The sequence below is a fragment of the Neolamprologus multifasciatus genome, chromosome 8, assembly GCF_963576455.1.
Source record: "Neolamprologus multifasciatus chromosome 8, fNeoMul1.2, whole genome shotgun sequence".
NCBI lineage: Eukaryota > Metazoa > Chordata > Actinopteri > Cichliformes > Cichlidae > Neolamprologus > Neolamprologus multifasciatus.
This window is the reverse complement of record NC_140446.1, coordinates 16,518,743-16,629,142: the sequence shown is the minus strand read 5'-3', so window position 1 is coordinate 16,629,142 and position 110,400 is coordinate 16,518,743. Positions and strand designations below refer to the sequence as shown.

At 37.2% G+C, this 110,400-nt stretch overlaps 4 protein-coding genes across 5 annotated transcripts; all 4 read right to left on the bottom strand.

The window, feature by feature from the left end:
* Positions 1 to 5,785: 5,785 nt before the first annotated feature.
* On the bottom strand, positions 5,786 to 28,053 carry LOC146512795 (integrin alpha-M-like). Of its 2 annotated transcripts, XM_085170788.1 has the most exons (31): positions 27,793 to 28,053; positions 23,917 to 24,020; positions 22,437 to 22,539; positions 22,171 to 22,274; positions 21,655 to 21,725; positions 21,308 to 21,422; positions 20,907 to 21,034; positions 20,664 to 20,809; positions 20,129 to 20,279; positions 19,161 to 19,311; positions 18,731 to 18,804; positions 18,447 to 18,567; positions 17,692 to 17,831; positions 17,141 to 17,287; positions 16,842 to 17,045; positions 16,610 to 16,743; positions 12,658 to 12,800; positions 12,395 to 12,558; positions 12,176 to 12,301; positions 9,177 to 9,250; positions 8,742 to 8,883; positions 8,556 to 8,654; positions 8,359 to 8,438; positions 8,181 to 8,267; positions 7,911 to 7,980; positions 7,714 to 7,812; positions 7,519 to 7,599; positions 7,298 to 7,408; positions 7,020 to 7,133; positions 6,834 to 6,944; positions 5,786 to 6,698 (listed from the first exon to the last, which is right to left on the bottom strand). In XM_085170788.1, exons 2-31 carry the CDS (start codon positions 23,951 to 23,953, stop codon positions 6,600 to 6,602), a joined length of 3,426 nt encoding a protein of 1,141 aa, XP_085026914.1. In that variant the 5' UTR covers positions 23,954 to 24,020; positions 27,793 to 28,053; the 3' UTR covers positions 5,786 to 6,599. The 2 variants fall into 2 exon arrangements, with proteins under 2 accessions (XP_085026914.1, XP_085026915.1); XM_085170789.1 differs by lacking the exon at positions 27,793 to 28,053 and having other exon boundaries at positions 23,917 to 25,564.
* An 18,387-nt stretch (positions 28,054 to 46,440) lies between these two features.
* Positions 46,441 to 64,992, bottom strand: LOC146512794 (integrin alpha-M-like). Its single transcript, XM_085170787.1, has 30 exons — positions 64,189 to 64,992; positions 62,729 to 62,831; positions 62,442 to 62,545; positions 62,219 to 62,289; positions 62,027 to 62,141; positions 60,689 to 60,816; positions 60,395 to 60,540; positions 59,941 to 60,091; positions 59,196 to 59,343; positions 58,451 to 58,524; positions 58,211 to 58,328; positions 57,336 to 57,502; positions 57,081 to 57,227; positions 56,760 to 56,972; positions 56,522 to 56,655; positions 56,145 to 56,287; positions 55,879 to 56,033; positions 55,634 to 55,759; positions 55,189 to 55,262; positions 54,964 to 55,105; positions 54,776 to 54,874; positions 54,602 to 54,681; positions 54,434 to 54,520; positions 54,259 to 54,328; positions 54,062 to 54,160; positions 53,872 to 53,952; positions 53,645 to 53,755; positions 50,760 to 50,870; positions 50,576 to 50,686; positions 46,441 to 50,391 (listed from the first exon to the last, which is right to left on the bottom strand). The coding sequence occupies exons 1-30, from the start codon at positions 64,223 to 64,225 to the stop codon at positions 50,302 to 50,304; spliced, it is 3,435 nt and encodes a 1,144-aa protein (XP_085026913.1). The 5' UTR covers positions 64,226 to 64,992; the 3' UTR covers positions 46,441 to 50,301.
* A 1,964-nt stretch (positions 64,993 to 66,956) lies between these two features.
* Positions 66,957 to 84,463, bottom strand: LOC146512793 (integrin alpha-M-like). Its single transcript, XM_085170795.1, has 30 exons — positions 84,316 to 84,463; positions 81,192 to 81,294; positions 80,926 to 81,029; positions 80,485 to 80,555; positions 79,963 to 80,077; positions 78,744 to 78,871; positions 78,481 to 78,626; positions 77,926 to 78,076; positions 77,231 to 77,375; positions 76,575 to 76,648; positions 76,291 to 76,411; positions 75,388 to 75,527; positions 75,128 to 75,268; positions 74,826 to 75,038; positions 74,575 to 74,708; positions 73,765 to 73,907; positions 73,509 to 73,663; positions 73,273 to 73,398; positions 70,751 to 70,824; positions 70,441 to 70,582; positions 70,277 to 70,375; positions 70,095 to 70,174; positions 69,937 to 70,023; positions 69,758 to 69,827; positions 68,595 to 68,693; positions 68,383 to 68,463; positions 68,165 to 68,275; positions 67,913 to 68,026; positions 67,726 to 67,836; positions 66,957 to 67,210 (listed from the first exon to the last, which is right to left on the bottom strand). The coding sequence occupies exons 1-30, from the start codon at positions 84,350 to 84,352 to the stop codon at positions 67,109 to 67,111; spliced, it is 3,417 nt and encodes a 1,138-aa protein (XP_085026921.1). The 5' UTR covers positions 84,353 to 84,463; the 3' UTR covers positions 66,957 to 67,108.
* A 5,675-nt stretch (positions 84,464 to 90,138) lies between these two features.
* Positions 90,139 to 108,939, bottom strand: LOC146512792 (integrin alpha-M-like). Its single transcript, XM_085170790.1, has 30 exons — positions 108,788 to 108,939; positions 104,930 to 105,032; positions 104,650 to 104,753; positions 104,183 to 104,253; positions 103,853 to 103,967; positions 103,442 to 103,569; positions 103,200 to 103,345; positions 102,617 to 102,767; positions 101,674 to 101,824; positions 101,160 to 101,233; positions 100,870 to 100,990; positions 100,642 to 100,781; positions 100,400 to 100,546; positions 100,096 to 100,308; positions 99,872 to 100,005; positions 99,062 to 99,204; positions 98,805 to 98,959; positions 98,566 to 98,691; positions 97,435 to 97,508; positions 94,970 to 95,111; positions 94,783 to 94,881; positions 94,594 to 94,673; positions 94,423 to 94,509; positions 94,259 to 94,328; positions 91,683 to 91,781; positions 91,484 to 91,564; positions 91,250 to 91,360; positions 91,050 to 91,163; positions 90,861 to 90,971; positions 90,139 to 90,688 (listed from the first exon to the last, which is right to left on the bottom strand). Exons 1-30 carry the CDS (start codon positions 108,822 to 108,824, stop codon positions 90,590 to 90,592), a joined length of 3,426 nt encoding a protein of 1,141 aa, XP_085026916.1. The 5' UTR covers positions 108,825 to 108,939; the 3' UTR covers positions 90,139 to 90,589.
* Positions 108,940 to 110,400: the final 1,461 nt, after the last annotated feature.

The window sequence follows — 110,400 nt, the reverse complement described above, 5'->3', positions numbered from 1 at the left end:
ACCTGCTGAGGTGGCTGAGGTCATTTGGAGTCCAGGGAGCGCTTTTAAAGACCTTCTATGACTCTGTGTTGGCATCTATCATTTTTTACAGTGTTGTATGTTGGCGCAGCAGTTTATCGGCAGCTGAGAGGATGAGGTTGGATAAACTCACTAGGAAGGCCAGCTCTATTCTGGGATGCACCCTGGACCCAGTGCAGTTGGTGGGAGACAGAAGGACTCTGGCCAAAATAACATCAGAGTCTCCCATGCATGGAAATGTTGCTGAACTGCAGAGCTCCTTTAGTGACAGACTGCTGCATCCCAGATGCATGAAGGAGCGTTTCCGCAGGTCCTTCGTCCCTGCAGCTGCCAGACTATACAATCAGAACTGCTCCCAACAAACATAGATGTCACATCAGCGCTGTAACTTGGCACTATTTTATCAACCAATTCACACTATAACCAGGGTTTGCCTCTTATCTGTATTTAATTTTATTTAATTTTAATAACTGTACAGTACTCTGTTTTTGGTAACCATCGTCCTTGATGCAAATATGTAAAAATTGCGTATTTCTGTTCTGTGTCTTGTGTACTGTTTGTTTGTATATGTGTCTTTCTTGCTGCTGTTACAACCAAATTTCCCCTTGTGGGACAATTAAAGGATTATTCTATTCTATTAAAACTACTGAATTAAGTGCAAACTGTATGTCACATTGTCATTATTATTTTACTATTTTATTTTGTGTTATTTACAGATTTTAATAACCACATTATCGTCATCATATGACCTGAGTGTATGGAGATAGTGTGGTGTCAATTTAGACAAGAACAGCTCCAGTAAGAGGAAGAGAGCTGTCACTGGTAGGTCAGTGAGCTGGGACAGAGGGGTGCCACCTGGTGTCTGTTAGCTTAAAAGTACAAGAGTACAAGAGAACACACAGAAACTCAGCCCTAGAGGCATTTGAAAGGAAAAAGAATTTATAAGTGTTAACAAAATTACAGTGGACATGTTGTTGTGTCTGACTGGAGTATGTGGCACTCATAGGGATCACTTTTTGCAGAAGAAGAGTCATGCATGAGTGTGCACAGAGCCTGAAGCAGAAAGCCAACAGAGAAAGTTGTAAACCACTATAATGATATCCTATTATCTCCAACTGAGATAATAAAAAAAACCTGGCTGGGTTGAACTTCATTCATTGAAGAGGAAAAAATGCAAATGAAGAAATTACATCAAAGGTATTTTTTAGATTATATGGGTTGACCTACTAATCACTGATCCCTGCTGATTTTGTACTGTATTTTTTTTTTTAATCAAAAATGTCCCTGTGCTCTGTGTATTTAGAAGACAGGTTTCAGGTCATACCAGACATTCATCAGATTGATCAGAAAGCACAAATTTATTTTGCTTTACAAGAATGATGAAGCACTAATGATGGATTTCATTGTGTTACTTCCATTAAAACTACATGTTTTTTTTTTAAAATTGGGCAGAAGAGTGAGCTATTTCTTCTGCAGAAAGAAGAAGAAGTCAGAGGAGGTGCACAGGGTTACAGCTCAAAGCTAAGACAGTCGTTTAGAGAGCTCTTGTGTAGGAGGAGTTATAATGCTGAAATTGGATTTACTCAAAAACATTTAATCACTTTAAATTGAAAAATAAATGTTTCCCTTAACAGTTTATATACAAACAAAGACGCCAATTTAAAAAAAATGTCAGCTTTTCTATTCCTACTGATACAAGAAAAATGTCAAAAACACTTTTGTTATCTTTCAGATAAGCCTCTTGATGAAAGCGAAAGCTGAAAATTACATTTTTATTTTTTCCCCTCACTCTGCACTCACCCAATCCCTGCTAGAACATTTAATAAAAAAAATAAAAGATTAAAAAATGTATTGTACTTTTAACATTTAAAAATATTAAATTTGTGAACTCTACATTGCTTGTCGCTGACTAACTAGTTGACTATATGTGTTTTTCCCTGTCACATCTGTGCATACTTGTTTTTTTCACACTACAACATCTTGTCAGGAAGTCACCCTCTATTTCACAACCACTGACGAAGTGCACTTTTGCCACCACAACCTTACACCTGATGCTGTGAGCGTATCAGAGGCGCGAAGTCTCACTTTTTTAAAGTCTTTTTTATGCTATGAGCTATCTGAGTGAGAGAAACTGAAACAGATGCAAAGTGTAGTTCAACCTGACTGTGTGAATGTGAAGTCTTTTGCTAAAGGCTTAGTAGCTGACCCGATTTGAGTAACACAGAAATAAATTCTGGGTGTTGTCATTCGGTGCCTGTATGAGATTTAAGTGTTTGATAAAAGTTGTGTCATCCTGCTGAGACAATTTAATTTAAAGAGTTTTCAGGTCCTGAAGATTAGAAACTGAGGGAGAGAAACTGAAAAATAACAGAGCTCAGGACTAACTGAAACATACTTAATACATGACGTAAAAATAACCATGAACCTAAGAATCACAGAGTATTCAAAAATAATCAGCATAATGACAAACTTTCACTTGGTCACAGATCACTACCAAAGACACACTATATCATGAAAGCATTACTTAATTTTCAACCAGTATTTCAAGAACTTATTACTTCTTAACTAACAATAATAACACTTATAGTAAACAGACTGTGTGTTCTATTAGTTTCTGGGCAACCAGATTAGATTGTTTTACTTATAAGTATTAATACAAATAAAAATAATCAAATAAAAGTTTCTAATATTTTCTTGTTAGCAGCTGTGAAACTAAATTCTTTAAGCTTTATTAAGATAAAGATGTTCATCACTTTCACGGGTAATTAGGAAAAATGTTTACTGAAGACAAGGATTATAGAGAGTAACTGCATAAGATATGACAGTTTCCCTGTATATGTCCTTGTGGCACTGATCGAGAATGGGCAGCATTGCCCATAAGCTCTGATACTGCTCCACCAGCAAGCCGCACAATCTACGCTGTGCTTGCCACGGTGACAGAAAATCTCCATCATTTTGCTGCATGTATTGGAGGATCTAAGCTTTCTCAGTAAATACAGCTTGCTCGTCCCCTTTTTGTATACAACTTCTTTGTTGAGGCGGCTAGACATGGCTAGCCGTGAAAGCTTTCTTATACAGAAACTTGACACTTGGAATACAACAACATGAACAATAAACTATAGCAGGATTCAGGTGCTTGTAACTATGAACAGGAAATGGGCAAAGGAGTCGTGGTTTGGGGCCGGTGAATAGAATCACTGAAACGGAGAGAAGGAAACGTCAGTAGGTTCACTGGGGAGATGGCCAGTAAGTGAGCTCGAGTTTTATCTTGTCTTGTCCGCAGGCAGGTTGTGACATGGGGGCCAGGCAGATGGTGAGGTCTGGGTGAGTGCTCATTGATGTGGGTCCAAAAAGAGTACAATGGGTGAATGCAGGGAGGCAGGCAGGCGGAGGACCAGAATGCCGGGGATGGTGGCTGTACACGGTGTGAGAGACCAGCGTCCAGGTGAGTGGGGTGGAAGGATGATCCAAGAGTACGAAATCACAGACACACAGTCAATAAAACAAGAATACTATCGCTCAACAAGAACTGCACTTAGCGGCCTGGCACTAAAGAGGGTTAATAGATAATCTGGCAAAGAGTCATTGAGAGCACTGGACTTAAATACAGCAACGGGGATTAGCAACAGGTGTGTATATTTAGACGGGTTGCTGAGGCACCACCTGTAGGCAGAGACACACACCCACTCACCTGGACCATGAGATTCTTCTTTCAATCTTCTTCCAATTCTGTTGTCAATGTGGATTTTCAGGCTACCTGTACAGTACATGCGACCATTTCAGAACAGTCAGAATGTTTCTGCAGGTGGCATGACTGAATGTACTGAAGAGATTAAGAGATGCACTGAATGTCTGACGTGCACAAAGTGAACATGAATGCAAACAGAGCAGTCACCTATACTGCACATCATTAAATCAGACAGAGCCCTGTCCCAAACTACTGTGTAGCTGTTTTTATTGAGTTTAAAAACATGGTATCCAGTATTACTTTGTACATCCAAAAATAATTTCTGGGAAAAAACACAGTGTTTCTTACTTCATTTCATATTGATCTTTGAATTTTGAGGTTTTGGATTTTCCTTGTTAATTGGAAAATGAGTTCGGGCCCTTGCAACATTGCTGAGACCTGAATTTCTTATTTCTCGTAATAAATTGTTGCTATTTTTTTATCCTGTTATAAAAAAAATAGCCAAACAATCGAACACTGTTTGGTTCATGTTTCCATTACTACTGTGTTATTCGCGTTCTATTTCCAGTCTAGTCTTTATGGAGTTTTAGATGCCTATATCTGGCTTAGGTTATTTTTGTTCTTTTTTTAGTTAAAAACAAAAATATCTTGATTTGTATTTAGTTTCAGTTCCTTCTTTGATTTATTTGTGTTTGATTCCCACAGTGTTTGTCTAATTGTTCCTTCTTCTGTTTCATCCTTCAGGTCTTTGTGTATTGTTTTCATCTTACTGCAATGTCTTCTCTTCCTCTAGAGTGTTAAAACAGAGTTTACCTATATGTGATTTTGAAAATAATCCTTAATTCTAATCTGAATATAATATACAAGTCTAATCAATGTGATGAATAAGAAAATACAACCTGATGAATGAAATTATTCTAACATTTGATTAGATTCTGTGTGGAGTGGCATGTTTGTGCTAACGCTGACCTTGGGCTTAGACAGGGTCTAAGATGGGATGATGGGATGAGTGAGACACTTGAGAGGCTGAATTGTCTCAGAGGATCTCTGACTTTAACTTCTATGATTTGAAAAAGAAGCTATATTAAGTTTACTGATCATGTTGAAATCATAATTAGGCAGGCATGCATATAACAAAGATATCAGTTCAAAAAAATATAAAATAAATACCAGTGACCTATAACAGACAGTCATAAACTCACATTCAACATAATTGAATTAAATTGTATTTATATAGTGCCAAATCACAACAATCTTAAGGTGTTTTATATTGTAAAGATCTTATGTTTCTCTTGTTAAATGCGCCGGAACATATTGTAAAGGACAAGTTAGTTTGACTGTTGTGTTATGAGTGTTTTGTGTTCAGAATTGCCACTCACTTATGGCATAGCTGCTCCACACCGGCAGCAATGTGATGTACTGAGTGTCACTGAATGTCTAAAAGTGTAGAGGCCGTTGGGCCTGACAATCAGATCAGCTACCTATGACAGAGAGTCTGTAGAGAGCATGGGTGGGGTTGGCTGAAAATGTGTGGTGGGTGGGTGTTAAAGAGTATTGTTGTTGGTGTGTGTTGGGGAAGAGAGAGAGTGGGGGTTTTGTTTTGATTCTGGAGAGAGCGTTTTCCCGGTTGTATTGGCGTCGAATACAGCCCACGGTAGCCTGTGTTACTGGTCATAGTAAACAGCCAGTAAACGGAATACTGATCATCTCTGTCTTCTGTCGGATGAACGCAACAATAATTATATTCAGAAATATTCCCATGAAAAATTGTGATAAAAATCGAACACAACATCAAAAATTCTGACATAACATTTAAAAAAAAATGAAAACTGTAAACAGCAAAATGCTACACTGTTGCAAATCAAACAACAAATCACAATTTATGCTAGTGTGTGATACTACAAATTCTGGCATTAGTATGTTACCAAGTAAATACAGGTTTACTTCTATTTATATATATTAAAAGAGCTGCTGATACTCAGGTCAAACCGAGGAAAAACTTCATATCAGCATTTTTATAGGGAATTTAAAGCAATAAGACTATAATGTGAATATACAGATTTGCAACACAAAGCTGAATAATTACATGTGCTGTTATTTATTCCTTAATAAAGCAAGTCACATTTCACAATTTTTTTCTTTGTTATTTTTGGCAAGTATATATTGTAAGTATATAAGTATATAAGTATAATAACTATATATTGAATTCCATACATGTTGCAGTACATAATGGTAAAGAAAGAAGCTTCTTTTCACCATACAACAAATTCTTTAAAAAATATGTTTGCAGAAATTTAAACACAAAAAAGGGTCTCATTGTAGAGAAGCAGTTAAGAGTCTTCAAATGATAAAAAAGTCACTTTACAAAGACAAAGTTTCTACCATAATGCTTCAAAGAACATCTGCTCAAGTAGTTCACTATATTTAGTTTTGTGTGATTTATTTAAGTATACAGACTTTTTGTCTCCTTGTAATGCTTTGCCTTCATGTGCATGTCTGGGATTTAAGCAGTGGATTGGCAGTTGCATTTTTCTGTTTAGACTTACATTGCCAAGTACAATGCAAAGCATCAGATCCAATGGTATACGGCACACCACCACTGAATTCTAAAGCAATGGAGATGTGTGCTCTGGAGTGACAAGTCACGATTGTCCATCCGGTAACCTGATGGATTGGCGGTCACCAGGTGAATAGTATTTGTCTGACTGCATTGGGCCAAGTGTAAAGTTTGAATGGTCAAAAAATTGATTTGTGATTTTAGACACAGCCAGCTGGTTTTTCTTTCATGAATCAAATGTTCTAGAATCAACATTTCTACACACCATGTTTACTCCTAAAAATATTAGGAGGGTCTATAGCTTTCATATAGATGCAACTACCAGTGTGATTTTTATTATTCTGTTAGGGTTGCTCCTGCATCCATCTCTGGAACTGGTACCTCTTGTGGATTTTCACTTATCATCTGTTTGTATTTACTCTTGAAAAATCCACCCTGGGAATGGAAGGAAAAAAAAATCAGTATTGGATATAGTAATCTCTAAAACATTTTTTTTTTAACTGGACATGGTCACCAAAAACATTTTAAAGCTGTGTAATTAATTGAAAAAGCGTAAAAAGTCTCTTTCACCTTATACAGGCCAGCAGTGATTAAAGCCAGAAAAGCCAGCCCTCCCAGGGCTCCTCCGATGATCGCTTTCGTGAAATCTGGCTGAGGATACACTTCTACTTCTGCCTCAATCTGAGAGATGAGGTGACAGAATGTGGATGAAATGTAAGATACTAAATAACTGGAACAAGTTAAATATGTACTCACCTTGCGTACAGGAGAATTGTTATCAGACCCCATTGAAAAGTAGATGTACTGGTTTTTGTCATACTCCAGACTGGCTGTGCTGATCAAAAGGAATTTGGCAGACTGAAGTCCAATCTAAAAAAAAGCAATTAAAAATGGAATGTGTTGAGCCTAAATTAGGCATCGTTTGATATAAGAGGAAAATTCTGTCTAAAGTTTAACCACATTACTAGTGCATATTCAGAAAGAGTTGCAAAATATATTAATAAAGCATTTAACCCAGACTTCCCATCAATTACCTGCTCTATCCATCCTGAACTGAGGTTGGCAGAAATTTCATATGTCCTACTCTGCAGTCTTCCCATAAATGTGTTGCACTTAAACACCCTGCACATGGCTACAGAGCAGTCCTGTGGGTGATTTGAAGAAGAACAAATGCAGCATAAGCTGTGATCCAGTGTAATGTGAATTTCTAATCGACAGTTAGGTTGAATGTAGACAGCTTAAATGCAAAGCTTACCACAGCTTTATTTTTTTGTATGTTTTCAACAAAATTTCTGACACCTGGTTCTTCATCATCTCCTCTCTGACAGTCTGAAATCTGAAACATATTTGATTTATTTTAGCTTCCATGGTCCCAATTTTGTCACACGGGTCCGTCCATACCAAAGCCATTTTTGGAGTTGGTAGAAAAATCTTCTGACATATATATTACCTGTAGGCTGCTCAAATTCACCCAAATGTCTTTTTCACCAAGCTTCACTGGAACCTTAATCACCACAGTGAAATTAAGTGCTCTGATATCATTTGTAACCTAAACAAGAAAGCAAAAGTATAGCCAAGTATTATAGTTACGTCTAAATAATATAGTTAGCTTTTAAAATACCAGTATATGCAGAAATTATAGCTGACCTTGACTGATTGTTGGACTGGTTTCTGCAAATCATTCATCCCAAATGTGAAATTGTTGTAACTGTGGGAGCTAAATATTAAATAAATATAAGTAAACATTTTGTCCATTTCTAAATGATCTATACACACACACACACACACACACACACACACACACACACACACACATATATATATATATATATATATATATATATATATATATATATATATATATATACATATATATATATATATATATATATATATATATATTAGAAGAACACGTACCTTTCAAATGTCATAAAAATGCTGTATTTCACATCAATTGATTTCTTTTTGTAGAGGTCACTTGTAGGGGCATGATCCTGATTTCCACTAAAAAGAATAACTGTTATTATTTATAATGTATTTGTAGGCTATTGCATAAATGATGGGTACCTGGACCAAAGGAACCGTACAACAGTACCTGGTGGCATTTGCAGTTACAAAGATCTCCCTCTCAAGTTGACTGTTGGTGTCAATCCCATAGGAGACAGTGAAGAAAGCCTTAATTGAATGAAAGAGATTAGAATGAATCCTCTTTGCCTTTAAGCTGTGCAAAACGGAGGGGAAAAAAGACACAAAAAAAATGTTCTGGACAAAAAAATAAAACAGAAATGAAACCTTAGTTTTGCTTTTGAAAATTGGCTTGTCAATAGTGCAGTCTGTCCTTCCTTGTGATAAACCATCTTCACTGTCCAAGGAGTCGCACTCAATTCTTCCCTTTATTAAGAACAAAATAACTGGTAGATACAATGGGAGAGCAGCAGATCAGTGGTGACTAACACAGACTTGTTGCTGATGCGTTACCTGCTGAATTGTAAACTTCCTGTAGGAGAGTCCAGCTGGGTACGTGAGAATAACACGACTGTTGTAGGAGTTTTCTCCTCTGTTCTCGACTGTGACTGTGACATTCAAAAGCTCATCAATGCCCACTTTAACCTCCGAGGATCTGTAAGAGGATGAGGAAGCAGAAGAATAAAAAGGGAAGAAATTAAGCCTACTCCATCCATCCATCTTCTTCTGCTTATCTGGGGCCGGGTAGTGGGGGCAGCAGCAGCCCAAGCAGAGAAGCCCAGATTTATTGCAAAGAATTGAAATTTGAAAGACTAGTTAGTATAGAATAAATAATAAGCATTTTTTCATCTGTAGTCAGTTTTAGCGTGCTTTTCTTTTTTAGACATGGGACGTATATGATGATACCAGACATACAAGCAAAGCATACATGTTGTAACTGGGCCTCACCTGGTAAAGTTGAAATCCACTTTCAGGTGGTCAACACATTTGTTGTCAGAGCCACAGCTGATCTCAAACTCTAACTGTGGAATAGGGCAAAATTTATATTATACATTATTTACAGCCTAAATTAAACTTTTTATAGGTTGAAAGAAATGATGTACAGAGATGGCTCATAATTCCATTACATGATAAAAGTACTGGTAAATAGTGTGTGACAATGCGTGCCAAATTTACTTTTGCCACGCATTGTCACGCATAAAATTTTACTTATTTTATGTATTTTATGACTATTGTTCCTTTTATTAATTGTGTTTTTTGTAAGGTGACCTTGGGTTTCTGAAAGGCACCCTCAAATAAAATGTATTATTCTTATTATTCTTATTATTCTTATTCTTATTATTATTAAATATATTTGTATTTGTTTTGACAGATGAACAAAATACTTCCTAAAAATGCAATAATGATCAGAGATGACAACATCTACAAGATTTGTAACTGTGATAGCAAGTCCTATGGAAAAAAATTAGATCACGCATTTGGCCTTTTGTATGGATGGGTCCAACTACATGTTTAAAATGAAAACATTTGAATAAACTGATGAACTATTTCACGTCAAAATTACAGCTGTTGTCAGCAGTAGCGGTTTTAGATACGGGCGACACGGGCGGTTGCCCGGGGCGGCATTGTGGTGGGGGGCGGCATCACGGACATCGGCAAAAAAAATTAAAAATGCTCGTACTCATGCTGCCCCGACGTCAACCAGCGCATATTGGGAATGTCACAGGCACCGATCGGCTTTCTATCGCCCATTTCCTGGGAGTAAGGGCGCCCTTCGTTTGCAAATACACCTTAGACAAAGTGAATCTGTGAATTAAGGTGTAGGTCTGTTAGGTTATGTTGTGGTGATCCTCGAGTTGGGGGATGGGTGTTCATACTGGAGTGCAAAATTAAAACCAATGGAAGATGGACAAGAAAAGTTCAAAGCCATCATGTCTTCAGTTTAGAAAAAAGAGAAAAGAAGAGGAAGAGAAACGAGCAAAAGATACAGGTAAGCAGATGTGTCATTGGATAATGGCAGGTCATGTATCCTGAAACAATCAGAATCAGAATCAGAATACTTTATTAATCCCTAAGGAAATTATGTGGGTTACAGTTGCTCCAAGAAGAAATGGTAAAAATAGTAACAGTAACAGACTAAACTCCAAACAATACATTATGTTACAGATTTTAATATTAATTAGTCATTGTCAATTGTTGATTTGTCCCGTTCTCATTGTATGACGAATTATGATGGCTGTTTGGTAGCCGTTTGCATACTATGCATCTCTCTTCATATGTGTATATGTGTGTGCACAACAGTTTTATGTTAATGTACAATCCTTAATATGTTTTGTGTGTGTGTGTGTTGGGGGGGGGGGGGGGGGGGGGCGCCAGAGGGAGTGTTCGCCCAGGGCGCCAAACAGGCTAGGACCGCCACTGGTTGTCAGTGTGAAATTGAATATTGACATGATTAGAAATTATATTATTATAAATTTCACAAGTTTCTTCCACAAAACTGTGTCTCAGTTTTCAACTCAGTTTTAAATCCTTTTCATCAAAAGGATGATGTATGATAAGGATTAATATAGCAGGAGACGTAGAATTAATTATTAAACCTAAACATTCAAACCTCCTGTCAAGAGACACAAATTTGATATTCAAAACTATATTTAGTAGGTGATGTTTCAATCAGCTCTGTGTTACCAGTATTATCAAGCCAGGTTGCAGTTAGAAGCATAAAACCCAGTTTTGTTGTTAATTAAATCATTATTAGCGCCAAACTCTTATTTGACAAAGATAGTGATTTATTGAGTCAAGTAGAGAGACATTCATCAGGAAGCAGAAGCAGAGAGATGTCCTTTTCATTATGAGCAACATACAGAACAGCCATATTGCATGTTGTTGGAAATAATGGCCTACGCATCGGCTGAATGTCGATTGGTTGAAAAGTGAAATGGGAAGGGAGAAACAGTAAAGCTCACCAGGAAGGGAAGCAGCAGGAAAAAAACAAACAAAAAAAACCAAAACATCAGAAGTCAAAAATACAGCAGGAAAGGTTCAAACGGGGGCTGCTGTGGACACTTCTTTGTTTTTAATACTACATGCAATACTATATTTCAGCTCTTTATTTTATAACTAAATTCTTTTGTGCATTTAGCTGATGGACTAAAAAAGTACATGCAAGACTAGACTATTCCCATGTGATCTGGTTTTAAGGCATTTCACAGCAGAGAATTGTCTGTCTTAAGAGTTTTTAATTATCTTTTTTTATTTACCAACTCTGGGGAATTTGTTATTCTAGATTTTAGATCTTTGATACTGTCAATCACAGTATTCTTATTTCTTGTCTCAAGCACTGTGTGGGGGTAAAAGTCGCAGCTTTAGAGTGGTTTAGGTCATACTAACTTCTCAGAAAGATGTTTTAAGGTCACTTTCTGGGGCTCAAATTCTCGCTCTGCACCACTCCTATGTGGAGTTCCACAAGATTCTGTTCTTGAGCCGATTCTTTTCTCTTTTTGTTTACTTCATCTAGGGTGAATTCTGAAAAGATTCGATGTCTTTCCAGTTCTATGCTGATGATTCCCAAACCCATTTGCCCCTGAAAGCAAATTACTGCTTCTCATTAAAATTTGTTTGAACATTTTGATGGCATCAAAACCTGATGGCCTCACTTTTTTTTTAGTTTAATGAGAGCAAGACTAAGGTCCAGTTGTTCTGGTGTGGGAAAATGGACAGCAACTTAAACTGGACAAACACATTAATTCTATTTTAAGTTTTTTTTCAACTGAGGCTTGTTTCTATGGTCAAGACCTTCTTTGTTTTATGTGGAGCACTTTATAATTAATTTGGATTTGTAGGCACAACTGCAGTACAAGGCTCTCCAGAGGTACTGGTTACTGGTTGTGTGTGCATTTCACAAAGACTAGGCTCAGCTGCCCAGTTAAAAAGTTTTCAGGATTACTTACAGGATAAGTGGTTGTTGTTTGAGCCTGTGGTGCGAGACTTGGTCTGAGTTGTGTGTTTGAGGGTAAACCATCAAATGTAAATTTCAGCTCATTGGAAAGTGCATTGAGTGCATCTTCTGGACAGGCCTGCAAGAAGAGGGCAGTAGTAGGATCCATGTTAGAGGATTCTTAAGTTGTAGTAGTTTTTTGTTTTTTTTTCCTGCTGGTATTTGGTTTTACCTCAATGACGAATGTGACAGTTGAGCACTGTTTGCCATTTAATTCAACAGTAAGTGAGCTGGACTCCTCTCGTTGTTTCCCATTGACGTAAGCTCGGTTGTTTGGAGGTTTACGAGTGGCATCCAGTGTTAAAGTATAATTAATCCTTGCTTGAGCATCAAAGTCTGGAAATCAAAGTTTGATATTAGAAATGTATACAACTAAAAAATAAATATCTGATAGCTTTGGCTTTCTGGTTTAGAAAACTGAAGAAAATGATGAACCTGTGTTGACTGTAGATATTGTACTCATAGTAAAGCAGATGTTAGCTGTGTTCTTCAATGGTTTTGAGCAGTCTACATTCTGTGTAGGGATCTGGATTGGGCTGAATGACACTTCAGCTTTCACCATTACTATGGGTCTTGATCTAGAATTTAGGAAAACAAAGAAGAACCACATTTAGGTTTTAAGTAGTACCAAATTAACAGCTGTTTTTAAAATTTGGTGTTCTGACCTGAATTAAGAAAAGACTTCCCCACAGTGTAAACTAGTTCTACCAACAACATTAGCTCTCAAAAGTCAGATATGATCATTAATGTTGTAAATGACAATTAATGGTTTATGGAATAAGTCTTGGTAAATCATTCAATAGAATGCTTTTTTAAATGGAATATCTATGTAGTTTTGCAGACACCCAATTTCCGTCACCATCACTCTTGTGTTTCGGAGGTGCAAATTTACTATATTAATTGGGTGACTAAATGATAACTCTTTCATCGTGTTAACATGCCTGAAATACATACTGTTTTATAAAATCTGGGTATTGCAGGCATTTCCATTTCTGCACAGAGACCATTACTTTGAAAGAGCCTAGTGTTATGCGTTTCATATTTCATTTTGAGATTTGAATGAAACACACAGGGACTGTTTTTCCAGGTTCTTAAAAATATACAGTGGGGCAAAAAAGTATTTAGTCAGCCACCGATTGTGCAAGTTCCCCCACTTAAAATGATGACAGAGGTCAGTAATTTGCACCAGAGGTACACTTCAACTGTGAGAGACAGAATGTGAAAAAAAAAATCCATGAATTCACATGGTAGGATTTGTAAAGAATTTATTCGTAAATCAGGGTGGAAAATAAGTATTTGGTCAATAACAAAAATACAACTCAATACTTTGTAACATAACCTTTGTTGGCAATAACAGAGGTCAAACGTTTACTATAGGTCTTTACCAGGTTTGCACACACAGTAGCTGGTATTTTAGCCCATTCCTCCATGCAGATCTTCTCAAGAGCAGTGATGTTTTGGGGCTGTCGCCGAGCAACACGGACTTTCAACTCCCGCCACAGATTTTCTATGGGGTTGAGGTCTGGAGACTGGCTAGGCCACTCCAGGACTTTCAAATGCTTCTTACGGAGCCACTCCTTTGTTGCCCGGGCGGTGTGTTTTGGATCATTGTCATGTTGGAAGACCCAGCCTCGTTTCATCTTCAAAGTTCTCACTGATGGAAGGAGGTTTTGGCTCAAAATCTCACGATACTTGGCCCCATTCATTCTGTCCTTAACACGGATCAGTCGTCCTGTCCCCTTGGCAGAAAAACAGCCCCATAGCATGATGTTTCCACCCCCATGCTTCACAGTAGGTATGGTGTTCTTGGGATGCAACTCAGTATTCTTCTTCCTCCAAACACGACGAGTTGAGTTTATACCAAAAAGTTCTACTTTGGTTTCATCTGACCACATGACATTCTCCCAATCCTCTGCTGTATCATCCATGTGCTCTCTGGCAAACTTCAGACGGGCCTGGACATGCACTGGCTTCAGCAGCGGAACACGTCTGGCACTGCGGGATTTGATTCCCTGCTGTTGTAGTGTGTTACTGATGGTGACCTTTGTTACTTTAGTCCCAGCTCTCTGCAGGTCATTCACCAGGTCCCCCCGTGTGGTTCTGGGATCTTTGCTCACCGTTCTCATGATCATTTTGACCCCACGGGATGAGATCTTGCGTGGAGCCCCAGATCGAGGGAGATTATCAGTGGTCTTGTATGTCTTCCATTTTCTGATGATTGCTCCCACAGTTAATTTTTTCACACCAAGCTGCTTGCCTATTGTAGATTCACTCTTCCCAGTCTGGTGCAGGTCTACAATTCTTTTCCTGGTGTCCTTCGAAAGCTCTTTGGTCTTGGCCATGGCGGAGTTTGGAGTCTGACTGGTTGAGGCTGTGGACAGGTGTCTTTTATACAGATGATGAGGTCAAACAGGTGCCATTCATACAGGTAACGAGTGGGGGACAGAAAAGCTTCTTACAGAAGACGTTACAGGTCTGTGAGAGCCAGGGATTTTCCTTGTTTGAGGTGACCAAATACTTATTTTCCACCCTGATTTACGAATAAATTCTTTACAAATCCTACCATGTGAATTCATGGATTTTTTTTTCACATTCTGTCTCTCACAGTTGAAGTGTACCTCTGGTGCAAATTACTGACCTCTGTCATCATTTTAAGTGGGGGAACTTGCACAATCGGTGGCTGACTAGATACTTTTTTGCCCCACTGTATATATTTATTCCTTCTTCAGTCAGCAGAGCATTTCTCATCTGGTGGTAAAATAAGTTGGAACTAAAGTATTTTTCTAATGATCAGTAAGGCTTTAAACAAAAACTAAAATAAACCTAAAATAAACTTCCAGTTGATAGATGATAGATACCCTTTTTGCCCTATACAGTGGTCCCTTGTTATAACGCAGTTCACCTTTCGCGGACTCGCTGTTTCGCGGATTGTTTGTTTGTGCAATTTTGCATGGGTTTTTTTAAAGAGCGCATTGTGTTCTGAATCCTGATCGAGTGTAGACCATTGTCAATCAATCTCCTGTCGTGTCGTGTCTCCTATCCAGCACAGAATGCGTTCAGCTTGTCAAATTCACATAAATCTTCAATTGCTAGCAGTGTGACTCTGAAGTGCTGTACTGTGTGTTTGTAAGTTTTCTCCCCAACAAACACAACAATGTCGATGAAGCGTTTTGCACCATCAATGGCACCTGCGGTAGCACCCAAAAGGCAGAGGAAGATGCTAACCATTACACAAAAGTTGGACTTCTGGACACGCTAAAGGAAGGTGTTACCATATTTTTCGGACCATAAGGCACACCAGATTATAAGGCGACAAAAAATAAAACAGTCAGATAACTCAAACTTTACTCAACTCATTCTGCTCCGTACAATTGATTCATTAATGCTGTATTCTCTCGCAGCTGCTCTTGTTGTGGTCCTGGGTTGGCGACCCAGTGTTTTTTGAGTTTTGTACTTTTGGTTTTTGGTTTCTTCTCTTGGTGTCAACTTCTTTAGTTTTTTAGTGTTTCTTGAGTTCTAGTTTTAGGGTTTGTTATATGGCTTCCCTGTGTTCTGCGTTTTCTGTTTTATTGTGAAGGTCTGTGTCTTATGCCAGTGTGTTCAGCTTGCATTTCCCCCATCTTGTCTTGTATTTATAGTGTGTGTTCTCTTGTGTTTGTCACTGGTTCGTCTGTGTCCTTTCCCCTGCATCTCCCTGCATCCCCGTCTAAGGCTTTTAGGTTTCAGGTTAGTTTTGTTAGTCATTCCCAGTTTAGATTATATTTAGGTTCTGTTTTTGATTGCCGTGTTTCTGTTTGTGCCACCAATGTTTAAGCTCGCTCACATCCAAGCCTGTGCCAGCATTTGGGTCCTTTCTCACACACACCATACGAATGCTGGCACAGCCGTGACAGCTCTGTTCCCTTGTTCTGGACCTGAAAACAGGGTTTGATCTTTTTGTTTCATTCTATAATACTGGACTTATTTTTCTACGAAGATTTGAGCTTTGAGAGTGTTTAAACAAGAGAGAAAAGTGTGAAAATGTTTGTGCCTGCCTGAGAAAAGTGTATAAAGTGTGTAGTGAGGGGTTTTACAGCCTTAAAGCATCTATAATAATAGTAAAAAATAAAGCTGGCTATTTCGTGGATTTCACCTATCGCGGGTTATTTTTAGAAAGTATCTCCCGCAATAAACAAAGGACCACTGTATATGTATTCAATTGAAAATCCTAAATCTCTTATCATGAATACTTTGATGGTTATATAAAACAAATGCGCTATTCATATAATAAGGACTTTTCAACCAGTCCAAAACTTTTGCACACAAATACAATCATCAGGGTTGCACATTAATAAAAATGGAAGAAATATGATAGACAACAATACTGACTAGACTATCTTGGACTTACCTCAGTAAAACAACTCTACCCTTTGAACCCACTGCTAAGTCAGGAAGTTTATCACCACTCTGATCAAAAGATGACTGACTGATTGATAAACCAAAGAACTTCAGTCCTGACTGGACCTCAGAGCCAGTAATTCTCTGTGTACATAGAAATATTTTATTAATCACTCTGCATAGTGTGGCTTTGCATAATAGATGCATTTAATAATCTTTGTGAGTTCTTTGATGTTGTGTACCTGTGAGTAAGTAGGGCTGATTCGTCCTCCTTCACTGTGGAATATATAGATGCTGCCGTCATTCTCCAAAGGTGCTCCAACTGCCAAATCCATGAATCCATCTGAATTTAGATCAGGCAGCACAGCAAGAGAAGAGCCGAACCTTCCTTTGACAGCTGCATGTCCTCTTAGTATTAATGGATCATCAAAATTACACTCAACAAACTAAAAGGAGGAGAGTGAACATTTTAAGATCAGATGATTAAAACCTGGCAAATAAACTGATAAATTTAATTACAGTAAATAAAATTGTGACTTACCAAACCAATTAATCTGCAAACATAAACTCTTCCCTCTCTATCAGGCTCCATGTACATTGGAGCTGATATGAAGATTAGATCAGTGATGTCATCGTTGTTTATGTCCATGGTACACACCTCTGCCCCAAAATATTCACCAGTCTGGTACTGTGTAAGCAACAAATTATTAAATAAAAAAATCACAAAGGAAATCTAAGGAGCTTGGAAAGAATGTTACTGAACTTTGTGAAGTTTTGTGAAGACTTTTCACCTCTCATCCAAGAGGTATCTTCAGTTCTCAAACTAAAATGTTGAGAGCCCCAGGTATTTAAACCCTAGTTGGGGTTGTCCTATAAGAACTTAAGATGCCTCTTGAATGAGATGTGAAATGTTTTCACAAAACTAAAAGAAGCCCTTTTTTTCTTCCCAGGCCCCTAGTCTACCATGACCTGGATGAATGACAATCTAAACAGATATAAAGAAAAATGACAACAGTTTTAATTTGAGAAAATAATTTATATATAGTTCACAATTTTAATTTTCAGAACATTCAGATATGTTTAGATACATACTTGTGATAACAAGGGCTCAATCTTTTGGTTTTCAAAGCTTTGTCTGTTAACAGCGACCACAACTCCTCTGTGTTTATATCTTGGAGCACCAACAATTGTCAGTGAACCAGTTTGGGTTTTAGCAGTTGCCATGGAGTAACCTAGAATTTAGTTAGTCAAAGAGAAAGACAGACTAAGATTCATCATCCGATTTAAGTTTTGTCCATTTTGCAAAAGTATGCCTGAACAGATGTGTATGAGTTAGATTGATAATAATAATAATAATAATAATAATAATAATACATTTTATTTGAAAACGCCTTTCAAAACACTCAAGCACACTGTACACAGCAGAATAATAAAAGCAACATAAAAGCAAGCAGTTTACACAATAATAAAAGCATAAGACATAAAATTAATTTAAAATAGCAGAGTGGAGAGGTTATGTGGGATAAGCTATTTTGAATAAGTGAGTTTTGAGTTGGGACTTAAAGTGAGAGAAGGAAGTGATATTTCTCAAATCAGGAGGTTGGGAATTCCAGAGTCGAGGAGCAAAGCAGCTGAATGCCCTGCACCCCAAGACGGGGAGACAGGACAGAGAGAGAAAGAGAAGAAGATCTGAGATGGGATGGTGATCTGAACCAGATCAGAGAGATATGGAGGGGAGAGATGATGAATAGCCTTAAATGTATACAAGACTATTTTGAAATTGATGCGATATTTGACCGGGAGCCAATGAAGCTGCTGCAAGACAGATAAAACTGTAATATTCTTACCAAGATAACTGTCAGGCTCCAAATACACGTCCTCGTATGTTTTCACCTTCTGGCCTCCTGTTGTGTATTGCACGTAGCCTCCCTTCCACTGGTTTGCACCAACAATAGATATCTGAATTCCCTACAGTGTAGACAGAAAATACATTTTATATACAATTTATTAAACTGATTTAACTATATAATTGTATATTTGCTTTTAGATCATAAAAAGTGGCACAAAGGCACATGTGAATCTCTCTTTCTATGACTAGACTGTCTGGTGAGTTTCAGGTAGTTTTAATTACCTCAGGCACAATAACTGCACTGAATCCCTCTTGAGACATTTCCATTTTCAGTGACTCTCCACTGCTTTGAGATCCTGTAACAGAAAAATAAATGAGAAGGTAAAAGATAGACACGATGAGTCAAATTCAATTTGAAGATTTATTTTTTTTATTATGCTTCAAGTAATTATTTAACCTCCTAGGACCTGGCGTCCACATATGTGGACATCACATTTTGGGTTATTTAGACCAAAATACTCAATTTTGCTCTACATGGGCCTGATATCCACTGACGAGGACATTATACTGCTACTGTTCTATCAAAATGTTAAACAAATATCCTCATATGTGGCTCTTATTTTTCTTAAAAACAAAAATAAGGTAAAAAAAAAAAATCTGGCAATTCTTTGTTTTTGCATTCATCAGGCCCCAATATGCCCAATATTTGTACCTTCGATTGAGAAAATTTTGTCCTGCAGATTCTGTCTTATTACTTCAAGTGCGTCAAAGTTCTCCACTTGAAAGACGTGTTTGTTTGAGGGAGACGATGCAATGGTGTCCAGTTCTCTTTTGGCATCAGGGTTAGTAAATGCACCCCCCACCTACGATTGTTGACAAACATGTTTGAGTCCTCATACTATGCAAAATTATTTGCTCACTTTATTAAAATACATTCGTTAAACTTCACTTGATTTACAAACAGGTTTTAAACTCTCTAACACTGAATAGAACCTAAATCCATGATAACATTTATGTCATGCTATAAAATAGTTTTTACACATATTTTTTCCTCTACTAGCTGTATTTGTAGTACACACATATCTCATGTTTCCATTAGTAATTCAGCTTTTTCATTTAAGAGACTTCATTTAAATTTTACATGGTCAGTGAGTTTGGCTTTGATTTAAATAAATGCACTACATGTACATTATATGGTGCATATACAAATGTGTGGCCAGCATGTAACCAAAACTCCTAATCTTTGAATTCGTGTGTTTTCAGTCATATTATTACAGGCATTAAAAAAAATGCAATCCCTTAGCCATGCAGTCTGAATTTACAAATATTTGTGAATGAGTGAGTCATTCTAAAGAGCTCACTGAATTTAAGTGTAGTACTGTAATATGATCGCACCGCTGCAACAAGTCACCAAATTTTATTTGGTCTGCCTGTATATTCCATGATTGACTCTATGTGGTATTATTCCAAAGTGGAAACATTTAGACAAAAACTGTGCGACGGGAATTTCATAACATTGGTTTCTATGGCCAAGCAACTTCAGGAGCTGTAGTGAGTGAGTGGTTCAGGACTTTTCTCCCTATAGTGCAGCATAATGTGACTGTAGTGTGACAACTGAATAAAACTCATTATTACTGTAAAAGTCAACATACTGCAGGTTTAAATAATGGAAGTACTTACCCCAATAGCAAATCGAACAATGTTTTTACTCTCTGCTAGCTGTGCTGCACCTCCCAGATCGGTCCGATCATGAGATTGTCCATCAGTAATTACTATCAAGACCTTCTTCACATTTTGTCTGGAACCACTTTGTGGTGTGAAAACATTGTTCCTGTCAAATTAAAAAAAAAAAAATCATTTCAAAATATTGTTTTACAGTTGATCTTGTAAATTATACACAATCAGGTAAACCGTATTATTATTATTATTTCTGCATGTCATTCTCTTTGGCAATTTTTTAACATTTTTGTACAAATCAACGTTATACAAGTTTGTTTGTTTGTTTTGTTTTTTCAAAACAAAAAAGTTGGGGCCATATCATCTTCTCTGTAGAAGATGACACTCTGAAGCACAAGTTTGTGTACAGTGTGTCTTTTAAAAGGCTTCCCTCAGTCATACAGTCCACACAGTACTTAATGTGATCAGATTTATGGAAAAAAATCAACTGGACAATAATGTAACTGCACTTCTTCACTATTATAACTGCATTATTTACACAACATATCTGATGGCCTCGGCTGTGTAAGTAGCTCCCTCCTGTTGACTGATGTCATTGATGTCAGTCTCCACTGATCCAGATGAGGAAAATTTCTTAAAGTAAAAGTGAACCTCAGGTGAAGTAGAAAACTGGGAAACAGAAAACTGAAAAAGAGAGAAAAAAATACTTAATAGAAATAAAAATGTAGTTATTTTATGTCTTTGCTATGATTTTACTGACAGAGGGACAACAGTTGCTCACCTGTGTGTCACTTGAGAGAAATGATTCGATTAGATCTTTCACAAATTTCTTCATTGTTTGAAAATCAGTATTATCTACACTGCCTGAACCATCCAACAGAAAGGCAATGTCTGCCTGTGTTCTACACTCTGTCAAAGAGATGGATTCAAAATTATATTTTTTTTAAACTCATATCATGCAAGCAAAAGGATTTTGTACCTTGGTAAAGGGTCAGTGAATACCACACATTTAAACATAGTCCCTTTAAAGTGTCCCCTTAGAACATTTTAGAGGGCATCACTAACTGTAATGAGGTACCAGGAGTAATGGTGTGTGCGTGTGTGTGTGTGGGGGTGTGTGTGGGTGTGTGTGTAAGAGAGAGAGAGACAGAGACAGAGAGGCAAAGAGGCATTTACTGTTACCTGGAGGAGAAGAAGGTACGGGTGGTCTGATCCTATTATAACGGTCCAACTGAAAGCACACACCGTTGTACATGGTGATACTTCTGCAGTCCTTTGGAATGGTTGGACCACACACCTGAGAGGAGACAAAGCCAAGAGGCCATAATACAGCAGGTTGAGTATTTTTTGTCACTTAAAGAATTATTAATTCTATATAAAATCAAACAAGAAATTCCAACACAAATCTTTAAAATCTGCTGACTTTTAGTCTGTTTAAAGGAGAGAGAGAGAGGCAGAGAGATAGAGAGATATAGGGATAGATATAGAGAGATACAATCACTGGTAATGTCTGCAGTTAAGTAACTCACCACAGTGTTTTGTGCTGTTGGATCACTTTTCATTGACAAACCAAGCGACATGTTGACTGCAAAATCTGGTGCTGTATTGAAAGCATTACAAATGTGTTAAAACACTCCTAAAATACACTTTGTGGAAGGAAGAAAACAATATTCAAATTGAGAACTACAAAGTGCCACAATTCATGATAACTATAAGAAGTGGTATCGTCTAGACTGGAAACTGAGATAAACAATAGTTTTCATCTGGTATATTTTCAAAATGAAGGAAAGCAAAACAAAACTCAGTTTTACTTTTCTTCGTCACTATTGTCAAAATTTAAGAAATTTTTTCTTGTTTTTATCATCAGTTGGAAAGTTTATTTCATTTTTAAGGCTGAACGTTACATACTAAGATATCTAATATGGAAATCTACTGTAACTGTGATTTGATTTAAACAAATGTATGCGACAGGATCTATGGATATCTATTTTTATGGCAAAATACTATCCGAGTTTTAGCACATTTAGAAATGAATGGTTACCTACTTTGAAATTGTAAATCTTGGCAGTTTGGGGGAGAAGTGGTGCACCTGTATATTTTCCCTCTTCCATTTTGTGAATACTGTTCCAGTGAAGCACTGACGAGCAAACTAACAAAGTAAATCCAGTCAATCATGTAAGTCTAGAAAGCAAACTCCATATGTCCATATAGCATAACAGAGATGGTAAATAAATACAAAAATAAATAGCAGTAATGTTAAACATGCAGCTGTAAACCCGCTTTCAACATAACAATGCATGTCCTGACTTACTCTGATTGTCTCTGCACCACCTGGTAGCCAAAACCAGCAGCAGAGTTACGCAGGGTCTTCCAAGCCACGGGATCAATATTGAAACAAAGTGCAGCATTTAACACTGAGAATTAAAGAAGGAAGAACATCAATAACATTTTTAGAGCCACTGTAAAGGATGATAATGTCATTATAGCATCTCTAATTATAATTGTTTATATGCAGTATAAGAGTAAGAAGCAACTAATTCAGTCGATGAGTTGGTTTAATTATTTTCTTAACTGTAGGTTTCTTTCATTAACACTAGGAAGCACCAAAGTCACATATCAATACGGAAACTTAAACATTTTCTGATATGATTACTGTACAGTGAAAATCTCATAACACTGCAACCATGCATAACAAAGTCTTTGTTCAGTATAAGTTATTTATTTCTGTTAAACAAAGTCTTCCTTTTTTTAGATGTTAAAAGCAGTCAGTATGACATTGTATAATATTTATACCTCATCAGCATGAGACTCAACTTCTGTTTCTTGTTATGGCCTTAACAAGAGTTAAATAAAAGACTCTCATAGGATCCCCTCAGCATTTATTCACTCTTGCATATGCTATTTACATTAAATATAAAATATAACCACAGTAGGAAAGTTGGGTGCAGTGTCAGAATACCATGCAGTAAGTAAGCTTCACATTTTCTGTAGACCTCAACAAAACAGGCAGGTATATATAATGACTTCATAAACATAAAATGATTATTTTGGATTATTTCAGCTTGTTTTAATCAAGTTTAATAATTTGTTAATAATCAAGAATTTATTTTTTTATAATGATGACTTATGAAATACTTTTTCACTCAGTACACTTCTATAACAGAAAAACATCTTAGTAATGAAGCTATTTTTACAGTCAGAAGTTACACATACAGTCACTGAGCTGATCACACATTTCAGAGGGTAGTTTGGTTCACAGGGGATAAAATATAAGGAAATGAGCATTACAAAAGTATTTCGAGATGATATAGGTTCAATAACTAATAATCAATGTTGGATCTTAACCTTTTCACGCATAGTGGATTTCACTACACTGGACAGCTATTCCAAGGCTGTTTTCTTGTATTTGTGTCAGTGTTGATGGTTTACTTGCACATAAACCACTCTACTGGACACTGATGTGTCACTCCATACACATCAGTTGCCCATCTAAGTGAACATGTAAAAACCTCTTTGAAAAGTACATGTTTAAAAAATGAAGTTCAAAAATCTTTTTTTTTCATGCCTAAAGATAAAAATAATTTAAAAACAATCCTGATTGAAGTTGTCATGATTCATGCATGAAAAGGTTAATACTACTCATTGTACTTTTTTTTAAATTTAAAATGTGTCTCTGCTGTATTTACCAGAAACACGGTTTTCATTAAAATAGCAGTCATATTTCTACTGTTTGCAGACATTGATAATTGATAATAATTGAGAATAAATCTGTAGGCACCAGTTTGTCTTACCTGACAAGAATAATGTAGCAATAATTATCGAGTCCATTTTGTCACTCCCAAGGAACGAGGGTAATGATAGATGAACATGAACCTACTTCTGCTGATAGTGTGAGCTGAAATCAAAAATGCAGAACTCATAAAGCAACCTCTCAAAGCTAACACAGTCAGTTAGAGGAACTCTTATGTAGGAGTTGCTACAGTATTAATAACACTGTGTCTTTGATGCTACACAACACTGTGGTGGTGTCGTTTACATTTTATCTAAAAAATCATCAACTTGGTTTTAATTAAACAATAAAAACAGATATAATAAACAAGATTGGAAGTTTATTACTTTTGGAGCCACAAGATGAAATTACTGTAATCATGAATAATAATTAGAATAATCAATAGCCAAAAAAAACCCCACATTTGACCAGATTACAATATCTTTCCCACTGATCATAGTATGATTAAAAAAGCCTCTTCTTGTAAAAGAAATTAAGAAAAATGAATTACAGCACCTCCAAAATATGAAGCCATGACTTTCAGTCAGAAAGACTTGCCCCCTCCTACTTGAAGGAGGTAAGGGTATCATTGCCACTGGAACTGGGAAGTGTTGGCGAGCAATATTGAATTTGGTATGGTTGATTTTGGTATCGATCAGATACTAAGTAAATACAGGTTCAGTAGTGCATATATAAAGTACCATTAACAATATTTTTTAAACTTAACTATAGGTAAGAACATTGTGACATGATTTATGAGGTGAATCATTATCAGAAAACATCACAGTGTCCCATTGTTTTTCTTTGAAGTCTTTTTTTTCTCTTTCTAATTTAAAGCCAAGTTAAGTTTTGAATATTAATCAAACAAGTTAAGCATAACTGTAATGGGGAAGGCTTTAAGACCCAGGGGACCCAAGGGAGGGTATAAAAGAGGAAGTAGCACCAGGTGCTCTTCCTCTCTCATTTGCACTGACAAGTGGCTGTGAACAATTGGTATGTGAGAAGTTGAAGAGCCTGAGAAGTTTCCATTGTCTGCTACACAAACTGTCAGTGTAAATCTCTGCAGAGGTTCAAAGTACAGGCTGTTTTTCTTTGAGTTATTTATTATTATTTTTTTTTGTTTGTTACAAGTTTGTTGACATGTATTTGATTTTTATTGTATTTCATCTTTTTAGTATTGATTTTAGAAGACCACATTCAAGTTGTGCAGCAAACATAATAGTCAGCTGGAGGTATGTTAATTTAATATATTTGACATTAAAAGAAAGGATATTTATGCACTGCAATCTAACTTATATTGTATTGCCTCCTGCAGGACAGGCTGCACGTGTGAATTTGTCACTGTTTTTTCCTCCTTCTTTTCATTGTGTTTTTCTCCCAAGTTGGTTTTAGAGTAGGGTCACTTTTTAAAACTGATCTTTTTTATTCTGGGTTTGTTTTTATCTCTACTGGGCTGGTGCAATATTAGTTGGGCAATGTGCAATCCCTGAGCTGGGCTCTTACCTTAGGGAGATTAGGTCTCGCAGAGGTGCTCCGAGTGGATTTGCTGTGATTAAGTTTCATTAGGAGTGATTGTAGTGCTACCAATTATTGCCTGAACTAAAACAATTAATGCATGTGATAAGTGTTCTGCTGGGCTCATATTTATTTGGGGTGGGCTTGTTTCTTTTAAAGAAGCTTGTTTCTTTTAAAGAAACAAGCATCTGGGGCTGCCCTCAGGTGATAGTTAAATTGCTGGCAGGTTGAACCAATAAGAGTATATTGTGGTCATTAGCGACATTTTTATTGTGATGGTTTTGGTCTATTACAAACCCTTTGTATTTTCTTTTAAAATAATAAACTTTAATGTACCCTGGCTGATCTTGACCCTCTTGTCCCGTTTATTCTGGGCTCGTTCCTGCAAGAGCTTTGGGCGTGCACGGGTAGTACAGAGGCCCTTAGTGGTTACTTGGTGGCTTTTACTCACTACATAACATATGGTTTTTATGATGTTATTTCCTAATTCCAAATATGTACCCGCCCCCCACAAAAAAATGTGGCTATCCAGAATTGGGACCAGTCTCTCCTTCTTCCATCCTCCCCAAACCCCACCTCCTTAGAAACTGTGTCTGCTCACAGACCACCCAAAACAACAATACCGAATTGCAGTTTAAACTGGCTGGCTTCACCCCAGTCCACTGTTTAACCTGGTTTAGTGATTAGCTTTGTGTCAATAACCTTGTCTTAGACACCAACAAAACTGACACCATGACCATAACTCCTCCCAATTTATAACCTATAATTGGTCAGACTCTTACTTCCTTTTTCTCAACTGCTAAATCCAATGTTCCGAATTTACTGTAATGTTTCCTTCCTCTCCTGGTTTTGACCTGCTTAAAAAATCTACTTCTCATTCCCATTTTTCTAAATTTAAATCTAAACATTTCAGCTTTATTGCTGGATGCATATCAATACAAAACTAAACTGAGGAAAATTCTAATAATCATCATCATCATTATCATCTCGGGGAAACGCAGAGAGGTACAAAACCATGAGGGAGGATGCGACATGGAACTGAGGGAGACGTGGACATAAATACACAGGAAGATAATGAGGGACATGGAGGACACGGAGAACACAGCTGACACAAATAATCCTAACGAGACAGGGCAGGATCAAGCACAACATGACATACACTGATGGGAGACTATCAAAGTAAAACAGGAAGTACACAAAGACGCAGACTGGAGGGGGAGAGAGAAAACGGAGGAGCATGGAGAGCACAGACATGACGAGCAGGGGAAACATGGAAAAAAACAGGAGGGGAAGCAAGGCACAAGAACCCACAATTAAATAAACACAGAGAGACAGAGGGAGACACAAGGGGGAATCTAATAAACTTAATCTAACAACCTAGGAACCTTAGAATAAATCCTTTAAATAACAAATGAACTTTTAACAAATGAATCTTAAAGTCAATTCTCTAACGTATTGGAAGCCAGTGTAAACGAGCAAAGACTGGAGAAATAGAGTCGCGTTTACTTCTGCCTGTCAAGAGATGGCCTGGAGCATGCTATACAAGCTGAAGACGAGAGTGCAGAGCCTGGTTGATACCAAAATAAAGACTGTTACAGTGGTCAACCTTGGATGAAATAAATGCATGAACATCTTTCTCGAATTCAGAAGATGACAAAATGTTCTTAATTTTTGCAAGGGCCCTGAGTGAAGCGAGTTAAGCGAGTGTAACCAAGCACAAATGTGTCAAATAAAATGGCAAATACATTTATAATGTATTTATTACATCAATTAAACATACATTTTCCCGTTTATTCCCAGACAGGACTTACAACACACACTAATACCCCCAGCTACACATGAGACTTACCAAACCAAAGGTGTGACAAATAACACTACACTGCAAACCGTCACACCCCGTTTAGAGACACTGCAATCACTTTACCTGTGGACACGCCCTCTAACAATTCGTGTCTAAGCACAGCTGGGAATCAGCGCTATGCATTACCTGGAATCTGGGTTGTAAAGGGAAGTGGCATAAACAAAACTCCCCCCAAATCATAACAGCCTTTACGGCTGGACGGACTAACCAAAACAAAATTACCAACCAAAATGACAAAAAAGGACAACAGAGACAGCACAAGAACAGCTGCAAAACACAAAAATTATAGAGTAAAATGTTACCCAATAAAATATCAGTTTCATTAAACCATTTAAAATCACAGATCTAAAACAAACACCCAGTATACCTACAATATTGATCATTTTCCTTAGAGTCAATCTAGAGCTTGATCAATTCCTCCATTAAAACTCCTGGTCACACTAAAAAAAGTCCAACAACATGCATTAAAAATGGGCAACCAAAATAATAATATATCCAAACAAAATGGCAAAAGTCTCTTACCGAACAATATACCCACTCGCACCATAGTGAGTTAACCGCCTCTGGAATTTCCCACAGAAGACCAGACCTCACCCCACACACCCACTACCTTTTCAGAGCTCCTCCGCCAATCACCTGACAGAAGGCAGCGAACTATCAGGTGACACTTGTTACACGAGTCCGATTCTATATTCATTTTACATTCGTTACGTTTTTAGAATTCATTTTAATTCTTGCTCTCACATACAGCACGCTAAACAGCCAGGCTCCAGACTATTTATCCCAGCTTTTTACCAAGCACACTGTGACTCATAGACTTGGCTATGAGTCACAGGCTTAGAATCTGTTGCTTGTTCCATGTATGAGATTAAAGACGATGGGGGACAAAGCTTTTCAGTCTGTGGCACCACAACTTTGGAACATTCTCACACTACAAGGACATTTAGCTGACTCTGTGGACTACTGTAAAACCCAGCTGAAAATCTTATTGTTTAACCAGGCTTTTTGTTGATACTTTTATTAATTTCATTTATTTGCCTTTGTTATGACATTTAATTTGCTGATTTATTTTGTTTTGTGTACAAAGCTTTGTGACTAGTTGTCTGTGAAAATAAATGTTAACTTATAGAAATGCTGGTTTGAATGGGGAGGAGGCCATTTAAGTTAAAAGGGAAAAACACGAATAGGAAGAAGAAGCCTTAAAGTATATTTTTTTACATCTTACAATGCTGAGATTGCAACCATTCCCCAACATGCACCAAAATATCCGGTCAATTTTATTAGACAAATGAAGTGAGGTAATAATTCTGCTGACATAGAAAAAAAATTCAGAAGTTATACAGTGACTTCTCAAAGCTAATTAAATTTTGCAATTAATTAACCATCTGGCAGATGGCTGCCCCTCACTGAGCCTGTGTGAGGGCAGTGAGACTGGAAGAAAGCCAATCTGTGGAAGATGGTCAAAGATTTATAACAACTAATGCTTATCTGTGGTGTATAAATGCATATAGTAAAAGTAGGTGCATGAATAAAAACAATTGCATCATGGGAAGCCCTGGCTCAGGGTTACCTGATACCTAAAACTATGTTGGATCAAAAAATAAAGTGTTATGCCTAGTCTTAAAAGTAGAGAGAGTGTCTGTCTTATAAATCCAAACAAGGTGCTGCAGAACCTGAAAGCTGAAGGTCATGCAGCTGCTTGTATTGTATTTCTGTACTGTCATCAATTGTGAATCCTGAATAAAACAAATAAACCACTCCTCTGCAGAAGATCAGTTAGCCATTTTACAACTGTTGGAGTCAAATTGTTGAATGTTGTCATTGTGTTTCTTTAATTTGTAAAGTCTTAGTTCAAGCAGCATGATCAAAGACATTCCTTTGTCTTTGACCACCTCTCCAGCCGTTCTGGTGCTGGGGGAGGTTTTATTAGGCACATCCTATCTTGTGTTGTAAGCTTCCTGCTTTTATGATCCTTTTGTTAAGCAGAAGGTCACACAAACGCACCCCCATGACACACACACACACACGTTCTTGCACATGCATAGACATGCATACACCTGCACATACATACACACATAGTGCCTTGTCTTTTAGAACCATTGGGGGGTTTTACGGTGGGAGGTGCTTGTGTTGTGTTGTGTAAACTGTAACTGTCATGGGAATAAAAGGCTACGAGGAGGGCTACACTTTGAAGGAGTTGGGCTGGAGACAGGTGAGGAGCGTTAAGCTCCACAGCCTGGTTCTGAACTAGCCTTTCCTCGTTAGCGAGTAAAAGACTGGTTGAAGATGTTCTGTCTTGTTTTTGTTCTTCATGAGGAATAAGTATCTAAAGTAGCGGGGTCTGTGGAAGCGCAGACTCAACAACAACTACTCTTTGAACATGTTTTAGACAAAAGGGAATTTGAGATTAACTAGACAGCTGGCTCAAGTGACTGTATTTTCAGTAATAGTACTGCCAGTCCAAGTGGTATGTACCTCATTAACAGGGATAGACTGATCCCATACATTTACACATATACGTATGATCAGAGGAAGTCCTATGAAGGCTGAGCTACAATACTGACAGTATTGGCAGGTTTTTTTGTTTTGTTTTTTGGGGGGCGGGGGGTGATCCAGTCCTGGATTCTATTGTGATCCAGTCCTTTTTTAAAATAAACACTAATAGCACTTTTACTCCCATATGAAGTTATTTTTAATCATAAATAATAATAAAAAAAAAAACTAACCAACTAACTTCAGTTCTTGTTAACTGTTGTGAAAATAAATTGATAGATGGTTTTACTCAGATGATACTCCATTTTTGTCACTTTCAATTGTACATAAGAAATAATTGAATGATTGTAGAGAATCAATTTCCAGTTTATAGTATGCATATAAAAGAATATGCATGGTTTTCATTTCATGCTTGTTTGACGAAATCAGCAGATTATCCTTTAAATCAACCTCCTTACAAGAAGCCTAAAAATAAAAAGGGTAATTTTGCCTGACTTCTGTTGCACTCTCATCCAGTTTCTGTAAGTCAGAAAATCATCATCAATATTTTTTTCTCAAGTCTAAACTAATTTTGTTAATTGTGGGCATGATATTCTCTCAAGTGACAACACAAAACATAACTGAGGTTTTTATACTGTGTGTAAATTGGAAGATGACTCCTACTCTTAACTTGAATTTAAAAGATTAGAGCATTACAAAGCACATCATTGCACATCAGCAGTTTTGGCTAAATATAAATGTCAGTTTTTTCAGGGGGAAGTATGATGGGGAATGCTATGTTTAAAATCCCTTATGAAAGCAATTGGGAATTTTTTTAACAAAAGCATTAAAATTCATAGGTGGGCTAATAATTTTGTTTTCAACTGTATTTCATATTATCCTCCCCCCTTTTTCTCCACCAAATGTGGATGAAAATAACTGATATGCTAAAGGCATGAAGAATAAGGCAGTTCTTCCATTTCCCACTCTTACAGAAATGCTTGCTCATAGGGGGTAAACTGATTGTTGTGGTTTTCTCTGTATTACTGTGGGGTCCTTACTTTACAATATCATGTGCTTTAGGCAACTGTTGTTTTGAATTCATGCTATATAAATAAAATTTAAATGAATTTAAATGCATCAATTCTTTTAAAACTTTGTCTTTTGCAGTCCTTCGACTGACTAAAATGTGCAGTGATGTTTCTGCATAGTAATCTTGAGAGACAGACGTAAGCTGTAAAAGGTTGACTCTAAGTGGATTTCCTGGACCTACTGCAGAAGTTATCAGTGAGGTACAGTACAAAGACAATGTTAAGAAGCACTAACTTCAAGCTTTGGTTTATGGATGCACAGTCTGGAAATTAAAAAGCCTCTCATCAGTGGATGGAATACAGAACAAAGAGACACCTACCTGGAATTCATCAGTGTGCCAAGGTAACTTCCACTTCAGGGACTACCTTACACTTGTCCTCGCTGGATGAATCAATATTTCTATTCAGTGGCCGTGTCAGTACTGACATACTGATTTTACTTGACTCTGAGACTTTCATCTTAAGGACATTTTGGCCAATGTTCAGTCACTTTTGATTTGATACACAGTCTTAGACATAATTGAGGTGCTGTATTTACTTGCATACTTCCTGCTTATATCCAAGGATTCACTGACGAGTACGCAGTGAGAATGTTATACACTCACAAAACACAAATGTCTGGGACATACAAGAGGGCATCAGGACTGTCCTTTGTTCTTACAAAACTTGGAAAACTGTAGAATAGCTGCTGCAATCGAATACTTACTCTATACCTCCAGAGTCACCAGAATTTAAGCATACTTATGAGGGGCTATGCCTGCCTTCTTCATGGTCTTGGAGCTAGAAACAGCATATATTTAAAGAAAGTACTAAAGACTGAGAGGGATAAGTTTACTACTTCTCTACTATACACAACATTTTACAAAAAAATTTTAGTTGATTTTTTGTTTTAATATATAAAGATGCTTTTAAAATAGATGCTTTTAGATATTATTAGTATTTCAGTTCACCGAATTCCAATCTTGTGGGACCAATGTACACAATATACAATACAATACATTCAAAGGACAAAAATCATATTTAATCAACATCAGAGGGAAAATGAAAGGCATGCAATGTGCAGTTTGACTTTTCATTTATTAGGTTGACTCACTCTTACTGGGGAGAGGTTATGCTCTGTTTCAATAGAACCAATTTAAGGCTAGGTTCACACTGCAGGCGAAAGCGCATCAAATCAGATTTTTTTGACCCTATGCGACCTATATCCGATCATGGTATGACAGTGTGAACAGCACAAATTTTCAAATCCGATCTGGGTCACTTTCGTATGTGGTACTGAATCCGATACATATCCGATGTTTTAGAAAGCGACTGCTGTTTGAACGGTCATGTCGCATTAAGCTATCACATTATATTGTTGGGAATGTTAAATGCTAAAGTGAAGAAAAGCTTTGATTTCACTCATGACTGAACATGTTATTATTTACCATAGCAGGCCACTGTAAAGAGTCAATTAACTTTTATAGAGGAAAAAAAAGCCAAAAAACTCTATTAATATCTATGGATAACAGGGAAAATGGTAGACTTGTCACATTCAAAATGGAGATATGTAATAATAAACACTGGTCCCCGTCTTTTAGGTGCTTTCTTGAAATAGTCAGCAATTTAAAAGTAGGATAGAACCGACAGGGGCACGTGCTGAGATGTGGTGCTGCACAAGAACAAGAGCAAAATAAAGAAAAAAAAATACTGTGTTTAGCTTTGAGAAATTCAAATTAAAATGTACCATTACACTCAGAGGATCAATATGAAATTCAATATATGCTAATTTTGTATGAAGTAGATGACTGATAACTGTTCTGTCCTGAGCTTTTGTTTTTACAGCACCCACTTGACCACACCAACAGTTTCTCGCCACCAAAAGGGGGTACTTGCAAAGAATAGGGAGGAATATCATCAGAAGTGGGAAAGGTAAGCCCTGATGGGGGTGATAACACCATTAATTTGACGTATGGTCAAATTCTTAAAATTAAACCCCAAACATGAAAAATTCTTCAAACATTTAGAGACAGAGTGGAGTTCTAGATAAACATAATGTAGCAAACCACATAAGGATGGAGCGTTGGAATCGATAAGATGGTGAAATAACACGCAGGAAAAATGTTGATCATGTTGATTATGTTTATTCCAGTGTGCAGAGATTGGCTAATCTGACCAGGAAATGTTATAAAATGGATTGTCGGAACAGTCAGCGTTAAAGTCACCTTTGACAGTCCAGACTAAGATGGCGTTGGACATCTTCAGGGCGGAAAAGGGTTGGTGTGACCAAGGTGTGGTTTGGCTTGTTGTATGTATATTTCAAGATGATATGGCTCTGGATGGACCAGTTAACAGGGCATGGAAGGAGGACAGACTCATTAAATGAAGAGAAGGACTTTTCTGGGATTGGAGATCCTCTGGGTGAGTGGTTGACTAAAAGCATGCATAAAATAAAAGCTTTTGTTATTGATTGGTAATAGATTGATAATTGGCCACATTCACAGTTGTATTGACTTGTAGTGGACGTAGTCTACTTCATGTTTAAGCACTCTAATTAACAGATTGAAAATAGTGACATTAAAGGAAGAATATGCAGCGCCACCCCGTCAGATGCCAGTGACGGTGGGGCTCAGTGATGAATCAGGTGAGCTGGATTCATGGCTGAGTCAAAACATAGATGCCCCTGCTGTGGTCAGTAAGGGAAAAACAGGGGGAAATAAAATTTAAAAGAGGCATTTATAAACGTTTATGTGTGAAGTTTATAAACAGGATAAAAAGGGGGTGTTTTACTGTTATTTTAGCATCAGCATTATTGTTACATCAGAATCATATAACAAGCATTTATTAAACATTTATTGAAGCTATTGACATTACATTAACATTTGTATTACAGTGATTGTTATAACCTCATGTTAATCTTCTATTTACAGGTGTCAGAGTAATCATATGATCTTTCATTGCAGGTGTAACCATGATTATCTTTATACATATTGCAGTTTGTTGCTCATTATAGAGTTGTGCTCAAGTTAATAAGGGTTAAAAGCTACAGTCAGCGCGATGTCTGGCTGATCTATGGAGTGGAGTGACTTCGAGCATAGAAGGCCGCACGCGCTTACATAACACTGATATCATGTTATTCTTTGTGATCTTTTATTCAGTTATATCTTTTGCTAAGTTTTAAGTAGTGGCAGTTGATTAAACAACATTCATTTAATATTACATACCTGATTCAGAGCATTACACACAGATCAACTTAACAATCTGCAGAACCTTGTAGCTGCAATGTTGTGTCTCCATAAGGGACAGTTGGCTCCAGTAGATAAGTGGGAGTCAGTGCCTGTCCTCGGGAAGGAGAGAATGTTCCTTTGCTGTGTCAAAAGTAGTCAACAAGTTCACATTGAAGTGAAGTTCATATTAATACAGGTTTTGTTTCTAGGCAATTCTGCGGACGCAGGCTCTGGGCGGAGCCAGGAGTTGAACAGATCTAACATGACAATTAAATTGATTTCATTCCCTGGCACAGGATGACAAGACTGGAGCAACGGGGGGGCAAATGTTAGAATTAAAGATGGCTAATTTGTTTTTGATGTCTTTTGTTAAAATGAGTGGTTTTAATCATTTTCATACACACCTTGCAAATGTGCTTATAATGAGTTGGCACTTGGTCTTTTGAAGGTCATAAGCTTCGTTCGGCATGATGGTCCGGACTGATAAAGTGTAGGAAATGCCTTGAGTGCAGAGGGCTAAATGCAAACACGCTTACACACACATAAATTGTGATTAGAATATGTTACTGGTGAGGAAGTCCTGAACATTCTGAATATTCTAAACCAATTCTGAATCTCCAGAAGATCAGTAGATAACAGCATTAGATTATTAGAGCTAGGAAGAGAGGTGTTTTGGTTTTCTGTCTCTTACAGAGAAAGGAACAGACACCAAACGAGGTCACAGATATACGAGGATCCTTCGCAGCAGAGACAGACACAGTGACTGCCGAGACACCAACTGGGTTCAAGTGTCATGGCGTTTGGGCTCTGATTAGTGACCTGGAGAGGATGGATCCCATAAACACAGCAATAACCATGAAGGGGTTCGCGAAAATCCAGGAACACCAGACCAACGAGGTTCAAGAGGCTCTTGGTAAAAAGGGGGACACGTTCCTGTTCCTTTCTCTGGGGGACACAACTGTGACCCCAAAATACACAGATTGTTGTTTGAAATCGGGGCAGAATAATCCCCTGATCTGTGCAACGACTGAAGGGTTGTCTAACCCCTGAGGTTGAAGAAAGAAGAGCAGAGGATCACCCGACTGGAAGACACTGGTGCCTACAGCAATAAAATAAAGGCTAAAAGCTCCTCGGACAGAGGTTCTAGTCTGAGTACGTTTGACGGGTATAAGGTAGCACCAAAATAAAGCTGTGGGAGAACTGGGGAGTGATGGGAGTATCATCTGTACCTACTATTGTTGTTGTAATAATAGTTTTTCTTGCATCTGAACTGCACAAACACAGAGGTCATCTCACATATGGTTCACCCTACAGGGGGACAAAGGGCCTCAGGGGTAAGAAGAAATGAACCCGGCAACACTGGATTGCAGGGTGTAAGTGAGCTCTTTAGTTTAAAGAGCTCAACAGGGGGAGTGTGGGATTCATTCATTTCATTTTTCATTCATTTCATTTATTTGTTCATTTCAGGCACAACAAAAATACATATATTGAATATAAAGTGCACAAAACAAAAAACAAAAATTACCTGAAAAGGAGTGGGACGAAGAAAACTTATTCAATCCCACCCCTATACTCACTCATCAACAAAAACAATAAGCTTCCCACAGCTACGCCCATCGTTGCAACCAAACAAACCATCAACAGCCCCGGGCACATGCAAGCATCTCAACGGCAGCTCGCAACAACAAATAGAACCTTCATAACTGAATACAGAATATATATTAATTATAAATTGCGTTACCACAGGTAACAGGCAATAATAATTACATAGTGACAAACACACATACATATACATACATACATATATATCTACACACACATGTACATACATACACACACACTTTTTTTTTTTTTTTTTGAATCCATACCAGCAATGGTAAGAGAACGAACATTACAGAGCACACTATAACCATCATTGAGTATACTGTGACCAAACCAACTGTTTGTAGAGGAATTTAAATCTATGAATATTTTTGCATTGTTTCAGTTGTAAACTCAGACTGTTCCAGATTTTCACACCACATACAGACACACAAAAACCTTTACGGGTTGTTCGAGTTCTGGGTAATTTGAATTCTCCGAAGCCTCTCACATTATAAACCCTTTCTCGAATTTCAAATATAATTTGTAAATTTGCAGGTAGAAGTTTATTAAAGGCTTTGTATAAGATGATGGATGTATTGTAATTAACCAGATCCTGGAATTTAAGTAACTTTGCCTGAAGAAAGAGTTTGTGAGTATGATCTAAATAACCAGCCTTGTGAATAATATGCAGTGCTCGTTTCTGTACTGTGACTAATGGATTAGTTGTATTTTTATATGTGTTTCCCCACACTTCCACACAATATGTAAAATATGGAAGAACCAGGGTACAGTACAGAGTACGAAGTGCATCTTTATCAAGGTATGGTTTCACTTTGTTCAAAACGGCGAGGCTTCTGGAAATTTTGGTTTTTATGTGTCTGACGTGGGGTTTCCATGAAATTTTGTTATCAATTACGACTCCCAAAAATTTGTTTTCACTCACATTATCAATTGGTACACCTTCAATGATAATTGGTAATTCTATATTATATTTTAAATTACCGAAAAACATTGCTTTAGTTTTATTTATATTTAATGATAATTTATTTATATCCATCCATTTTTTAAATTAATTTTAGCTCCCTGTTTGCGGTCATTACAAGATCAGTATAATCATCACTACTGAAAAATATGTTGGTGTCATCTGCGAACAGTATGAGTTTAAGTACTTGAGAAACATCAAAAAGTTTTGGTCCCAACACTGACCCTTGGGGAACACCACATGTAATACCAAGTTTCTCTGAATGGTAATGCCCTATGCTAACATATTGTTCCCGACCCGTTAGGTAACTTTTTAACCAGTTACCAGCTTTCCCTCGAATACCATATCTTTCCAATTTATCCAATAAAATTGAGTGATTGATTGAGTCGAAGGCCTTTTTGAGATCAACAAAAATACCAACTGCATATTTATTTTTATCCAGTGCATTAGTAATTTCTTCTACTGCCTCAATTATCGCCATTGAAGTGGTTCTTTGCGTTCTGAAACCATACTGACCAAAATTTATTATTTGATGTTTTTCAAGGAATTTTTCTAATCTTGAATTAAAAAGTTTTTCTAAAATTTTTGAGAATTGAGGCAGTAGAGAAATAGGCCTATAATTGGTAAAACTGTGTTTGTCATTACTTTTGTATAGTGGTATTACTTTTGCAATTTTCATTTTTTTTGGAAAACAACCGGACTGAAATGATAAATTACAGACATATGTTAAGGGACTAGCAATATTCAGAATAACCTGTTTAACTACAGACATATTTATGTCATGATAATCCATTGAAGACTTACTTTTACATTTTAATGTGATATTTATTACTTCTTGCTCATTTGTAGCTGAGAGGAACAGTGAAAAGGGATTTGATTTTATATTACTGATATTTTCATTTTTTTGACACGGGATGTCTGCTGCTAGTTCAGGGCCAACATTTATAAAAAATTTATTGAACCCATCTACAATGTTACTCATGTTGAGATTTTCACCATTTGCATCAATGAAACATTCAGGATATGATGTTCCAGAAGATCCTTGTTTAATTAAGTTATTTAACACATCCCAAGTTCCTTTTATATTGTTTTTATTTTCATATAATCTTCTTCTATAATAAAGTTGTTTACTCGTTCTTATAATATCAGTCAATTTATTTCTATATGCTTTGTATCTTTGTTCCACTTCTTTTGTTTTTACTTTGATGAACTGTTTATACAGATTGTTTTTCTTTTTGCAAGCATTGATAATTCCTTTTGTGAGCCAAGGACTTTTTATCTTTTTTTTCTTTGTCTTGTGTTCATTTACAGGGCAATGTTTATTGTACAACATAGTGAAAATATCTAGGAAATTGTCATAAGCCTTGTCCACATCTGACTCTTCATACACCGAACTCCAATCTTGTTGTGCTAAATCGAAATTGAAGGCATGAATTGCTTCTTCATTTATTGTTCACTTTGCTATCGTAATCTTGGTATCTATTTTTTTTAAATCACAGTCACACAAAGTAAGTGGTCAGTTATGTCACAGACAAGCAGGCCACTATTAATTTGGAAATCCATGACATTAGTAAAAATGTTGTCAATAATAGTGGCGCTATGTGATGTTATTCTGCTTGGCTTTGTTATTGTTGGATATAGTGATAAGCTGTACATCGTGTCAGTAAAGTCATCAATGGCTTTTAACCTTGTTGGGTTTAGCAAATCAATATTAAAATCACCACAGATGAATAGTAATTTTTGGTTCACCGAAGCAAACATTTTTTCTATCCATTCATAAAAAGTGTCAATACTTGAACTGGGTGTCCAATATATGCAACTTATTATAACATTTCTCTTTTTTTCATTCATGATCTCAATAGTCAAACATTCCAAAATTCCATCAATAGCCATAGACATAGTTGTTACAACATTATATTTTATAGAGTTATGAACATATATAGCAACCCCGCCGCCCGCCTTATTTAATCTATTCATGTATTTTAAACCATATCCATTCAAACAGAAATCTATTCCTTTATCGACATTGAACCAAGTTTCAGTGATGGCTATAACACTGAAGGGGCGAGAAAATTGTTGCAAGTAGTCCTTAATGAAATCAAAATTAGAGTACATACTTCTGCTGTTAAAGTGAATTAATGAGAGCTTCCCATCTAGGTTGATTTTTTTTTCATATTGTTTCTGTGTGAAATAATTACAATTTTTAACAAAAGAAGAAAGAAAATTACTTTCAGAATCTATTTCTGGGTCTATTATATTATGCTCCTTATATTCACAATCTAGATCAATAACTTTCTGTTGGAGAATTGTTTTCAACGTGTCCATGTCATTTCCTGGTGTAATTGGAGATGTTGGTGTATTTATCATTTGATTGTCATTAGAGTTATATATTACCTCAATACATTAGTGTCAGTTGTACTTGTCCAGATCCTCCATGTTCCTCACTATCAGTACTTTTGCCTCTTCTGGTGTCCCGTTTAGCTTAATGAAAATCTTGCAGTTTGTTACCCATGTATGTTGTATTTTACCGTTCTTCTTCAGTTGCCTTGCCTTCCTCGCGATGTCTGCGTTTTTTCGTGTCAGATGTTCATTAATGAAAACGTCCGTGCCTTTCAGTTTGCGTCCTTGTTTCAGCAGTGCGACCTTGTTCTTCCGATTGACGAATCTCATAATGACGGCCGGCGGTCTGTCGCTCCTCCTGGGCAGTGGGTGACATGCTTCTACGTGCTCCAGGTCCATCTCTATCCCCTTGCTTTGGAGGAAAGAGGCCACCTGTTGCTCCACCGAGCGGGTCTCCTCGTCGCTGGGCTCCCCGACGCTCCCGGCTTGATTTTTATACCGCTAATGACCACGTCGTTGATACGGGTGTACTGCTCCAGCTCATCCACCCGCCGCTCGAGATCCATAATTCGTCTGTCCTTCTCTGCATTTTGGAGGCGTAGCTGTTTTACCTCCTCCAAAAGCCCCAGAAGCAGCTCCTGCTGCGCCCTGACTGCGGCCACGTCTCCGCACAGTGCTCCGAGGGAGGTTTTTATGTCCTCGACCTCCTCTGGTGTTGGGCCTTTCTTGGGTGGCATACTGTCTTTAGTTTGTGTTACTCGTGAAACTCCGATAAAATATTTGTCTTAACCAGCCATTCCAGTCCAGGGGTCCTTTCTTCTTTTATTTAACTGGCGAGCTAGCAGCTGCTGGTAGCTAATGTTGGCTAATGTTGCTGGTAGCTAATAAAGTTTCTTGACTTCGATGTCCAAAGTTCTTAATTTAAGATATTTTAAATCTCCACCAGCTGTTCTTCAATCCGCACTGAGGTGCAAATCTTGTCAAACTATTTCACTTTACTTACTGAGAATTTTGCAGAAACAAGAAAAGTGCGAGGGAGTGCAGTACCGAGGTTGCCGTCCTCGGCGCCATCTTGATATTATTTTATGCCATGTTAGACCCCTAATTAAAGATTGTGAATTATTATGTAGTTTTAGTTTGCATTATTCTCCTGAATTAGAAGAAGGTGATAACTATTACATTTGTTAAACTGATCTGCATTACATTAGACTGCTGATTTATTGTGAATGAATGATATTGTTTTATGATGCATTATACTACTGAGTTATAAGAAATACTGTTCGCAGAAAGTCATCGCCTTATTTGTCTGATTAGAAGAGAACAGAACATACTGGAGAGGTTTTCTGCCCCATCTCAGCAGGAGCAGATAAACAGGGAGCCAAGGTCGTAGCTTAGGCGCTGTGTGAGAGAAAGAATGTGAATGTTTAGGCTTTTATGACTAGGTGGGGGCCACTAGAGGCTATAAGAGTTTGATCAATGCTCCACCATTTTGAGATCTGATGCTGTCTGCGCACAGTGTCCATCTCCCACGCGTGTATTCATTAAATCATCGTTTGACTCAACCCGGCCGGACCAGTGTTGTTATTTTTGGTTTTTCCTCTTGTATCCATCCCCAATATTTGAATCCGTGACAACAGTCATTCAGAGGAACCTGTAGGAGGAGTTATAACACTGGCACAACACTCGGTAGTATTGTTTAAATTTTGTCAATCAACCACTTATTTTTTAACTGAACAGTAAAAAGACTAATGGTAAACAGAGATGATAGTTCATTCTGGGCAACAAGATCAAACCACTGTAATCATAAATAACACTTAACATAATAAATAGCCATATAGAAACTTCTATATAAGTTGAGTTTTTGTTTGCAGATGTGAAACTAAATCCTTTGGTGAAAAAATGGTTTTACTCAGATAAAACTGTCTGTGTAGTGAAATGTGAAAAACATGCAAAAGAAAAGTTAAAAAAAAAACATGTAATTGTCCAATAGTGATGGGATTTCCGGCTCTTTTTAGAGATCTGGCTCTTTTGGCTCGGCTCACTAAAAAGAGCCGGCTCTTCAGGTTGTTTTGTTGCTTTAATCATTTAATCATTAACAATAATATAAAATTATGCAGAAAAGGAATTACTAATGTAAAAAAAGTGGTTTTATTTATATATGTTTATATATGGCCCCTAGAGACAAAGCACGTACAAACTCTAAAGCATATACAAACTCCAAAAAGCACGTACAAACTTCAAAACACATTTCTAGCGTTTACTGAACTTCCAAAACAGAGCTACCCAGATCACTTAAATTACACAATTGAAAGCATGTGTGTATTGTTTGTGTATTTATAGACAAGCACTCATATTTATTCAAATAATTTAAAAAAAAAGTTCATTTACCTGTTACTACCACACACCAAATCCGGTTGTTGATACTTCCTGGCTTGTGTAGCCACTAAGTAACAAAAGCTCAACACTGCGCCCTGCATCCTGGAGCACTTCTGTTGTCTTTTGTACGTGATTCTGAGTTTTTACGTGTTTTGGAGTTTTTACGCGTTTTGGAGTTTGTACATGCTTAGGAGTTTGTACGTGTTTTGGAGTTTGTACGTGCTTTGTCTCTAAGGGCCACCATAAATATACTTTATTTATTCACTCCACATAAAATGTAATAAATAAATCATATAATACAAAAAACAACTATTTACATTTTAAACTTTTAACTATTTAAATTTTCAGCTTTTTCCTTTTAAACAAATTTAACGTGAAACAACACAAAACACTGCAAACCACAACACAATTAAATATAAATTAAAATATTAAAACAAAAAGAAGATGCACATTCTCTGTCATATGGGCCTGCATGATTTCTGAATCCTTTATCATCTGCAACTGAAAATAGTGGATGATTACTATACCTTTCTAATGTGATGTTGTTGTCCCTCGCTCTCTTTCTCTCTGGCTCTGTTCCTGTGCTACTGCGAGTGTAACTAACGCCCCTCCTCCCTCTGCCCAGCGCAAAGTACAGGCCGCGCATGCGGAGTTTAGCGGAAAAAAGGGCGAAAGAGAGGGTGAGAGAAATAAAAAAAAAAACCTCACGGCTCTCAATAAGGAGCCGGCTCGTGTCGTTCACTTCAAAGACCCGGCTCTAAGAGCCATTTCGTTCGCGAACGACCCATCACTATTGTCCAACTCACCACAGTATTGTTTAGGAAATCCTTGTCTTGAAATCTTGAAATTGAAATCTACAAATAAAGTTACAGATTACCTAAAGTGATCATGTTATTGAATCGTTGTCATGTTGACAGCAGTACAACAGTAGCAAAAATACTAACCAGGTCTCCAAATTGCAAGAGGCTGTTGTTGTTGTACAAACAGAGATGAGGAAGGTGAAATTAAACAGATTTAGAGGCATAATTAGGAAGGGAGACATTCAAGAATTCAGGTAAAATGAATGTATATTTTGACCATGAGCCAGGGATGTACTGGCTGCACATTTTTAAGCACACTAGGGGCTGTCGTAATTTACCCCAAAAAGTATATTATAAATGCTAATTATCGACTGTGACTTTCTATTGTTTGATTTTCTTGAAGGACATTGGGCAAATCCAATAAAAATCTCTCAGCCCTCATTAAGGGGCCTGGGTCGTCGACCCAGTGTTGGGTTTGTTATATTTTTAGCTTTCTTTGTTTAATAGGTTATAGGGTTGTTCTGAGTTTAGGTTCTCTGTGTGGTTTATGTTAGAGTTTTAGTCTTTTGCTTCTGTCTGTGTTCCTTAGTTGTTGTCTCCCCTGTCTGCTGTATTGTCAAGTCTGCATCTCTGTGTTATGTTTCCTGTTTTAATTTGAAGCTGTTGCAACCAGGCTGTTGAATGCACTTCTATTTCTACGGTGTCTGGACTCGGTGGAGACCTTTAAAAATGTCTTTAGCTGTTTTTTATTTCAAAATGCTTTTAATTAGACCAGGGTTTTTATGATGTATTTATAACTGTGCTATGTTTTGTTATCTTTCTTGTGAAGCACTTTGTGACATGTCTGTGAAAAGTGCTATATAAACTTTTACTTCACTTATTGCTTTTCAGTCTGTGGCACCAAAACTTTGGAACGGCCTCCCACTACAATTACAGTTAGCTGACTCTGTGGATTCTTTTAAAAACCAGCTTGGCTGGTTAATGTGAAAAGGGAAAAATATGTCTGACCCTAAGAGTTTCCTTTTTTTTAACCATCTCACATTAATATAACTGCAGCCATTCCCTAAGTATATGAATGAAACTGAGCTTATAACCAGATGTTAGTGAATGGTTTTAATTAAGCTAGTTATGCAACTGTATAGTTTAGAACATTGGAGAAACCTCCAGTCAATTTTCATTTACTTGAAATTGGACGACTAACTATCCAGTACTTTATACGATTTTGAAAAGAAATTTATTTGACAGATGAGTGAGGTAATACTTCGGATGACAGAGAAGAATTGGAAACCAAAAATGCAGAAATTATAGGTTGACTACTCAAAGCTAAGACATTCATTTAGAGAAAGTCCTATGTAGAATGAGCTACAATGCTGACACCACTGTCTGTTCAGAAAAGAATCCTCCTTACAAGAAACCTAAAAATAAAAAGGTTAATTCCTCCTTTTTGCCTGACTTCCTCGGCACTTCCATCCAGTTCTTGTTAGTCAAAAAATCTGATATATTTCCAGTTTTTATGATGCATGCAGAATAAGTTAGATCCGATATGAGGCTACTTCTACTAGTGTCTATGGCTGAAAAGTAGATGTTCTGTGAATTTACCTAATGTGCATGTGTAGCCAAAAGTAGAACTTACTTAACATATTTCCATGACTAGCTCACTGCAATTTAGGATTAAAAAACAAACAAAAAAATGTTTTGGTATTATTTTGAGCATCTAAAAATAATTTCTATACTCTCCTTGACTAGATTACCAACAAGGTGGTTGTACTTCTTTTCACATCTTGTGGCATCTGTGGATGCTTGTTAGTTTAGACTAGAAATGCTTGTCAGTGATTCATTTTACAGTAAATCAGACTCCTCTTCTGTCAGTATCCAGTGAGAAAATGTAGTTTTGTCAGCAACTTAACACCGAATAATCTGACCACATTCGAGGTGCCAAGTTTCATATCAGTTTTTTCCTGTCGTGTTTTAGTTATTTTTAGTTATTTAGTCTGTGTTTTCTTATGAGCTGTCTGATTAAGAGAAATTGAAACTGATGCACAGTGTAGTAAACCTGTCTCTGTGAATGTATAATCTTTCCCAAGGTTTAATCAACACAATGACTCATAAATGTAAAATGGTCTTGATACCTTAGAATGAAAGCACCAACAATTTCCAGTGAAGACTGGATGACATTTTCTCCTTGCTGAAAGCGTTAATCACCAGTTAACCCTTGTGTTGTCTTTGGGACATCTTTGTCCCCAAAAGAAGAAAAGTTATTCAGTAGTATGCTATGCATGTTTGGAATAAGTTTTAAGTAATTTGATTTATTTATGGGGTTTTTATTAGATTTTATAACACCTGATGTCCTCGGGGACAAAAATGTACAAAGTGTGGCAAAGGGCCATATTTTCACACCACACTGCTTTCAGATATCTTGGATCTTGGATCACTGATGTGTGGGGTCAAGCAATGGTCATAACAACAACAACAGGCAGCACAATGAGGAGACAGGCGCTCTACATTCAATTCAATTTTATTTACACAGCGCCAAATCACAACAACAGGTGCTTTATATTGTAAGGTAGACCCTACAATAATACATACACAAAGTATGCTCATAAGCCTCCAGTACAATGGAGGCTTGTGAGATCATTTTTTACCATGTTGTGGAAAGGAATGACCAGTAGAACAATGCATATATTGTCATTTAGTATAAAGAGGAGGAAGAATCAATGTTCAGGAAGAACATATTATCAATATTTAGATCACATGCTACCCTTTCTCTAAAAAAGCACATCACCCTCCCGCAGAGGTGGAAGAAGACTATAAAGTGAAGGAAAGTGATGAAGAATCTGAACTACTGTATGTTCAAGTAGGTTCTCAGGCATCCAGGACGTGGTAGTCTAAGGAGCTTGGAAAGAAAGTGACTGGGCTTCTTGAAGTTTCTTGAATTTTCAAAATGTGAAACTGAAATAGAAGATGTGTCAGAGGACTACACATCTTCCATTTCAATTATGATGAGGATCAAGCAAGAAAGACATAGAAAGCAGACAGCAGAGACATAGAAATATTTGCAGTAATGTGAAGAAACATTGATCTGGTCCTTCCCAGTGACAGATGATGCATGACTCTCTTGTACTTTTTAACTTTCAAATGCCAATGGATGCATCAGAGACCAACTTGCCCAAGGACACTTTGGTAAGAACTCAAGACTACAGCACACAGAGATTGAACCAACAACCATCCAATTAGCAGATGACCTGCTCTACAGCCAACTAAATGACAAACAAGGAGGGACAACAAGAGCGGAGGAAAAATGGATCGAATGCAGCTGTAGGCATATGTAGGTATGTGGTTCTTACTGCCGTGCATCCAGTAAAGTCGCTACGGCCAGTTTATGACATCCTGAGTCTGGTAGGGAAGTTTTCATGGTACCGTGATTGACACAAGATTAATTATAGAATCGCAAAAAGGACATAATTTCATGATAAAGACACAATACATGATTGTCATTCATGGCACAATTATTGATGTGTATGGAACAAGTGTGTGTTTCTCCTGCTGTTGATGTACGATCCAGGTACTGATGTGACTGTGTATGAGCGCCTAGTCCCCTTCAGAGGACTCTGTCCATTCCAACAGAACATCCCAAGTAAACCAGGTAACTATGAGATAAAAACATGGGCAGTATGTGATGCTAGGTCCAGCTGTACATGGAACATGCTAGTGTACAATGGCAAACCGTCTGGCCTGCAGTCAGGGCACGCAAGTTGTCCCTAACATTAAAGAAGGTTTCCAACAGAAAACAATTACGTGTAACAACTTGTTTACTTTATATGCCTTTGGCCTGCAACTGCAGAAAAGAAAGCTGTCCATGATGGGACCAGTACAGAGGAATAAACCTGAGCTTCCTCCTGCACGTGTGTCAAATATGGACACGCCTTTGTTCTCATGAAAGTTTGTCTTCACTAAGACCCATGCCCTGGTGTCCTACCATGCCAAAATATAGAAAAATGTCAGGTAATGAGTTGGAATAAAGTTGAATGAAACCTTGAAACACAGAGATGGATGATCTTTTATACTTATTGCTTTATAAATAGTCATTTTTGAGCCCAAAGGACAACAGATGTGATTATTTGCTGCCAGTAAAAAACTAGAAGTAGTTAAAAAACGCTTCCTAAATTAACTTTGAAATATACCCGTCTGTGATAATCTGTTAAAATAACCAACTCTGGTTGTGAAAGGATAATCACAATATCTGATGATTTAATTAATTTTTTTACCCCAAAATAACATTTCATTTAAATTAGATTTTATCAGACATAAATTTGAAATGGAATAAAGAAATAGTGTCAAAATGTTTGAATTAAGTTTTAAATAAAAGTGGGGGAAAAATCCAGTTCATATTAATTACGTATCAATCAAACCAGATGGGGACACCAATTTTATTGGAATTCCATGTGAAAGACCAATACAAAGTGGTGTACACGTGAGAAGTGGAACGAAAATCATACATGATTGCAAAAATTTTTTACAAATAAATAACTGAAAAGTGGGGTGTGCGTAATTATTCAGCCCCGTGAGTCAATACTTTGTAGAACCACCCTTTGCTGCAATTACAGCTGCCAGTCTTTTAGGGTATGTCTCTACCAGCTTTGCACATCTAGAGACTGAAATTCTTGCCCATTCTTCTTTGCAAAACAGCTCCAGCTCAGTCAGATTAGATGAACAGCGTTTGTGAAGAGCAGTTTTCAGATCTCGACTGGATTTAGATCTGGACTTTGACTGGGCCATTCTATCACATGGATTTGTTTTGTTTTAAACCATTCCAGTGTTGCCCTGGCTTTATGTTTAAGGTCGTTGTCCTGCTGGAAAGTAAACCTCCGCCCCAGTCTCAAGTCTTTTGCAGACTCCAAGAGGTTTTCTTCCAAGATTGCCCTGTATTTGGCTCCATCCATCTTCCCATCAACTCTGACCAGCTTCCCTGTCCCTGCTGAAGAGGAGCACCCCCAGAGCATGATGCTGCCACCACCATATTTGACAGTGGGGATGATGTGTTCAGAGTGATGTGCAGTGTTAGTTTTCCACTACTCAAAGCGTTTTGCATTTTGGCCAAAAAGTTCCATTTTGGTCTCATTTGACCAGAGCACCTTCCTCCACATGTTTGCTGTGTCCTCCACATGGCTTGTGGCAAACTGCAAACGGGACTTCTTATGGTTTTCTGTTAACAATGGCTTTCTTCTTGCCACTCTTCCGTAAAGGCCAACTTTGTGCAGTGCACGAGTAATAGTTGTCCTATGGACAGTTTCCCCCACCTGAGCTGTAGATCTCTGCAGCTCGTCCAGAGTCACCATGGGCCTCTTGGCTGCATTTCTGATCAGCGCTCTCCTTGTTCGGCCTGTGAGTTTAGGTGGACGGCCTTGTCTTGGTAGGTTTACAGTTGTGTCATACTCCTTCCATTTCTGAATGATTGCTTGAACAGTGCTCCGTGGGATGTTCAAGGCTTGGGAAATCTTTTTGTAGCCCAAGCCTGCTTTAAATTTCTCAATAACTTCATACCCTGACCTGTCTGGTGTGTTCTTTGGACTTCATGGTGTTGTTGCTCCCAATATTCTCTTAGACAACCTCTGAGGCCGTCACAGAGCAGCTGTATTTGTACTGACATTAGCACTCATCAGGCAATGTCTATGGGCAACTGACTGCACTCAGACCCAAGGAGGCTGAATAATTACACACACCCCACTTTTCAGTTATTTATTTGTAAAAAATGTTTGGGATCATGTATGATTTTTGTTCCACTTCTCACGTGAACACCACTTTGTATTGGTCTTTCACGTGGAATTCCAATAAAATTGATTCATGTTTGTGGCTGTAATGTGACAAAATGTGGGAAAGTTCAAGGGGGCCAAATACTTTTGCAAGCCACTGTATTTAAGTTTAAAGTTTACTGATGTTATAAAAACACAATTGTAGAACTAGACATAAGTATCAAATAAACAGTAAACATACAGACAATGCCACAACAGACTAAGGATTGAGGCCCAATGCATGTGGATTGGTGGCAGCCATGTATAACTTCCTTAAAACGTCCTTTCTTCCACTTCCAGCTATGCCACTATGTGTCAAAACTATTCACAAAATTACCTAATGGTGGTGCTAAAGGGACAGTTCCACCAACACTATCAGCACAAAACTACAAACACTAACAAGAATTTGCATGTATCACACTGCACTAAAGACAGAGACATTTAGACCTACTTGACAGTACATCTAAATGTACAAGTTGTGTAAAGCACTTTGAGTTCTCAGATTAGAAAAGTGCTATATAATAACCAGTCTATTTACCATCATCAGAAAGAGACAAAGAAGCTGAAAATGTAAGACAAAAACCACCAAAACCCACAAAACACAAGCCATAAGCGCTACACCATTTTTTGTATATCCAACGATGACCATTCCACATCCCTGAAATTCTAGTGTAATTTCATTTAAGCAATTTTAAGCTAAAAGGATTAAAAGGTTTAAAAGGTTTCCTTCTTGCCTTCGCCTTGGTTCTCACTCAGCTGTAACTAAGACATTCTTAAGCACTTCCAAATGCCTTTACATTTAAATCAATTGGACTGGATTATGTTGTATAATGATAATTTGATGTATAAATAAACAGATTAAACAAGTATATGCTTATTCTATACACTAAACTGCTGTTATCTTCTGGCTACATACTGCAAATAGTAAACACTGACATATGAAATAAATGTCTTTTTTTCATATAAATTAAAAACACAAAGTTGAAAAATTGTATATGCTGTCATTTATTCCTGAATCAAGTTAGTCAAATGTCACAAGGTTAGTTTTTTTTTTAAGAAACCAAAGTGTTTTTAGCTAAATACTGAATTTTATGCATTTTACAGTACACATGGCATGAAATTTCTTTTTACATGCAATGAATTTTAAACAATCACTGTACAATGTTTGCAAAACGTTTATCTCAAAAAGATTCATTGTAGAGCAAAAAAGTAAAGTCACTTTGAAAAGACAAAACTTCCATAATACTTCAGAGTACTGTGAAGTACAGCTCAAATCACTCCCATCTGCTCAGGTAGTTCACTACATTTAGTCTCATCCATATTATTTGAAAATCTAAACTGTGTCCACTGTGTTGCATTGCCCTCATGAATGTGTAACATTTTGGCATTTGTATTTTGAACTATTTCTGAAGAAGACTATGAAAGATGATAGGAAACAGATAGGAAACTCTGTTATAGGTAATAGTGAATAAGTGAGGGAGGGAGTGATTTCAGCTGTTTGTGTTTAACGAATCAAACGTGGTAGCACTGACATTTATGCGCACAATATTCATTCCTAAAAATATCAAGAAGGTATATTCACAGATGTCTAAGGAGCTTGGAAAGAAAAGCGTCTGGACTTGTTCAAGTTGCTTGAAGATGTTACACTTAACAATGTGGTGTATGCTGTACAGTGCAGCGAGGAATGCTCAGACCTCTACATTGGAGAGACCAAACAGCCACTTCACAAGCGCATGGCACAACATAGAAGAGCCACCTCCACGGGACAAGACTCAGCTGTCCATCTGCATCTAAAGGACAAAGGTCACTCTTTCGAGGATGCCAATGTTCACATTTTGGACAGAGAGGACAGATGGTTTGAAAGAGGAGTGAAAGAAGCCATTTACGTCCACTGTGAGCGACCATCTTTGAACAGAGGCGGTGGTTTACGACACCAACTGTCTGCCATCTATAATCCAGTTTTGAGATCCCTTCCCAGACGCCTTAACGCCCACTCACACCCTGGGCCATCTGACCTCAGGAAATCACATGATAGGGTGAGGCCAGGTTTCAAAATGAGCTCACCCGAAACCCTGGCTGATTGTGACCCACACCCATTTTCACACCTCTGCTCATGTGATTAGATAGAGGATCATCAGGGAGTCCCTCTTTGGGGGGTAACTCCCACTGGGTTTAAATGTGGGACTCTCCACCATTTGACCTTTAGAACTGAAGAAGCTTCTCAGATGAGAGGTGAAACGTCTTCAAGCAACTTAAACAAGTCCAGATGCTTTTCTTTCCAAGCTCCTTAGACTACGATGAGCTGGATGACTGAGAACCTTCACAGATATATTCACAGATATTCATCCTATTAATTTAGTTTACACCGAAAACTAAAAAATCTGATCTTTGTTATTCTGCTGTTGCATCAGTCCCTGGACCTGGAACATCTGCTGGATTTTCATTTATCATCTGTTTGTATTTGCTCTTGAAAAATCCAGCCTAGGAGTGTAAGGGGAAAAAAAATCAAGCAATCGTGAATTTCAGTTGCAGTAAAAATGAAAATAAATAACCAAGCTACATGAATGAATATTGTAACCTCTAAATTATTTTTTAACTGGACATCTTCAGTAAAAACTTTTGAAACCTTTGTAATTATTGAAAAAGTGTATGAAGTGTCTTTCACCTTGTACAGGCCAGCAGTGAGTAAAGCCAGAAAAGCCAACCCTCCCAGACATCCTCCAATAATTTCTTTGGTGAAATTTGGCTCAGGATACACTTCTACCACAACTTCAATCTGAGAGAAAACAGGATGTCGATGCCAAAGAAGCTCTTAATAAGTCAAACAATAGACAAGAATGTGTACTCACCTTGCGAACAGGAGGGTTGTCAGAACCTGTTGAAAAGTAGATGTACTGGTTTTTGTCGTACTCAAGACTGACTGTGCTGGTTAAGAGGAATTTGGCAGATTGAAGTCCAATCTAAGAAAAAAAAAATTGAATGAGCTGGCCATAAATTAGATTATTTCATTTACCAAGTTACTCATACATATACAGGAACAATGTGTGTTCACCTCTCGCCTCTGTGGACAGTCTTTATCCTTCAAGCTCGGGTCTGCTACCAGAGACCTGGGAGCTTGAGGGTCCTGCTGGTCCCTTTGCTGTTCCAAGAACTGCATTCTTCTGCACAGATATTTCCTGGGATCGGCTGGAGCCACTCACCTAGCTTGGGAGTCACTGCATCTAGTGCTCTGATTACCACTGGGACTACTGTTACCTTCACCCTCCACATCTTCTCAAGCGCTTCTCTGAGCCCTTGGTACTTCTCCAGGTTCTCAAGTTCCTTCTTCCTAATGTTGCTGTCATTTGGTATCACTACGTCTATCACTACAGCCGTCTTCCTCTGCTTGTCCAGAGGAAGACGGCTGTCTTGTTGGTTAGCCATCACCATTTTGTCTGTCTGTGGAAGTCCCACAGGATCTTTGCTCGGTCATTCTTGACCACCCTAGGGGATGTCTCCTATTTTGACCTCGGGACTTCCAGGCCATACTTGACACAGATGTTTCTGTATACCAGTGTTTCCAAAACGTCTTTTGCTAGGCACGCCAAGTCCAGCCTCAGGATGCTGGAAACCCTCCATGCATGGTCAGGCGCTTCCTCGTCTTGATATCAGTGGCTTCTCCTCCTTTGGCAAGATTATTACCCCAGTAGGGTGGCCAGTGTTGGGGAGTAACAGAATAGATGTACCGGCATTACGTATTAAAAATACTAAATATGAGTAACTGTATTCTGTTACAGTTACCATTTAGATGGGTGAAAATTAGAATGCCATTGTTACCATCTGACTACACTACTCAAATCTGAATGAGCTTCGAATTAGGGATGAGTTTAAAAAATAGATTTCCAGATTCAAATCAGTCTTAGTTTTAATAAGCCAATATCGATTCATTAAATCCTGAATCTATTTTTAAATATAAATGTATTTTGCCAGAAACATCAGAATGTCAGGTTAAAGGTCACGAAACTATTTCAACAACCGCCAAACAGCGAAAAAAGCAAATGAGAGCAGGTAAACAGATTCCGCAAAAAGATATAAACACAAAGAGCGGATCGTTAACCCGACAGCACATACATGTACACGCTGCGTGTGCTGGAAGCCGACACCTCACAAATTCTGAAGCTGCAGGTTTCGTCACTCGTGCCCAACAGTGCATATCCTTGGTAGATCCCCCACTTGATGGTGACTTGTGCGATGGTGTTGAAGTTAGCTTCTAGAATTGTACGCCCATTCAGTTCATGATGAAGGCTCCTAGAGTCCTGTTGATTTTTTACAGCTCTAGACATTCCAGCATCCAGGTGTGGGGCATCGAGTCATAGGCCTTCTTGTAGTCAATCCAGGCAGCACATAGGTTGGTCACCCTAGTGTTGCAGTCTTGGCTGACTGCTCTGTCTACCAGTAGCTAGCATTTTGCGCCTCTGGTATTCTTGTCAATTCCCTTCTGTGCCCTGCTTATGTATTGAGTAATGTTCATGTTCATTTTAGCCAGACAGGAGCTTCCATGTGGTACTGAGGGTGGTTATTGGCTGGTAGTTGGATGTGACTGGAATCTCTGGGAACTCTTTCAATACTGTTGGAAAACCATTTCAGGTGACTACATCACAAAGCTCAGCGAGAGAATGTCAAGAGTATGCAAAGCAGTAATCAAAACAAAGGGTGGCTGTTTTGAAGAATCTAAAATATATGTTTTGAGTTATTTCAAACATTTTTTTCTACATAATTCCATATGTGTTCATTCATAGTTTTGAAGTGTGTCCAAACATAATGCTAGGAAAGTACCTGCAGCGGGTCAGGGAAGTCCAGAGGGGTGAGCTGAACGGTAAGAACAACGGTAAGCTATCAACACCTACACCCTGCCCATGATCAGGTACCCTGCTGGAATAATAAGCTTGCCAAAGGAGGAGATAGAAGTCATTTAGATCAAGATGAGGAAGCTCCTGACCTTGCATGCATCCTGCGGCTGTATGCTAAGTGCAAGAAAGGAGGCCGGGGACTGGTGAGTGTCAGAACCACATTCCAGGATGAGACAAAGAACATCCATGAATGCATAATGAAAGTGGCCCCAACCAACCACTTGCTCAGTGAATACCCCAGGCAGCAGAAACCCAAGAATGAGGAGCAAGAGGAGGAACCATCATGGAAGGACAGGCCCCTGCACGGTATGTACCACTGTCAGATAGAGGAAGTGGCTGACATCCAGAAAGATCCTGTGGGACTTTCACATACAGATGGACAAAATGGTGATGGCTAACCAACCACAGTAGTGGTAGACAAGCAGAAGAAGATGGCTGTAGTGATAGATGTAGCAAACCTTAATGACAGCAACATCAGGAAGAAGGAAAATGAGAAGCTGGAGAAGTACCAAGGGCTCAGAGAAGAGCTTGAGAAGATGCAGAGGGTGAAGGTAACAGTGGTAATCAGAGCACTAGATGCAGTGACTCCCAAGCTAGGCAAGTGGCTCCAGCAGATTCCAGGAACAACATCTGATATCTCTGTCCAGAAGAGCGCAGTCCTATGAACAACAAGGATACTGCACAGGACCCTCAAGCTCCCAGGCCTGAGGTAGAGGACAGTCACTTGAAGGCTAGACCGCCCGCAGGGGCGAGAGGGGAATTTTTTTTATATACAGTATATATATATATATATATATATATATATATATTAATGAAACATGTAACACAAATTTCCCTTCAACTACCTGCTCTATCCATCCTGAACTGAGGTTGGCAAATATTTCATATGTCCTCTTCATCCGTCTTTCCAGGAATGTGTTGCACTTGAACACTCTGCACCTGGCTACAGAGCAGTCCTGTTGGTGATTTAAAGAAGACTGAATGGAACACTTGTCTTGACCCAGTGCAATTTGAATTTTAAAATCTACTGTGATTTTACATTTCAGTAGCTAATGTGCAGAGGTGTACTTACAACTACTTTATTTGTCAGTATTTGAGGAACAACATTTTTGAAAGGTGGTTCTTCATCATTTCCTCTCTGACAGTCTGTGATCTGGAATACATTTAAGTGCCAGTGTGATTGGTCCTCACATACATCTGTCCCACAGCTAAGCTTGAGCCATTTTGGGGTCAGCAGCTAAATCTTCTGGCATATAAATTACCTGTAGATTGCTCAAATCCACCCAAATGTCTTTTTCACCAAGCTTCACTGGAACCCTGATCACCACAGTGAAATTAAGTGCTCTGATATCATTTGTAATCTAAACAAGAAAAGAAAAATATTACAAGCTTTATAGCTAGGTTTATATCACACAATACATTTTAAAAAATAAAGATCTATGGAGAAGGTATATTTCACCGTGACTGACTGTTGAACTGGTTTCTGCAAACTATTCATCCCAAAGGTGAAATTGTTGTAACTGAGGGAGCTAAACAGATATATTTTAAGGTTAAATACAAAGAAAAACAATTATAGATAGATAGATAGATAGATAGATAGATAGATAGATAGATTTAAATAGAACAGCACATACTTTTCAAATGTCATGAAAATGCTATATTTCACATCAATCCATTTATTTTTGTAAAGTTCACTTGTAGTGGCATGCTCCTGATTTCCACTGAAAGAGAGAATTGAAAATATTTGTATTGTGTCTGGGATATTGCTTTAATGAGGAGTACATGTACCAAAATGACAGTACCTGCTGGCATTCACAGTGACAAAGATCTTCTTCTCAAGTTGACTGTTGTTGTCAATTCCATAGGAAACAATGAAGAAAACCTTAATTGAATGACAGAGATAAGACTGAGTAATAATTTTTGCTAAATTATGCAGAACTTAGAACATACTTTATGTATAAAGAAAACAAACAAACCTTAGTTTTGCTCTTGAAAATTGGCTTGTCAATAGTGCAGTCTGTCCTTCCTTGTGATAAACCATCTTCACTGTCCAAGGGGCTGCACTCAATTCTTCCCTTTATTAGAAATTAAAATGACTGCTAGATGGATTGGGAGAGCAGCAGATCAGTGATGAATTGATACAGACTTGATCCTGATACCTTACCTGCTGACTCGTGAACTTCCTGTAGGAGAGTCCAGCTGGGTACATGAGAATAATATGACTGTTGTAGGAGTTTTCACCTCTGTTCTCCACTGTGACTGTGACATTCAAAAGCTCATCAATGCCCACTTTAACCTCTAAGGATCTGGCAGAGTATAAAGGAGGATGAGAACAAAGGAAAAGGAAAGCAGCCACAAGCAAAGCTTAAGTCTTGTAATTCTGCCTCACCTGGTGAAGTTGAAATCCACTTTCAGGTTATCAACACACTTGTTGTCATTGCCACAGTTGATCTCAAACCCTAACTGTGGAAGAGAGCATAATGGAAAAAAGTATTTATATGACGTTTTATTTACAGATTGCAATTTGAACATTGTATAGCCAAATCCAATGACCAATTTTTGTGTGCTGCCATTTAGTGGAGGCTTTGTGTTGTTGTTACAGGAAACAAAATCATTTCTGTTAACATTCTTGATCCACTTATGGAAGACATCTTGGTCCTCTGGACGCTCAGGGAAACAATTTAAAGTGTATAATCTAAGACACAAACTATAATTTTAAGGTAAAGAACTATGTAGAGTGGGACTCATTTTTCCAAAAACTGATGCCTAGCAGCTTGTAGACAAAATAATTAAAATTCAGGGTGTGGAGCAAGTTGTTTTGTTAATAGACTTACAGGATGAATGGTTGTTCTTTTAGCCTGTGGGGACAGACTTGGTTTGGGATCTGAGTTGGAAGATAAACCATCAAATGTGAATTTGAGCTCATTGGAGAGCACATTGAGAGAGTCTTCAGGACAGGCCTGCAAGAAGAGGGATGAATGGTTTAGATTCAGTGTTAAAGGACTCTTTGCATTGAAGTTCTATTGATTGTGTTGTTTATGTTTTGTTTTGTTTTTTTCCAGATATTGTTAGATTTTACCTCAATATAGAATTTTACAGTTGAACACTGTCTGTTTCTTAAGTCTATAGTAAATGATCCAGACTGCTCTTGTTGTTTCCCACTGATGTATGCTCGGTTGTTTGGAGGTTTCCGAGTGGCATCCACTGTTAAAGTATAATGAATCCTTGCTTGAGCTGGAATAAATCACAAATGGATTTCAATGCTATGAACTTATATAAATAAAAAAACATTAAGCTGATGGGCAGTGACTTTGTAGTTTAGAAAAGGAGAGGAGAATGATGAACCTGTGTTGACTGTAGACACTCTGCTCATGGTAAAGCAGAGTTCAGCTGTGTTTTCGAGTGGTTTTGAGCAGTCTACATTCTGAGTAAGGATTTGCTTTGGGCTGAATGAAACGTCAGTTTTCACGATTACTATGGGCCTTGATCTGGAAAGTAGTAATATACATGTGAACTACTTTTACCTTCATAATTAATAACATACTAACATTGGGTATCATTAGTGGTGTTCTCACATGAATTAGTAACACGATTTCACAAAAGTAAGCACAACACATTTTATAAACCACTACTTCTTAAAGGTTTTTGGTCACTTAATAATATTTTTAAGATGGCAGAAACATTGCCAACAATAACACATGGCTGGACTGTCTTGGACTTACCTCAATAAAACAACTTTACCCTTTGAACCCACCGCTAAGTCAGGCAGTCCATCACCACTCTGGTCAAAAGATGACTGACTGATTGACACGCCAAAGAACTTCAGTCCTGACTCGACCTCAGAGCCAGTAATTCTCTGTGTACAATATTTTATCTAATCAAGTTGCAGATTTTGTCAATATTGCGATTACATGAGAGAGAGAGTTTAGACATCATTGTGAGCTCTCTGATGCTGTGCACCTGTGAGTAAGTAGGACTGATTCTTCCTCCTCCTTCACTGTGGAATATGTAGATGCTGCCTTCACCATTATTCTCCAAAGGTGCTCCAACTGCCAAATCCCTGAATCCATCTGAGTTTAGATCAGGCAGCACAGCAAGAGAAGAGCCGAACCTTCCTTTGACAGCTGCATGTCCTCTTAGTACTAACGGCTCATCGAAATTACACTCCACAAACTAAAAGGAAGAGAGTTAATATTTTATGATCATTAAGAAAGTTGGCAAATAAACTGATTAATTTAACTGTAGTACAAAAAATATTATAAATATTATAAATATATTTACCGAACCAGTTAATCTGCAAACATGAACTCTTCCCTCTCTATCAGGCTCCATGTACATTGGGGCTGATATAAAGATTAGATCAGTGATGTCATCCTTATTTATGTCCATGGCACACACCTCTGCCCCAAAATATTCACCAGTCTGATACTGTGTAAGGAACAAATTATTAAAGAAAAAAACATCAGATACATAAAAATAATACAGGTTTTGATTAAAGTTTATTTTTCATGTCCGTTTTATACTGTAAAGCTGTACCTGCCACGGAAACGGCTCAATTGTTTGTTTCATAAAGCTTTGTCTGTTAGCAGTTGAGAATTGTAAACTCCATCTCACAGCAAGCACTGTTCCTCTGTGTTTGAACCTTGGAGCACCAATAACTGTCAGTGAGCCACGCTGGGTTTTAGCAATTGCCATGGAGTAACCTACAATTTAACAGTCAAACAGTCAAAGTCATTAGTTAAAATAATCAAATGTGGCTAACATAGACAAATTGTATAGATTTTTCTAAAGTACCTCTGCAGGGAGCAAAGTTTGAAATTACATATTTCAACAACTGTCTAATATACCAGATTAAAACAAAAAAAAAGAAACTTACTATAATTCAGCCATCATTTGCAGTAAGAAGCCTTCTATTTCACCATACCCCTTTCTTGCCTTAAGCCTACTGCATGTTGCAGATGTCTGTCTTCACCTGATTTTATTCTGAATCTATTTGTTAAAGTGATTACAGTTTCTATACTCTGAATTACAAAGGAACCCCCAACATACTTACTAGTGAGCATATCCATCCAACCATACATTCATCCATTTGTCCATCATCTTACTATTGAGGGCAGTTTTTGGTCATTTAAACCTAAATTTATTTGTTATTGTTGTCTTTTCTTATTCCAGTCTTCTGGGTTTTCCAGGTTTTTTATTTATTGTTTTTATTATTTTAATTGTAGCCATTTATTTCATATTTTATGTTAAGTAACAGACAATCAAAACAATGTGACTGATATTAAAATGCTTTTAGTATATACACCTTCAGCATTTTTAATATTTTTTTCAGTTTTTATATTTCGTCCAATAATAATAATTACAGCATAGCTATGTTTACAGTTAGTTTGTTGTCAGTGTAATATTCTCACCAAGATAACTGTCAGGCTCCAATGGCATCTCGTATGTTTTCACCCTGTCATACCCAGTTGTAAATTGAGTATAGCCTCCCGTCCACTGGTTGGCACCAACAATAGACATTTGAATTCCCTGCAGTGTAGATAGATATATATTGAATTCATAGAAATTAATTTAAAATCTGAAGTTTGTTTGGCTGCCCTTTTTTTATATATCACTTGACTGTCTGGTTAGTTTTAAGTGGTTTTAATTACCTCAGGCACATAAGCTACATTGAATCCCTCTTGAGCCATTTCCATTCTCAGTGACTCCCCACTGGTTTGAGATCCTGAAACACAAAAATAAACACAAATTTAAAAGACTGTAATAAATTCCGATTTGCTCATTCGTGCTATTATTATGGCTTAATGGTATAATTCTAAATAATGACTTGCTGTTTATTGAAAGCGTGTCAGAGCGTATTTTGGTCATTTTACAAATGGACAAAGACAAAATTATCAACTTCAGATGGAAGAATTTCTATAAATTTTAAATACAGTTAGGACCATGAGTTTCTGGACAATGACTCAAGCTGTGCACATTTTCAGCTTTGATTCAAGTTGTTTGAAATAAAAACAATAGCCATATTCATAAAGGTAAATAACAACTGAAACAGCAAAAAAAGCAGAGACATGCGTAACAGACATGTCTGTAGACATGTAAGAGAGGGGGAAAGACACAGCACCAAAACACTGATGAGAATACTACAGAGAGTATTAAAATTTAATCAGAACTGGAGATCTCAAGTACTAGGGATATCTGCGAAGCCAAAAACAAACAATGGAATAATGAAAACAGAGGATTCCTAATATTATAAATTAATTTATTAATCAGAAACTTCCAAAAATAAAGTAATTTAGAAATAAATTCCACCAGTCACCAAATTCCTTTTTCCCCATTGTAATGCTCTACCAGGCCTTTACTCCAGAAAATGTCAACAAAGCAAGTTTACGTTTGTACCTTCGATAGAGATTTTTTTCTCTAAGTTCTGTCTTATTATTTCAAGTGCGTTGAAGTCCCTAACTTGAAACACGTGTTTGTCTGAGGGAAAAGATGCAATGGTGTCCAATTCTTGTTTTGCCTCAGGTTTATTAAACGCATCCCCCACCTAGAGGGGAAAACACACACACACACACACACACATTGAAGTTATTATATTGTGTGGATTTGTTTCCCTATTAAATCAAAGGGATCCAAGTATATTTGCATTTGCAATGAGTACTGAGTTTGTATACTGTACTTTCATAATTTCCCCAAAATAACAAAACGGTCTTATAGATGCTAACATCTAAATACATTATAATAGCCGTTTTTACAAGTCTATCACCCATAGCAATCAGTTTCCTATCAATGTTTGTACTTTTTAAATTGTATAAGAAAATTAGTAAGTAAGTAAGTAAAAATTTATTTATATAGCACCTTTCAAGATAAAAGTGCTTCACAGAATCTAAAACCTAAAAATAAAAGTCAACCAAAAGCAAGTTTAAAAAGATGAGTTTTTAAAAGCGACCACGGAGTCCACAGATCTCAGGCTCAAAGGGAGAGAGTTCCACAATCTGGGGGCCACAGTTACAAAAGCTCTGTCGCCTTTTGTTTTCAGCCTTGCGTGTTGGACAACCAGCAAGCCCTGGTCACATGACCTCAGGGACCTGCTGGGAATGTATAAATTAGGTTAACTTTACAGGCTCAATGAACAGGTACTTACCCCAATAGCAATTCGAACTATTTTTTTACTCTCAGCTAGCTGTGCTGCATATGGTAAGTGATTTGAGTCTTGCGATTCTCCATCAGTTATAACTATTAGCACCTTCTTTGCATTTGATCTGGATCCTCTTTGTGGTGTAAAAACATTTTGGCTGTTGAATGAAGAAAATAGAGTTTCAGTTCATCTTTCATCTTGTTGTCTTAGAGGTTAAGTAAAATAACCTCTTAAATAACAATCATACCCTGCTTTTTAACAGTATCTTCTTCTAACATAACAGGGAATTTAGATTTCAGTTAAATATAGCTCTACAAGTACAGTTTTTATATCTAATATTTGACTTGCTCCATTAACTGTATAGACATCCACAAACACTAGACTCTTTTGAAAAAAGTTACATCAGTGTTTTGGATAAAAAGATCACACAATAAACATGCAACATCTTGGCAGCACTTACACAGCGTGTTCGATGGCCTTAGCTGTGTAAGTTTCTTCACGTAGTTGTTTAATTCTATCAATGTTAGATTCCCATGATCCAGATGAGAAAAAATTATTAAAGTAGTAATGGACCTTTGGTGAATAAGAAAACTGGGAAACAGAAAACTGAAGAAAAAACATGCGAAGAAAAATAAGTGGAAAGTGGAAATAAGTGGAAAACATAAGAAAACAAACATATTTTATGGAAATTTTAAAAAGCTACATGTACTTGTAATGTCTATGTCTAACTGAGAACAGCAGTGCAGTTCCTCACCTTTGTATCACTTGAGAGAAATGACCCAACGAGGTTTTTCACAAAGGTCTTCATTTTTTGAAAATCTTGACGATTTACACTCCTTGAACCATCCAACAGAAAGGCAATGTCTGTTCCAATCAGGCATTCTGTCAAGGAGATGGACAAGGAATGCTCTTTTAGTGTTTCTGAACTGCGCTCTGTGCCCTTTTTTGTGAAAAAGACTGAATTTCTTGGTATTCTGGAAGAATAATATTAACATCATTGTTTTCCCTTTAAATCTCCTTTTCACTTCTTTTTTGGACCCAATTTAACTTGAAATTGAGTCCTGTGTTTGAATGTTTAACACCACTTAAGACTTAGCACAACTCGCATAACAAAATAAAACAACTATCTTTGTGGTCTGCAGTGAATTTGAAACAAAACTTTCACTTCTTAATTTCAAATTTCATTTGTTAAAAAATTACTTTTTTATTAGTTACACTAGTTTTTGCAGTTATTTGTATTTCTTTCTGGAAGCTATAAGAAATCACAAACAAAGAAAAGGAAACATGTCACTCTTAGACTGTCACAGCTGAGCAGCCGGTGTGTTTCAGATGTTAGACAAGACACAAACTTGCCATTGCCAGTGTGTGAATGTGTGTGTGAATGGGTGAATGACTGAATGTAGCGTAAAGCGCTTTGGGGTCCTTAGGGACTGAGTAAAGCGCTATACAAATGCAGGCCATTTACCATTTACAAACGCAGAAACCAAGGAGACAATCATAAATAATGGCTGACTTTAACCTCAACTGAAAGCTAAATAGGAATAACACATTAACTATAATCACAAATCTAACATGAGACGAATAAAAAAATATACTCAGAGCGCTGGTTCAGAGACCCAGCCTGTGACACCAGGCCATGGTTGTTTAAGTTGACTAAAACTAAACAAAGAAAAATAAAAAAATAAAAAACTATTTTGTAATTAACCCAATCAAATACAAACTAGTAGCATGTAGTTACAATTAATAAAAAAAACTAAAATGTACAAATTTTGTCCTATTTGCCAACTCAACCAGTCTGCTGAATACAAGCACTGTTTCTCTTCTTAAGGGGCGTGGGGGTTCAAATGTACATGTATGGTTTGCAGTTCTTGATGAAGAGACACTATATGTGGCACATGCAATGACAATAGGTATTATACTCTGTTTTATGTTGTCTCAACTAAACTCCTCTATGTATCAATCAAAGCTTACATTGCAAAAAAAAAGAAAGTAATTAGATTTTGTTTATTCTGTGACCCCCACTGCCCATGTTGTATGTGTGGGCATGTGTGAAACATAAGTATATTTTCAAATCATATAAGTATGCTGTTACCGTCAATGGAAGAAGGGATTGGAGGTCCAAATCTATTGTACTGGTCTATCTGAAAACACACACCATTGTACATGGTGTAGCTTTTGCAGTCCTTTGGAATAGTTGGACCACATGCCTGAAAAGAAAAAAAATTCTGATTAGAGTTAACTGATTATTTTCCTGTGCCAGTGTATTTGCAGTTCACCAACTCACCACAGTGTTTTGGGTTCCAGGATCATTTTTCATTGTCAAACCAAGGGACATGTTGATTGCAAAATCTGGCTCTGGATTGGAAGCATTCATTAGATGTTAAAACAATCATGAAATACATTTTGTGATCACTAGAAAAAAAAAGTTTAATATGATTTAATGAATACTTGAAAAATGTTGTCAGAGTTTCAGGACATTACTGTTGAGACATTAAGAAACTACCTACCTTGAAATTGTATATTTTGGCAGTTTTCTCCAGAGGTGGTACACCTATATATTTTCCCTTTTCTGTTTTGCGAATACTGTTCTAGTGGGGCACTGACAAGCAAGCTAACAAGAGAAAACCAAACATAAGATACAAGTTTGGTGGATGAAGTGGAGTGAAAAAGCTCCCATTGTTTTAATAAGGATTAAATGATTCAATATTTCTTTGACAAAAAAGCAAAAGTATTAGTGGTAATTATAAACAATTGCAAACCCACATTTAACCTAAAAATCCATGCTCTGACTTACTCTGATTGTCTTTGAACCACCTGGTAGCCAAAACCAGCAGCAGAGCTCCTCAGGGTCTTCCAAGCCGCAGGATCGATATTGAAACAAAGTGCAGCATTTAAGACTGAGAATTAAAGAAAAACATTATTGAAGCTGATTATGGAATAATAATGTGATTTTATTAGCAGTATCTATAATCACTTATAGAAACAGTATACAGTCTTTGTTAGTTTCGTTGTATTTCTTGAATGCAGCCACAATGTTTCTTTTATGACCACTAGAGAGCACCAAAGTCCAACATTTTAAAGCTCTGAATTTTGTTACTCAGAACAGTTATTGAGTTAAAAAACATTTTTAATATTTTAATTTGGAATCAGTTTTGTGTCTTTGATTGTTGTATTTTAATCCATCAGTCCAAGAGTAAGTGCTGAAACATAAACTTTAAAGAAAAGATATTGTAGTACTTTTTAAAGCTCCAGATATTTATCAGGTACACCACAGTATCAAAACATATCATTACTATACTGTATAATTTGCTTATTTACAGTATTGAAAAAATGCAGCTAAATAGACAATCACACCTGTGTGCACATACATCCTGCTCTCCTGAACTATGTCAGATTCATCAAGTTATGACACAAACAAACACACACACACACACACACACACACACACACACACACACACTTACAAACAAAAAACCCACACACATAAGACAGAAAATGTCTGAGATAAGTAAGGTTTGTATAGCATTTCTATAAATCCCAAAAATAAATTGAAATCAGCAAACTGTGCTTACTAACTTTGATATTCAAAAAATACATAGACGCAAATATTTTCTCAGATGAAAACCATAAAATTAAAATCTAATTTTACATTGCAAATTGAATGTCCTGTAGAAGGCTTCCCCCTGAAATGACCGGCCTTATTTTTGCCTTCATTTTTTGGGCATTAGCTTTACACAGCTTTCTGAAATAACCAGTATATCATATAGTGCCTGTTCTCCATAATGTACATGTATTTGAAAAATATACCTCATCGTTATTACATGCACTCATTTTTTTTCTTGTCACCATGACTCAGCCATATTAATATGATCATTATTGTTTCAACAATAGTTAAAAACTATCAGTCCGCTTAGAATTTGTTTGATTTTTCATGTTATTTACATTTCTGCTCAATTGTTATACAGACATGAATAAACATGATATTAAACGTGTCAGAATAAACTGGACAGATACATATGATGTGACATTAATGTAAAAAGCCTCAGGTTTGGTTTAGCCCTGTATGGGCAGGTACATAACAGTCAGATATGTATGTATAACGATCGCATGGACTTATTACAGTTTTTGAACCTGTTTTAGTTTTATGATTGAAAAACACAGTTTTCATCAAAACGCCAGTCATAATTTTACTGTTTGCTGACCTTCATAATTAGAAAATAATAGATAAAATCACAATGCACAAACTTGTTTCACCTGACAGGAATAGTGCAGCACTAGATATCCAGTCCATTGTGTGAGATGTTACATCTGCTGATAGTGTCAGAGAGGAGTTGAAACCAGAAATACAAAAATTATACAGTGCTTCCTCAAAGATAAGACAGTCATTTAAAGGAATTATTATGTAGGAGGAGTTACATCATTGTTTTATGACACACTATAGACTGTGGTGGTATTGCTTAAATTTTATCCAGTGATTCAAGCACTTGACTTTTATAACAACTGAAATGTTTATTAGTTTCTAGGCAACACACTCAACTCATGTAAATAATAATTAAAGGTTTTACTTGGCTATTTATTATTCTAACTTCAGTTTTTGTTGCCAATAGATTGGTACAGCATCTGCAGTGGTGTGGAGACTGTACCAGTCTGTCATGGTAAACAGAGAGCCGACAATGAAAGCAAAGCTCTCGATCTATTGATCAATCTGTGTTTCTAAGATCATCTATGAGCAAATCAATTATTAGTGACTGAAAGATTGTGTTTATGGATGTATACAATGGAAATTCACTTCCTCTGAGATATGGTTGAGGAGATCAGTCATTTGGGAGAGCTGTTGCATCTCCACATCAAAACGGGGGTGAGCGGTGATGAGGGGTCATGGGTACAAATATACCTCTACTTTAGACAACGCCCTTTCAGTTCCAGTGTGTTGACCAAACATTCATGGATTACCACTAATGCTTCACAGCACGTCACTGTGACTCAATACTGACTCAAATCATGCAGTGTAAAAACAACAAAATTATTCAAGGTGAAGAAATGTAATATTCTTCAATGGCCAAAAATATGTTAATGTCCAAAAACGAACTATTTGTTATAACTAGAACATTTACAGGAATTTGTTTTTAATCTTGAATGGATTAAATGTTATCCTGAAAAGAGTGCTTTATTATTTTGAGTATGTTGTACATCCTCACTTGGAACACATTTGTCAGAAGAAGATGTCATGGTGTCCATTTCCTGTTTTGAGCATATTTCAGCTGCCGTAGGGCGAGAGGTGGGGTACACATCACCACTCTGTCATAGGACTAACACAGAGAGACAGACAACCGTTTGTACTCACAAGTAATAGTAGTAGTAGTAGTAATATAATACAAATATAGCTAGATGACATGGTCTCATTCAAAACAATAATCTGTTGAACACAATTTAATCATGGGAAAATTTTCCAGGTAATTAAATCAAGTTAACAAAGGTTTTGTTAATTCACAGAAAATGTTCAATTTTTGTTCTTACTTTTTACTCTAGACTCCTTGTATTTGATTACTGTTATTTAGTATGAATAGTTTTTGAATCGTATTAATTCATTGCTGTTTTAATACTGAAAAGTGGGCTTGTTTATAGATTCTATTAGTTTTTTTGATTTCCCCGTGTGTGAGTTTTTCTGTTTTCTCTAATATCTTCTTCAGTATATCATATCATGTTTATATTATGTTATGTTGTTTGATGTTTTCTTCTTGTGCCCTTTATTCTGTGTTTTTGGAAAGGATGCAGCAGTGCATCAGCTTTTGATGGCTTGGTGCCTTGAAAGCAGCTAGTGAAGTGCTACTCCTACTTTGGTTATTGTTTGGATTTGTTGTAAAGTTATGTTCACCTGTCTCTCCATGTGCACAGAATTTGGAAATTGCGAGCTGTTGAGTGGTGTGTGACTCTGGTGTGGACCCTGGGATAATATTGACATGAGTCTGGGTCTATGCAAAAGCCTTGTGGAGACTGGGCCTTCCAATTGCTTTGAACTTTTTGAGTCCTGTCTCTAAAAAGGTCTTGCTGATATTTGCAGGTTGTGTGTGTGTGTGTGTGTGTGTGTGTGTGTGTGTGTGTGTGTGTGTGTGTGTGTGTGTGTGTGTGTGTGTGTGTGTGTGTGTTTATCTGTAGGAAAATCTTTAACACTTTTAACTGTATATATGTATTTTATAAGTCTAAAATTTATGCCCTCTTTTTCAAGTTGTCCAGTGGGCAGGATTAAAGTCTTTGTCAGGCCAACACTAATCCCAAGGCCTTATGTTTGACACCCCTAATTTATAAGGTTGTTGAAATCTACAGACAGCTGAGACTGAAAAACTCACTTAGATGAGTTTATGAATGTTTCTTCCACTAAAAACGCTACAAACAGATGAACAGAATCAACTTTTTAGGATGTTGTTACAAGAATGATTGTGCATGCATCACACTAAACAGTCCATTGTGTTACATCCATGAAAGTAGTTTGAGAAATGAGTGACGTATTGATTCTGCTGACAAAGTCAGAGTTGAAAACCAAAATGCAGAAGTTACAGGGTGACTGTTCAGAGTTACGTCAGTGATTTAGAGGAAGCCCTGTGTACACCGAGCTACAATACTGACAGCACTATGTTTTAAACAGCACATGACACTGTATTGGGATTATTTTTGTTTTTGATCATATAAACAATATACATACAGATGATGCCAGAAAGGTCTAAGGATTAATGGCTGATGCATGTGGATTGGTTGCAGTCATGTGTAGCTTCCTTAAAAATTCCTACTTCTTTCCACTTCCTGCAGTGTCACTATGTGTCAAAACTATTCACAAAATCACCTATTGGTGGTGCTAAAGAGACAGTTGCGCCAAAACTATCAGCACAAAACTACAAAAACTAACAAGAATTTGCATGTATCGCACTGCACTAAGCACAAAAATTCTAATTCACTGTACAATATTTGCAATTTAAACTCAGAAATATTCATTTTATAGTAAAGTGTAAAGTGTTGAATGAGTGGGTGAAAGAATGATGTCAGATATAGCAAGCTGTTTTTGGTTTAATTAATCCAGTGTGGTAGCGTTGACATTTTTACACAAAATGTTGACTTCTAAAATTATAAGGAGGATCTATAGCTTTCATATTGTTTAAACATGCAACTACAAATGTGATCTTTATTTTTCTGCCGGGGATGGACTTCCATCAGTCCCTGGATCTGGACCGTCCTCTGCATTGTCATTTATCATCTGCTTGTACTTACTCTCAAAAAATCCAGCCTAGAATTGCAAGGAAAAACATAAAAATGCACCAGTCATCCATTAAAAAGATTAGTGAAAAAAACAAAGCTATATGAGGGAATATACTAGCCTTTAAACTATTTTTAACTGAACATGTTATCTAAAAACTTTATAGCTGTGCAAGTAATTGAAAAAAAAGTCTAAATACCCTTCCTCTCGACCTCCGCGCATCTGATTCCATTGCACTGTTCAAATCACGACTGAAAACCCACTTATTCAATCTTGCCTTTCCCTCTAGTTAATATTTCTTTTATGATTTTATATTATGCACTTTTATGCTCATTTAAATTCTTGTTTGCTCTGTACCTGTTGCTTTCCTATGTATCAGTGACAGCTACCTGCTTGCATACTTAGCACTTGCTTTGGTCCTATTTCTATTATCCTCCTCCTATTCTCTATCTTACTTGTTAAGCACCTTGGCATACCCTTTGTTTTTAAGTGTGCTTTATAAATAAAGCTTATTATTATTATTATTATTAAAAAATGTATTTTACCTTATACAGACCAGCAGTGAGTAAAGCCAGAAAAGCCAACCCTCCCAGACATCCTCCAATGATCTCTTTGGTGAAATTTGCCTCAGAATATACTTCAACCACTGCTTCAAGCTGAGAGATAATAGAATATGGATTATATTCAAGCTCTTTCATAACTCAGACAAGAGAAAAAAAAAGATGTAATCACCTTGTGAACAGGAGGATTGTTGTTAGACACTGTTGAAAAGTAGATGTATTGGCTTTGGTCATACTCCACAGTGGCTGTACTGGTCAAGAGGAATTTGGTAGATTGCAGTCCAATCTAAGAAAAAATGGAACACAATGAGCCAAAATTGGGTGTTTTTTGATTTAATAGGAAACATACTTATCTTAAAACAAGTTATTAGTACATACTCAGGAACAAATCTTAATGAGACAACACAAACTTCCCTTCAACTACCTGCTCTATCCATCGTGAACTAATGTTGGCAGAGATTTCGTATGTCCTACTCTGCAGTCTTTTCAAGAACGAGTTGCACTTGAACACTCTGCACATGGCTACAGAGCAGTCCTGAGGGTGAGAAAATGCAACATAAGCTGTGATCCAGTGTAATGTGATTTCTTTTTAAATCTACAATTAGGGTAAATATGAACAGTTAAGTACCGAGGCATACCTACCACCACTTTATTCTTTTGTATTTTTGGAACAAAATCTCTGACACTTGGTTCTTCATCATTTCCTCTCTGACAATCTGAAATCTGTGTTTGATTTATTAAATAAAAAACAGTTTGATAGTTTTATTAGTTCTAATTTCACCACATGCATCCATCCATATCAACATTAAGCCATTTGTGGAGTCAAAAACTAAGACTTCTGACAAATGTAATACCTGTAGACTGCTCAAATCCACCCAAATGTCTTTTTCACCAAGCTTCACTGGAACTTTGATCACCACAATGAAATTAAGCTCTCTGATATCGTTTGTAACCTAAACAAGTAAAGAAAAGGACAATCAACCATTAAATTTAGGTCTAAATCATACAATGGACTCATACAATGGAAAAATATAGATACAGTGTTGGGAAAAAGTGATTTCCTATTTATTTATTTTTTGTATGTCACACCTAAATGTTTTAGACCATCAAACAACGTTAAATATTAGACAAAAATAACAAGTAAATACAAACAGCAGTTTCTAAATGAAGGTGTTTATGTTTGAGAGGAAATAATATCCAAACCTACATGGGCCCATTCATTGTTGCAGAATTGTTGTAATTCAGACACAATGGAGGGTTTTTGAGAATTAAAACCACCTTTGTAATGTCATATCACAGCATCTCTTTGGGATTCAGGTCAGGACTTGGACTAGGTGTGCTTGCTGGTGTGTTTTGCATCCTTGTCCTGCTCCAGAACCCAAGTGTGCTTCAGCTTCAGGTCATAAACAGATGGCCCAACATTCTCCTTCATGATGTTTTGGTATGTTTGTCTCATCAGTCCACAGAGTATATTCCCCAAAGTCTTCGGGATCGGTAAGATGTTTTCTAGCAAAACTGAAACGATCCTTTTTGTTCCTTTTGCTCAGCAGCTCAGCAGGCCTGTCATGCAGGCCATTTTTGCCCAGACTCTTTCTTATGATGGAGTCATGAACTCTGACCCTAACTGAGGTAAGTGGTGAGAGATCTCAATTGCTTTGTTTCTTGTTGGTTCTGGATTTTCCTTGAAACGCAGCATGATGTCTGTCTGTTGAGGATCTTTTAGTTTAGTTTAGTTTTTGTCAGGCAGGTCCCATTTAAGTGAATTAAGAAACGATATTGCAGTAATCAGGCCTGGGTGTGGCTAGAGAAATTGTACAACTTTCCAAAAATGTGATACACCACAGTTAACTTATGCTATAAAATTAACATAAATGATTTTTTGTATTATCTTGGTCTAATAATAACATTTTTTTTATTATCTGATAAACATTTAAGTGTGACAGACATATACAAAAAAAACAGTAACTCTGGAAAGAGGCAAAAAAAATTTCACACCACTGTAGAAGTTTAAATGTACCTTAACTGATTGTTGGACTGGTTTCTTCAAATCATTCTTCCCAAATGTGAAATTGTTGTAGCTTAGTGAGCTAAACAGATAATGTATATTTAATGTTTAAAATATATATAATACTTATTTGTTATTTGTTACTTACTACATGTAATTCTTTCTTTAGTTACAAACAAAACAACACGTACCTCGCAAATGTCATAAAAATGCTGTATTTTACATTAATTGATTTCCTTTTGTAAAGTTCACTTGTAGGGGCATGCTCCTGATTTCCACTGAAAGAGAGAAGTGAACATATTTGTAATGTATACATGGGGCTGTTACTTAAATGAAGAAGGAACATTACCTGGTGGCATTTGCAGTGATAAAGATCTCCTTCTCAAATTGACTGTTGGTGTCAATCCCATAGGAGACAATGAAAGAAGCCTTAATTGAATGAGAAAGATGAGTGACTTCTCTTTGCCTTTAAATTGTGCAAAAGTCAGAAAAAAAGAATTGATAAAAAAAATGTTATTTACAAAAAAACACCTTAGTTTGGCTCTTGAAAATTGGCTTGTCAATAGTGCAGTCTGTCCTTCCCCGGGATAAACCATCTTCACTGTCCAAGGAGTTGCACTCAATTCTTCCCTTTATTAAAAAACAAAATGATTCCTGGATGCATTTGAACAACAACAGTGATCCTGATGCCTTACCTGCTGACTCGTGAACTTCCTGTAGGAGAGTCCAGCTGGGTACGTGAGAATAACACGGCTGTTGTAGGAGTTTTCTCCTCTGTTCTCCACTGTGACTGTGACATTCAGAAATTCATCAATGCCCACTTTAACCACTGAGGATCTGGTAGCACATGGAGAAAGTTGAGAAAAAGAGAGAGGAAACAAGGCTACAGGCATACTAATGCAACAGTGCATCAAATATAATGTACTTTGAGCTCTGATAAACCATGTTATTTTTCAGTTCAAACAATATGGCAACAATAGCTGTGCTCACACAAGCAAGCCTCACCTGGTGAAGCCGAAATCCACTTTAAGGTTATCAACACATCTGTTGTCAGTACCACAGTTGATCTCAAACCCCAACTGTGAAAGAGAGCAATATGGAAACGTAAAGAAAGTATATATTATTTGCTTTATGAACTAGTAGATTTTAAACTGAACTGGGAGCCAATTACGTGACTTCAGTACCAGGTTAATATGTTCAAATTTACATGTACATGTAAGGTCTGTGGCTGATATATTCCGAAAAAGTTGAAGTAATAATACGGATTGTCTGGAAAATCCTGTAAATAAAACATTACACTAGTCTTACCTGCTTAAGCAGAGACTAATATCTCTGAGTCAGTTTTAGCTGAGAATTATTTAATTTTTGATAAATATCTTTAAGTGATTAAAAAAAGAACCATCTGTGGCCTTATTAATATTCTTATCAAAACTGAGAACACTTTCCAAAATTATGCCCAGATTCCAGATGAGTTTCCAAAAAATAGTATTGATACGAACAGAATTTTTGTTTCTGACCTTTTGGACCAAAAACAAAATATTTCCACCATAGTTTCATATTTAGACAAATTTTATCTTTTCTAAAGAGGTCTGTTATTTTATGGAAGGTAATAAAATTGTTCACCTAGTGGGTGTCTCTTGAACAACAGTAGCCCTTCAACTAGATAGAGCTAGAGTGAACCAGAGTTTAGGTGACTGGGTGGGTGGCATGCAGACCACCCTAACACTGGGAAGAGCATCACTAGGGCAGGGGGTGAATTGAATGCTACTTGGCCACAGTGATGAGGTTGGTCCCAGAAAAGTTGGTCAAGAAGGGAGATGGACACCTGCCAGATGGAGGCAACTACAGAAGGCCACTTACTGTCTTGCACCAACTGTGACCACATACTTTTTTAGTGTGTTTATTAATCATTCTGATTCGGCACCCCACAGATGGAGTATGATTGTAGTTATCACCAGCAGCGTGGAAATCATCCTAATTCAGGATAGAGAATTAGGCTCAGATTTTTTGGCAAGACATGGAGCTAGCCTAGGCATTTGGCTTAGTTCCCAGCTTGTTCAAAAGGTGAAATGCCAGGTGGCAGCTACATCCAGGCATGGGAAGTTTGAAGTTAGTTTCTCATCTGCAACGGTGACTATGGAGCCAAGGAGCCGCTCAACACGTCTGATCTGGTACCAAGTAGATATTCTTCCTTCCAACTCTGCAGTTTTTGTAAGTCAAACGGAGACAATTGCCACATCCATTAGGAAGCAACGCTGAGATCTTTAACATGACCAATATGAAGAAGAGACCCGTCACCTTTCAACTGAAAAAAAAAAAAAGGTCTGGAGGACATAATGCAACCACCAAGAGAGTGAAGCACATGCAAGCAAGTGTCCAAGACATACTTTTATCTCCTTATGCAGACTCCAAAAACAGTATCAGAAGTTTTGGCAGTTTGCAAGTCAGTATACCACTTTGGTGGTTTTCAACCACTGCAAATGTGCTCCTGTGCAGCCCTCCACAATCCCAACTGCATATCGCTAGACAAAATGACCTATGCATCAGTCAAATGCTGATTTGTTGACAAGTGCTCCAGAATAGGGAAAGGGGAAACAGTAGAGTTCACCAGGAATAGATCAATGATGCAAAAAAAGAGAAAAAAAAGTCATAAAAGGTCAAAAATAGATTGTGCAAAGTACACACAGTGGCTGCCATGGACACTTGACATTGTTTTTAACACTTGGTTTCACTTCAGCTCTTTGGATGTCATAACTTCACTTTTCTCGGTAGTTGACTGATGGACTATCAACAGCACGCAAGATTAGCCTAAAGACTGGACGTATCATGTGTTTCTGACGCTGTCCTCATCTGACAACAAACAATGTCTGCAGGCAGACGGGTAGTCTGTGACTGTCTGCAGACTGCCTTTGCTCTACTCCCTCTCAAGCAAAAAATAAGCATAATTTGGTCATTTGCACCACAAATTGCAATATATTTATGTACATATTGTTCTTCTTCTTGAAGAATATTTCTTCACAAAGCACAATGCAATGCTTGCTAATGAACAGCAATTTGGCTATTCTACTAAGCATTGCTTTTGTGCTGTTTTTACTGTGATCAGCTTCTTGAACACTTCTTAGACATAGGCACTGTTCATAAAGTAAAAGCTTGTATATTTTTTATTTTTAAACTTGAAATTTGTCACTACTGTGGAAGCAGCTGAGAACTATATAGGTTCTCTTTTGTGTTAAAAACGTGTTTTAAAAGACTAAAAAAAATTGCACACAGAAAGCTGTTCTTTGCACAGCTTGCATGTATTGTAGGGGTACACCACTGGAGTAAATATAACCCATTTACTTCCAGTACTTCAGTAGAAGTGTCTCCAATAGGTATAAGTCAATTACATGCCAATAATACAAGGCATTTGAAAATGAAAGTGCAAAACTAAAACTGTTTCTTAACTTTGACTAGGCTCAGTTATCCAGTCAAATATTCTTTGGGTTTGTTTTTTCGTTGGTTGGTATTTTTTTTCTTGGGTTACTTACAGGAAAAATAGTTGCTGTTTGACTCTTTGGGGCAAGACTTGGCCTGAGGTTTGTGTTTAATGGCAACCCATCAAATATGAATTTGAGCTCATTGGAAAGCACATTAAGAGCATCCTCTGGACAGGCCTGCAAGAAGAGAACAACGTTAAGTTTAGAGGACTCTGAAAAAACAATCTTTTGTTTAATGACTTGAATCTCTCTTGGTTTTAGTACTTTTTCAGATGTTTAGATTTTACCTCGATAATGAATTTTACAGTTGAACATTGTCGGTTTCGTAAGTCAACAGTAACTGATCCAGACTGCTCTCGTTGTTTCCCACTGACGTAAGCCCGGTTGGTTGGAGATTTGTGAGAAGCATCCAGTGTTAAAGTGTAATCAATCCTTGCTTGAGCTGGAACAAATACATTTTGATTTAAATGTTACAAATGTTTAGACATTAAAATAATGGACAGTGGCTTTTTTGTTTTACAAAAAGTGAGGTGAATGATGAACCTGCGTTGACTGTAGACACTCTGCTCATGGTAAAACAGATTGCAGCTGTGTTCTCCAATGGTTTTGAGCAGTCTACATTCTGAGTAGGAATTTGGTTTGGGCTGAATAACACCTCAGCTTTTACCATTACTATAGGTCTTGATCTGGAAAGTAGGGGAAAAAAACATGTAATTTACATTTGGGGTTTTAATTAGTACCAAACTTAAAGCTACAGAATTTTGAGTCACCTAAAAATGTCCTTTTTCAAGCTGAAATGACAATTAATTATTTATGCAACAAATCTTAAATGAACATTTAAGGAAACACTTTTTGATTGAATTTTCATAACTCTAGAACAATAGTGTTTCAGTTAAGTAACTTTATCATACCAATTGGCTTACTAAATGATAATTATTTCATAATGTTAACATGACTTTACTACACACTATTTTATTAAATCCTCTGTTTTGGGGTAATGCATGCATTTCAATTTCTGAATGGAAATCATTTGTTACAACAAGACTGAACACAGACTATAATTCTAGATGCTTAACCAACCACATTTATTGCTTCTTTAACCAGTAGAGCATTTTCAATCAAGTGTTAAGATAACTAGAAAAAGGAAATCCGTTCATTAGTTACGTTTTGAAAATTATAAACTTTTATTAATATAATTTGACCTTTGAAAAATAAATATGTTTTACCCTGTTCTATATTTCAAACTGATGTAAACTTTTATACATTAGTGAATTCATTAAGGTTCACCATCCACAAAAATTATAGAATTATGATAAACGACAGCAATGTATGATTACACTATCTTGGACTTACCTCAGTAAGACAACTCTACCCTTTGAACCCACCGCTAAGTCAGGCAGTCTATCACCACTATGATCAAAAGATGACTGACTGATTGTCAGGCCAAAGAACTTCAGTCCTGACTCGACCTCAGAGCCAGTAATTCTCTGTGTACATGGAAATATTTTAATCAGATTATATATTCCAACTGTAGAATGTATAGATATTGGAATTACGTGGTAGATGATTTTAGTCATCATTGTGAGTTCTTTGATGTCATGTACCTGTGAGTAAGTAGGACTGATTCTTCCTCTTCCTTCACCATTAAATATGTAGATGCTGCCTTCACCATTATTCTCCAAAGGTGCTCCAACTGCCAAATCCCTGAATCCATCTGAGTTTAGATCAGGCAGTACAGCAAGAGAAGAGCCGAACCTTCCCTTGACAGCTCTATGTCCTCTTAGTACTAACAGATCATCAAAATTACACTCCACAATCTAAAAGGAGGAGAGTGAATATTTTATGATCATTAAATTATAGACAAACAAACTCATTAATTTAACTGTAGTAGATAAAACTGATTTACCAAATCAATTAATCTGCAAACATAAACTCTTCCCTCTCTATCAGGCTCCATGTACATTGGGGCAGATATGAAGATTAGATCAGTGATGTCATCATTATTTATGTCCATGGTACACACCTCTGCCCCGAAATATTCACCAGTCTGATAATGTTAAAGCAACAAAATTATTAATTAGAAAAACTGTGTAACTGAAACAGCTTTTATCTTCGAGAAAATAATTTTACAATTTGATTCAGGTTTGTCTTCCTGCAAAAACATACCTGTGACGAAAAGGACTCAATCTTTTGGTTTTTCAAGTTTTCTCTGTTAACAGCGACCACAGCTCCTCTGTGTTTATATCTTGGAGCACCAACAACTGTCAGAGAGCCACGTTGGGTTTTAGCAACTGCCATAGAGTAACCTAGAATTTAGGTATTCAAAGGGGGAAGAAAGATTAAGATGCCTCCATTTAAATTTGTCACAGTCCTGGGTCAGTGACCCAGTGTTTTGCATTATTATTGAACTTTGATTCTGTCAGTATTTATCATTTCTAGTCTTTTGGTTTCGGTGTTAGCATTCTTAGTATTCTGGTTTTTGTCTCTGTGTTCCATGGTTGCTTTGTCTCCCCTGTCAGCTCTATCCCTTTGTTAAGCCTGCGTTTATGTGTTATGTTTCCTGCTTTACTTTGTAAATCTGTGTCTCATGGTAGTGTATCTAGTTTGGCTTCCCCTTGTCTTGTTGTGTTTGATTACTCCCAGGTGTGTGTCCTCCTGTGTCCTATTCCCTTGTTATCCCTCCATGTATTGTAGCCCTGTGTTTCTCTCAGTCAGCGTTGCATCGTCCCCTCATGCTTGTGGGTTTCTCCTGTTGTGCTCCCAGAGATTGCAATCCTGAGTTTCCCAGTGTTTTGTTTTTAGTTGCCAGTTTCTGGGTTTTGGTTTGGTTTTATAAGTGTTTTTTGTGTAAGTTTTGCCACTGCAATAAAGCAGCCTCCTTCAGTTCATCCCTGTGTTTTGAGTTCTGCATTTGGGTCCTTTCTCCTGCCTGACACAGCAGTTTCATGACAAAATTGTGTCCGTTTTGCAAACTCATTAGTGTTTCTGGGTGAAAGAACTGGAGCAGAGCTGTGTATATACATGATTACGTGTGTATGAGTTAGATTGGTAAAGCTGTAATATTCTTACCAAGATAACTGTCGGGCTCCAAAGACACATCCTCATATGTTTTCACCTTATGGCCTCCTGTTGTGTATTGCACGTAGCCTCCCTTCCACTGGTTTGCACCAACAATAGACATCTGAATTCCCTACAGTGTAGAAAGAAAATAAATTTTATATATAATTTATTAAACTGATTTAACTGTATAAATGTTTATTTGCCTATAGGTCATAAAAACTGCCGGACAGGCACATGTGAATCTTTCTTTCTATGACTCGGCTGTCTGGTGAGTTTCAGGTAGTTTTAATTACCTCAGGCACATAAACTGCACTGAATCCCTCTTGAGACATTTCCATTTCCAGTGACTCTCCACTGCTTTGAGATCCTGTAACAGAAAAATAAATGAGAAGGTAAAAGAGAGACACAATACAACATATTCATTCATACAGGTTCATTCTCTCACTATGCTTCATTATGCTAAGTACAATTTTCAAATAATTTGTATATTAAAAAAGTATCTGAAAATGGATTCTTCCTTTCAAAACGTTATAGTAATAGCATGCTTAGAATGAAATTTAGCATTATTATTAATAATTAATATAATAAATAATTTCAAATGATTTTTTTACTGTTTATTATAACAGCATTTGTTGTTCATTTCTCTAATGTAAAGTTACAGGATGTTCAATTTAAAATGTGAATCTAATGAATACAATATAATAAAGTTGATACAATGTGGTGATTTTAGTTGCTTCATAGTGTAGCAGTTTACACAACAAATGAAAGTTCACTGCTTCAATTCCAGTAAAACACACAGATTATCATCATGTTAGGAATGACATCTGATGTGAAAAAACTCTTATGAATAGGTAGGCAGAAATAATATTTAACATAATGTAATTATTTGAATTTTTGAAACATTTACAGGAATTTTAACAAAGTTGAAACAATAAATTCATGTTCATACCTTCGATGGAGAAAATTTTGTCCTGCAGATTCTGTCTTATTACTTCAAGTGCATCGAAGTGCTCCACCTCAAACACATATGAGGGAGTGGATGCAATGGTGCGCAGTTCTTTTCTTGCATCAGGGAGCCTAAATGCGCTGCCCACCTAAGATTTTACAGATATGTCTGAGTCCTCATATTAAGCAAGATTATTTGCTCACTTTAGTAAAATACAGTCCGTATACTTCACCTGATTTACAGTAAAATTTACACACATCACTAAGCCATTACTTAGCCTTAACAAATATTTGAGAAAGAATTAGTCATTTTAAAGACCTTAGCTTATATGAGTGTGGTACTGTAATATGATCTCACTGCTGCAACAAGTCATTTTTTGAAATTTAATCCCTCCTGTATATTCCATGATTGACTATAAATGGTATTATTTCAAAGTGGAAGCCTTTAGAGCCATGCCAACTCAGTGTAAAAGTTGAAAACACTTTTAACCTCCTGTGGCATTAACGCAGCACAAAGATTGTGAGCTTCATAGACCGGGTCTATATGACAAAGCAGCTTCTGAAGGTGTAGTGAGTGAGTTGCTCAGGACCTGTCTCCCTATAGTGCAGCATAATGGGACTGTAGTGTGACAAGTGAACAAAACCAAGTACTAGTATAAAACGCAACATTCTGCAAGCTTAAATAATGCAAGTACTTACCCCAATAGCAAATCGAACAATGTTTTTACTCTCTGCTCGCTTTGTTGCATCTCGTAGATCATACCGGTCAGTAGATTGTCCATCAGTAATTACTATCAAGACCTTCTTCACATTTGGTCTGGAACCTCTTTGTGGTGTGAAAACGTTGTTCCTGTCAAATAAAAAAAATCGAATTTCTAAAGATTGTTTTGTTTTACAGTTGATCTTGTAAATTATGTACTATCAGGTAAACTGCATGATTGTTATTTAAGCATACATCATTCTGTTTTGCTTTTTTTTTTTTTACTTTTGTACAAATCAATGTAATACAAGTTTTTTTTTTGTTTTGTTTTTTTTATTTAAATCTGCAAACATTTGAATTTAGCCTTTTTTGGTGCCATGACTCTGGTGAAGATACTTTAAACCCCAAGTCTGAGTACAGTGTCCCATTTAAAAGGCTTCCTGCAGACACAGTCAGATTAGTGTGGTCATATTCAAAGAAAAAAAGTCATCTGGACAGGAAGTCCAAACAATGAGGTAACTGCAGTGCTTCAGTAATATCATTGTATTACTTACACAACATGTGTGATGGCCTTAGCTGTGTAAGTAGATCCCCCCTGCTGTCTGATTCCATTGATGTCAGTCTCCACTGATCCAGATGAGGAAAATTTCTTAAAGTTAAAGTGAACCTCTGGATAAGTGGAGAACTGGGAAACAGAAAACTGAAAAGGCAGAAATGAAAACATGTAAAACATTATTTTTATGGGACTTAATAGAAATAACAATGGAACTATTTTATGTGCCATGGTTTTACTGACAGAGCGACAACAGCTGCTCACCTGTGTTTCACTTGAGAGAAATGATTGAATTATCTCTTTCACAAATCTCTTCATTGTTTGAAAATCAGGCTGAGACACGCTGCCTGAACCATCCAACAGAAAGGCAATGTCTGTTTGCAGTGGGCACCCTATCAAAGAGATTAATTTCAGAATGAAATACATTTTAAAGGGTTAATTTTAACATTTTCCTCACACTCATATTATATAAACAATAGAATCGAATAGAAAAAAATAACCCTTTGTTGCACATTGTACATCTACAATGAAACTATGGCTGCTCACACCAAAGGTGCAGGAAATATAAATACTAAGACAACAAAAATAAATAACAAAGAAGAGGAAGGCACACATTAAAAGGAGAAGTTGCTTGAAGTGCTTGAATGCAGTACAAGACCTGGGACTTTGTGGGTGGGGGTTACCACAAGCTTCTCTTTAATGTAAATTCTTAATAAAGTTGATGTAAAATATCCAACTTTAACTCTAAATAGACTCTCTAAAGTATGCATTCAAAAAGGAAAATAATTATTTACAAAACCTAATTTGTGATGTGGAAATGATTTCTAGTGAACGAATACTAAAAGGATTTAGATGGTGTGCATACGATACAGATTTTAAACCAAATGAAAGTGATAAAAGATTTCAGTCTTGGATAGAGAGTGGACTAACAATATTTGATTCCTTCACACATAAAGGGACAATACGGAGTTTTCAGTCTTTACAAATAAGAAATGGCCTAAGACAAGTAGATTTCTTCAGGTTTCTTCAAATGCAGGATTATTTTAACAAACATTGCAATATCCCAAACCCAAACTCGGTTGAGTCAGGAATTTTTAAGATAGTTAAATTAGCATATGTTGTTTCTCTGAGAAAGGCAATCTCCAAACTATATAATGTGCTTCTTCGGGCAAGGAAGGATACTACTCAAAACATTAAGACCAAATGGGAATTGGAATATCTAAACTTGATTTAGGTTTTTCTCTTGCAAGTTTAGGAGTGTGGCTTCAGATTTGGCCTTGACTGTCATCTCTTTTTTACACCAAATCATACAAGTCATACATGTAGCCTGGTGTCCCTTCTACCTTTGCAGCAATCTCATCTTCCAAAAAAGTATTTTTTTATTTGCTCCACTGCTTTTTCTGATCAGCCTTAATTTATGCTGACATGTATAAGAGAGTGTGTGTTAAAAAGTGTCTCTTTGCCAAACTCCTTTTACTGTTACCTTGAATAGAAGAAGGTACGGGTGGTCCAAGCCTATTATAACGGTCCAACTGAAAGCACGCCCCATTGTACATGGTGATGCTTTTGCAGTCCTTTGCAATGGTTGGACCACACACCTGAGAGGAGACAAAGCCAAGATGTGATTAAACAATGGTTTATTGTTTGAGATCAACCAATTTGACAAAAAACAAATTCTTATATGACTGTTCAGAATTGCTGATTTTAAAAAAACAAAAAACAACAACTTTAGCCTTTTTAAGAAGTTGTGCAAATTTTTTATCTTGATATGATTAATAATTTCTACGTTAAGGGACAAATTTGAACATTTTAAAACATGATTTTAATTTTTTCATTAGTTAATTTTACAGCACTTTAGAGCCTTCACAACTTATTAAGTACATTATGAATTGACCTTCATGCATTTTGAGATTATAACAAAAAATCTGACACACAGAGGACAGAAGATTTTGATCCTTAGAGAATGTAACAAAGCACTGGTAATGTCTGCAGTTCAGTAACTCACCACAGTGTTTTGTGCTCTTTGATTGCTTTTCATTGTCAAACCAAACGACATGTTGACTGCGAAACCTGGTGCTGTAGTGAAAACATTACATTTTTATTGGGGTTTTTTAAACAAAACATAAAATACACTGTAAAAGTAAGAGCACAAGGGTGAAAGTAACAAATTGAAAGAAAAACAAAATAAAATTTCACTATTATGTCATTTTATAATGTTGAAAATAATAGAAAAGAAAAACCTTTTTTTCTTTGGTTATTTAATTTTATTAACTGGTAAATCAATATTGTTTTTGAAGAGTGAATGTTACCTACTAAGATACCTAGATATATGTACTCTATGAACTGATTTAACGAGTTCCTGTGCCTGGATTTGTGCAAAATTTCTTTGACAGCAAAATATTTACTGTCAGAGTTTTAGGACATTTAGAAATGAACAGTTACCTACCTTCAAATTGTATATCTTGGCAGGTTTGGGATGATGTGGTGCACCTATATATTCTCCCTCTTTCATTTTGTGAATACTGTTCAAGTGGAGCACTGACCAGCAGACTGAGGAAATAAATTCAGTCAATGATGTAAGTTAAACTACAAAACTACAAGTGTTTTATATGTTTATTTTTTGCTCTGGTGCATAACAGAGATGGTAATTCAAAATCAATACATAAATAGCAATAATCTTAAACACACGGATGGAAACCAATGTTCACTTACTCTGATTGTCTTTGAACTACCTGGTAACCAAAACCAGAAGCAGAGCTCCTCAGGGTCCTCCAAGCCACGGGCTCAATATTGAAACAAAGTGTGGCATTTAACACTGAAAATTTAAGAAGAAAGAAGAATATCAGAAGTTTTATTTAAAGCCTTCATAAGAATGAAAATGTGGTTATAGCGCCTCTAATTACAAATCACATTGAGAAAAGTAGGCTGTGGGGTTTTTTTTTAACCCTTTCATTAGCACAAGTGACTAAAAAGCTCAGAATATTGTGCTCAAAGCAGTTACTTGCTTGGAAGTTATTAGATTTCATTGTGGAAGCTTAAATGTTTTTGATTTGATTACCATACAGTGAAAATTTCATAACACAACATCCATACGTAACAAAGTCAAAGGGCTATGCTGTAGTCATGCAAGACCAAACAAGAATCTCAGCAGCACTGAGCGTGTGCAGTTGAGCTAAATTGCTAATTGCAAACATTCCACTAATTTTTCTCTGCCAGTTTACACCTAGAAAGTTTTAAAAGTCATAAAAAAATGAGAGCTATAGCTATATTTTAATCAACTTCAGCACTCTAGAGGACTGCAAATTACATCTGGACAGTTCAGACTTATATTTATGAGTGTTTCAGTGCATTGTTATCAGGAACCCAAACACACTGACTTGCTCAAGCAGCAAACCAGTATCATCCATGAAGAGATTTCACTCTGAAGATTCCCTGTACCTCTCCACAGACCGGTGACATGGTGGGCATTTTGAAGTCAATAAGCACAAAACTGCAGCTGTGACTTACGCCTGGCCCTTTTGGCAATCCTTCAAAAAGACTTTCAAGTGCTGCATGAGTCAGTGGAATTCAGACAGCAGCTGCTGGCTGCAAACACTTGCTGCTGTAAACACCATCCTCAGAGAGTCGGTGAAATCCATCGAGAAGGAATGACCCGAGAAAACTGAAAGGTCAAAGACACTATTATTGAGCTCCTGGCTCACAGCATGATGGACAGCTTGGTGTTTTCAGGAATACCAGAGATGGCAGAAGAGGATCCAGAAACAATGGTGAGTTATGGCATCCAGACTTATCTGAAACTCTAGATGGATGTAGTTAAAAACATCAGCTTACACCGTGCTCATTGTTTTGAAGGTAAATGAGCAGATGGATGCAGATACCGATCATTTGTGGACAAATTCAAACGCTGGTGCAAGACTGCAGCTGGGAGCTGAGAGGAACAGACTTGCATGTTTGCAGTTTCCCAAGGAAATGCTGGAGTGATGCAAGTTCCTGTTCTCTATCCAAAAAAGGCTCATTCAAGGAGGCTCCCAGGCTGTCATCGTGGTCAATAAGCTGTATGTCAAAGGGCAACTTTATCATGACCAAAGCACCACACAATGTCTGTACTTATCCTGGTTAGTACGAGGATAGTTTAAACATGACCACACTGAGATTTGGCATGCATGTGGAGTTGGTTTGAAGTAAAAGAGGCTTAAAATTTCTAACCTATTAAGTGGCAAACATTGTCTTTCTGAATTTTGGACTTATTGGTCCAAAAAATCTGTGCACACACTTTCCCACAGTTTCCTCACACATTCTGATTTTGTTACAACTCAAAAAACAGAGGTGTAGCCATATTAATTAGCAGAAGAATAAACTTACTGTTAGCAGCTGTTATTACAGATCCAGAAGGTAGATTTGTAAAACTTAGATCCACTTAGATCCATGCTCAGTATTTATGTATTGCCAGTATCTAGGAATCAAATGCTGATAACCCTTTTTTTCATAACACCTTCACTTTAATTACTTATCACTCTGATCACTCTGGCACCACGCTTATAATAGGTATTTAATCCTGAAATTGACAGGCTCAGTACAGCAGTGAGTCAAAGGAATGGGCAGTCCACAGACATTCTTAAACAATAGATGAGTGATTTTGGTCTTTGCAATGCTTGGCATTAACATCACCCCACTCTCAGGGATTACACCTTCTTATAACCAGTACACTACTCCAGTACTCACACTCTCGCATAGACTAGTTTTTAGTTAGCAGCTTCATTATATCACCATCAGATCATGCACCAGTGCCAGTCTCTCTGGCACAGCCCCAGATCCAGATGGGTTTCCAGCTGAGTGTTACAAAGAACTTTGGCCTGTGATAGCACCTACTTTTTTTTTTTGGTATATGTTAACTCAGATTCAGAGTGATCTCCAAACATACCGCCCAATTTCAGTCATAAATGTTGACCTTAAAATACTTCGCAAAGTTGTCAGAAGATTAGAATAAAATCACTTGATTCATAATACAATCTGATCAAAAAGGGTAAACACTCCACCACTAAAAAACACACAGACTAATAAATATAATATAAATATAATAGATTATTTCTCCATCAATAAATTAGAAACCGCAGTTGTCTTTTTAGCTACAGAGAAAGTCTTTGACCGGGTAAACTCTAAATTTTTATTAGCCCCTCTATTAAAAATTTGGATTTTTGGTACATTCTTCGTAAACTGAATCTATACAGCTCTCCAAATGCATGTGTTAGGACTAAGTACTTCCCAAAACAGATCACGAGCTCACATCTGGTCCACTGCTTGTTAATGGGTGGATATGTGTGAGCGAGTAAGTGAATGGCTTGGGTGTGTGCGCGAGTGTGTGTGTGTGTGTGTGCCTACACGGCTGTATCTGGGTCTGAAGCTTGCTGAGCTTTGCCACTGAGGGACATGGTCATGGAAAATGGATGTATACACAAGAAGGAATAAGCATATTGGATTTTATGTCCAGTTCTACAGTTCGTTTTGGGTTGTAAGTAAGAATTTACTTTTGTTATGTTTGACTATTCATTAAATAAACTCATAAACATTTTAGTAATTAAATTATTTATACAGTCAGAAGTTAACTGAGTTGATTGCAGAGACAGAGGAGAAAAATGCAAATAAGGAAACGGCCATTACAAAAGTATTTGTAAATGATTTGCTTTCCCTTCCTAATCTGTAGTCCCTACTTGTTTTTAATTCCACAAGAAATATATATTTTTAAAGACACTTTGTCACTGTGCTGTGTATTTAGTAGAAAAATGTACTTACATATTTTTACTGTTTGACAAACACAGAATGCGCAAGCTTGTCTTACCTGACAAGAGTAGCGTAGCACTAATTATCCAGTCCATTCTGTCACTCCCAAGGAAAACGTAAACAACACAGGAGTTCAGTACTACTTCTCTTGAAAGTTTCAGAGGAGGAGATGAAATCAAAATGAGTTCCTCAAAGGTAAGAGGTTAATTCAGAGGAACTGTTATGTAGGAGGAGCTACAATACTGACAGCACTGTCTCTTTGATACCAAACTACACTGTGGTGGTGTTGTTTAATGTTAATAAAACACTTATTTTTTAAGTAAACAATACTGACACTTACAGTAAACACATTGGATAGTAGTTTCTGAGCCACAAGATAAAATCACTGTGATTATGAATATGAAGATAAGAAATAGCAAAACAAAAGCCTTCAATCTAAGGTTCTATCAGTCTATTTGCTGGAGTGAAAATAATTTTTGGGGTAAAAAGTTGGTCTTAATCATTTAAAAGCAATTGTTTAATTGTAATTAAGAAAAAGAAATCTAAAAATACAAATTTAGTTTCTGCTTTTCATGTGACTTCCTCTGGACATCTATGAGTGAGAAAATTTGATATCGTGGCAGTTTTGCAAGCGACATAGAGGCCTGGATTTATTATGTTCCTACTTCATGTGTGTGGTTGACTGTTCATACCCTAATAACCCTAATCTTGAACAGTGTAGATCTTTTGTGAGCACATTGTGCTGATATGCACATAAAGTGAATACATTTTCAGTACTTCACTTTGAACATATAAAATAGTTCATTTTAGAGCCTCGCCTCACTGGTAGATGACTAACCAGCTGACTCTTGCTCTATGAGGAACTCTACAAGAAGTCCCCTTCCCCTAACCCATACAACACCAGTGTTAAAGTATATTTTTGACACCACAAACTTACACGTGATGCTCTGAGCATATCCAAGGTGCAACATTTCACATGTATTTAAATTTGTGTTTTGATCATAAGCTATTTGAATGAAAGAAACTGAAAGCGATGCAATGCGTAGTAAAACCTGACGATGTGAATGTGTAACCTGATCTTGATAAACACAGACTGATTAATGGAAGATGGTGTCCTGTAGTGACTTCAGTGGACAGTGTGGAAAGAGTACTTCAAGCAAATCCTTAATCCTACTGACATACCTTAGAAGAAGTAGAGCCTGGTGTTAAACTGAATAGTGTCAATGAGGGAAATAACTTCCTTGTGTGGTGATGGGCTGAATCAGGTATGACTTTCCTCCTGGTAATGGAACATTTTTGCAATATCTAACTAAAACGAATACCCAAATCCCAAATATTTATTGAAATGATCTACATGTGATTGTGAACATTTTTGCTTTTGTATATATTATTTTACATAACCTAACATTACCATTATCACATCATAATGTACCTAAAAAGCTTCTGTGTTACATGTATTTACAGTGAGATGTGTCCATAACAGAGACAACATAAGCATGGTTATTTTGCTGGCTTCAATCAGTTTTTGTGATGTAGGGCTTATATGCATCAAACTTTTAATTATTTTTTTTAGCAGTGGTAACAACCCCTGGTTTTTGCCCTCTATGCAGGCATCTATGCAGGCATTGTGTGTGATCACACAACTGAAGCTGAACTATATTTTCATAGTATATCTTAATTCTTTTCTTTGTTTTATTTATTTAATTGAGACAGCTTGCAGCTTTAATTGAAATGCCTGTCAATTTTTCCCTCTTATCAGATATTTATAATAGACTTGTAGTCAGGACCACCTAAACCAAGACCAAGACAATACCAAGACCAGAGGGTATCGAGACCAAGACAAGACCAAGAACAAGACAGACCAAGTCAAGACGAAGACAAAGTCAAAACGAGACCAAGACCGAGACAGAGACAAAAAAGTCTTTAAGCTGCAGCCAGATACTGCTTTACAGGTGTTGACTCCAAATCTCCCGACCACTATGTCGATCTGAGACAGCAAGACCGAGACAGCGAGACCAAGACAAGACGAAGACCAAAGTCCATCGAGACCAAGACGAGACCAGGTAAAAGTGGTCTCGAGACATCCATCTCTAGTTTATAATTAGTGAATAAAACTTGTTGTACCTGACAAGAACAATGTAGCACTAAATATGCAGTCCACTATGCAGTGGACATAGAGGATGAGCACAATGTGCACATGCTGGATAAGCTCTTGGACCAAGATTGTACCTGTGCTTGGCTCTATATTGTCTTTTAAGCCTCACTTGGGATCAACCATCTTTAGCAAACACTACCGCCGTATCTTCCACCTCATCGCCCCTATGATTGCGGTGTAGATTACAGTCTCTCTAAACCAGAGAGGGAGGCTATAGAGAAGTATATCATGGATTCCTTAGCTGTTAGTATAATCAGTCTCTCCACTTCTACACTCCGGGGCCGGATATTTCTTTGTGGAGAAAAAGGACAAGTCTCTCCATCACTGTATTATTTGATTACAGAGGCCTGAATAAGATAAACAAGTATCCCCTTCCTCTGTTGCCATGCACATCCAATCTTTTCTAAACTGGATTTGAGTAATGCTTACCATCTTGTCAAGATCAGGTAAGGAGACGAGTGGAAGACATCCTGGTAAGATGTCATTCATGCAGCGGTCGTTCTGGTGACCAGCCTTGGCCAGAGATGTCCAGGAATTTGTCTCTGTTTGCCCCACCTGGGCAAAGAATAAGACTTCAAGCTCACCTCCCACCAGACTCCTAAGACCACTTCCCACTCCTGGCAGACCGTGGTCCCATATTTTACCTCCTTTCTTAGGTAATATTACCATTCTCACCATTGTTGACTGTTTCTTCAAGGCTGCCCAGTTTGTCCCTCTCCCAAAATCCCCCACAGCCTTTGAAACAGCACAGTTACTTACCAACCATGGCTTCACGACATCCCCAAGGACACTGTATCGGACCAAGGTCCTCAGGTCACTTCCCGAGTTTGGAAGTGTCTGTCCATTTAAACCTGCCTCGAAACTTGAAAATTCATACATCTCTCTCATTTGAAACCTTTTGTCTTTGAAGTCCTGCATTTGGGTTCTGCTTTTATGACAGACCTGACACCTTGTCCTAAATGCAAACAAAACTAGCACCATGATCATAGCTCTTCCTGATTTATATTCTAAAATTAGGCTCTTAGTTTATTCAAATGCTAAACTCTTATACTCATGTAGCATCTACTTTTTGTTCCTGTTTTTTTAATTTAAGGGACATTTCTAAATTGCGACATATTGTCTCTTTAGGAGAAATGGAGAAAATTATTCATGCTTTTTTGTCATTATTAGATTAATCTAATGCCTTGTTTAATGGCTTAGATTATTAAACAAAAAAAGATCTTGATTATCATACAAAATGCTACGGCCAGAATATTAACAGGATCCAGCAAGCGAGCTCACAAGGGTCCCATTCTATATTCTTTACCCTGGTTTCCAGTACATTTAAAACTTTGTTTTAATTGTTGTTCTCACAAACAGAGCACTAAACATGCAAGCTCCAGACTATTTATCCCAGCTTTTTACCAAGATCTTTGCTGCTCATAGAATTGGTTCAGAGGCTGAGAATCAGCTGCTTGTTCACATATTAGATTCAAGGCTAAGGTGGGACTAAGCTTTTCAGTTTGTGACACCGTGACTTTGGAACAGTCATCCACTGCATTTAGATTTAGCTCAGTTTTTTTTTTTTTTTAGTTTATTATTATATTTTACCATAGACCCCTTCTTAAAAACAAAACAAAACAAACAACAACAAAAATCCCTGCAAGTTCTGTAGTGGTGATTGTAATTTACATATAGATAGATAGATAGATAGATAGATAGATAGATAGATAGATAGATAGATAGATAGATAGATAGATAGATAGATAGATAGATAGATAGATATTGATATAGATGCACTTGACTTTCTCTGCACTTTCATCCAGTTCTTGTGAGCCAGAAAATCTGATAATTTGGCTTTTTTTTTAATGACGCATTCAACGTGAGTTATTCAGATTAGTCAGAATTGGATGAGAGTCAGTGACACTAGCTTGGAGCTGGGGGAGGAAGCAGATGGATCCTCCCTTCCTCTGTAAGACTATATATAAACAAAGAAAAGTAAAACGGAAGTTAGTTAAAACCAGCAAAACTAAGACTGACATTGTGTAAGTGAGAAGTGCAAATTCTATTCCTAAATAACATGTATATTTTAAACCAAAGAGAAATAGCAAAATTAAGGTATGATGCGAAAATATTTTGGGCAGCCTTATACTTGACAGTCATGTTCACCTGGCACAGAGTTGTTATAAAGCTTTATAGATAAAAAGTATAAAAGTATAGCATTTCCACACCTTCGCCATTTAAAAGTATGGAGAAGGCGTGGAACAGCTCATGATCCAAAGCATACCACATCATCTGTAAAACACAGCAGAGACAGTGTGAATAGACTGTGGAGTCTTGGCCTAACGAGTTAGCTCTTCTGTACTGTGCCATCCGCTTTGCGAAAGGTTTTTTAATGTATGTATATATGATACAATGTATAAATCATGGCAATCCTCCTATATTACTCTACTTTGTGCCGGAGGACCCGATCCTAGGGGTAGACCCTATTTTGGCGCTGCATGTTTTAGGGTTTAAAACCCACAGAGATGCAGTGTTTAGAGAAAATGCATCTCAACTGTTGTATTATTGTAGGGTCTACTTTAGAATATAAATCTCCCTGAGGCGACTGTGTTGTGATTTAGCGCTGTATAAATAAAATTTAACTGAATTGATATTCATGACACTAAGGGTTTTCACTTAAACAGCAGTTGTCCTTCTTCTCTCCTGGATCACCTGGAGCTTTCTTTAGGTGCTTTCCCAGCTTTGACAAATGTACTGCTGGGATAAGCACATTTACTCAGGGCCTTCTTGATATGATGTTATTCTGCTTCCCTGGCCGCTGTGTCTGTGGACATCTGTGTTCGCTCTGTGTTGTGGCATCCTAATGACACCCATTTTGTGCTCCAGTTGATGATGAGAGTCAAACTTTAAAAATACTGATCACTATGCATTGCTTTATGGTACACATCAACTTTTAAAAGTCCCCCTTACTGACAGTTCAAAGAGCAATCACACTTGGTCGCTGCTGAGATTGGTCCTGTTGCTGAATTTGGGGTCATCCTGTAATCTCTTTCGAACGCTTCCGTGAAAAGAGATGTAACATCATACAAGACCATTGTTTCATCTGCCTCCATAATGACCTCTCTCATCTTCTCAACAAAATCCAAGGTGAGTGCCGTCCTCTCTTTCATGCTGATGTTGGATGCTGGGTGCTTTGCATTGCTAAGACAGGCGGAAACTTTTGTCCACAGTTGCTCTGCTTCCACGTCTGCAATGTTGTTGTTTCGAATTGCTGTTTCTGTGTATCAGGGCTGGGTCTGCGACACAGTATTTTGAGTTCATTTTGTATTTTTAATTTCTTATATTATATTGAAAATATGTTAGTCTTGTGTTGGTATTATCAGTTAGGATATAGCTGAGTGCTATTCTAGTTTAGGTTTTCATCTACGCCCCTTTGTGTGAGTCTGTTCTTGTCCTCTGTGTCAGTATGACTTGTATTTCTTGTCTGTGTGTTTCATGTTATCAAGCCCGTGTTGTTATGTCTACGTCTCTCCATGTTTTCTGTAAGTATTTCCTTACCTGGATGATTGACCGCGCATCAAAGACAACATGACAATATGTTGTATAAAAATGATTTTTTTTAATAAACTTATGATACGAGTATATGGTTAATCTAAACTGCTGTTATCTTTCTAATTATAACTTAATCATATGAAACCAAAAAGAAAATATTTTTTTACATATTGCAAATAACAAACACTGGCGTATGAGAAATATTTTTTATACAAAGTCACATCACAGAGCTAAAACATTGCATACCCTGTCCATTCTTTCTCAACAAAGCAAGTCACATTTCACAAGTTCAGTTTTTTAAAGCAAGCAAAGTGTTTTTTAACTATATCTATTGAATTTGATAAGTTTTACAGTACATAATGGCATGACAATTAGTTTCACTGTACAATGTTTGCAGTAATTTAAATTGAAAGGTGAGCAGAAGGATGCCTCAAAAAATATAGTATTGTGACCCTGTTTTCAGGGTCTTGACCTCAAGTGAGGAAACTGAATGAGTGATATTTGACACAGCAAGCTGTTTATTATTCGATCAATCAAATGTAGTAGAATGGACATTTGTACCTACCATGTTCACTCCTAAAACTATCCAGAGGGTCTATAGATTTCATATAAATTAAATGTACAACTACATATGTGATCTTTTTTACTCTGCTAGGGTTGCGCCTGCATCAGTCCCAGGACTCGGACCATCTGCAGCATTTTCATTTATCATCTGTTTGTATTTGCTCTTGAAGAATCCAGCCTAGGAGTGAAAAAAAACCCACACATAAATGTAACAATCATGCATTAAAAATGAATGAAAATAACCAAGGTATATGAGTAAATATAATAACCTTTAAACTATTTTCAACAGGATATGTTCTCTAAAACCTTTATAACTGATTAGTTGAAAAAGTGTAAGAAGAGTCTTTCACCTTATACAGGCCAGCTGTGAGTAAGGCCAGAAAAGCCAACCCTCCCAGACATCCTCCGACGATCTCTTTGGTGAAATCTGGCTCAGGGTAAACCTCTACCTCTGCCTCAATCTGAGAGATGAAGTGACAGGATGTTGATACCAATGAAACTCTTAATAACTCAAACTAGGGAAAATAATGTGTACACACCTTGCGAACAGGAGAACTGTTGTCAGACCCTGTTGAAAAGTAGATGTACTGGGTTTTGTCGTACTCCAGACTGACTGTGCTGGTCAAGAGGTATTTAGCAGATTGAAGTCCAATCTAAGAAAAAATGTAAAGCTTAAAGATTTAACAGTTGTAAAAAAAAAAAAAAATCTTTCATTTAACCCCAAAACCCCTCCAGTTACCTGCTGTATCCATCGTGAACTAATGTTGGCAGAGATTTTGTACGTCATACTCTGCAGTCTTTCCAGGAATATGTTGCACTTGAACACTCTGCACGTGGCTACAGAGCAGTCCTGTGATTTTAAGAAGAGAAGATGCAACACAAGCTGTGAGCCAGTGTAATGTGATTTTTGTTTGTTTGTTTAAATCTACAATTAGGTTAAATTTGAACAGGTAAAGTGCAGATGCATACTTACCACCACTTTATCCTTTTGTATCTTTGTAACAAAATCTCTGAGGCTTGGTTCTTCGTCATTTCCTTTCTGACAATCTGGAATCTGAAATACTTTTGATTTAAGTTTTATTGGTCTTAATTTTACCATATGCATCCATTCAAAATAAAGTTTAAGCTATTTGTAGTTTCAGCAGCTAAAACATATATTACATAAATATTACCTGTAGGCTGCTCAAATCCACCCAAATGTCTTTTTCACCAAGCTTCACTGGAACCCTGATCACCACAGTGAAATTAAGGGCTCTGATATCATTTGTTACCTAAATGAATGAAGAAAAGGACAAAATGAATTAGAGTTAGGTCTAAATCATACAATAAACTTTTAAAGAGGATAGAAGTTATAGTCTAAGGAGCTTGGAAAGAAAAGCGTCTGGACTTCTTTGAGTTGCTTGAAGACGTTTCACCTCTCATCCGAGAAGCTTCTTCAGTTCTAAGGTCAAAAGGTGGAGAGTCCCAGATTTAAACCCCGTGGGAGTTTCCCCCCAAAGAGGGACAAAGGACCCCCTGATGATCCTCTACCTAATCACATGAGCCAAGGTGTGAAAGCGGGTGTGGGTCACAATCAGCCAGGGTTTTGGGTGAGCTCATTGTGAAACCTGGCCCCAACCTATCATGTGATTTCCTGAGGTCAGATGGCCCAAGATGTGAGTGGGCGTTAAGGCATCTGGGAAGGGATTTCAAAACTGGATTACAGATGGCAGACAGTTGGTGTCGTAAACCACCGCCTCTGTTCAAAGATGGTCGCTCATAGTGGACATAAATTGCTTCTTTCACTCCTCTTTCAAACCATCTGTCCTCTCTGTCCAAAATGTGAACGTTGGCATCCTCAAAAGAGTGACTTTTGTCCTTTAGATGCAGATGGACTGCTGAGTCTTGTCCTGTGGAGGTCGCTCTTCTATGTTGTGCCATGCGCTTGTGAAGTGGCTGTTTGGTCTCTCCGATGTAGAGGTCTGGGCATTCCTCGTGTACTGTAAGCATACACCACATTTTTAAGTTTGTGTTTAGGAGTTTTGTCTTTCAGGTGAACCAGTTTCTCTCTGAGTGTGTTGCTGGGTCTGAAATACACTGGGATGTCGTGCTTGGAGAAAACTCTCCTGAGTTTCTCTGATACACCGGCTACATAGGGGATGACAATGTTGTTGCGTCTGTCTTTCTTATCCTCCCTCGCTGGTGTCTGATCATCTTTTGGTCGCTCACAGTGGACGTAAATGGCTTCTTTCACTCCTCTTTCAAACCATCTGTCTTCTCTGTTCAAAATGTGAAGGTTGGCATCCTCGAAAGAGTGACCTTAGTCCTTTAGATGCAGATGAACAAGTAAGTACGTTTCTGGACCGACAAGGACCCAGATGAAACCATGGTGTCCTTTGATGTAGTCTCCCTCTTCACTTACATACCCATCACAGAGGCAGTGGAGACTGTCAGAAAACGACTACAAGAAGACAGCTCCTTAGAAGACAGGACCAACTTCACACCCAATCAGATTTGCACACTGTTAGACCTCTGCCTCACCACTACATATTTCAAATACAACGAGGATTTCTACGACAAAAACATGGCTGTGCCATGGGCTCCCCCATGTCATCTATTGTAGCCAACCTTTACATGGAGGAAGTGTTTCCACTTCCTCCATGTAAAGGTTGGCTACAAAAGGCTCTTGGCTCTTTTAAAGAGAGAGTACCCAGCCACTGGTACAGATATGTAGACGACACCTGGGTCAAAATCAAAAGACAAGAAGTGGAATCCTTTACTGCGCACGTGGATAAAAACATCAAGTTCACCAGGGAAGACACAAAGGACAACTGTTTGCCTTTCCTGGACTGCACTGTGCACATTGAAGAGAATGGCAACCTCAACATTGAAGTTTACCGGAAGCCCACACACACAGGCCAGTACCTCCTCTTTGACTCCCATCACCCTCTGGAACACAAACTTGGGGTAATTAGGACCCTACACCACCGGGCAAAACATGTTCCCTCTAAGCTTGAAGGGAAAAAGAAGGACACACACATGTAAAGGAAGCACTTAAAACATGCAGTTATCCTAATTGGGCGTTTATAAAGTCAGCAAAGATGCACAGAAAAGAAGATCAGACACCAGCGAGGGAGGATAAGAAAGACAGACGCAACAACATTGTCATCCCCTATGTAGCCGGTGTATCAGAGAAACTCAGGAGAGTTTTCTCCAAGCACGACATCCCAGTGTACTTCAGACCCAGCAACACAATCAGACAGAAACTGGTTCACCCGAAAGACAAAACTCCTAAACACAAAGTTAACAATGTGGTGTATGCTGTACAGACCAGCAGGAGAGAGGCCAAACAGCCACTTCACAAGCGCATGGCACAACATAGAAGAGCCACCTCCACAGGACAAGACTCAGAAGTCCATCTGCATCTAAAGGACAAAGGTCACATGATAGGGTGGGGCCAGGTTTCACAATGAGCTCACCCAAAACCCTGGCTGATTGTGACCCACACCCGCTTTCACACCTTGGCTCATGTGATTAGGTAGAGGATCATCAGGGGGTCCTTTGTCCCTCTTTGGGGGGAATCTCCCACGGGGTTTAAATCTGGGACTCTCCACCTTTTGACCTTAGAACTGAAGAAGCTTCTCGGATGAGAGGTGAAACGTCTTCAAGCAACTCAAAGAAGTCCAGACGCTTTTCTTTCCAAGCTCCTTAGACTACGATGACCTGGATGACTGAGAACCTTCATAGACAGATAGAAGTTATATTTTACCTTAACTGACTGTTGGACTGGTTTCTTCAAATCGTTCTTCCCAAATGTGAAATTGTTATAGCTGAGTGAGCTAAACAGACATATTTTGAGGTTTAAATATACATTATGTAATAGAACATTTGTTACTGTGTGATTTCTTTTGTTACAAACATAACAACAAATACCTTTTAAATGTCATAAAAATGCTGTATTTTACATCAATCGATTTCTTTTTGTAGAGTTCACTTGTAGTGGCATGCTCCTGATTTCCACTGAAAGAGAAAAGAAAAAAAATCTGTTCTGTATCTGTGGTGCTGTTGCATAAATTAAGAGTATCTATACCAAAGCAACAGTACCTGGTGGCATTTGCAGTGACAAAGATCTTCCTCTCAAGTTGACTATTGGTTTCAATCCCATAGGAGACAATTAAGGAAGCCTTAATTGAATGAGAGAAATGAGTGACTTCCCTTTGTCTTTAAATTGTGCAAAAGTCAGAAAAAAGAAAGAGATGTTCTGTACAATACAATTAAAAAAAAGAAACAAACCCCAGTTTTGCTCTTGAAAATTGGCTTGTCAATAGTGCAGTCTGTCCTTCCTCGGGATAAACCATCTTCACTGTCCACGGAGTTGCACTCAATTCGTCCCTTTATTAGGAATAAAATGACTGCTGAATGGATTGGGAGAGCAGCAGATCAGTGATGAACTAAAACAGACTTGATCCTGATGCCTTACCTGCTGACCCGTGAACTTCCTGTAGGAGAGTCCAGCTGGGTACGTGAGAATAACACGGCTGTTGTAGGAGTTTTCTCCTCTGTTCTCCACTGTGACTGTGACATTCAAAAGCTCTTCAATACCCACTTTAACCTCTGAGGATCTGACAGAGTACAAAGCCTAATGAGAACAAGGCAAAACAAGACAAGACTAGAAGCATACTAATGTCAAAGTATTCCAAATGTAATGCACTTTGAGCTTTGATAAACCATGTTATTTTTCAGCTCAAACAGTAAGGTAAATGGCTTTGCTAAGATACTGATGCTAAAAGTGAAAAAAAAAAAAACCATTTGTCCCTTCTTACTGAGTTAACATTCTAATACTTGCTGGTTCCCATATGGAAAAGAAATAGAAAAAAACTTATGAAAGACTTTCATCAGATGTGGCCTACTTCATATAGTGAATCATAAAAGGCTTATATGATTTACTCATGAAAGTGGACACTTTCATATATTGTTTTAGTAAGTATCCAAAACATACAAGTTTCATTTATATAATTTTTCTAGGGATCTTTCACTCTTGTATGCTTTTCATACAAGTTTCACACAAGACAGATATAAATTGTATAAGATTTATATACATTCTCAGTGACCGTCTTATTGCTGTCTGTCCTCCCGAATCCACCTCATATGGAAAAGGTATATATAAATTTTATAAATTTGTATCTGTCTTGTGAGAAACTTGTATGAAAAGCATACAAGAGTGAAAACAGATATAAGATCCCTAGAAAAATTATATAAACGAAACTTGTATGTTTTGGATACTTACTAAAACAATATATGAAAGTAATGAGAAAGTGGCCACTTTCATTAGTAAATCATATAAGCCTTTTATGATTCACTATATGAAGTACGCCGCATCTTATGCAAGTCTTTTATACGTTTTTTTCTATTTCTTTTCCATATGGGTAGCACAAAAAACAACAGTGTCATCAGTTTCAAAAATATTAATAATGGTTGTATAAGGACAAGTTAAGTGACATTAAGTACAACTTGCAAATAACAACACATTTGTAGAAAACAAGACGCACAAGCAAAGCTTAAGTTTTGTACAGTGGGATGCAAAAGTTTGGGCAACCTTGTTAATAGTCATTATTTTCCTGTATAAATCGTTGGTTGTTACAATAAAAAATGTCAGTTAAATATACCATATAGGAGACACACACAGTGATATTTGAGAAGTGAAATGAAGTTTATTGGATTTACAGAAAGTGTGCAATAATTGTTTAAACAAAATCAGGCAGGTGTATACATTTGGGCACTGTTGTCATTTTATTGATTCCAAAACCTTTGAGACTAATTATTGGAACTCAACTTGCCTTGGTAAGCTCAGTGACCCCTGACCTACATACACAGGTGAATCCAATAATGAGAAAGAGTATTTAAGGGGGTCAATTGTAAGTGTCTGTATGTGTAAGTGTTTTCTCTGCCCACAGCACAAACAGAGCCGCTTGAGGTATGCTAAAGCACAGTTGGACAAGCCAGCTTCATTCTGGAATAAGGTGCTGTGGACTGATGAAACTAAAATTGAGTTATTTGGGCATAACAAGGGGCGTTTTGCATGGAGGAAAAAGAACACAGCAGAAAAACACCTGCTACCTACAGTAAAATATGGTGGTGGTTCCATCATGCTGTGGGGCTGTGTGGCCAGTGCAGGGACTGGGAATCTTGTCAAAGTTGAGGGATACATGGATTCCACTCAGTATCAGCAGATTCTGGAGACCAATGTCCAGGAATCAGTGACAAAGCTGAAGCTGCGCCGGGGCTGGATCTTTCAACAAGACAACGACCCGAAACACTGCTCAAAATCCACTAAGACATTATTCATGCAGAAGAACAAGTAATCCAAGTTCCGGTTGCGCCGTAAGATGGCCGCACCGACGAGAGCTCCCAGTCATCTCATCAAAAAACTGAAGTACAACGTTCTGGAACGGCCATCTCAGTCCCCAGACCTGAATATTATTGAAAATCCGTGGTGTGAGTTAAAGAGAGCTGTCCATGCTCGGAAGCCATCAAACCTGAATGAACTAGAGATGTTTTGTAAAGAGGAATGGTCCAAAATACCTTCAACCTCAATCCAGACTCTCATTGGAACCTACAGGAAGCGTTTAGAGGCTGTAATTTCTGCAAAAGGCGGATCTACTAAATGTTGATTTAATTTCTTTCTTTTTTTTTGTGGTTTTGGAATCAATAAAATGACAACAGTGCCCAAATGTATACACCTGCCTGATTTTGTTTAAACAATTATTGCACACTTTCTGTAAATCCAATAAACTTCATTTCACTTCTCAAATATCACTGTGTGTGTCTCCTATATGATATATTTAACTGACATTTTTATTGTAACAACCAACGATTTATACAGGAAAATAATGACTATTAACAGGGTTGCCCAAACCTTTGCATCCCCCTGTAACAGTGACTCACCTGGTGAAGTTGAAATCCACTTTCAGGTTATCAACGCATTTGTTGTCAGTGCCGCAGTTGATCTCAAACCCTAACTGTGGAAGAGCATGATGGAAAAGTACACATAAATTATTTAAAGACTAAATAAGTGGTTTTATGGTGATCCAATGTGCTACCACATGTAGGTCTACAGGCAAAAAAAACAACAAAATAAAACTTTACAAAGACAGAAAATAGAAGTTAATATATACACACAAAAAAACACAGTTAATAACTGCAACCCTGCACAAATTAAAAGGACTTTGAGTCTTTTTGAATGTAAACACAGAGCCATAGTAACAGAAATCCCCTTTAGCACACTTCTAATCTAATTGTGGGAACAGTTCAAGAAGCTGCACTTGATCTGATGTGAGGTTTTTTGAGAGACTGGGGAAGCAGTTATACTGGAGGATAAAAAAAACGAGAGTTTTATGAACCAAAAGAAGGATTTTTATTTTTATTTTTATTTATAAAGAATGAGAGCATGATGGTAAAGTGTAAAATGCATCATGGACAGAAACAACTGCATTATGCTGCTAACACAACTTCAGCTCTTTGCAATCACCTGCACAGACAACATGCTGACGCTAAGCTAGCCAAGTACTCAGAGTGATGTTAGCTGAGTGAATGTTGACCTCAGGCCAGCAGCCAGACCCTGAAGTTCAACATGTAACAAACTGATAAGGTGTCAGTCTGTATCCCCTGCTTCTACCTGTTCATGTTTCTAAAGTAGAATCACCGTGGCAATCGCTTGAAAGTCTCTTTTTGCAGGGTTTCATATTTGCTTTTTGCTGTCAGCTTTGTATTCATACATAAATACTAAGAGGAAAGTCATATGTGTGACTCAAAAACACATTTTTTTCTATTTGATGTTTATTTCTGAACAGGCAGAAGGTCTTCATGGGCTCAGCTTTAAACATGCCGTCACTGCACTAATGGTGACTCATTTACTTCAAGTACTTGCGCAAAAGTTGCTCAAAGAAGTATCAGTCAGTTGCATGCCTACAATAAAATTGATTCAGTAAAGGTAAGGGCAAACCTAAAAGTTTCTCATAACTTCATAAAGACTAGCCTCAGTTGGTCAGCTAATAGGGTTTACTAAAGTTTACTTACAGGATGAATGGTTGTTGTTTGGGCCTGCGGGGCAAGACTTGGACTGAGGTTGGTGTTTGAGGCCAAACTATTAAACGTGAATTTGAGCTCATTGGAAAGTTGGTTGAGAAAGTCATCGGGGCAAGCCTGCAAGAAGAGGTTTAGATTCAATGTTGGAGGAGTCTTAAAAGTAAAATTAATTAAACAAAATCTTAAGTTTAATGACTTTTAAGGATTTTAAGATTGTTATTAGATCTTACCTCAATGAGGAATTTTACAGTTGAACATTGTTTTATTCCTAAGTCAACAGTAACTGATCCAGACTGCTCTTGTTGTTTCCCACTGGTGTAAGCTCGGTTGTTTGGAGGCTTCCGAGTGGCATCCAGTGTTATAGTGTAATCAATCCTCGCTCGAGCTAAAATAGAGAAATAGAATTTGATTTTAATGTTGCAAGTTTAAATACATTAAAAATAAAATGATGTGCAGTAATTGAGAAAAAGAGAGAAGGATGATTAACCTGTGTCGACTGTAGACACTCTGGTCATATTAAAGCAGATAAGAGCTGTGTTCTCCGATGGTTTTGAGCAGTTTACATTCTGTGTAGGGATTTTGTTTGGGCTAAACGATACCTCAGCTCTCACCATTACTATGGGTCTTGATCTGGAAAGTAAGAAAATACATGTGAACGGCATGGCAGATGGCTGCCCCTGCCTGAGCCGTGTTCAGACAGAGGTTTCTTCCTGTTAAAGGGGAGAATTTCCGTTTTGAAAGAGAACTTTTGATTTTATCTAATTCTCTGTGTTAAGCTGTGTGAAAGGGAAAATATGGACCTGAGAAATGATATCTAAACTGAAAAGGCAGCTTTAATGCTGAATACTTTCAAAAAAAAAAAAAAAAAAAAGCAAGGGATTCAAAACCAGAAATCATAGGATTTATTTAGAGGGAAGATGCAACAAGGAACAGAGGGAGACTCAGACAGTATAAAACATCAGATAATGATGGAGATAGGAAACAATGAAACAAAACACAACTGAAAATAATAAACTAATAAATAAGTAGAGAGGTAAGAGAGGTAAGTATGAGTATAAACGGAAACACTGGGGCGCACTAGAAAGTCAGAAACTAAAAACTTAATAAAAATTGAAGAAGGTCTAAATCATACCCCAAACCCCCCAAAAAAGAAATGCTGTAAATTATTGTTAATGATTTGTGTAATAATTGAACATAAATCATTAAAGCTTTTAATAAAATATATTTGTAAATGTGCCAGACTTATAATATTTAACTTTAGAATGTACCTAAATATTTGACCATTACCTGGACTTACCTCAGTAAGGCAACTGTGCCCTTTGAACCCACCGCTAAGTCAAGCAGTCCATCACCACTCTGATCAAAAGATGACTGACTGATTGTCAGGCCAAAGAACTTCAGTCCTGACTGGACCTCAGAGCCAGTAATTCTCTGTACATATTTTAATCAAATTTTGAAAAATATTGACTTTACTTGATAATTGAGGTTAGTCATCATTGTGAGTTCTTTGATGTTGTGTACCTGTGAGTAAGTAGGACTGATTCTTCCTCTTCCTTCGCCATTAAATATGTAGATGCTGCCTTCACCATTATTCTCCAAAGGTGCTCCAACTGCCAAATCCCTGAATCCATCTCCATTTAGATCAGGCAGTACAGCAAGAGAAGAGCCGAACCTTCCTTTGACAGCTGCATGTCCTCTTAGTACTAAAGGATCATCAAAATTACACTCCACAAACTGAAAGGAGGAGAGTGAATACTTTATGATCAATAACAATTTGAAAAATAAACCAATTAATTTAACTGAAGTAAATAAAACCGTGATTTACCAAACCAGTTAGTCTGCAAACATAAACTCTTCCCTCTCTATCAGGCTCCATGTACATTGGGGCTGATATGAAGATTAGATCAGTGATGTCATCGTTATTTATGTCCATGGTACACACCTCTGCCCCGAAATATTCACCAGTCTGATACTGTGTAAGGAAGATATTATTATTTTTGTATCTGAGATAATAATTTCTATGGAAATTATAATTTAATTCATATCTGTCTTGCTACAAATGCATACTTGTGATGAAAAGGGCTCAATCGTTTGGTTTTTCAAGTTTTCTCTGTTAACAGCGACCACAACTCCTCTGTGTTTATATCTTGGAGCACCAACAACTGTCAGAGAGCCATACCGGGATTTAGCAATCGCCATGGAGTAACCTAGAATTTAGGTTTTCAAAAGGAGATGACAGATTAAGATTCCTGATTCCTCCTTTTAAATTATGTCTGTTTTGCAAACTATTCTCACCAAGATAACTGTCAGGCTCCAAAGACACATCCTCATATGTTTTCAGCTTCTGGCCTCCTGTTGTGTATTGCACGTAGCCTCCCCTCCACTGGTTTGCACCAACAATAGACGTCTGAATTCCCTACAGTGCAGACAAATAAACATTTTATATACAATTTATTTTGCATTTAAAATCTGGACTGTGTTTAAACTGTATTTGCCATTAGAACTTAAAAACTGCCAAAAAGGCACATGTGAATCTTTCTTTCTATGACTAGACTGTCTGGTGAGTTTCAGGTAGTTTTAATTACCTCAGGCACAATAACTGCACTGAATCCCTCTTGAGACATTTCCATTTCCAGTGACTCTCCACTGCTTTGAGATCCTGTAACAGAAAAATAAATGAGAAGGTAAAAGAGAGACACGATGAGTCAAATTGAATTTGAAGATTCATTTTTTTATTATGCTTCAAGTAATTATTAAAAAAAAATTACAGTTTATTTTAAAACTACTCAACATTTATTGCTCATTTCACAAAATGTAAAGTTACATTTGATTTTACATGTGACTTTACTGAATACAGTACAATAAAGTTAATACAATGTACTAATTTTAGTTTTTTCTTATTGTAGCAGTTTACACAACAAATGAAAGTTAACTGCTTCAATTCCAGAAGGACACAGATCCTCATAACGAATGTGAAAAAAAATCCCTTGTGAATAAGTGAGCGGCTGAAAGTAGCATTTATTACAGTGCAATTATTTAAATTTTTGAAAAATTTACAGGAATTTTAACAAAGTTGCAACAATAAATTTATGTTTGTACCTTCAATTGAGAAAATTTTGTCCTGCAGATTCTGTCTTATTACTTCAAGTGCATTGAAGTTTTCCACTTGAAAGACGTGTTTGTTTGAGGGAGACGATGCAATGGTGTCCAGTTCTCTTCTGGCATCAGGTTTATTAAATGCATTCCCCACCTACGATTGTTGACAAACATGTTTGAGTCGTCATACTATGCAAAATTATTTGCTCACTTTATTAAAATACATTCGTTAAACTTCACTTGATTTACAAACAGGTTTAGAACCTAAATCCATGATAACATTTATGTCATGCTATAAAATAGTTTTTACACATATTTTTTCCTCTACTAGCTGTATTAGTATTACACACATATCTCATGTTTCCATCAGTAATTCAGCTTTTATTTAAGAGACTTCATTTAAATTTTACATGGTCAGTGAGTCTGGCTTTGATTTAAATAAATGCACTACATGTACATTATATGGTGCATATACAAATGTGTGGCCAGCATGTAACTAAATCTCTTAATCTTTGAATTCGGGTGTTTTCAGTCATATTACTACAGGCATAAAAAATGCAATCCCTTAGCCATGCAGTCTGAATTTACAAATATTTGTGAATGAGTGAGTCATTCTAAAGAGCTCACTGAATTTAAGTGTAGTACTGTAATATGATCGCACTGCTGCAACAAGTCACCAAATTTTATTTGGTCTGCCTGTATATTCCATGATTGACTTTAAGTGGTATTATTCCAAAGTGGAAACATTTAGACAAAAACTGTGCGACGGGAATTTCATAACATTGGTTTCTATGGCCAAGCAACTTCAGGAGCTGTAGTGAGTGAGTGGTTCAGGATTTTTCTCCCTATAGTGCAGCATAATGTGACTGTAGTGTGACAACTGAATAAAACTCATTATTACTATAAAACTCAACATACTGCAGGTTTAAATAATGGAAGTACTTACCCCAATAGCAAATCGAACAATGTTTTTACTCTCTGCTAGCTGTGCTGCACCTCCCAGATCGGCCCGATCATGAGATTGTCCATCAGTAATTACTATCAAGACCTTCTTCACATTTTGTCTGGAACGACTTTGTGGTGTGAAAACATTGTTCCTGTCAAATTAAAAAAAAAAATCTCATTTTAAAATATTGTTTTACAATTGATCTTGTAAATTATACACAATCAGGTAAACCGCATTATTATTATTTCTGCATGTCATTCTCTTTGGCAATTTTTTAAACTTTTGCACAGATCAACGTTATACAAGTTTGTTTGTTTGCTTGTTTGCTTGTTTGGGATTTTTTTTGCTTGTTTTTTCAAATTAAACTCAGCAAATATTTGAATTTAGCCTTAGTTGGGGCCATATCATCTTCTCAGTAGAAGATGACACTCTGAAGCACAAGTTTGTGTACAGTGTGTCTTTTAAAAGGCTTCCCTCAGTCATACAGTCCACACAGTACTTAATGTGATCAGATTTATGGAAAAAAAATCAACTGGACAATAATGTAACTGCACTTCTTCACTATTATAACTGCATTATTTACACAACATGTCTGATGGCCTTGGCGGTGTAAGTATTTCCTCTCTGTTGACTGATGTCATTGATGTCAGTCTCCACTGATCCAGATGAGGAAAATTTCTTAAAGTAAAAGTGAACCTCAGGTGAAGTAGAGAACTGGGAAACAGAAAACTGAAAAAGAGAGAAAAAATACTTAATAGAAATAAAAATGTAGCTATTTTATGTCTTTGTCATGATTTTACTGACAGAGGGACAACAGTTGCTCACCTGTGTGTCACTTGAGAGAAATGACTTGATTAGATCTTTCACAAATTTCTTCATTGTTTGAAAATCAATATTATATACACTGCCTGAACCATCCAACAGAAAGGCGATGTCTGCTTGTGTTCTACACTCTGTCAAAGAGATGGATTCAGAATTATGTTTTTTTAAACTCATATCATGCAAGCAAAAGGATTTTGTACCTTGGTAAAGGGTCAGTGAATACCACACATTTAAACATAGTCCCTTTAAAGTGTCCCCTTAGAACATTTTAGACGGCATCACTAACTGTAATCACGCACCAGGAGTAATGGTGTGTGTGTGTGTGTGTGCGTGTGTGTGTGTGTGTGTGTGTGTGTGTGTGTGTTTAAGAGAGAGACAGACAGAGACAGAGAGGCAAAGACCATTTACTGTTACCTTGAATAGAAGAAGGTACGGGTGGTCTGATCCTATTATAACGGTCCAACTGAAAGCACACACCGTTGTACATGGTGATACTTCTGCAGTCCTTTGGAATGGTTGGACCACACACCTGAGAGGAGACAAAGCCAAGAGGCCATAATACAGCAGGTTGAGTATTTTTTGTCACTTAAAGAATTATTAATTAGAAGTTCCTACACAACTCTTTAAAATCTGCTGACTTTTAGTCTGTTTAAAGAAGAGAGAGAGAGGCAGAGAGATAGAGAGATATAGGGATAGATATAGAGAGATACAATCACTGGTAATGTCTGCAGTTAAGTAACTCACCACACTGTTTTGTGCTGTCGGATCACTTTTCATTGTCAAACCAAGCGACATGTTCACTGCAAAATCTGGTGCTGTATTGAAACCATTACAAATGTGTTAAAACACTCCTAAAATACACTTTGTGGAAGGAAGAAAACAATATTCAAATTGAGAACTACAAAGTGCCACAATTCATGATTTGGCATGATAACTATTTTCAAAATGAATGAATGCAAAACAAAACTCAGTTTTACTTTTCTTCATCACTATTGTCAAAATTTAAGAATTGTTTTCTTGTTTTTATCATCAGTTGGAAAGTTTATTTCATTTTTAAGGCTGAACGTTACATACTAAGATATCTAATATGGAAATCTACTGTAACTGTGATTTGATTTAAACAAATGTATGCGACAGGATCTATGGATATCTATTTTTATGGCAAAATACTATCTGAGTTTTAGCACATTTAGAAATGAATGGTTACCTACTTTGAAATTGTAAATCTTGGCAGTTTTGGGGAGAAGTGGTGCACCTGTATATTTTCCCTCTTCCATTTTGTGAATACTGTTCCAGTGGAGCACTGACGAGCAAACTAACAAAATAAATCCAGTCAATCATGTAAGTCTAGAAAGCAAACTCTAATTAAATAAACTCCATATGTCCATATAGCATAACAGAGATGGTAAATAAATAAAAAATAAATAGCAGTAATGTTAAACATGCAGCTGTAAACCGGCTATCAACATAACAATGCATGTCCTGACTTACTCTGATTGTCTCTGCACCACCTGGTAGCCAAAACCAGCAGCAGAGTTACTCAGGGTCTTCCAAGCCACGGGATCAATATTGAAACAAAGTGCAGCATTTAACACTGAGAATTAAAGAATTAAGAAGGACATTAGTAATTTTATTTAAAGCCACTGTAAAGGATGATAATGTGGTTATAGGCCTCTAATTATCATCACACATAGGAAACTGTAAATAGTATATGAGTATACATGTATAATATATCAGTTTCCAAAAGTTGATTCTGTTCATCTGGACGTAGCGTTTTCTGGGAGAAACGTTTCGTCACTCATCCAAGTGACTTCTTCAGTCAAGCTCAGGTCTGAGAGTATTACAAGCTACATGCGTATATATACATACATATATATATATATGATATACGTCACACACACAATTTCGATCAAAACACTCTGCTTAGTTTCACTTTCTGTCTGCGTGCTTCCTGTTCTCTGCAAAAGCATGCAGTTTCCTGTCAGTACTTGGCTCAGATTCTACTCAGAGTTGGCCCTTTTTAGACTGGAAGCAAACTATATTAAAACAAGTAACAATAAACACTAAATAAGCACAAACAATATATTAATTTCGTGACATTGCGTTCATTTGTATCTATTTTTATAACCATAAGTTTATGTTGTTACCACTAGAGAGCACCAAAGCCAGACATTTTAAAATTCTGCACACTGTGGCTCAGAACAATTTTCCCCATAAAAATTTACATTTAAATTTCGCTGTAGTTAAATATTTTCTGACATAATCATTCTATAGTGAAAATCTACAACCACACATAACAAAGTCTTTGTTTAAAAAAAAGGAACACCTAAACTGTCCTGTTGTTTATATTTGTTACAAAAACAAAGCCTTCCTTTTTTGGGCATGATAAGAACAGTCAGTATGACATCATGTAGCACTGTTGCTTGTTCAACAATGACAGCTTCATAATGTCTTAGTTTCCAGAAATATAAAGTTATCTAATACTCTACCTCATCAGCATGACACTCTCAACTTGTTTTTTGTGGCTTTCAAAGGAATAAAGAAAAAACTTGTGATATACGCTACTATTCAAAAGTCTGGACACACCTTGTCATTTAGTGGTTTGTCTTTATTTTTTGGTCCTTTCTACACTGTAGATACATACTGAAGACATCAAATACAGTAAGTAAGGCATATGGAATCATGTAGCAAAGAAAAAAATATATAACTCTAAATATATCTTATTTTTTAGATTCCTGAAAGCAGCCACCCTTTGCTTTGTTGACAGCACTGCAAACACTTGGCCTTCCCTTAATGAGCTCACGATGTAGTCACCTGAAATGGTTTTCACTTCACAGCTGTGCCTTTTCAGGATCACTTGTTGAATTTCTTGCATGCTTAATGAGGTTGGGACCATCAGTTGTGTTGTGCAGAAGTCAGGTTAGCACAGAGCTGACAGCTCTATCTGACAACTGTTAAAATTCATATTATTGCAAGAACCAATCAGCTAAGTAAAGAGAAGCGACAGTCCATCATTACTTTAAGAACTGAAGGTCAGACAGTCTGGAAAATTGCTAAAACTTTGAAGGTGTCCCCAAGTCACCTCTGCTGCTGAGGATATGTCACACAGTGGAAATTTATATTTATCTTGTATATTGTTTTTATTATGATTTTTAGTGTTTATTTATGAGTGTCGTTTTATTTGCATGTTTTTATTTTGTGGCCTATCAGCTGTGTAAAGACCTTTTAAAAGCAGGCTAGCTGAGCACTGAAGGAGAGAGGCCCCAGACTGGAAGGTTAATGCTAGATGGCCAGCGGGACACGGCGACCCAGTCCTGACCTCATGGAACGGCAACAGTAGGAGACAACGCGTGTGATTGGCAGCAGGGCAGAGGTTTTACGGGTTTTAGAATTGTTTTATTTAGTTTTAGTAGACTGACAACGTTTAATTACGTACATTTTAAGGGTGTTTTTATTTGTGCTCCCTGGCCTAGTAATAAACTGTTTCTGATCAGACCTGCTTCATCTCTGTGCCCGTAGTATCTGACTCGCTTGCTCCCCCTTGTATTTTAAAGAATCTTTCTTTTTAGCACGACATTCTGGCACGGCCGCTTTAGTGTCCCCATTTGTTACAGATACAGACATCCAAATCACCAGCCTCAGAAATTGCAAGTGAACAGCACATCAGATTAGAGCCCAGATAAATGTCACACAGAGTTCCAGTAGCAGAAACATCTCTACATCAACTGTTCAGAGGACACTGTGTGAATCAGGCTTTTATGGTCAAATATCTGCTAAGAAACCACGACTAAGGAAAAGCAACAAGCAGAAGAGATTTGTTTGAGCCAAGAAACACAAGGAATGAACATAGTGGAAATCTGTGCTTTGGTCAGAGTCCAAATTTGAGATCTTTGGTTTCATCTGCTGTGTCTTTGTGCAACACAGAAAAGTTAAACGGATGGTCTCTACATGCATGGTTCTCACCATGAAGTGTAGAGGAGGAGGTTTGATGGTATGGGGATGTTTTGCTGTGATATTGTTGGGGATTTATTCGAAATTGAAGGCACATTGAACTAGCATGGCTACCAAAGCATCCTGCAGCAACGTGCCATCCCATTTGGTTTGCATTTAGTTGGATCTTTTTTTTTTCAACGGGTCAATGACCCCAAACACACCTCCAGGCTGTGTAACATCTATTTGACCAAGAAGAGTGATGGAGTGCTCCACTCGATAGCCTGGCGAGATGGTTTGGGATGAGATGGACCGCAGAGTGAAGGCAAAAGAACCAACAACTGCTCAGCATATCTGGGAACTCTTTCAAGGCTGTTGGAAAACCATTTCAGGTGACGACCTCATGAAGCTCATCAAGAGAATGCCAAGAGTGTGCAAAGTAGTAAAGAAAGCAAAGTGTGGTTGTTTTGAACAATCTAAACTATAAAACACATTTTGAGTTATTTCACACTTTTTTGTTAACCACATGATTCCATTTGTGTTCATTCATAGTTTTGATGACTTCATTGAGAATCTACAATGTAAACAGTAATTAAATGAGAAGGTGTGTCCACACTTTTGACTCATAGTGTTTTTCCCTCAGCCTTTGCTCTTTTTTCTTTTTTTATTAACATTTCTTCTTAATTTTTGCACAGAGATTAATTTATATTCTGTCATAAAATAAACAATAGCCAAAAGTAACAAAGGTGGATGCAGTGACAGAATATAAAAATATAAGAACATAAATCAAAGTATGATGTGACACTTATGTGAAAAGCTTCCAATTCTGTGTAGCACTGAATAAAACAATCAGATATGTAAAATAAACACATGAAATCATGTCCAGTTCTACTGTTTGCTTTTGATAAATAATGAAGAAGTTACTTTCTTCAGTATGACTATTTAGGAAACACTTTTTTCACTCAGTAAACATCAACAACAGAAAAACAAAACATTTGACCTTAGAACTGAAGAAGCCTCTCGGATGAGAGGTGAAACGTCTTCAAGTAACTTAAAGAAGTCCAGACGCTTTTCTTTGCAAGCTCCTTTGACTTTCCTTGCAAGCTCCTTTGACTTTAGTTTTGAAGGTATTTTTACAGTCAAACTAAGCTGATTGTAGAGTTCGCCAGGTAGTTTGATTCAGCAGTAATGAAATGTAAGTAAGGACATGATCCTTGCCAATGTAATTCTAAATGATATCTTTTCCCTTCTAATATGTCGTACCTGCTTTTTAATACCATAAGAAATATATAGTGTTTTTACTGAAAAATGTCATGGTGCTTTATTTAGTAGAAACACTAAAGTCATATTTTCACTTTTTGCATAAACTTATAATTAGAGGAAAAAAAGACAAATCCAAAATGCACAAAGTTGTCTTACCTGACAAGAATAGTGTAGTACTAATTATCCAGTTCATTGTGTTACTCCCATGAAAAACATAAATGACACATGAGTTCAGTATTACTTCTGCTGATAGTGTCAGAGAAGGAGATGAAAGCAAAATGCAGAAATCATGAGACAGTTGCTCCAATGTAAGAGGTTCATTTAGAGGAACTCTTAAGTAGGAGGAGCTACACTGACAGCACTGTCTGTGTGTTGCTACACCACACTGTGGTGGTATGGTTTAATGTGAATTAATCTCTTAATTTCAAATAAACAATAATAAAACTCACAGTAAACAGATTAGAGAGTTTATTAGTTTCTGGGTAACACAATATTTAGTGTAATTGTGAATATTATTTAAAATAAGAAATAGCAAAATAAAAACTCTCATATCTGTTCCTTTTTGCTGATGTGAAACTAAAGGTTTTGGTTAAAAAATGTTTATTGAGATTACAGTGTCAACTTCTTTTCATAGTACTCTGGTGAAAATTTTAAAAACATTTAAATTGAGTGTCTGTGCAACGCACCAAAGCATGGTTCAGAAAACCTTCTTCTTGAAAAGAAAGAATCTAAAAATAGAAAGTCCATTTCTCCTTTTCATCTGACTTCCTCTGAACTGTTTCATACTATCTGTGAGAAAATTTGCTAATGTGCCACTTTTGTAAGAGGCATGAGCTGGTCTCCAGGCCTGAATTAAATATGTACTCTTGAGCCAGTTGGCAATTGACAGTTTGTCTTGTAATCGGAAGGTTGCCGGTTCAAGCCCCGCCTCCGACAGTCTCGGTCGTTGTGTCCTTGGTCAAGAAAACTTCACCCGTTGCCTACTGGTGGTGGTCAGAGGGCCCGGTGGCGCCAGTGTCCGGTAGCCTCGGCTCTGTCAGTGCGCCCCAGGGTGGCTGTGGCTACAATGTAGCTTGCCATCACCAGTGTGTGAATGGGTGGATGACTGAATGTAGTGTAAAGCGCGTTGGGGTCCTTAGGGACTAAGTAAAGCGCTATACAAGTACAGGCCATTTACCATGTTCCCCCACCTCGCTGATGTGCACACATAACCAAAAGTGAAGCAATTTTAAATTACAATTTTATGTTCAGCACTACTTTGAGTATCTAAAAATAATGAATTTCTAAAACCTCACCTAAATGGTAGAGGAATAACCAGCTGTCTCTGGTTGTATGCTGAGGTGATCAGACTACAATCTACATGAAGTCATCCTCATTTGCGCCAACTTCCCACCAGTGTTAACATATCCAAGGTGCAACATTTCACATCTTTTCAAATGTTTGTTTTCTTTCATAAGCTATTTGAATGAGAGAAACTGAAACTGATGTGTGCACTAAAGCCTGACTCTGTGAATGTGCAACCTTTGCTAAGCCTGATGGTTAACCTGATTCTGAAAAACAGAGACTGACTGATGCAAGATGGTCTCCTGTTCACACTGTATACAGTGGGCATGTAGTGACTAGAGGTGGGGTTTTATAATCGATTTATCGATTAAAATCGATTCTGGCTTGGATTACGTATAATCGATTCATTAAAATCCTGAATCGATTTTTTAATACAAATTTATTATGCCCGAAATGCCAGAATCTCACAAAATTTCAACAACCAC

Bases quoted from the DNA above. Each gene is read 5' to 3' on its own strand.
- LOC146512793 (XM_085170795.1), bottom strand. From the start codon at position 84,352: ATGGACTGGATAATTAGTGCTACGCTACTCTTGTCAG. The intron at 75,269-75,387 runs GTATGTTTTTGC...TAACATTATCAG, and splicing joins TTGAGTCCTTTTCGTCACAG to ACTGGTGAATATTTCGGGGC. The intron at 67,837-67,912 runs GTGATTACATCT...ATTATCTCTCAG, and splicing joins ACAATCCTCCTGTTCACAAG to CTTGAAGCAGTGGTTGAAGT.
- LOC146512794 (XM_085170787.1), bottom strand. From the start codon at position 64,225: ATGGACTGGATATCTAGTGCTGCACTATTCCTGTCAG. The intron at 60,541-60,688 runs GTGAGGAACTGC...TTTTTTCTTCAG, and splicing joins TTCTCTCAAGTGATACAAAG to TTTTCTGTTTCCCAGTTTTC. The intron at 55,760-55,878 runs GTAAAATCTAAC...CTCTTCTTGCAG, and splicing joins CTGTAAAATTCTATATTGAG to GCCTGTCCTGAAGACTCTCT.
- LOC146512792 (XM_085170790.1), bottom strand. From the start codon at position 108,824: ATGAACTGGATAATTAGTACTACACTATTCTTGTCAG. The intron at 98,692-98,804 runs GTAAGATCTAAT...CTCTTCTTGCAG, and splicing joins CTGTAAAATTCCTCATTGAG to GCTTGCCCCGATGACTTTCT. The intron at 90,972-91,049 runs GTGTGTACACAT...TTCATCTCTCAG, and splicing joins ACAGTTCTCCTGTTCGCAAG to ATTGAGGCAGAGGTAGAGGT.
- LOC146512795 (XM_085170788.1), bottom strand. From the start codon at position 23,953: ATGGACTCGATAATTATTGCTACATTATTCTTGTCAG. The intron at 7,813-7,910 runs GTCAGCTATAAT...TTTCTTGTTTAG, and splicing joins CAGTCCAACAATCAGTCAAG to GTTACAAATGATATCAGAGC. The intron at 7,134-7,297 runs GTAATTGATGGG...GCTTTTTTTTAG, and splicing joins GTTCAGGATGGATAGAGCAG to ATTGGACTTCAGTCTGCCAA.